The sequence below is a fragment of the Coturnix japonica genome, chromosome 1 (genome assembly GCF_001577835.2).
Source record: "Coturnix japonica isolate 7356 chromosome 1, Coturnix japonica 2.1, whole genome shotgun sequence".
Classification (NCBI taxonomy): Eukaryota; Metazoa; Chordata; class Aves; order Galliformes; family Phasianidae; genus Coturnix; species Coturnix japonica.
This window is the reverse complement of record NC_029516.1, coordinates 120,612,777-120,732,776: the sequence shown is the minus strand read 5'-3', so window position 1 is coordinate 120,732,776 and position 120,000 is coordinate 120,612,777. Positions and strand designations below refer to the sequence as shown.

General features: G+C 38.5%; 5 protein-coding genes across 22 annotated transcripts in view; all 5 read right to left on the bottom strand.

The window, feature by feature from the left end:
- Nucleotides 1–3,521: 3,521 nt before the first annotated feature.
- On the bottom strand, nucleotides 3,522–34,225 carry LOC107306711 (sodium/hydrogen exchanger 4). The gene is made up of 12 exons (XM_015850047.2): nucleotides 33,392–34,225; nucleotides 30,540–31,003; nucleotides 25,261–25,520; nucleotides 23,193–23,410; nucleotides 19,119–19,321; nucleotides 18,351–18,437; nucleotides 16,962–17,032; nucleotides 15,164–15,325; nucleotides 12,602–12,698; nucleotides 10,276–10,407; nucleotides 9,769–9,859; nucleotides 3,522–5,939 (listed from the first exon to the last, which is right to left on the bottom strand). The coding sequence occupies exons 1-12, from the start codon at nucleotides 33,705–33,707 to the stop codon at nucleotides 5,638–5,640; spliced, it is 2,403 nt and encodes an 800-aa protein (XP_015705533.1). The 5' UTR covers nucleotides 33,708–34,225; the 3' UTR covers nucleotides 3,522–5,637.
- Nucleotides 34,226–36,006: 1,781 nt separating this feature from the next.
- On the bottom strand, nucleotides 36,007–52,794 carry IL18RAP (interleukin 18 receptor accessory protein). 2 transcript variants are annotated; one of them, XM_032441906.1, is made up of 12 exons: nucleotides 52,668–52,794; nucleotides 50,295–50,394; nucleotides 49,711–49,848; nucleotides 48,206–48,473; nucleotides 47,933–48,107; nucleotides 46,514–46,688; nucleotides 45,002–45,070; nucleotides 44,673–44,793; nucleotides 42,225–42,367; nucleotides 41,540–41,677; nucleotides 37,491–37,661; nucleotides 36,007–36,682 (listed from the first exon to the last, which is right to left on the bottom strand). In XM_032441906.1, exons 3-12 carry the CDS (start codon nucleotides 49,838–49,840, stop codon nucleotides 36,309–36,311), a joined length of 1,764 nt encoding a protein of 587 aa, XP_032297797.1. In that variant the 5' UTR covers nucleotides 49,841–49,848; nucleotides 50,295–50,394; nucleotides 52,668–52,794; the 3' UTR covers nucleotides 36,007–36,308. The 2 variants fall into 2 exon arrangements, with proteins under 2 accessions (XP_032297797.1, XP_032297799.1); XM_032441908.1 differs by lacking the exons at nucleotides 50,295–50,394; nucleotides 52,668–52,794 and having other exon boundaries at nucleotides 49,711–49,919.
- Nucleotides 52,795–57,781: 4,987 nt separating this feature from the next.
- On the bottom strand, nucleotides 57,782–76,747 carry IL18R1 (interleukin 18 receptor 1). 6 transcript variants are annotated; one of them, XM_015850063.1, is made up of 13 exons: nucleotides 72,265–76,747; nucleotides 72,056–72,191; nucleotides 71,034–71,202; nucleotides 70,102–70,220; nucleotides 68,923–69,163; nucleotides 64,590–64,767; nucleotides 63,645–63,798; nucleotides 63,058–63,120; nucleotides 61,416–61,572; nucleotides 61,128–61,261; nucleotides 60,146–60,307; nucleotides 59,701–59,859; nucleotides 57,782–58,999 (listed from the first exon to the last, which is right to left on the bottom strand). In XM_015850063.1, exons 4-13 carry the CDS (start codon nucleotides 70,148–70,150, stop codon nucleotides 58,599–58,601), a joined length of 1,698 nt encoding a protein of 565 aa, XP_015705549.1. In that variant the 5' UTR covers nucleotides 70,151–70,220; nucleotides 71,034–71,202; nucleotides 72,056–72,191; nucleotides 72,265–76,747; the 3' UTR covers nucleotides 57,782–58,598. The 6 variants fall into 6 exon arrangements, with proteins under 6 accessions (XP_015705549.1, XP_015705541.1, XP_015705558.1 ...); XM_015850055.1 differs by having other exon boundaries at nucleotides 71,038–71,202; XM_015850072.1 differs by lacking the exon at nucleotides 71,034–71,202.
- A 780-nt stretch (nucleotides 76,748–77,527) lies between these two features.
- IL1RL1 (interleukin 1 receptor like 1) lies at nucleotides 77,528–99,597 on the bottom strand. Of its 8 annotated transcripts, none has more exons than XM_015850127.2 (13): nucleotides 99,467–99,571; nucleotides 97,830–97,904; nucleotides 97,151–97,257; nucleotides 96,682–96,749; nucleotides 94,987–95,001; nucleotides 94,348–94,511; nucleotides 94,099–94,261; nucleotides 92,063–92,131; nucleotides 90,401–90,533; nucleotides 90,161–90,312; nucleotides 83,113–83,253; nucleotides 82,305–82,463; nucleotides 77,528–79,136 (listed from the first exon to the last, which is right to left on the bottom strand). In XM_015850127.2, the coding sequence occupies exons 4-13, from the start codon at nucleotides 96,743–96,745 to the stop codon at nucleotides 78,790–78,792; spliced, it is 1,407 nt and encodes a 468-aa protein (XP_015705613.1). In that variant the 5' UTR covers nucleotides 96,746–96,749; nucleotides 97,151–97,257; nucleotides 97,830–97,904; nucleotides 99,467–99,571; the 3' UTR covers nucleotides 77,528–78,789. The 8 variants fall into 8 exon arrangements, with proteins under 8 accessions (XP_015705613.1, XP_015705584.1, XP_015705597.1 ...); XM_015850098.2 differs by having other exon boundaries at nucleotides 94,348–94,516; nucleotides 94,800–95,001; nucleotides 99,467–99,569; XM_015850111.2 differs by lacking the exon at nucleotides 97,151–97,257 and having other exon boundaries at nucleotides 94,348–94,516; nucleotides 94,800–95,001; nucleotides 99,467–99,569.
- Nucleotides 99,598–118,324: 18,727 nt separating this feature from the next.
- Nucleotides 118,325–120,000, bottom strand: part of LOC107306797 (interleukin-1 receptor type 1-like) — a 20,312-nt gene continuing 18,636 nt past the window's right edge. For all 5 annotated transcript variants that reach the window (XM_015850162.1, XM_015850169.1, XM_015850148.2 and 2 more), the window contains 2 exons: nucleotides 119,388–119,549; nucleotides 118,325–118,888 (listed from right to left, as the gene is read on the bottom strand). In XM_015850162.1, the coding sequence (XP_015705648.1) occupies nucleotides 118,497–118,888; nucleotides 119,388–119,549 (554 nt within the window). In that variant the 3' untranslated portion in view covers nucleotides 118,325–118,496. The remainder of the gene's footprint in view (nucleotides 118,889–119,387; nucleotides 119,550–120,000) is intronic.

Here is a 120,000-nt window from a genome sequence, read left to right as displayed (position 1 = left end):
TCTAGTGGCACAACTGCTGTTTGTCGAAGAAAGGGTAGCCTGAAAATCTGAGCTTGGTGCTATTGTATTCAGCCTAAGTCTCATTTCTTATGATTGAAAGGTAGCAGAAAATCCCATTGTTCCAAGAGGAAGGACGGAATAGAAATTAACAAGAACTATTGTTAATCATGCAGGTTCACTCATGAAACCAAAGCAGGAAAGAAAAAAAAGAGTTTCACTTGTGGGTAACATTAAGAGAGATTATTAAAAGGAAATAAATTAGGTAACTTAGTCCAGTATATTTCCAGTTGTCCTAACTGATTCAGAGTATTACTCATGTTACTGTGACACCTTAAATTTTGAGGTGAGTTTGATAAAACAATAAACGTAATTGTCCTACCTAAAAAGCAAACAAAATATAAAGATAGGGTAATCTGTTTTTCCACTCTTAATGTTTGAGTTTGATTCATATACGTAGACAGAAAATTAGAAAAGGAGGCTATGAAGAAAGGAAGCTTAGAAACATTGAACTGACTTTCCAGAGTCTCACATAGGCATTTAAATAGCAGTTTCTATTCAGATATGACAATTAAAAGGTTTTAAAGGTTACAGGAAAACCCCTGACAATGTTGACATTAAAAACTCACATACCAGCAAGAAAATAAATATCACAATTATTTTCATCATCTGTTACTTAAAAGTCAATAAATTTATCAATAGCAATATTATGATTTAAAATTAGATTTCACTTGTCCTCTGAACTACCTCACTTTTAAATATGTATTAAGCTATCATTTGCTTGCTGAAAATGATCACAGCTCCTTCTTCTCTACAAGTATCCAGCCTGAAGCCTTGGTCAACTTTTCTGAATCCCATCAAATCTTGATTGCTCTTACTACATCCTAACTTAGTTTGTCTTTCAGTTTGCCTCATTAGGTTGATATGCATGGCACTTTTCTGCCTGTCTGACAAATTGCTGCATGCAAAGCTCTTGCTCTTGTGTAGGCACTTGTTATTTACCATCTATTACTGTTTTCCTTCTCTGTCCTTGATGGAAACATTCCTACTTCACGTACTTCAGCTTCAAGCCATGATGTGAGGTGAACTGTTCCACCTCCTTGTGTGTTCCTCCACTGATGTCTTCCCCTAGTGTGAAGCCTGAATCTCGTGTGAGTCCTTTCATAGTATCCTTCTCGCTCCTGCTGCTTGACATTACTATTCAGACAGCGCTTTGCTTCCATGGTTACTGTACAGACAGTGGCAGCCTGGATTTCACGAGTGCAGAAATTTCCAGTGGGCACTGCTTTCCATGGAAGAGAGACCATAGAGATGTCTTCTTGTAGTGCACTCTATCAAACAATAACTGAAAACTGAGAGGTCCTTACACTACCTGCTGTCATACCTTGATTACCCATGCTCCCCTTGCTGTTGTTTCTTTAGTTGTAGGCTCTCTAAGGGAGATATTCTCTTTTTACTGCAAATTCCTACTTGCCTAAGATATTAGTGGAGGAGTAAGAGGTACAGGAGGAATAAGAGCATCCAAGAGTAATCATGCCATGTAGTAAATATGAAAGTATTGCCAGTTCCTGGAGGTTGTGGATGCTGCATCCCTGGAGGCATTCAAGTCCAGGCTGGATGTGGATCTCGGCAGCCTGGTCTGGTGGTTGGCAATCCGGTTCATAGCAAGGGGGTTGAAACCAGATGATGACTGTGGTCCTTTTTCAACCCAGGTCATTCTGTGTTTCTATGATTCTTCATAACATACTAGTGACCTTGGAAACTCACTCTCTCCTTCTCTAGTATTCTGTTGGACTGTTGTTGCTTTCATGATTAAAATATTTTCCCACTATCTTTTGTTGTTGTTGCTGGTTAGCAACTTCTATTCCAGTGCATCTTATGTTTTCCCTCTTGTGTTAAAGGTGTGAGGTATTCATTATTGTTATTCCTTCCTGAAGCTCACTCCTTCAGTATTATCCTTCTGCCCCAAGGAAACAGTCTTAAGTCCTGAGTTTCTTTCTTCTGTGGATTTTTAATACCAATTCTTCACCTTCTGGGCATGAGTTCCCTGTGCCAATTCACCTTAAATCACAGTGCAATTTAAATTCCTGGGTAAACAGTAGCTCTGTACCAGTCTGAAATGGAGACCTTGAAGTGACTTACACATTTCCAGGATGTAGCTCAGGCTGGTGTTTAGGAATGCCCCCATACATGAGGACTTACAAACCAGCTGAGGGTCTAAACTCCTGCCCTTGAACACTTCAGTTTTCTCTACAGACCAGGCCTGAGAGTCTACAGACACAGTATGAGTTACCTGTAATGAAATATTACTGTAGCTATTGCCATTTAAAACATAAGCAATATGACTCTTCAAGGAGAATTCCTTTTCCACAAATATGAAATAACCATGAAAACAAATAAACAGTGCAACTTTATACATTGGAACATATTTTGTATAGGTATCTGCAGCATGGTTTCTTGGCTAATGACCAGCAGGCCCATTATCTGCAACTAATGGCGCATAAAAAATTTTTCTTCCAGAACTACTTTCTCATTGCTAGGAAAGCAAATTAAAAATAGACTTTACATGTCTGGGGACCAGACAGCAAAAGCTGGGAGAGCTCTGTTAACTGCTGGGTGCTCTAAGGCTTTACACTCTCTGAAGATCTGGCTCACGGATTTCCTATGAGGAAAGATTAGGAAATGAACCAGAAGTGGAAGATGTGGCTCCTGCTATGTACTAGCTTTATTTATATTTTAGAAAGACTTGATTATTTTTCTCCAGTTCTGGTATAAATGGTCACTAGAAATTGAATGCTTTGCTCCCTACTTATAATAGGTAACTATAAAAATGCTCTACAACTTTTATTACATTCAATAAAAAATTTAGGAGTCAGTTTTAAGCATGTCTTCCAAAAATATCCTGACAAAATTGCACATATTTTCTCACAATCCATGACTAGTTCTATTCCATGATATGGTCCCATTCACCTTCCTCATTTCACATAGACTTTGTACCTCTCCAGTTTCCCCAGACAAACTGTTCATTATATCTTCTTAAGAGGAAATGCTGAATTTGCAGCACACAGTAATTCCTGTTTAATCTCTCTCCTGAGCCTTGAACTCTCCTTTTCCTTTGAAGACAGGATTGAATCCTCTCTTCACTGTTCTCTCAGAGTGCCACTTTTTGCCCATCACTATTCTCAGTGTTTGCCTCTGATCCACATCACTCACTGCTGGTTTTGGAGATTCCACCTCCTTCAGACCTCATGATGCAGGAGCAGATCCCATCTTTCCATTCCCCCTTCCATGCACCTACATCAGCTGTGCAACCACTCATCTGATTTTGCCCTCAGTTAAATTTCATATTTCAACTGGGTATCCCACAGAAAATCAAGTCTTAAATTGCACTATGATTACATTTTTTCTTCCTTAAAATAATGTTTTCATTGAGATTCATTATATGTCAGTATAATTTGCAGTAGGATTGAGATCTGGCATAAAGTTTTTGTTTAAGGACTACATGGAACACAAATTTAGTGAGCAGGATTTATTTGTTGATTTTCAGATACAGAATGGTGTTTGTTTGCTCATTGTCAGAACAAAAGACAAAGCTTACCCTTTCATAAAAGGAAGTTAGATAATTTATCTATCTGGTACAATGAGGAAATGCAAACAGAACCTAAGATTCAGAAAGCTCAGTAAAGTTTCAGTACTGATGATTCATTATGATCTTTAAATATTAACAAAAAACACTTTCAAATATGAGGAAAAAAAAGAAAGCTTTCATTTTTTCTTTCTCCAGTAATGCCTTCCAGTTTGTTAGTTTAGATACTACCTCTGCTGAATCAGAAATCCATTGTAAGAAATGTGATGAAGTCATAACTTACTCTTCAAAGATCTTTTGGGCAAGTGCTTAACAGTAAAATCTTCCCCCAGAATCAGAAAGGCGTCACTGTCATCACTATCTCTTATCTTTCTGCTTCCTGCAGTACATTTACAGATCTCATGTTGGATAGCTAAGCAAGCTTTGACTAGAAGAGAGAAACTGGAAGAAAGTGACCAAACTTGATGAATTTCTCAGCTGCAAATTTTAGTAGAGCTGTAAGGGCGAGTTTATGGACTTCTGGACTCAAATTATTCCTTTGTTTTAAAATTTGCTTACCTACAGTTTAACAACACTGGTAATGCCTCTTCCATTTTGCAGAAAGAAGCTCAGTCAGAGGCACTTAGATGACCAGTGTTTCTGATTGGAAGTTTAGACTTCAACAAATATGTCCCAGGCCCACAGCTTCTTGCTTCCTTTGTTCTTAGCATTAGGGGGATTTACTTTTGAAATTTGTGCATGAGTACATGGAGTCAGCTGAAAAGAATGCTCAGCAGGAGAGGAGATTTAGGTTGGATATAAGGAAAAAGTCTCTTACAGTGAGGGTGGTAAGGCACTGGAACAGGTTGCCCAGAGAGCTGGTGGATGCCCCATCCATTGAGACATTCAAGGCCAGGACAGATCAGGCTTCGAGCAACGTTATCTACTTGTGGATATATCCTTGTTCATTGCAGGAGAGTTGGACTAGATGACTTTTACAGTCATATTCCAATTCTGAGGATTCTATGCGTCTACAGTCCTAAAAATCTGGCAGCACAATACAGAGCCTTTATTTCCTGCTAGCCAGAAGGATATAAAGTCAGACTAGACTCTCTTTTCTTTTTTGTCCAACTCTTGTTTCCCACCTAGGGTGCCAATCCAGCTTCAGTGACAAGAATAGCCTAGTGATTTGGGCACCCCCAGCAAGGTGGGAGCGAGAGATGGCGGTTAGCTTCTCCATGACAAACACTTCTGCCTCACTAGACTAGAGCTATAATCACATGTCTATTTTGCACATCCTTGCTGTCTCATATTTGAAAAATATGAGCTTCATGTTAGTCTCCAAACAGCATCCCTTCCAGAAGAGTTATCTCTGGATTTGTTAGAACTAGAATATATCCTTTCTTTATCTAAAAAAACTGTACATGGGTTACGCATCCACACTGAAGTTTCAGGAATCCCAGACCATCCTATAACTCACTTCAGGCACTTTTCCAAAGCCAAAACCTGAGATGCTGGTGGATATCCAAGAGCTTAGAATGACCACTAAATAATTATTTTCATTTGTGTACCCTTCCAGGCATTTTCAGTGGTATTTAGGTGTCCTAAAAATGCCTTTATCCCCATTCTTACGTGGAACATTTCAGCTACTCTAAGGTTCAACTTGCTTAGACCTTTAAAGTTACCAATCTGGGCACCCATGTCTTAACCACATCCTTATCACCTGTGATTCGTTCTCTTGGATTTAATCCACAGTTTAGAACAAAAGATGGAAATATCAGCTCCCAACTAGAATGCCCAACTGTTGTTATCTAAACCCATGCCCAAATCCCTACAAAGATCATGTTCCTCTCTTTCCTGCACTGTTTTACCAAAAGGCAGCTTAATATAAACATATAAGAATTTGTGTCTGAGTACCACTAAGTACCTTGATACAGTACTTAAAAGTGATATGAGAATGACTGCACTGGTCCCAAAGGAAAAATTGTGGTTTGGTTCATATAAGAGCTTTGTTATTTTCTCTGTAACAGTGCACAAAGGGCCCTAGAGATGCAAATATTGCTCTTCTCTGCTCCTCATATATCTAATGGCTTAGCTGGTGCCATGATTTCTGTCTCTTCTTCTGACTCATACCCCTGTAGTTTTCTCACAGTGCCTCGAGGCTTTGGCATTGCAGCTCGACTGTGTGCTCTGGTGAAATGATGACGATTGATCGTACTTCCTCTTCGACCTGAGAAATGGGATGAACGGTCGCATCTATCCAAGTGTGCCATTGGAACCAGCTCCTCTGGGTAGTGTTTTGTTTCTAGTGGCCATAGTCGGGGCTGAGGTTTGAACTTTACTGGGATTCCAGACTCAGAACTACTTCTGGGGTGATCTGAAAGAAGATACAGAATTCTTATGATGAAGGGAAAAAATATAAGAGACAAACACCACGGTGTTGACAAGGATGGTTAAATGGTATTCAGTATTGTACAGCATTATGGTTTTAAATCTTGAAATGGAAAGATTTTAAGTAATTGCTACAGAATAAGGGAACAGGCAAGATCTAAAAATAACCCTAGATCTTTACTTTCATCCCAATGCTGACATTTAAAAGATCTTATTGATCGTACTGCTACTCTGAAACCCTACTGAGAAAACACATTCAGATATCTTTCCATATGCACTGAAACAACTCATACTTTCTCAGACAAGAGTATTCCTTCATGTATCTTTCAACTTTTCAACTACTGATTTAATGAATATATCTAGTGCAGTGGTTGAAAAATGTGGTAAAAATCACAGTAGAAATCAAACAGTGACTACAAAGACCCTAGAACTACTGAAAATCAAGATAACCAGTCACCTGTTATTAACAACTGGGAAGAAAACAGTTTCACTTGAAACTGGGAGTTTGACTTTATGGTGCTTTGATTACTTTGGGCGTGTCAGACCTACTCCTACCAGCTTGCCATGCTGCAAGTACACAATAAAAATGTGACTGCAATAGGCCCCAACTGTCTCTTTTATCCTGAAGAGTTTACAAAATGTATTTCTTTTACCCTTTTTAAGGCCACGTGTAGTCTGACAACTCACTAGCAAATTAGTTAACTTAAGAAACAACTCCTAAAAATTCAGGAAGTTTTGGGAGATAAAGATATAGCTACATGAAGGATAAAACTAGACCATATCCTGTAAAGCTTGCAGGCATTAGGTATAGTCACATAGTCAGAACTTACAAATGTATTACAATTTAATAACTATTAAGTTATTTACATTTAATATTGGCTAGATTGTTGCCATAAAATAAGAGGGCACGCACCTGCACTTAATTCTGCTGAGTAAGAGCGCAAATCTTTAACAGCAGAGCCCTCTTCTGTTAGACCATGTGGGCGTACCACAAACACCCACAAGAAATAAGACAGGATAGATATTTTCAGATTTGAAGGGTTTCTGTTTTGTTCTTTGAGGACATCAGTTGATATATACCGCCAAATAAATTATTTCTTTAATGAATGACAGGAAGCGCTGTTAATCTAAGGATCTATATATTTGCAGTCAATTCTGTCCTGCCATTTACTAAAATTTTTGCTTGTGCTATGTATGAGTTCAACTAAGCTTGCTGGAGGGTGCTTACAGCAGAAAGACCTCTAGTTCTCTCTCCTGCTGTAGACATTTCAAGCGGTATGAATACTAAAGTCCCTTGCAAGCCAAGCCGTTCTATACTAGATCAGAGAATGAAGAACGTTAACTGAACATTCATTTCAAAGTAAATATGACTCTAAGCTATTTGAACTATTTGATTTCATTACTCCCCACCCTGTTTTCCCTTCCGTATGGTAATTCTAAAAAAGCCCCCTTTAACTGCAGGAAAACCTTTATGTTCTAGTAGAAATAAGAAGTAATAGAACTGTATTGAGATGAGTTCATTTTGAATTATTTGTTGGACAGAGACTATAACATAATGTGTTCAGCCTTGAATTTCATACGTAACTGATTTTCATAAGAGCATTACAGAATATTTCATGGAGTCTTATGAAGTCAGAAACCATATCAAGAAGTCTAACTATTGAAATACATCACAAGACAGGTCTCATATTCAGGCCTGGATACTAGTAAAACATATCTATGTTAAATGCTTCAGAATTTACTAATCACTCTACTAAAATAATGTACCTATCTGTGCTAGCAAGACTTGGACCTTTGAAAGTGTCTGAAAGGCTTCTAGATCTGAGGCTGATAGAATAATTTGAGTCTTTTAGAAAGACACAAAAAGACACACATTCCCCACCATGATATCCTGACAAACCAAACAGGAAAGAATTTGTTCTTCAAGAAAAACAAAAATTAAAATTAAAATTAACTTCCCCCCTAGAATAACTTTGATCTTCATTTCTAAATAGATGGGTTTCTGTTCGGCCTCCACCACACATCTAGGTGCGTAGCACCAGGGGGATGGTTTACCTACAGGAATATCTTCTGATTTAATTTATTTCAGAGCAAAACAAAAAGAAAAGGAAGAAAATAATTCTGCATCTGCATGGAATATCTTTGTCATCCAATTTTTGATATAAAGATGGTGATTAAAAATATGGTTCTAATAACTTCCAGATAATTTGTCCAGAAATGAAGAGTCATTTTCAGTGGTAGGTGATTAAATTTCAGAATCACAGTGAAAGCTCAGAAAGGAGTCAGAGACATTACATAAGGAGATACTGATGACTATTCAAGTGTCCTAAATTCCATATTTTCTCTGACACTACTGTTGTATTTCATTGGGCAATTCAGTGTTGCTCCACCCCTGAACACCTCAAAAATAATATGACTAGCTGGTTAGTTTGTCCAATAATTACTACAGAAATGTTCACAGAGAGCAAGCTGGGAAAAAGGGAAGAAGATACCAGGTAATTGCTGGAATACCATGGGAGAGTATTTCAGGATCATACACTACTTAGAATAGGATGTTTAAGGAAGGAACCGTAAGTGGGTAATAGAAAGGATCAGGGTGGTTTGGGATGGAACAAGTGCAGAAAACAAATGGAGGAAAAATAGGATACAAAGGAGATGGTTGCATGTAAACATAGGCTGGTCAGTATGTGTGTGCAGCTATGCCATATGCCTGAATAAGACTGTCTGACCAGTATTCTTGTTAAACTCTATTTCTATTTTCCTGAGCAGCTCCCTGAACTGTGTGCATGTGTGTATGAAAGTCCAAGTACAACAGTCAGAAAAACTGGGGTTCATACATACTGTGTAGATGCATGTCAGTGCAAAATTGCTAGCTATCATCAAGGCTGTAAGATAAGAGGCTTGGGAAGTAAGTGTTGGAGCAACCATAGCAGACACTGAAGAGATCGGGACTGTAAGATAGCTACTGGGTGGACTAGGAGGTCCAGATCAGTGATTAGAGAGAGCACGGAGTCTGTGGCTGGATACTGGTAGGGCCATAGCCTGGACAAGGTATCAGCAAGACTGATTTGTATGCATGTATCCCTGAATGCAAAGCAAGGGGAGACTAGGGAACCCAGGAGCCAGCTAGGGGCAAGACTGAGTGTCCAGTTCCAGTTATAGAGGGATCTACTGTGCATGTCTGTGTTGGGAGAGTGTGTGTGCACATGTGTGCATGTGTATACAGTTTTCCACTACCAGCCTTTCATCATGTTCAGCCAGAGAAGGAAACAGGAAGAGGCTGTTGGTGCTGTGTGATTGTGTGAGTGCTGTGCTACTTGGGGTAGCTGGCTGTGTGTGTGTGTATGCTGAATTATGGCATGTGGGTGTGCTACTGGGAACTCCTTCTCAGCCTCACTGTCCTGGGACATAGAGATGTGGGTACAAAAGTGTGTCATCCTCAACCCTATGAGGCTAGTGACATAAGCATCTCGTAACATTTCCACTTACAGTTTTGTCTATGGGGCCACAGGAAACAGTTTCCTTTCTTGGGCTTACACGGAAGTCATCATGCACATGTTAAATTGCAGGGATCAAAGAAGTATTTGTGCAAGAGGAAATTAGAGAAAAGTAGGCGGTGCTGGAACAAGACAGAAACTGCAACAGTCATAACCATATAAACAGTGGAGATAAAAAGATAGGAGAGAAGGGTGTAGCTCATTTAAAGAGACCAGTGACTTCCTTGCGAGTATTCATTGAGTACTGTTAAATCCATCAAACAACTGGCCACTTACCTCACTGCCAGAGCAGAATACAGCATAAAACATTTCCATTACCTGTAAAAGTAACATGTCTGGCTTTCCGCCTAGTGGGCTGGCCACTATGGTCCTGTGGCAAGGAGAGGTAGCGCACACTTGTGGTATTAACCTGTGTACAAAGAAAAATGAGTTCAACTCAACTTCACCTCCAGCAAAAGTCAGTGTTAAGTCAAAGGATAGGCACATGCACTTCTGAGATTTACCTATCCTATTTCAGGTAACAACTAAGAATTAAACAGGACTTTGTCCAGCAAGAACTTACTTTTCTTCTTTAACTAACTGTGATTATCTCAGCTGTAAATATCTATGCTATCCAATGTCCACATTTGGTCAGAAAAATCTTACTCTTATTTTGTACACATGAAAGCAATGCACTTTACATTACTCCTTACAGACACAGAAGGTGATTTCTGATCAAGGTATAGAGAGGCATATACAGATGGGCATCTCTTTCCCTGTTTACAGAGAAGCAGAGGCATTTTTCTGAGTTTTGATTACAGGAATAGCAGTTTGCATAACAGGTACCGGTCTTCCCCAAGGTAAACTATTCCCCTTTCTGCAACTCTGCCTCAGGCTGTGTTGCCGACGGATGAGGATTTCCTGGGCCTGTTTCTCGCTGGTGTTGGAAGGCAGGTTGTGGCGGTTGTATGACAGTGCCTGTAACAGAAAGCACGCTCTGTTAGTTCCCTTTGCAATTGTAATGTTAATAAGGCGAAGCTGCAGAGACCAATAGATAGCATGGCCAAGGACACACTACCAACTTGATAAGAGTCTCTTCTGTACCTTGTGCAAAAAAGCAGCCTCACACTAACCTTGCTCCTGCTCAGCATTTCAGGTTGGATATCAGGAACAATTCCTTCTCAGAAAGAGCAGTGAGGCAGTGACACGAGCTGCCCAGGGAGCTGGTAGAGTCACCATCATTGGGAGTCTTTAGGAACATATGGATGTGGCACTGTGGAACATAGTTAAGTGGGCGTGGTGGGGGTAGATTGGTGGTTGGATGAGGTGATCTTAGTTGTTTGTTTGTTTTTTTTCCCAACCTTAATGATTCTATGATATCAGTGCCCGTTTTGGTAGACATATCTACCTGCATAAGCCTCTCAGCACCTCTGTCCATGCCTCCTTTTCTCAGCCCTGTTCTGGTCATGGAATTGGGAGTTACAGATAGAAGGCAGATCCCAGGAGGCAGATAGTTCACTAATCCATCTCTGAACTTTGGTACTAATATTACTGAGCCAGAGCAAGTTGCAGATATGTTGAGAGGTAAATATAATGCTAAGAGTGTATCCCCTGAAGGCAATGCACAGCTCAGTTTGCTTTCCATATTTGGAACTTAATCCCTTAGTATTATACCTCAATATTACCCTAACACTGAACTTGTTTTAGGATAAGCTTCTTAATATATTGTTAACATCTTGGGAAACAGAGGAGAAGAGAATAATTCTCTGCCTTTAAGAAAAAGAAAAAATGTTTAACAGAAGGAGTTCAAGTTAAGAAAAACTTAAGTGCAGAATCTAGTCTAAATCTCACCTGAGTGGTTCCTTCTGAAATTGGTCTGGTAGGGCAAAGTGTGCCCATGCCTTCAAAGTTTTATTAGAAGCAGTATTACTTTACTTCCAGTCTTTCATTTCCAAAGCACAGAGTTTTCAATGCCACATAGGAAGTGACTGGCACTAATGGTCATTATTGTAATTGATTTTGAAGAGAGAGTTCATTTCAGCTATCTAAATGGAGGCAGCCATATATGCAAATTGTTACTGGTAAGATAAGAAATTAATATTATAAGAATAATTGACCGTGGCAAATCAAACAAAATTGAGAATGAATATAATACTAATAGTGACATATTTAAATGAGCAGAGCCTAGCATTTTCTAGCTAATGTGTGTTATGTGAGTTAGCTTAGTTTATCTGCATAATTTCAAGGTTACTGTAATATATCCTCTCCAACTCATTGCTGCATGAGATCACTCAGTTGTTCAGTTGTATATTCTGGGCTCCAGATTGAATTAAGTAGATAGGATGTCTTGGGCTGCATCAGAATCTGTACAAATTTCTGTAAAACAAATCCCCACTAAGGTATTATTTTTGGGGGGAACAACAAAAGCCTGTGAGACAAAGCTCCAGAGGATGTGGAATTTTTCTTTTTTCCTCCTTTGGCAAGGGGAAACTGTATTTCCCACACAGAGGGAGGATGCAGCCTCCTAACTGACTTTGATTTACGCGATGTTTACCACCTCCGCGCTGCAGTTTCATGGCTGCTGGCGACCCACCATCCTGTTGTCCTCAAAAAAGAACAGGGTTCCTCAGCAGCTGCCAGCCCCACCTGCCACCATCCACTGTCCTGACATGCAAGGCACCTGCCCAGCTTCCCAGACCTGGGTAGCATGCTGGGTCCCTGAGAGGCTGTGCTATGCCTTTTTGGTGTGACACATAAACCACACTTGTGCCTGTTGCTGCAAATACACAGGCTCAACTACAGGGTGAGGCAGGTGGCCCACGTGGCTGTAGGGATTGGTGGACTTCAGAAGGAGCAGGCTACAGGCCATGGGTGCCTGTAAGGACAAGGTTGGAAGGTCAGCCTGAAATGCTGTTTCTGAGCTGCAGGTACAGTGAGGGAAGCCTGACCTCTACAGCTCACTCCTGGATGTTCTTGGATTTTCCCACTGCTGTCAGAGTGAAAAGCTGGTGGAAAACCCTGCTTTCCATTTGTCCACCCAGGCATGACTCCTTGCCTTTCCCACACAGCTGCTGCTGGTCCCACCACTACCAACACCCTTGCCACGAGGTGGGGAGGGCAAACAAAAGCCTTCAGTCAGCAAATACTTCATGAAAGCAGGTTGCTCACGCACCCTTTGTCTCACTTGGTACAGGTTATGGGCCAGGACATCCCTCATGGACTCTACCTCTGCAGGGGAGAGCTTGTGATTACGCCGCTTTCTACAGCGCCTGTAAATAAAAAAGTTTAAATTCAATATTAAGCTGATTAAATTCTCTTTTCATCAAATGGAATGTGATCTGCTTTCAGCATTAAGAAAGAAGACTGTGAAGAGCCTGTCAGTGAGCAGTGCTGCCACAAAATCATTTGAAGATGAAGGAATTACAACAGGCTTGACTCCCTTCTTGAGCTTTATCAATAGACAGGGGTGGTCAGAGATGGACCAAAGCCTTGACAGCAGAAACTCTCCGTATCTTGGACTGATCAACCAACAGGAAGATATTCCAGTTCCCTCCTCTGTTTGAATCTGTTCTTCATTAGGATCTCACAGTCTGGGCCTTGCTGTCCTGCTGGCCTTAACTACTCTTCAGCACATCCTTAAGAAATAAAGCACATCTCAACTAAAAAGTCTGAGAGATCTGCTCTGTGACTAGGAGAACATGTAGGGTTTCCTTGGTGTTGTGCCCATTTCTCTATTTAAAATGAAAGAACTACCTAAAAGATAGTAATCTTTGCACTTTTAGCAAACTGGGACAAGAAGTGCATAGTCATTTGTAACTGCCTGGCCTTTTCACTAGCAAAACAATAGATGAAAGCTGCTGTGAAACGTTAACTAGATTTGCTAAATCAGTCAATCTGTGCAAGAGATAGTGTTTGGTTCAATTCCTAAGAAAAGAAAGGAAAAAGAAGAAAGTCATTATCCAGGATGAATCAGTCAAGTTCATCTTTTTTTTTCTGTTGTGTTTTGTTTTTTGGTTTTTGTTTTTTTTTTCCATTCTCCATTTTCCTTCTTTTTTCTTATTATAACTTTTATCATTAGTCTTTGCTCTCAACTAAGTGATGTCCTTAAAGTTCTGCCTGCAAACTGTGCAAGTAAAGAATGGATTATTATCAATGTACAGTTACCAGAGTTTTGTGTACCTGATTTTCACTCACTCTATAATAAATTTTAACAGCAAAGGAAGGTAGATTGAAACTTAATTAAGAATATGTTGTAATTGTTTGAAATATATATATATATATATATATATATATATATAAATTCTGCAATGACACCTAGTTTAACAATATTACCACATTTTGAACTATAAAAAGACAGAGGGAGAGAAAAGTACTCTTTTTCTAAATTTGACCATAAATCTTATTTCAGCTTCAAGAAATCCCCACAAATAAATGTATGATTTCCAAGCTACAGGAAAGCTGCACCTTTTTAAAAGGTAACATTTTATTTTTAAAAAGACTATCTCAGTAGGAAAAACTGTACATCACGGGTTGACGTGCATTAAAATTCAATTGCAGCTAAATAGAGCTGGCAAATCTTAGTCTATAGTATCAGCTGTTTATTGTAGAATATTTTTCAATCTAGATGCTTATCCCAGGAGAGAACTCCTGAACTAATCTGAATCAATTTGTCTTATTTTCTCTTTCTGTCAAGAAAAGAAAGGAAAATGGTTTGTTTGCCATAGACAGTCTACCAACCTTGCACATTTACTCTAGACTCAGAGCAGTTAAGGGAATACAGCAGACAGAAAGGAGCCTGACAGACACACAATCTCTTTTAATATGATACATTTGGCAAAGAATGACTTAGAAAGAAAAGAGCTAGGTCTTACACTGCAGGCTGACTTTGGTTTCAAGAAAGTAGATGAATCTTGGCAAGATTATGTCAGTTTCAAGAGAGATTTTAGTTTAAATTCCAGTTGTTACTTGAACTTTTTGAGGGTGATGTGAGAAGAGCATTCAGTAAAGAAGATACACTGGGCCATGCCAGAGGCTGCTGCAAAGTTACAGAACATATGCCTTGGGAGAACTACCATTCATGTAGTGTACTGAGAAAACTGGGAAACCTTACTGATGTAAATTTCTTATTTTCCCCATTGAAAATCCAGAGTATGATTCAGAAAGTGTTCTCTGTATCCCCTCCTGTCTTTTTTTTTTTTTCATTTTCTTGTCTTTGCTGCAACCGTGTTCTGGCTAAAGCTGGGTGCAGAAGTACCAAAATATAAGAAAATCTGATGGAATGAAATCTGAAGTTAAAAAACCCTGCAAATGCTAGAAGGAACTTTGTTCTCTTCTGCTTGAGATACTGGAATCAAGACCTTTTCTCTATCCTTCACTTCTCTCAGTAGCTGGCAGTGATAAGCAAAACCCTTCCATATCTGACTCATGATGTCTCTTCCAAATTACCCATCGCTGAAGAAAAATGTAGGAAATGATGATGATGATGATGATGATGATGATGATGATAATAATAATAATAATAATAATAATAATGGTCATTATTGTTAATTTTCACTCTGTGAACAAAGAATCAATGTGGAAATAAGATGAGTGCCAAAGTGCTGGCCCAAAATTCCTCACTACTATCTTTATCTTACTTCTCTGTTAAAGTCATATTATTGCTTGGGTGGTTCCTCATTTTTCTCTCCTTCCCTCGTGTCCTTACTCTGTAAAGGATAAAGAATCCCATACTCACGGTAAAGAAGCTGTGGATGATTCTGAAATTTTCATGGCATTTTCAGCCATCTCGATGGCCAGTTTTATCTCCATCTTTTTATACAATGTGACAATACTGGATTTGGGTTGGTGTTCCCGAATTAAGATTTTCTTCAAATACTTATTATCAAACTTCTTAAATCTGTAAAAGAGATGCTAAAATAAAGGGTAGGAAAATGATTTTGTTGTTGTTTTTTTTTTCTGTGGAAATAAGCTGATGCTCATTCAAATGTGCACATACATAGATCAGCAGTAGAAACTGAATCAAAATTGGAGGCACCTGTGGGCTCCTGAAAGACAAGTGAACAGAGACCTTTAGAGGGACATTTGACATGATTTGCTGGTCCACAGAGACTCTGAAACCCGCTGGACAAATGGAAGAATAAAGCTGCAATCAAAGCAAAAAAAAAAAAATAAAAAAGGGGGGGGGGGGGGAGGGGAGGGGAAATGGATTTGCATATAACTCTGCCACATTTGTGAGAAAAGAATGTAGCCAGTTTCCATGCTTTGATATAAACGTTGTACTCTAATAGAGTATAGCAGCAGCAGCTGGTCTTACAGTAATCTTGGCCTATTCAGCCAGCCACCAATAATGCTCCAAATGCCTCTGTAGTTACAGTATTTTGGGCCCATTATGTTGCTGATAATTTTGAATCCTGACAATTAGAGTGGAGAAAATATATTTCTTTGTATTTTGAAGGTCAGAGGAACTGAATGGACCACAAAGTGCTATGTGCACTCATGCTGCAGACTGTAAAATATCTCCAATGTATGGCAGAATTTAAACGTAAATGCGTGTGTGTGGTTTGGAGCAGGTATGTCCTTTCAGGCAGATGCTTATCAGCACAGTAGTGGATTCTCTTACAGCTTTCTCTCAAAGGAACAGATTACCACAGCAAAATAATGCATTCCACAGTGCTATGAAAAAGCAATAGAGTTTGCATGTTTTCTTTTCTTAAAATCTGGTCTTTATACTTTAATCGAAAAGAGAGGTGTATAAAGGTTTCCACTGGAAATGGAGCTCTTTATGTTTTTGTGTGTACCAGAGAACTACCTGGAGTGTCATCTCTTAGGAAATTAATTCTGATACGCATATGATAGGCATCTTTAAAGCTACAGATAGAAATATAGTGAATACAAGTATCTGAGATTAAGTGTGTAATAGAAGATCTAACACAGGTTCTGTGGTTTCTGAGTAAAGAATAGCTTGAAACAATCTACTAGTGCTAATAGATACTTGTATTCCACTATTTCCTTCAGTGTTACATATGTTATATGTTATGTGTGTAAACATGACTGAGTACAAAGACCTGTAAGACCAAATGGGTACTTATTATTGAATCTGTACTCACCTACAAGGGATAATATTTGCCAAAGAGGCTTAAAGAGAGAGGCAGTGAAACACCACTCCCTATTCTAAATCCAATCTAAATCCTAAAGAAGCAGTGCCATTGATCAAAGACTTATGCCAAAGCCACATACACAGGCTGATGCCTTCAGCATGAGTTTATCTACTGTGTTTTTCTTTAAGAAGGGTGTATTTTCTCCCTATTTGTGAAGAAGCAGTTTAGCACACAGCATATAGGTACTGCATTCCCAAGAGATAGTGGTTATGCAGGAGTTCACCTTTAAAAAGAGATATTGCATGTCTCAAATATTTTCATGCTATTTTAGACTCATGGGCCATAATATAGATTTCCTGTTCTACTTACCGTTTCTATTTTACATCACAGATGATAAGCTATTTTATTGTAACAGTCTGAGTAAGATATACTTACTTATCTCTGAGCTGGTAATGACTCCAATGTCCACATATGTCTTCAATACCAGCCTTCAAGTGATCCATCAACTAAAGAAAATGAATAAATAAACAAATAAATAAATAGATAAATAAATAAATAATGTGGCCATTATGAGAAAATAATGGCACCACAAATATGCAACTGTTGACAAGATGTTGAGATTTTTAAATGGGGAGGGTGAGTTAATTCTGAAAACACCTAAAAATCAAGGCCAATATTCCATTATGCCACTGTGACAGGTGCTGTGCTTGGTTGCTGAGTCAATACTTTGATTAAAGTGGCAATTTTGTCAGTATGCCATCATCTCACCATCACCTAGCAAAACACAGACCCATGTAAAGGACTGTTCCCAGCAGAAAACAATACTGAGCATCCAAGCAGCATTCTCTTCTTTGTCTACTATGACCAAAACCTAAATTATTAGGTTTGTCACTCAAGTCTCTCAGCATGTGTGACATCCTTCCACATGCATGGGGAAAGATACTGCACACCATAACTTTTACCCTGTGACTGCAAATCCTCTGATGATTTTGCATTTTGTCACAAGAATAGCATCACTACAGTCAGAATTTCAGAATTTTTGACAATCTTTTTTTTTTTTTTTTTTTTTGTGTGTGTGTGTGTGTGTTGCCAGCATTACAGAAATAGACAGAAAATGACCAATTCTTGCATACAAATAGCCAAACATTTTGCTTTTAAGCATTGGTTTTGTTCAAAGCTAAGTGTAAAGGCTGAAATAGCAAGAATCAAGTTCATCTCAAGCTCTAGTCAGTTGAGAATTTCATTTTGCCAGCGTCCTTTAATGCATTTAAGGCACAGTTTTGTTAATTTTTTTATATGTTCCCTACTGTGAAAAGGAAAACATGCGCTTATATTTTATTTAGTGCTTTTGTCAGTTTGAGTAGCATTTTGTTATTTTGTATAAATTGAGAGTTAAAGCAAATGTTTAAAAGGGAAAATGACTGTTATTCATAATAACTCAGTGAAATTTGCAGACCAATGGTTCAACACATTTCAGTTCAGTAAAACTTTATTAAAGACTTTTAAGGTGTCAACATGTTTATAATCAATCAAAAGATGACAACAAACATATTTGATAAATCTAGCTGAAAAGGATAAGGGAACTTTATAAACTCTACTTTCGTGTGTCTTTCCTACCACAGTCGCAAGTATCCGGGTGTGAGAGACCTGTTATGCTGTGACTGTTATGGTACAAATTTAACAGTTACTATGGGTTCAAATGAACAATTATGTTTTAAATATTATGCCTAGGATTTCCTCCAAATGTTCCAAAATGCATCCAAAGTTACAACACCCTTTTTCTTCTTCTTTTTAGGGTACCAGTTACTGATGTAAAAAACTTACACGCATGTGAATTTCTTCATTGATGGACTCCTTTTTGTTGGTCTTTTTAACATCCAGATATCTGACCAATGGTCCAATTGTGATTCCCTGCATTTGGGAAAAATGAGTTGAAATGTTAATGTTAAAATGTTAATAAACTTAAAAATAATAATAATAATAATAATTAAAAAAGAGAGTGAAAACAAGCAAATGGATTTCATATTAATCAGTCAGACAATTTGCCTCTTAGAGTAATTAGAGTTTAAGCCAGAAGAGGATTAAAACTCATAAACTTTATATATATATATATGGCTATTTTTAAAAATCAAGTTCATATTTATCAAGGCATTTTAACTACGCAAGGTTGTTAAAGATTTGGCCCTTTGGCAAATTTCACAAAAAACACTTCACTGGAATGAAAACCTTGTAAGGTCCCTACAATCCTGAAACTTTTTACTTCAGTATTTTCAAAATTATATATATATATTAATGTTGAAACCATTTTCCACTGCTCCCAATTCCCTATTGCACTACTAGAGAATCTGGCATTTCAAAATGGGGATACAGAAGCAAAACTGGTTTACTGAAATATTCTGATGGGATCTAATTGCCTAACCACAAGCATGCAGAGTCTCATGAACACCCTAATGTATCAGATCTTTGTAGGGGGAAATAAAGAGCATGCGACATTCAGATGATCCAGTTCCTCCTTGCAGGGCACTGTAAGCCAAGTGGAATAACCCAGTCACCTCGGTTATGTGAAAGCAAATTATTAAGAAATATAGTTACCTGGATGAACACAGTAAAATATATAACTACAAGCGTAGCAGTAATGAACAATTTTTTTCTTGGGAAGAGTTTCACTGGAAGCAAGAACGCAAGAGAAAAGCTGCTGGCTCCGCGAAGACCACTGTAGGAAATAATGAGTTGGTCTTTGAAGGTGATGGGGTATGTTCGCAACTTGTTACTAACATAGAAGAGGGCAAATACACCTAAAAAGGCCAAAAAACAAACAACAACAAAAACAAACAAACAAAAACATTATTATTAGGCAAGCAGGAAAAGACAATGTTTAAAGCAAAACTGTATCTTGTTCCAGGCAGCTGTTGACAGATATTTCTTTTGATTTTTGGTTCTTGTAAGTTCTCTTTGACCAACTGCTGAATCTGCCTTATGTGAAAAAGCTAATTTAGAAAAGGAGTGTATTTGCTACCTGCTTAAAGTTTTAAATATATGTATGGGTTTTGACGTGAGATTAGGGGAAAAGATTTACTCCCTATATTTATGATGCATAGTTCTATGAAATGCTCTGGAAAAGAGGTAAATCACTAGAAAACATTTTTTCCTGTGCTTTCCTTTGCAGTGGTCCCTGCTTTCTGCACATGATCTGCCCAAAGTGTTTGAACAGTTATTTATTAACATGTTCTGTGGACAGGTTTACTGAAAGGCAGAAAGTAATAGCATTTTAATTCTGAATCTTCCAGTTTATTGCCTCTGTAATTCCATTTATTTCTTAGCTTTAATTTCCCTGTTAATAGAAAGCTAAACTTAATCAGTCTGTGGCTGTGTAAGAACTGCAGTTTTTTCTTCATAGAGTTAGTCAATTGCTTGAATTTCTCTTAATCTTCTTTATCAGAAGGCACATGTATCTTAAGATTCTGTGCAAACTGTTACACTGCAGAAATAAATGCTGGGCAGATAAACACTATGCTAGACATCAACTACTCAGACTGAAACTGTGTTAGGGATGTCACCTTTGGGCCAATTCTTTTTACCTTATTCAAGGTACAGAGAAAATGATGCAATCATTTTAGCAAGCAAGTTCAAGATAAGTGTTTTGGCCTTCCTCAGGAAAACTCTAGCACTCACCTGGGTGAGATAAACAAACATGTGGCAGAAAAGTGACTTTTGTGTTACAAAAGCAATTTTTCTGTCTTTATCTGAAGGCTATTCCTATACTGACTCCAAAATTAAGCCTTTAAAAACTTAAAGACTATGCTTTATCCAAAATTAGCAAGAAAATATCTAATAGTTACTGCCTTCTTGCTGTCATATCACCTCTGTTGTTGAGTACTTATGTCATCACCATATAACAGAGCTGTTCTCATGCATATTTTTGAATCGTCATAGGTCTACCTCTTTTTCCTCTAGTTAAATGCTTTCCTCCAGGTCTTGAATTTCAAAGACCTTGAATTCTATCAACTTTGAGGGTCAAACCAATATTTCTTCTTGCTTTGTTATTCTGTTTGACTTAGGAATGAACCACTTCAGAGTTATACAGAATGCCATATGAACATCAGTTCCTCAATGCCAACACTTAGTTGGTCCCAGACTTGGTGTAACATAGGTTGGAAAGGAACTTTGAAGGTCATCTAGTTTGAACTCCTGCTCAAAGCACATCTAATCAGATCAAGCTGTTAGAACTCCAATCAAGTCTTGAATGCACTCAGTGACTGAGAGCTGCACTGCATTTATAACAATGGAGCATTCTTACTTTAGGAAATGAGTTCCTACAATCCATTTAGAATTTTCTGTGTTCCAGCTCTTGTCTGCTGCCTCTTATCCTATGGGGGTGCACCTCTATGAAGTCTGCCTTCATTGTCTCTCTATCCTCTGACCAAATACTTGTAGATATCAATAGGGTCTATCCCGAGCTACCTCTTTTTCAGGCTGAGCAGAACTCAGATTCATCTTGTATGTCCATTGCTCACGATTTTGGCAACCTCCACTGCACTTGCTCCATGACCTCTTTACCAGGGTGTCCAAAACTGAGCACAGCACTCCAGACACATCAGATACTCTTACACTGCTGAATAGAGACCTAGAAACTCTTCCTTGAACCTACTGGTTACACACTTGCTAGTAAAGTGCAGGATGCAGTTGTCCCTTTTTAACAAAAAGGCACACTCCTTCTAGATTTTATTAAGCCCCTAGTGAGGTCCTCTGCAAAGCTGCTTCCAGTCTGTGTTAGTACATACACAGAGTGATTGCAACCAAGATGCCAACGCTTACATTCGCTTTTTCTGAGCTTTGTAAACTCTTTTTCAGCCCTTTTCCCCAGTCTGTTCTGTTCTCATTGAATACTAGCCTTGCCATCCATTGTATTTACTACTCCCCTCAGCTTGATGTCAGCTGCAAACTTGCTGAGTGTGCAATCCATTTCATCCTCCAGGTCATTAATGAAAACTATTCTGATCCCTCCACTGAGCCCTGAAGGATGTCACTAGAATCACAGAATAACAGAATCACAGAACAGTGTAAGTTGGAAAGGACCCTTAAGATCATATAGTTCCATACGCCATATAGGTAGGGACGCCTCCCACTAGATCAGGTTGCTCAAAGCCTCACCCAGACTATCCTTCAACACATTCACAGCCTCCCCAGGAAAGAGGTTCCAGTGTCTTGCCACCCTCACAGAAAAGGATTTCTTCCTAATAGCTAGCCTAAATCTACTCTCTTCCAATTTAAAACCATTTTCCCTTGTACTGTTCCCACACATTCTTATAAAAAGCCCTTCCCCAGCTTTTCTATAGGCCCCCTCCGGGTACTGGAAGGCCACTATAAGGTCCTCCCAGAGCTTTCTCTTCTCCAGGCTGAGTTTCTCCAGCTATCTGATCATCTTCACAGCCCTCCTCTGGACCCACTCCAACAGCTTCATGTCCTTGTGTGGCAGGACCAGAACTGGACATAGTACTCCAAGTGGGATCTCATGAAAGCAGAGTAGAGGGGCAGAATCATCTTCCTTGACCTGTTTTGTCTGTCTCCTTTTCTATATCAGAAGATCTGCAGTAGACAGCTATTAAAACATCAGTTGTACTGATCTCTCTGAACTGTTGGTCCTCCAATCATTATGCACATACACGCTCTTGGCTCCTCACATTTGCCAAGGGAAAACTCCATACATTCAAGCTGTATTTATATAAAGAGCACAGTTCATCCTCCTTGTTTTCCTATTCTGTCTTTCTCAACTTTTCAGTTTCTGTTGGCCCATCCTGGTCATCAGGAGAAGATGAGAAATGGTGTCCCACAGCTACTGTGACATCCTCTAGGATATCCTCTGACCATGCTTGAGGATTCAGTCACATAGATGAGGAAGGAACTGGAAAATACTGTGTGTAGAAACTGAATAATTTCATAGGTACTATTTTCTAGTGGTTTAAAACCTCAGAATGTCCAAACTGACTTGTGAGGATCATTATTATAGAGTGGATCACAACCTTGTGCAGTAGTACTGGCTTGAGGAAGTGTGGCTGGAAATCAGCCTGGCAGAAAAGGACCTGGGGGTGATGGTTGGCATCTGGCTGAACACAAGCCAGCCGTGTGCTCAGGTGGCCTCTATCTAGCATAAGAAAGGAATTACAGATATTCCAGTCGTTTATCAATGCTTGCTTTCACCTTTTGTCTTTTAAAATTCCTCAGGCATTCCACAGGCTCTGGTCCTTTAGTGTTATGGACCCAGGACCAGAATTATGCTGATGTACATTGTACTAATTCTGTATTAGTAAGTTCATTACAGATGTGGTGAAAATATTATGAAGCCTACTTACCCATGAGGATATAGTTAACTTAGCTGTCTGCTTCTATATAGATGGAATCATGGCAGTGTTTCAGTTTTGGTTAACATTTTCTGCTCTTACCTAACCATATAGTTTGTGCTTGAAAACTGGCAGTAGAATCTGTTTGATGTTTTTTCTTCTTTTTCTGCATGTGTAGATTTGTGAAAGGAAGTTGTCTGTAATGCGTTCCTAGTAAATTCATCATTAAACCAGTTATACCAGTCTGTACGGGCTTTTCTAACATACCTTTGAACCAAAAGTTTTCTCTCAGAGATGCAGACCAGATTGTCCGCAAAAGCCGACTTACTCAGTGTCCGCCAAATGAGGCAGAAAATCAGAGTGAAGCAAATGAAGGCCCAGTTCCACTCATGATTTTTCCCCACTGTAGAAACTCCCATGAAAACAAAGATCAAGGTCTCGCTGACACTGCTCAACATCTTCATGAAGTATTTTATTGTTGTGTAGGAATTCTGGGAAACATTCTCTTCCACATATTTTTTCATAGTCACTGCACATGCTGTCATCCTGCAGGAGGTAAAACATCAGAGATCAGCCACAAACTTATTTTGTTGTTGGTTGTTTGTTTGTTTTTAATAACAGCTTGAGACTTCATTTATACTCTTCAGCAGCAAACTTTAACCTTCCTAGTATACTGTAGCATACTTAGTTACTACTTCACAAAAGTTAGTTATTTCAGTTAAGTAGAATAACTTAATTCAGCTTTATGAATCCATTTTGTATACAGGAAAAAGGAAGCAAATCAGTCAGCCTCCCTTGAGGGGAAATGAGGATATCACATTCCTGTTCAAAGTCCTTTTTATTCTGAATGCGTAACACACAACCATCAAGCATCAAATATTTGTGTCTCAAACAAAGGGCAGTCAATTTTGTACCAGGCATGTATTAATTAGAGGGACATAACCTGCCTCTGAGTGATCTTTGCCTTGAGGTGTTGGTGGGAGAACATGGATGTAGTTCTATGCAGGGATCAAAGACTCCAGTGGGTCCTTGCCAGGATCTGGTTGGCAGATCAGCAGGACCAGGACAAGCTTCAGAAATTCTCTTCCCATAAAAGTCCACTGCTGCTCAGCAGGGGAAAATTTAATTACCCTTCAGATATGTCCTTCACTCTTTTTAGTTAACCAGGGTGTGGGAAATGCTCTTAAGGAAGGAAAGGAATTTTTTTCCACTTCTTTAGTCCTTGTTAATAAAGCTAGAGCCAGCTTCAGAGGAATTAGCCATGACCCAACACAGATATACTGTCATATTCATGTTGAGCAGTAGTCTTCAAGCAGGACTACTGAACAGTTTACTCCTATCTACTGAACAGTTTATCTATCATCTCCTTCATTTTTCACAGCTGTAGATAATTAGATAGATTCAGTGCTAGGCTAATAATATATTTCATCATCTACTGAGTTTCTGTTGATGTTACTAAGAATCTGGATGCTTCTTGTGATAATATTTTTCCAGACTTGTAAATTCAGAGAACACTGACTGTTCATTAAATAAGCCTTCATCCAGTTTCTGTTCTTTTAATTTCTGTTGAAGAAATCTCAAGGGTATTCTGGTAGAACTGAACAGGTCCAAGGACATTCTAAGACAGTGCCATTAGGCATTAAATTTTAATACTGTTGACTTTCAGAGACACACGCATAATCGACTTTCGTGATACAAGTGAAAAATGAATGAATTTCTCAATAATTTAGAAGGGTGACAATAAGTTCCCATCCCTAAAACAAGCAATAATTTCCTTAATGAAGCAGTAAGAATAATAAACCCCAATTATATTAACATTTTTTTATTACTAATAATTTCAGTGCCTTATTGAAAAATAAGAAATAAGAGAATATAGAGCTATGTAGTGTAGTGCAATGAATAGGCAAGGAAACAGTATTTTGGGCAGTGCAGACAGGAAAGAGCCCACATTGGTATTAATGCTCACTACGTGGTAGGTCTAATCCCACTCATCTGAAATCACCAGATACTTAAAAGCAAAGATGTTGGAGACACAAAACAGAGCCCAAGACTTAATTCCTTTGCCTAATAGCTCAGAGAAACTCATTTGCTATCTAAAAACTTGTTTAATATGGATAATATTCTAATCTGGCTTCCCGGAGTTAGAACAAAGCCAGACTTTCTCTGAAGCTAACCAAACCTGAGTTTGACAGGTAGAAATGAACAGATGTAACTGTCTCAACAGCCACTTACTTTTATTTATTATCTTTGTCAGCTGGTTTATTCCCAACAAAGGGAACATCTTTCTGGAGATTCCTCTCCTCCAAGAGCACCATAATCCACAAGGACTCTACTGGCACATGAGCTCAAAACCACCCCCACTAGAGAGCAACTGAAAAGGCATAGGGAATACTCACGCCAAGATGCCCGAGATGTAAAGGATTTCAGCACACAAGTATGACAGGTAACTGAACATGAAGACTAGCAGGGGTTCAATAGCAGAGATGTTGTGGGTGAATCGAGTCATGAGGGCTGAAACAAATCCAAAGACAATGCCAAACAGCATGCCACCCAGCCCCACAACGAAGAAGCGAGCAAAACCAGCAAGGACATCAATGGATTCAATCTCTTCATACTTGTGCATCTGGGTGAAGGCGATGAAGATGTTGTATAACACCTGTGTGTAAAATGAGGAGATAGCATCAGGTGTCTTTCTGAAACTTGTAGACTTACTTGTTTGACACATGTATATGTCTATGTACATATGTGTGCCAGATGTTGCTTTAGGCAGATCACCACAGTAATATTTGAAATCTCAGATGTCTCATAACAGATCCCAAATTAGGTGTTTTCCAAGTGTTCTGAAAATGGCAAAATAATAAGTGAAGAGTAGGTCAATGGTTATGTAAAAAAAAGTAGAACTCTCAGGGATCGAATGTAATTAATATAGCTGAAAAATACTGCTTTTTTGGTTTTTGTTGCAGGTTCAAAGCCCAGCTGGGTACCTTAACAAGCTCACATACACTCTCAAATTCTCTTTCTGACTCATGATGGGGCAGGGCAGAAACTGCAAAATGTACTTCTTACATAAATCCTGTTCAGCTGGTCTGTATGATCTGTAAATTGAACGCAGTTCGTTGGGTGGACTCTGAAATATCAAATGTCCTTCAGTAGTACTTGATGCACAAAAATCATTTAATATCACATCTCCAATGGGAAAGGAAACAGAAGGAAGGGGAAGGGGAAGCGGAAGGAAAGGAAATAGCAACCTCAGATTCGGATTGCCTCTAGCTAGACAGATACAGTTATTACAGTTCTGTTACTGGCGTTAAAGTAGAACACTTAGTTAATCAAAGTTTTAATGAATTGCCTTCTTAATACAATAATTATAGCTCATGCTGTTTGACCATGAATTATCCAGAGTAAATGGCTGTCACAAGTACATCTACACATAGAAATATCCAAAAGACACTTTCCCAGCCTGACTGAAACAGACACTGGTCAGACACCAAACCTCTTAACATTTAATATTCTCTTTCAGAGCAAGACTCAGTTGCCCCACCCACACCAATCCCTACCTACACATTTTGTGTTCAGGTAGCATTGGTCTGGGGAGGGGAAGTTCACAGTCTCTCTACTCTCAGGTGTTTTGTATTTAATGTCACTTAACCTCCTTCACAACCTCAAAGTAGGAAGTAAAAGATAATTCCATTTACGTAGTTTAGATCAGATAAGTTTACCATGCTCATATTATTAATAATTCTCTCCTACAAGAATTCATGATGAAAAATCTCCATTATCTGCTTTCATCCATCTTTTAAAAACTAATTGAAAGAAAGGGGTGGTAATAAAAAGTTCTTAGAAGCTGCTGACAGTTGGCTACCATTAAGTCTTGTCAGATCTGTTTACAGGGAATGTCTAGTATATGGGAGTCATCTTTCAGTTTTCAAGAGAATTTTGGGAACATCTAAAGACACCAGTTCTCTGTTATACCAGAGCACTAGTTCCATAACCCAAAACAGAGGAAAATCATTGATCATATCTGTTCTTCTTTCTCCTTTCTTCTTCATACAGTTAATTTCAGAAGACTATTAGGAAGATTAAAGCAGATATTTTCAGATAGAAGAATCAAGCTCATTAGGATAATAATTATTCCCCAGCTACTATCCAATCTTAAATTGCTGCTGGGAATGTATGACCTTGAGCTGTCAAACAGGCTGTTCTCCAGGAGTCTCACCGATAATATTTCTAGGAGACAGATAAAGCTCAAAATATATTTCATGAGAGCATCTCAAACGATGTACTGAGAGCCTCACTTTTCCTTATGACTGTTATGAAAGTAGGCTCTTCAATGATATGGAAAGAAAAGGGGTTTGTGTCCCGCAACAAGTAAATGTCCTGTAATTATTGTGTAGTGTCTAATTACAAAGTCTATTCTCTTTCTGTTCCCTCTTTCTTCCTGACTTCAATCTCTTCTTATGACTTGAAATTTTTCACAAGTGATACCAAGGTACTGACCTGTGTAGTCTTTTGAATAACATAAATTATCATCAGTAAATGACTTTGTAATTTTGTTTCTCCTTTTACGCCTCCTAATGGATCTGTATAAGTGAATTGGCATAAAAATGAAAATTATTGAAATATGACATAATTTCCTTTTTATTTTCTATTTTTTATTATTATTACTGGGGTTTTTTGTGCGTTTTTTGTTTGTTTGTTTTTGGTAGTGTGTTTTGTGAGAATAAACTGTTCTGCATACTTTGGGCATCACAAAAGTAAGCCTCTATATAAAAGTTGCTTGACGAAGTTAATTTGGGGTGTTTCTACTAGCAGAAGAAATACCGTATTTGTTTTTATGGCAGGAAAGCCTGGAACATCTCAGGATGCCCTGGTTCACTCACAAAGAAGGCATGGATTGATAGCTATCCTTACTTAACAACTTTGTGAATGTCATGCTTTGAGTTTTTGCAGGGGGCACTACCACTGGATGACTTAAAGAGTCAGGGAGAAGAAGAGCAAGCATTACATTTCCCCGCATGTCTCCTGATGCTGGGCTCTCTGTGGCAAACATGACTCAAACACTGCGCACAGTGCTCACATCAGGAGCTCTGTAAGCAAACGTTTTCAGGTGACTGCCTTAACTACTAACATAGGCTGCCTTGAAAACACTTTATTTCCTCTTTAAGATCACATGAATTTTATTTTATTCTAAACACAATGTGTCAACTTCAGTGACAGGTAATGTACCTCCATTCTCCTCCCTAACATCCGCACATCTAATGGTCAAAGCTTTCCTAGAGACATCAGAGAGGTAAACTCAAATTCATTCAAACAGAGAAATTACTTTTAGCAAAATCAGGGTCCTTCACTTCAAGCTTGGATGACATTTGAGATGTATTTACCAATATTACTGTTTCATTGAGGGCTTTGAAACTCCCACACTGGGACAAATTCTGTTGCTGCTTACACTGTTCTAAGGCTACAAGTCTGCCAAGAAGATACTGGAAAAGAAATGATTAGCAGGACCTGGTGCCTTGTTGTTCCACTGACATACAGCTCTAGTGAAGAGAAGGAAAAAGGGTATAAATGAGTTCAAAGGGTTCAATCATTGCAGCCTTTTGTTCCAGTCTCTTCAATCAGTGTTCTAATTCTGAAGTTTAGGAATTTTGTGCACTATTAAACTCAATATGGGGAAGGGAGAGCCATTGTTGCCTCAGATATAATAGTTCAGCAAAAATCATACCTGCTTATCTTGCCAGTGAGAAAATAGCTGATAAGCAGGCTAGACAGAACCAAGGGATATTTGTACTTAGATAATTGAAAAGAAAGAAAAAAAAGAAAGAATATTTAGTGTACCTAGGCTCTACTGCCTTTTAGACACACTGAGTTAACTCAAAGAAAGCTGGTAAGAGAGAAACGAGGAGGAAATAGTCAGGTAAGAACAGTTTTAAAGTATCAAAGAGGAAAAAGCAATCTACTTGGGCTCCATCAACACGATAAATAGTCTAGACTTCTCTAGTAAAGAGACTAGTAGAGATTTTGGAAATGTGAATGCCCAGAAAATGTCATGAGAGATGACTACAGAGATGTAACAGAGAAGTCAACAAGTGCCTTGCAATGTAGGTGAGGAGGTACATGGGGCAAAGGGATCTCACAGCCATGTAGAGACGTCTCCCTTTTGTTTTTTTTCTGTCAACACACTTTGTACTGTGTAAGAATACCTAAACATCTCTCTTTTTTAAGACTTTCTGACACTATAGATTTACACTGTAACAGGATCCTGACTGAAAGCTCACCTAAATACTCACATCATGAGTTGGATCCACATCATAAACACAGATGGGAACAAGGGAAGACAGGGTAGAGAGCCAGGCAGACAACAGACCAAACAAGTTATTCCAGAATGAAGAACAGATACTACTTTCTGTAGTCTACACTGGCAGGAACCAAAAGACAGGTGGAAGTGATAGATGAATTGTGCATTGTTTGTTACAGCTATAACACATAAGTAGTATGTCTGTAAGATTAAGTAGCATTTGTCCCTTAATTCTACTTTTGCCCTATATCTCTGATTCACCAAGATGAAGGATTTACGATCACTGGGCATTGGCTGCAATAAATTATTTAATTCCTTTTACATTAAACATTACTCATGAACTGTATTTCTCCCATGAAGCCTTCGAGCAGTGAACTCCGTACAGCTTTTACAAGTCCACATCCTGCTGTACCTAATGTATGACAGTACCTCAACAGTTTTTATGTGTTTTAGATTCCTGTGATTTAAATTCTGTAAAGATCGTATCTAGCAAATATCCTTAACCTGCACTTAACTTTCAGCACATGAACACTCCTGTTGGTTTCTGTCTAATGAATTTCCTGCTTGAAATGTCTTGTTTGAAAAACATGCAGGCTCTACTAGTCAGTCCGCAGCTAGAATTTCAAGTTGTTCCACTTTTCAGTAAAAGCACAGGGGAAATGGGGAAAGTAATAGAGAAAGGAGCTCTGTCAAAAAAAAAACCAAAAAAAACCAACAACAACAACAAAAAAAAAAAACCACAGAAAAAACTCTCTTCTTTAAAAATGAAAAGCAAAGCCTTGTTTTGGGTACTTGGGACAGGATTTTCAAGAAAGGTGAATGCTTACTTGATGCCAATTATATTATCAATAAAAACGGAGTTATTCAAAGTCATTCATTGATCCTGAAATTCCTTTTTAAGGTCTCTGGAGAATATCCTAGAAGGGATGAAGGCTACCAGAGACTGTCCATTTTTTTTGCTGAGTGCTCTCTAAGGCATAAGACACAGGAGGGTCTCCTGCATTGCTACCCCTGCTGCTCTCAGTCTATAAGGAGTACGATGTTCTATTTCTTTGCTTGCAGAACACTGAGTGTGTTCCTATCAGCAAAATCTACTTTTGTTTATCCATTCACTTTAGTGAACACAAGAGTAGGGTGTGTTGTCTTAATGTCTAACTAGAAGCAATATCTCTTCCAGCAGCTTGAAAACAAAGTGTTTTTGAAAGAATTAATACAAGATGTAGTTTTTATATACATTAAAATTAATTGTGAGTTGCCAGTAGAATATGCATAAAATATTGTATCAAAGATCTCCACAAAGTTGCCCATGCCCTGCATCCAATAACCCTACAAGCAATAAGAGTCCTAAGAGAAGAAGATGAAGAATGGAAAGAAACTCACCACAGTTATGCCATCGTTTAGCAATGATTCTCCAAAAATCATCATGTGAAGCTGCTCATTAACAGAAGCTTCTTCAAAAACTGCCAGAGCTGCCACAGGATCCACAGCTGAGATCATGCTGCCAAAGAGCAGGTTCTGCAGCAAGTTCAGGTCAGTCAGACCAAAGGCTTCAATCTGGCAGATGCCATAGAGGGAGAGGCCAATCCCAAATGAGTTCAGCAGAGATCCTAGTACAGACCACCACAAGATGGACCCAAGGTTTTCAAAGAATGGACGAGTTGGCATGAAATAACCCTCTTCCAGCACAATGGGTGGAAGGAGATACAAGAAGTAAATACTTGTGTTCATCACTGGTGGGGATTTGTGGTCAGTACCAAAGATGATCGCTCCAACTAGTGCTCCAATGGCAATCAGGATGCAGCTTTCAGGCATGAGTCTTGGTAATCGGTGATAGAGATGGAAACCTTTAATAAAACATTTAAATTAGCCTGAAGTCAGACTTGTTTTGCCTGCAATGAAGCAGTGCAAAGAGTTTTCCAGTCAGAAAGGTTCAGCTTACATCCAGACAGCTCTGCCACAGAAAACAAGCAGGTATATCCAATCTACCTGCAAGAACAGACCCTGATCCATAGGTTGCCTGGACACTCTGTAGAAGAAGTCTGTTGGACATGGGCAGAGGTTCAGAAAGAGCTCATCCACACTGACACAGTATGCATAGTTGGATACAGCCTGCTGCCACAGTGTGCCTTTACTTTAAAATATAGATGCAGCCAGGACATTTTAGAGAGAAAGGGCTACATTTAACCTATAAGTGAAATCGGTATGAATCTCTTTCAACCTACTCAGATGTCCTGCTTCTGTGTGTTTATGTAATTCTTCACATTTGACATGAATATTGATGCCAACACTGAGACAGCTTCTAATAATGGCTTATCCAGTTACTGTATCAAGGATTGTATAATGAGTCATGTTATGAATGAGAGATGCCTTATCTCAAAATTAAGGAGTTGTTCAGAGTTTACAAGAACGAGAATGAGACAAAGTCAGTCATAAATGGTCATCAGTGTCTAGGTGTCCCTGTTGAATGGGGGTTGGACTAGATGGCCTCTAGCTTCCAACCTCAGCTTCTGTGCTTCTGTGTGCAATCCAATGGGTCTGAATTCATACCTAAAGCAAGATCAAATTTCATCCTATAACTTCAGCAGCCAGTGACACGATTGAATTTTGTGATGTGTGAATTATTCATGTTCAAAAGTAAAGGATAAGAAACATTGTTTTCTGAAATTTCATATTATTAATTTGGGAAACGTACCTATTTTTTACCAAAAAGTACGCTATGATCATAACACTATGATGTCATTTTAATTATTTTAATTAAAAATGAATTTAATTAATTTTAATTTCATTTTAAAATCACATTCAAGACTTTAATCAGTTTTATCAAATAAAGGGATTCTTTTGTCTTCCAATGTTTTGAAACTGGGAAATCTAAAAAGAATATTAGAACTGAAGGCAGTAGTAAACAAGTGTAACAGCTTGGAACTCTTCTTCCCTGGAAGGACAGATTGTTCAAACTAATAATTTCTTCCAAGTAGATTTGAAGTCAATAGCTGCACTTTTCAACTTATATACTTTCACTGGAAAATTCCCAGCAGAGAAATATGATTATTTGGGAGTCATCACACAATTCATCTGAAGTGTGTTATTTCTTGCTCAAAAACAAAATACAGAGTAGGTGTGCCTTATGGCACTTCTGGTGTTTTTATGGAGAATAAATGAAGAAACTATTCAGCACACTCACTTCTAATGCACCCTGCTGATGTGATAACAACAAATTTGATTTGTGAAAAAAAGAATTATTACTGTTTTAGCAGTGAAGGCATCCATTTGTAAGAGTTGCACTGAGATCAGTAGCAACTATGAAACTAGAAAATCAATCAGTGGCAATGACATTTAACAACTGTGCAACTACAGCATGAAAAATATACATCTTCAGGCTGCCTCCAGGAAATGATCAATCCTGCTTACCAGCCCAGTGCCTGAAAATCCCATTGAACTTCAAAAGAGTAGGGAAATCACTTATGTGTAGCTCTTACTATTGCAGTCATCTTCATTTATTTCATATTGTAGCATTAGTTCCAAAAAGCCAAAATCAACTCAAGCCCATCAATATGCATGACACAAGGTGAGCCATTTTTCTGCATTAATTGCAATCCCTATTTCTCCAAGAGCTGTCTCTCTTCTTTCAGACATGTACACTGAGCCCCAGGAGAAGCTAGATGTATTGGAGCATATTCTATAGGCATTTATGCTGCTTTTCCTATGACCAGTATTCATTCAGGCTTCATCTCCCTCCTCTGATGTTACTTTTCGAGCAACTTGAAACAATAAACATTTAAAACAAAAGTTTATAGGAAATAGTTTAATATTATTCATGTGACAGAAGAGTTCTTATTTTCTTCCTTCCCAAAGTAAGCACAGCTAAAGTTTCAGTCAGCTGTTCTGATTTCTACGGCTGCATCAGATTGTATAGTCTTGTAATATTCAATATTCATTACAAGATATTTAAATATTAGAACAAAGGATGGACAGCATTGTGAGGAGGACATTCACTGTTACTTATTAGCATAGACAGCCCAAGAGAAATGAGAGTTAGAAGTCATATACTTATTACAATACTTTGTAAGCATTGCAAGGTGAAAGTTTGTCATTGTCATAATAATGACCTGTTCATTCCAGGATAGAACAGAAAACAGTCGCTGGCACAAAAGCATATGCAAGATACTTGGTAACATGATATGTTTTTAAATTCTTACCAATAAAGGAGGATCCAAAATACCATTTTCACTTACCTATTTTTGCAAGAGAGGCAAGGAGTATCCAAAGAGTGACTTCATATGGAATTTGCACATTGTTGTAGTCCATCGTGAATACCTGCAGTCTCTTATCTTGTGAAGAACCAACAGCACCAGCGCGGTCATGTCCATAGTGAGGCAACAAACTACTACCCAGGCTAGGCTCATCCAAATAAGCAGCAGCAGAAGGGCTTACCAGAGTCAACAGTAACAGCAAGCAACTCATATGTTCAAAGGCAGGAGAGCCCATGTCTAGGGCTGTATCTGTTATTACAGATAGAGTGCACAGTGCAAGAAAGAACTCAACATTCATACCTATTGATTCCCACTGCTCATAGCCACAGTCACTTTTTCCTCACTGCTCCTTCAGTTGCCTATTAGAGGCCATTATATAAAGCCCTAACACACCTGCACTGCTCCTTTCATTACAGATGGACCTGGAGTTTATCTGAAGATACCAGTTCTGAAGGTTCCTTAGACCCAGATAAATCGCAGACCCAGCATCACTCTGTGGAAGAGCAACAAGCTCTCCAGACACAATATTTTTCCAGCCACTCTGATTTTTTTCCCAATAATAACTACATACATCACCAATGTGCATCACTCAGGCAGTAAGGGCAGCATAAGTAGATAGTATCAGATGGGCAGGACGGGCTCCATGCCTTCTTCTCCTTCCTTCAGTCCCTGTCTGCCTCCCCAGAGCAGCTGCACCACAGGTACCACTCTTGGCACTACTCCCTGCTTCTGTCTCACCTTGTAAAAAAACCAATCCGTGTGCAAATAAATGTGATCGGCAGGGTTTGCAGTTGGGACATCTGGTGGAGGGCCACGCAAATTACATTCTCCTTCAGAAACGTTATCTCTTTTAAAGGCATGTAATTTTCTTGGCACATTACTAGCATTAAAATAAATAAATAAATAAATAAATAAAAATAATTTTTAGAAGATGATTATCTGAGTCAGTTACTTGCTTAAAACTGGGTACTGAGTACTCTTGCATTTAACATTAATTTTTTTAACCACATTAGCAATATGTTTAGTTGGCAACTACGTTACCCTCTCCCAGCAAGACATTCATAGCATCATAGGATCATTAAAGCTGGAAAAGACCTCTCAGATCATCTAGTCCTACTGCTACCCCACTGGCCATGTCCCTCAGTGCCGCATCCACACGGCTCTTGAACACCCCCACGGATGGTGACTGTATCACCTCCTTGGGCAGCCTGTGCCACTGCAGCACTGCTCTTTGTGAGAAGTAATTAAAATCAGTGAAGTAAGCACAGTCAGTGAGGAGGACCCTTCATCCACACCATATGCACCACCATCTTCTGCTTCTGCCCCAAAGTAGCACCAGGAGCTGTCCCAAAGAAGGCTTTGAACCCAACACGGAATTTGGCAGCTAACACTAAGTTATTCTTTTATTTTAACAACATAGTAGTTCTGATAACAGCAGTATTTCCAGGAAGGAAACAGGTGGACCATCTACTCAGCATTATAAAAGGATTTGATCACTTGGAGTCCAGAAGAAGCCAGCAAAACTAGATCAATGACTCTCCTGCCCACATTTTCTTAACAGGAACCACCACATTCTGCTTGGGCATCACCATACACACAGACTGCAAACTGCCTTAAGAGTAAGCGTTATGAACCCTGGCAGAGGTCTGCAAGAAAAAATCAAACGTTTCAGAGCCGTCAGGAGCCCACTAGCTGTAGCAACCAGGGGATTTTCAGCCATGATGTTCAACAGTTTCAGTGGGACCTGAGTGACCCTTGCCATGTAGGATCAGCAGTGCGCAGATGTTTCTAAGTATGAAAATATTTCAGGGCTAGTAGAAATGCCTTCTTCAACTGCAGGAAGGATGGTGGTTCCTGGGATCAGTCCTGACACAGCACTCGTCCTCATTTCAACCCCTTCAGCATTCCTAGATGTGGGAGCCTCCCAGAGCTTTCATTGAGGCCCTGGAACGAGTTCAAAGGAGGGCAACAAGCTGGTGAGGGGTCTGGAACACAAGCCGTATGAGGAGAGGCTGGAGGAGCTGGGAATGTTCAGCCTGGAGAAGAGGAGGCTCAGGGGAGACCTTATTGCTCTCTATAACTACCTGAAGGGAGGTTGTAGTGACCTGGAGGTCGGCTTCTTCTCTTGTGTCATTAGTGATTGGACCAGAGGGAATGGTTTCAAGCTACGGCAGGGGAGATTCAAGCTGGACATTAGGAAGTATTACTTCTCAGAAAGGGTGGTCAGGCACTGGAATGAACTGCCCAGGGAGGTGGTGGAGTCACTGACCCTGGGTGTGTTCAAGGAACGAGTGGAATGTTGTGTTGAGGGACATGGTTTAGTGGGAGCTATTGGTAATAGGTGAATGGTTGGACTGGATGATCTTTTAGGTCTTATAAAACCTTGGTGATACTATGATTCTATGATTCTAAGATTCTTGGTATCCTCCAAGGAAGAGGTAACTCATATATAGGGCTTAGATTTGTCCTACTGTTTGAACTCCAGAAAAAATTAAACGACAAGATTTCTCAGGAGTTCCTTTTTTTAATTGTTTTTGTTTGTTTGTTTGTTTTGTTTTGTTTTGTTGGGTTTTTTTTGTTGTTTTTTTTTTTTGAAAAAAGTATAAAAACACATCAACAGAAAAAGTGTGCAAAGAAAAAAACATTCACGTCTCAACATCATAGCAAAACAACGTAATTAATATCCTAATAATAATTTACTAAAGGTAGTTTACATGTACACTTGTGTGAAGTGCCACATAGTTTTGCTGTGTGCACATTTGCTCTGCAGCCCTTCTTACTGTTCTAGAGTGAGCCATTGCTGGCTCAAGTGACAGTTCAGAGTACTCTGCTGATGTAATACATGGTGTTTAACTTCATTAACTCTTGAGATAGCAGTCATTCCTCTGTGAAATTTATGCTATCGATGTACCAGGCTGAATAACCTTTGGAAAAAGCCTTTTAGGCTGCAATTTCCCAACACCTTTGTGGTATTCACAGGCATGTGGTAGTGCATGTATTTCCAGAACTTCTTGTTTGGAGCAGTAGAAATAGAAGGCTTCCAAGTAATGACTGGTAAAATCCGAAGAGCCTTCTTAACTACTGGAGGCAAAGTCTCTGGCTCTTGGAAAGCCTGGAACTTTATTAAAACCAACTTGATCTTTTTGTCTTCCAATGCACAGTTCACTGCTGCTTGCAGTTCAAAGATGTTTGGTCCACTGACATAGGCTGGGCTCAGAATAATTATTGTTCTTCTACTTTGTCTAATAGCTGTAACAACTTCATCTGTGTATGCTGGAGAAGAAATTACAATTGTTATTGCAAAGTGAATTCGACTTTTTATCATAATTAGTTCATTTAATGATGGATAATCACCAGAAATACAGAAAAGTGAATATAAAAGTGCTAAGCAACCACATCAACCTTAAAATCATTCATGATCAGAACGTATCTCTGCCATTCTTACACAACCTTGAGTACATAACTGGATGCTCAAAAGGTGGAGGGCACAGCTGAGGTCACAACCACAGTACATTCAAGCAAGTTCTCTAAGGACACTTGGATTTGTCTCTATCTCTCACACAGAGAGGTACTGAGGACTTCCAATTATTGCCAATGGCACTGATCAAGGTGAGTCAGAAAGTAACTACTGAAAAATTCAGGGTCTTCTTTTCACAGAATGGACCCTGACTGTGAAGGCAGGATGTGAAGGATGAGAAGAATGAGAAGTTTTGTCTCATCCATGTACCTCAGAATGGAATGGAATGGAATGGAATGGAATGGAATGGAATGGAATGGAATGGAATGGAATGGAATGGAATGGGTTGAAAAGGACCATAATGCTTATCTAGTTTCAACCCCCCTGCTATGTGCAGGGTTGCCAACCACCAGACCAGACTGCCTTGTGCCTCCTCAGCAGTCATACTCAAATATATACATTCCTTGGTTGCAGGGACCAGGTAAAAAGATCAAACATGGCAAGATATGAGCAGAAACTCTGATGCGAAAACATATCATTTGTTGAACAAGTGCACAAGATTTTTAGGAAAGAAGAAAAATTTATAAGGAACTGAAGACTTTCTACCAACCACAGGAACCTTACCTCCTCCTGGAAGAATATCTCTTTCAAGAATGCATAACTTGTATCCATATTTGTTTTCAAGCATGTCTGGAAGGATCTCCAGGGCAAATTTTTCCTCACTAATAAGAGCAGAGTCACTTTCAGGAGAGTCTGTTTTTGCATAGGACACAAAGGCATCAAACTCTTTGCCATCTAAAAGAAATAAATACATACATAAGTAACGCAGCATACATTAACAGGTGTCCAAACTATTCCTCTTGTATGCCTCTTAATGCAGCATTTCCATTTCTGTTCTATACACTTGCTTCCTATTCAAGCAGACCCAACACAACTTGAAACTTGTAAAGCAATCATGAAGCACAGCAATTCAGTTATGCAAAGCCAAGCCTGTCTCTCCACTGTCTTCTCTGTAGACATAGCTACCAAAGTAAATGAGGATATTTCAGATGACCAGTGCAAGAAGGTTTAAAATAGGCACCTTATTTTTCTGTATTTTTACACATATATACTGGTTTTAACCAGTGGAAGATTTGGCACCTCCCAGGCAAATTCCATGCTCCAGGGAATTTTTCCCAACCTTTTCCGTCATTCATCCAAATGCTGAGTACAAAGATAGTCACAAATGCACAACCTACTTTATAAACATAGTGAATTTTATTTTAAAAAGCTGGGAGGAGCAATGCTCATGGACATTAGTTGTTGTGAAAGATACACTGTTTTCATACACTGCTATGTTTCTAATCAGAGAGAAAGGTGGAAGTAGCAAAGACTAAATCTGATTCAAATACGAGCTCAGAAACAGAGTACCATCCAGCTTCTGAACTTTGTTCCAGTCTTGTTAAAAGGATGTTTGCAAAGTGCAGCTGCTGAATATATAGCAAACTCTCAGCTCCAAAACATTCTGGTACCAAATTGGTGACCCAAATTTTAACCATTCCTAAGAATAAAACAAAAGAAATCTGTTTGCTAAACGAAATTTGTACTGCACTTGAAGGAAGATGAAAGAGAACATAAGAAGTTGCTCATGATGCAAAAGGCACACTGATCTCAGTACAACATGAATAAGAATGCTCCTAATGCCATTCGAGATGCCCTAACATTGGTTGATGAGTCAGCCACATTTTACATGGGCGCTATTGGGGGCCCTAATGTTTTGGAACAGGATATCCTCAGGCGAGTCAAATGACAGCAGATATCTTTTTATTTAATCAATTGACTCATGTTACATATCAATATAATCAAGAGAAACTAGAAAGTAATTCAGTTGTTCAGCATAGGGTGTTTCTTCAGAGTCAGCTGAGAAGTTCTCTAGATTTCACCATATTGATCACATTCCATAGAATGGGAACTGAGACATCTAACCCCTACACAGCCACCTAGGTAACAGTACTGAATCTTACCCTTCCATGCTAACATTCTGAATTCTACTATTTTACTGCTATGTTGAGCCAATGTAGGCCCAAAAGAGTGAATCAGCAACAGCAAACACTCATGGCTCGGAGGTGGGGCAGTGTGTCACTAGACTGGTTTAGCTGAAATGTTCAGCTGTGTCCTGATCTGAAGGTCCTCTGCACACTACTTTTAAATGACAATAAATCCTTCACAAAACAAGCCAGATATTCCTCATTTCACCCATAGAGGTCACTGAAATCTTACTAGACAACCACCAATGATAAATACATCATGGTTTTTGCTTTTTTTTCTTTTTAGCATCACTGCTGTAATAACAAGTTAAAAATGCATACATAGTAAGTACAATTTGGCTTTTTTTTCCCCTCCAGAACAGTACAGGAGAATAGCTGCACCCTGAGAATCTTTTGAGACATATGTTTCAGATGCTCACAATGTTGCAAATGATGTTAGTTAAACAAAATTACTGTAAAGCGTGTCTATAAATATTAATTCCCCAGCTTCTTCACTGCTTCTTTCTCCCTGTGGGAGAGGCAAGATTTTTAATAAGTTTATCTTAATTATCTATGAAGGAAGTCCAAGGGTTAGAAAGGTGTGAGATAAAGGATGAGCTCACTGCTGTTTTTAGCTAGCTAATGAAAGGGTACAGCGATGATGGAGAGATTTCCTTGAGGAGCACAGTGATAGCAGAGAAGGCTACAGACAGAAGCTACAATAAAGAAAATCCTCATTAGAAGTTAGTAAAAAAACCTTTTCACTGCAAAAAAATGGTCAAGAACTGAAGCAGGTTGTTCTGAAAGGTTGCAAATTCTCTACCCTTGGAGGTATGCAAAATTTGGTTGAACAAGGTCTTGAGCCATTCAGACTAGGCTGCTTCTGCTTTCAGCATTATCTGTAATCAAATGACTTCCAGGGCCCCTACCAGCTTATGTGGTTCTGCAATTTTCTCATGCTGTGCTAAGTGGGAAAGAAGGAATGATGCAAAGGAAGAAATGGCAAAATGACATCAAATTTTTGCTTTGTTGCTTTATGAGCAAGCCGTTTCAAATCTCAAGTAAATCGATACGCATCCACACGAAGTGAGAAGGACATAATCCTACAGCTGGGAACACCTTTGGGGAGAGTCATCTTTGGGCATAAAACTTACTGGAAAGGCATAGCTAGTCTGCACACTTTATGCCCAACTTGCTGTAAATGGGGCTGTGCACATGCAGTACCCAGGAGTTAAGGAGTAAGAAGGACAGAAGGCGCAAGAGATCCAGAGGTGTCTTAAACTTCAATGTACAAATCTTGACAGGTCTGCCTTTGTCCTACTGACAAATGTCATCAGGTCTATGGGGACTTTCCAGAGGTTCTTAAATCAATCAACTACCAAGCAGAGGGGAAATTTTAAGTGATTTCCCAAATCACTTTTGATAGTTGTCCTAGAGCTTGCAACAATACTTTCCGAAAAGGCAGTCAATTGTTTCACCGTGTATGTATTTATAGATACATAGATAAATATTTCATACATAATTGAAATACATCTATGGAAACACAAAAGTAAACTCGCATATTGTATATCTCAACATGCATCAAGACTAAAGGATTTTTTTAAAAATTTCCTTGGGTAATTTCTATCAGATATATTTAAATCCACTTAAAAAAAATCAAATGCTGAATTCATTGAAGTAGGCACTGTGATTTCTGATACATTATTTACTGCGTAATATGTTGGAGGCTCATTTTAGCTGAGATGACGTGGCAATGCTACTACAGAAACTTGAAATTTGGAAAAGTTGATCACTGATGTAAAATCATGATAGACAACCTATCTTTCAGAAAGGAAAAACTGCCCCAAAGTGCACTAAGTTTGTGTTCCTCATTATCTTATTTCACGGAACCACAGGATGACTGAGGCTGGCAGGGCCCCCTGTGTTCCTCTGGCCCAACTCCTCTCCAGCAGAGCCATTCATAGCAGAGTCCCCAGGACCATTGCCAGGCAACTTCTGGCTCGGTCTCCAAGAAGCAGATCCCCTGGGCAGCCTGTGCCAGTGCTCTGTTATCCGCACAGCACAGAAGTGCCGCCCTGTATTCATAGGGAATTTCCTGTGCTTCAGTTTGTGCCCATGGCCTCTTGTCCTGGCACTGGACACCACTGAAAAGAGATTACCTTCAACCTCTGTGCACCCTACTCTCAAGTATTTGTACACATTGATGAGATCTCCCTGAGCTGCCTCTTCTCCAGACTGAACAGGTCCAGATCTCTCAGCCTCTCCTCATAGGATAACCTACTCCTTTGATCATCTTTGTGACCCTCCATTGGACTCTCTCCAGTACATCCATGTCTCTCTTATACTGGGCCAGAACTGGACACGGTGCTCCAGGTAAGGCTTCACCAAAGCTGAGTGAAGCAGAAAGATCAACTCTTGACAAGCTAGAATAATTTGCTGAATGCAGCCAAGAATACTGTTAGCATTGTTAGCATTCTTAACATCTACAGCACGTAGTTGACTTGTGTTCAACCTGGTATCCACCAGGACCCTCAGGTCCTTTTCCGCAGAGCTTCAGAACAGGGTCATTAAGAGAACTGAATTAAGGAATTAGTACACACCAGATTAACTCAAAGAACAAAAGGCAATAGGAAAATTGGAGAATAGTATTGTTATACTGTTTCTTACCTCCTGTAGTTTCATTGTGGACCATATAGCTTCTGTAAATTAGCACTATTTCAACCCAGTGCTGGTAAATAAAGGCAGTGCTCAAAAGGAATGCAAAGAGAATAGAAATGGCGCTGCACAGTACATACAAGAAAAACACTGTAGAAAGAAAAGGGTTTATCATAAGTCAGACTTTCCAACTTAGATAAAAAGCTCAGTTCACAAAAGGAGACAAACTAGCTCACAGTCTTCATTCCTTCCCTTCTAGCAAACTTTACAGAAGTCAAGAATGCATTTAGCTGCAAATTTCAGTACAGTGTTTCAGTCTACTACTAGGGATCATGCTTGAACTGCATCTCCCTGTTAGTATGAGATGAAAGGTACAGAGAAAATGGTCTACTATACTCTCATTATTATTATAATCAGGGCAGAAAATGATAATTGCTTAAGATGGAAACTATACACATAGCTGCATGCAGAATCCTGCTGGAGACTTCCTATGCCACCTTGGTGACGAATGTCCACTGTGAGCTATGGTTCAAATGAGAGAGTGGCTTAATTTCCACACTGCTTCACTTTTTGGCCTTTGCTTGAAAAGCTGCCGTATTCATATCAGGTACAGAATAAAAATGCATGCTAAGGATTGGGAAAACAGAAACATCCTATGAAAATCTGTAAGGGCAAGCAGTCCTCCATCTGCTCTTACCTCTCTGTTTTTTTTTCAGTTGGATCACAGCAGTAGCATTCCCCACAGAATTTTGAGCAAAGCAGATGAAGTTGCTTCTTAGGTCCCGCTCAGTAACTTCTTCCAGTTTAACAACATGATAAAGTGCATGTCCCTTTAAACATCTTGGACAAACATCGAAGAGAAAAAGCATATATTTGCATGACACCTTTGCAGTTCATTCATACAATCACTAAACATCTCAAATACAGAGAAAGAAGATCTTAGAAACGTCTGAACATTTTACTTGAAGTTTTAACAGAGATGCAAATCTCTGGTTTGGAGCTCCCATTTGTGTTTTACTTGCATCATAAGAAGATAATGACATCAAAGGTCTACAGACTGAAAAGTTTATTCTTATTTCATCAGCTCAGCACAATAATTAATATCTTGCTTAGTTTTAAATATGTAGGTCTTTTTGACTTCCATAAGAATTTGAAATTTCCTAAGATTTTGAATATTCCCCCAGGATAAATGTAGAGAAATTAAGCTTCAAAAAAGAGCCCTAAGAGACTACAAGCTGGGCAAAAAGATGGAAAAGCACCATCTCTTTCCAAGGGATAAAATCACGAGGACAGGACAGACAAATAGAATAAAGCAAAAATGAGGAATTGGAGAACAGAAAATGAAAAAGGAACAAAAGAGTGCCTTTGAGGCACTCTTAGAACACCCAGTGTTTCTGAGTCTCAGTGTTTCTCTTTGGAAACCACAGTACAGGTGTCTATGGGTCATCTCATGTAGGCCTCATGTCATACCACTGCTGGCCAGTGTGCCAATATGACAATATGAACTACCTCCACTAACCCAATAGTCATGGGCATGATTATGGACACTTAATTTGAGGATTCAACATGTACTAAAGATCTGTTGAGAATGTTTTTTTCTGTGATTCTTTGATTCTATGGCTCAGAACTGACTAGTAAAAAGATATGCTTGTATTGCCTCCACTAGATTTCTTGCCCAAGTTGGACACCGTATAACTGAATGAGACAGGAAAATACAGGAAGGAAAGGGAGGCACGGAGACAATTTGAGTTGTCCCAATTGACAGTAGGCTTAACAGTAGCCAAGAGGATAACAGTATTTTAGCATATATTAGGTACAGTATAGCCAGCCAGTAATAAGTGTCTCTCCTGTTACATATTAGGGTTGGTGCAGACTTATCTTGTGTATTGTATGCCATTCTTGTTAACATCTTTGAAAGTGCCCAGAAGAGGACACCAAAGCTGGTAGCAGGGCTGAAGGTATGTCCTGTGAGGAGAGGCTAAGTGCACTAGGCTGTGCAGTTTGGAGAAAAGGAGGCCAAGAGGTGACCTCACTGCTCTCTGCAGCACCCTGAGGAGAGCAATCACAGAATCACAGACTTGTAGGGGTTGGAAGAGACCTCTAGAGATCAACGAATCCAACCCCCCTGCCAAAGCAGGTTCCCTACACCAAAGGAAGGAGACAGAGATGCTGGGCTCTGCTCCTGACAACTGATGGAAGAAGGGAAATGGCACAAAGGGGTTGTCAAGCTAGTCATTAGGAACAATTTCTTTACTTTAAGAGAGCTCAAACACTGGAACAGATTTCCTAGAGAAATGGTTCATGCCTCATGGCTGTTTGTGTTCAAGAGGCATTTGGATAATGCCCTCAATAACATCCTTTCATTTTTGGTTAATCCTGATGTGGTCAGGCAATAGGATTTACTGGTCTTCGAAAGTTCCTTCTAATTAACTATTCTGCTCTGTTCTATTCTATTCTGCTCTGTTCTATTCTATTCTATTCTATTCTATTCTATTCTATTCTATTCTATTCTATTCTATTCTATTCTATTCTATTCTATTCCATTCCATTCCATTCCATTCCATTCCTCAAGGTCATAGGAAACCTTTCCCCTATATGTCACCTCTCTATGGAGTCTGGTTAATTCTTGCCAAGCAAGACTTGCAGAGCCCTGAAATGTATTTCTGCACACCCTCAGGCTGACCTAATGCACATAGCTCAATAAAAACAGCCCAACTTTTGAGGTACACAAACTCATTTCTATGTCATAGAGAACTAGTCTACAGCTCTGTTTCACTGGATCTGGTTTATTTTCCGCTTGGAGACAGCTTTCAGAGAGACAGAATGAATTGTAAGCAAGCCGCAACAGAGGGAGCACACAGCTGATGCAGGCACAGGGGAGGATTCATGCTGAAATTCCCTGTGAGATAAAGCTTTAGGAAAAAGAGTTAATACTACACAGAAAACATTGAGTTCTTCAATTTATGGCCATATCATAATTTGAATGTGTGCTTCTATATGTAAATGTGCTCATGGATAGACACAGTAACATATCAAAGGATAGTTCTGAGCACCCTTCAGTAAAATTACATATTCAGTAAAGCTCTTGTAGAAAGATTTTTACAGTTGCCAACAGCGTAACACTACTACTGTGTTTCTTTCTTACCCTGTTTCCTGGTTCAGTTTCTCATTCATATTTTCTTTGTTGTCTCTTTTCCATATTACTTTCTGATGAGGATCTCTTTCGAACCCAAACTGTACACGGCATTCCAGTTCAAGGGGCTTTCCTGAGACAAGTTAATATAGGAAAAGCATGCATGCAGGTCACTGGAATGTTTTTCTCTTTAATAATCTGGGATATGTAAAATATATAAAAGTCATAGAAAATTCTCATACTCAAGAGAGCAAAGCTATTTTGTTTATCAAGGTCTATCACCATCTACAATTAACTCATTTGAACATTTTCTTTCACTGTCAGAAAAAGAATAAACTTACCAAGCTCTGCTTCAAGGATCGCCACACCACTGGGATACAAGATGTTTGGTGGATGGATAGTGTTTTTTGCTGCAATTAACAGGACTGCTATTAATAACTAGTGCTACTGTCAATGGCAAAGACCAGAGAAAACATTTCAAAGGTTTATCTTTTTCCGATGTTAGGTAGAAATCTGACATCACAGTCCAAGAGTATGATTTATGGTTGTTAAGCTGTCTGAGAGCTCACAGTACGAAAGCTTTGTCTACAAGACTTACATAGCTACTTAAACTGCTATGTCAGTAGTTGAACTGGGGAGCTCAGCATTGCACTGCACCTGAGGTTATTTAGGATTCAGAAACAAGGATCCCTTTTGCAAACCCCCCCCTGTGGGACCCAATCCCCACACGAGTTCCCTGTCAAGTTCCATTCCACATCCACTAAGCATGCATATTGCACACTAACTCCTTATTTACACTTTACACAGCACAGGTACTTGCATTAAAATACCATGTTGTCAGGTCTTTTTTCTAAGAGTTGACAAAGAGTATGGATAATGGCACCCAGTTTGTGCAATGTGATAAACAATTACCCAGGCTGTGAGAAAGTGGTATGAAGGGCCTAAAAGTCACAGCTCTGATATTCTAGGGAAGTCCCATACTACAGGAAATGTTGAAATGTTGCCACATAAACACTTTTTTTTTTTTTTTTTTTTTTTTTTTTTTTTAACTTTTAACTACACTGAAGCAGAGAAAGGTGCAACCCATCTACTTCTGGACACAAAATAGATGCAGCTACATACATCGCTGGACAGTAATATTCCAGACTAAAAGACAAGGCCTGAAAGAACAGATCATAGTGACAGTGATGCTGTTCCCAGAGAGCATGCAAAAACAAAGACCATTGTTGTCTTTGTTGTTAGTTAGATTGCTCTCAGGTCCCATATTTCCTCAGACACTAAATGCCATATCACCATTTTTGAGTGAAAAAAAATGAAGATCTCATGCACTGCAGAAGAAATCACCATGTCATCCCAATAGAGGATTCTCTAACTCATACTTTAACTCAAGCCACCACTTCAGGAACACATGTAGGACTGAGATACAGTGTTATACTCCACAGCTGACAAGCAAAATTAGCATTCTTCCCTCTAGATTTACCTGTGCCCATGACAGGTACTCAAATATCTTTCTGACATTGCACATACAGTGAGTGGAAAACACTGGCACCAGTAGAGGTTCCATGAATTCTACTCTCTGATTAAGTGATTTAAATCCTTGTGTAGATTTGATTACCGCTGTTAGGAATCAAGGCAGAATGAGATCTTGACATCTATAGCATTAGTAATTTTTTTACTAAACACCAAAGGTCCTAGTCTCTGTCCAGAAATGTCCTCAGAAGACTTTGAAGTGAGTTCTAATGAAAGTGAAGCTAGTCTAGTTTGTAATTTGTCAGAACAAGATCCTGAACAAAATATAAAGAAAAGAGAAAACATACTTTTGAAGTATTTTATACATAGTTACAACTACTCACCAATGACTTCTACTGTAACTGCTGTTCTCATTATCCACTGAGTAGTGTTGTCAAACATGGTATAATCACATACGTATATTCCAGCATCTAGAACATATGTTGTTTTCAAATAGATTTCACTATCCACAAGCTTTAGGCTTTTCCTGGTTTTCCTGTATTCTAACTGACGGCCATCCTAACAACAATAAAATAATATCAAAGAATTCGATGATTTTTTATTGTTGTTGTCACTGTTGCTGTCCAACTATATTATAAGGTATTTGGATGGAATTGCCATGACATTAGAGTTAAGTCATACTCTTTTCATAGAAAACAAAAACTTTTGCTATTTACATTTTAAAAAATTGTGGGCTGTAATATGTGAATATCAGCACCTATAAAACAAAACAACAAACAAACAGAGAAAGCCCTTACATTTGTGGCTGCTGAGAAAAATGCAAAACAGTGAATCTAAGTATAAATTAAATTCACATTACCAAAGGTCAAAGAAAAGGATCACTGTTTTGTACATTTATAGAATAGGTGTTTTTATTTTTGTAAATAAATTGCTTTGAAAAGAGCTCCATGACCTGTTATAGGAAAAAAAAAATATGGTTTTGGATTGTATGGGATTGTATCAATTGTCACTATTTTCAAACGGAAGAATACTGGTTTTTGAAAAGTGCCCCTCATTATCACAGTTTAGTTTAGGTAAAATCTCTATGGGTATAAGGAAATTTCCTTAGGACAAATGAAGCAAAGACATACCTCATATAAAGCTTGTAAGTAAATGAAGAGTAGCTTTGACTGGACAATCATTTTGTTTGATGGATAAGTACTGTAAATAGTACCAGGTAGTAGAATGAACAATTGAATTTTCGGTCTTTTTTGTTTGCTTATATAGTATGAGTTTAGATAGAACTATTTGTGAATATAGTATATGATTACTAGTGACTATAGTATTATCTCACTTTAGTGAGAACTATTGGTGACAGGTGGATGGTTGGACTGGATGATCTTGTAGGTCTTTTCCAACCTTGGTGATTTATGACTCTATAATTCTATAGCATTTTACAATTCTTACAGACAAAGTAGGAATAATTTTTAGCTTGCAGGTAATTTAGAAGTCATTTGAAAAAGACTAAGTCAGTAATTTCTCTGTGGGATGGTCTTTCATTAGAAACAGGTGTCTGAAAGAACAATTTGCTATATTAATATTAAAATAAATTTGTTTCTAAAAAAGCCAATTATTTTTCTTTCATACATTTGATATTTTCAGAATTTAAAATCAAAACAAAACTTTAACATTTTATATTTCAGCAGAGTCAATTTTGTAAATAACCAATTTTGATTCTCAGTTACTACAATTAGTTGAAAGGAAACTATGCCAAATTCTATACCTCCACTGCACTTCTGAATACTTAAAAGACTGACACTTACCTTGTACCACCTTACATCCGCTTTCTTTATATGGTTGTAGCATTTTGTCCCTTGACAAGCTATTGAATTCCCATTGTCAGCAAGAAGATACAGTGTATTTGTACCATAGCCCGAACATTTTGCCTCTGCCTTTGTATGAACCTCCAGAAGGATTTTGAGACATGGGATTTTTTTGCTGAGTGATACATAAAAAAAGTTAAACTTTTAATATAAAAGCAAAATAAATACATCAATTCTTACCTAGAAATATTATGTCTTTGCCCCATTACATACCGTATCATACAGATGTAGATTCCAGAAGCATTCTCCCTTACTGGTTTAAACCAAAGTGCATCCCCTTTCAGAGTAACATTAGAGTTTTCCTCGACAGCTTTAATATATCCTTTGTCTTTCTGATGCCAGAACCATTTCACCTCATGTTGCTTTAGAACTGAGTTGTTATAAATGTTGGTAGTATCATTATCTGGCAAAGCACATTGCAAAACAAACTCTTCATCACTAATTGCACGATAACGTACTTGAGGCTCTGCATGGAAACAACCTGAAAAGTAGGAAAATTTAATATCAGTACCACCTGAAAAGAACACATATCCGTCAGGTCTAAAAAAAATAAAATAAAATAAAATAAAATAAAATAAAATAAAATAAAATAAAATAAAATAAAATAAAATAAAATAAAATAAAATAAAATAAAATAATTTTTAAAGAATATTTAAAAAAAATACAGTTTTCCCTTTCTTCATGCTAATAATTTTTTTTCATGTGGCCAACTGTCCAAAGTTCTCAAAAGTTTGTCCAAAAGCTGCCAAATGTTTGTTAGACCTTTTTCAAAAGCTTAACATGAAAATAGCTTAAGATTTTTAGTGAACCAAAGATTTTCATGTGGGTGCTAATCTGTAAAACCTCAACTCTGTTAGAAAAAAACAAAACAGTGCATCTATCCCAGCTTCCCTCGGATTAGTGGAGAAGGGAGTGAGATAAACCTGAAGAAGTAGAGCCTACCTGCCCCACTCCCTAGTTAAGTTAAGACTGACAAACATTTCATTATTATCTCACTGCTTTCAAATCTTTCCCTCATACATTTCAGTCACTATGTCTAAATCAGATGGATTTTCAGATTCTGAATGCTGTGGTCACACATCCTAACCCTAAATTCTCCAAAGGCTGACCGACCTTCTGGCAGACAGGATGTAGTAGCCCCTGAAAGATGGGTGGTGGGTTCATATCAGTAAAGGAAAAACATGAAACACTTTGGTTCCTCCCGTGCCCCCATGGGAAATCCTTTGCAGTTTTTATTTCTCTCTGCGTGTGGAATTGACTAAGCTCTTCCTGATAGATAGATTGTATGGGTGGAAAGCTCTAATATATTGATCTCATCCTGTCTTTGCTTTCCACTTCCCCCATGGCTGTACCAGCTGCTAAAGACTTCAAGAATAACAAAATAATAATAATAATAATAATAATAATAATAATAATAATAATAATAATAATAATAATAATAATAATAATAATAAATTAATGTGTTCCATTACCAGAAATTCTCCTTTATTTTTGTCCTTTCCTTTTCACTGGGGAACTGAATTTAGCACCCAACACAGAGCCAACTGTACTACCAATGCCTAAAAAGCTTTCAGAAAAGTTAGAAACATCCATATGCCTGATACAGGCACAAACTGGTGCAGGAAAATCTCATGAAGTCATGACAAGAAGTTGATTTGCTTCTCTATGCTTTCAGCAAGCATTATGACCACCAAAACTCACCAAAGCAGATTTCTTACCTGGAAAATTAATCCCTCTAACTTCTGTTCCAATGATAAACAATGCTAGAATCCAGTAAAAAGTAAGCACCATCTTCTTTATTAATTTTGGTTGGTATTCTGAGATGTTTCGAGATTCTTTAAGAATCATCTTGCTCTCTGTAAAAGAGAAAAGCAGACTTTTTTTGTTATTAATAATATTGTAAGTCAGGATGTTAAATATGTGTCTCATTGTGTAGCTCTGTGAACATTAGCAGACAATACAGCGTAGATACAGCTTGTTTTAAAAGTGAGGTTTGCAGTGCTCCTCCTGCTCATATCATTTCACACAAATGCAAGATAAATAGTACGTGAGAATACACAAAACCTCTTTAAAATATCTTGCAATGACATATTCATCATATATCTTACATATAATACAGATATGCATACAAATATCTTCCACATCACAGTGCTTGAATGGCCTTAGAGAGCTGCAGAACAGGGCAACATCCACACTATCATTAGGTACCATCTCTGTTCTGTTCCATTTGCAAGCAGAGAGTGGGAAGCTTCTAAAATCCAGAGGATCTGGGAGCAGGTCCACAAAACACTCCAGGTCTTACCTTACAACCTCCAAATCAAAGTGAAACCCCAAATCCTGTTGTAGAAATTATTCTGCCTCTACTGCACAAAGGCTTGAGCTGTGTCCCGCAGCCTTACCAGCTGTGGAGATAGAGAGAAAACACACCGTCCATTGTTTGTCTTCAACAGCCCTGGCTGAATCTGGGTATTTAGTTGGAACATCTCAAACGCCTGTGACTGATGTGTCTCATTCAGGATCCCAGCAAATAAACATGATGCTCATGTTGTGCAATTGAGACCTCAAGGATTTTTCTTTGCTCTTTGGGCTGTAAAGTGACTGCATTTACACAGTAGCTAGAAAGACACTGAGTCATCCTGAGGGAAAAAAATGTCAGGCAAGGGCTAGTCCCTAATCTGTGAGCATCTCATGCAAATCAGATACAACTCAAACAGGCAGGCATCAAGGGATTATCGAGGGCACCATGAGTTGGCAGCCTTGATGAGGAGAACTCACACTGCATTTTTTTCAGGAAGCTACCCCACATAGAGAGGAGCACTTTAGTCACTGTTCTGTTCAACACATCTCTATTCCTTACAAGTGAGTGGAACAATCTATTTTTACACTCAGTGGTCATAAAGGGTAGGTTCACTTGTTTGCTTTAACCCATCCTGGTTCATTCTTACAAACTGTCAGCTATCAAATGTCATTACCCTGTATACATCTTAAAAACATACTGAAACTCCAAGTCAGTAAGTGAATCTGAATAAAGAGATAGAGTTTCACTGGGTGAAAGTGCTCCTAAACTTTAGAAAGACTGTCTTATCCACTTCATAAAGATGAATTGATCCCGACTCTCTTGGATCTGGTTTTAAGGCAGTCATAAGAGTCTCTCTCAAAGCATCCACTACTGCTGTATCTCTGTATAAAGCAAAGGTGATGTTCTCAGTTATGTCACCCACCAGTCCATGTGACAAAAGCATACTGCTGCCAGTCGCTCGGAGAACCCAAGAGCCTTGTTTGTGATTCAGTGCTGAACTCCCTTGAGCAGGGGTGCAATGGGTCACTGTTGCCAAAGGGAGGTGGACTCATCTGTCACTCTGTCCTACCACACCCTTCTCTCCTCACCCTAAAAAAATGGTTCAGCCCCTCTCTGGTGACAGCTGCAGTTCTCTTTCATGCCTCAGCCCATTTACTAAGCCATTATAAGTTAAGCTGTGGGACTGCTGATTTTCCAGCTGCTCATTTGCCCATAATCAGGAATAAGCAGTCTATATGTAGCAAAACCATATGAAGTGACTGTTCACTAAGCATTTAATAATGCTAATGACATATAATGTCTGTGCTCTCCAGTTTGATTCCATGCTACAAACCCACTTGTCATGTTCAAAAGGTTATCATGAGTGGGAAGAGGTGGGAAAGGGAGGGTTAACTAATGAATTTAATAGCTTTGGTCAGCAATTTCCATAGCACCCTACTGTATTCTGCTAGCCACACTAAGGAACATCACTAACAAGCATATCAGCTAACTTAGCACTTATTAGAGAACTGCAGAGCCATCGTGACAGCATGTGAGGTTAGGAAGTGTGATCTTGTATATGTGCTGGATAGGAAGAAGGAAATTCACAGCTGAAGCAAATAATGATTACCTAAAGAAGAGGGTTCTTGAAAAAGGATAATTTTAAATGACTATCTACATTTGTTTACACTGTGGGTGGACTAAAGATGATTTAGAGACTTAAAATATTCAGTGACTTGCTTTTATCTTGTCAGTATTTGCCAGGAAAATCAAAGCAGTTTTTCCCTGGATAACATTATCTGCCTCTCTGTCTTCTTCAGCCATGTGTTCGTCCCTATTATCATATACTTAGTTTAGCAATTTAGGATGCCATTTCACTGGAAATCAACATATATGCAAAGAAGGCTAATGTGGTTTTAAAGTAATTTCCTGTGGTAAAACAATGTGAAAGAGAAGAATAAGAGCTGTATACCTTTTCCTATGTTTTAACTCCTATAAGACTCTCAGAAAAGAAAAAAGAAAAAAAAAAATAGAACTGATGAAAGTTACTTCAGCCTTAGAGTTATCAATATCTATTTCAGATTTACATGAGAAAAGCAAAGATAATTTGATTCTAAATGTAAGATTACAAATCGTCACTCAGGAGAAGGAAAAACTTCATAGAGCTTATAAAGTAAAATGTAGTCTAGTAAAGCTGCTTACTAATGCTTCTTATTTTAAGTTTTGTTTTATTTACGTATCTATTTATTTTGCTCAAGTAATTAAAAACACTTAAAACAATTAAAAACTTATATCAAAAGGCAATAAAACAAACTCAACTGTAAGTGAGGGGAGGGGGCAGAAGAGAGGAATGGACTAAAATCTAGAATAAAAAAAGAGACTATCTGAAAATCTTACCTGTACATCTTACGCTACGTGGTACAAATTGTGGTAAGGTTTAGCTGAATGCTGTTGAGTCTCTGTTTCCTTTACAGGAATTTCCTCTACTTCAGTGTCATCATCCCTTCCTTTTTCGGTTTAATTGCTTTAGGTTCAAAGTTTCCGGGTAATTTTCTTGTAAAAAGACAGGGGAAAAAAGAGTTGCCTCTACTAAAACAAATCAAAGCTTTCTGAGCTTTAAATCATTTACTTGCACTGTGTTCGAAAACACATTGGACTTTTTAGTTTGTTTCATTTAAGAGGAGAAACTGTACCTTTTTCCTTTCTTTTTCTTATTTCTTTTTTTAGCTAAATGCTGCTACTGGGTGAAAATAGTACATAATTTCCAAAATCTTCAAGCCAGCCATATATCTGCACAGTACAGAATAATATTCAATATACCAGGCAAGTTCTTACTGACCTTAGAATCATAGAAACATAGAATTGCTCAGGTTGGAAAAGACCTTCAAGATCACCAAGCCCTTATTTGCTTTCTGCATGCACGAGGGCTGTGACATATTATCAATATCTTCCTGTGCCCTCACATTTCTCCCTTATTGGCAGCCCTAGCGGGGCTTTGCAGAACAAGAAAAATGTAGCCCTGATGAATACGAGCTGTGTGACATCCCCACTGGACCTACCAGGGCAGGCAGAGCACTTCAGCATATACAGCCTCACATGGTCCAGCTCCTCTTCCAAGGTTCCTTTTAGGTTGTGAAATCCTTAAAAGACAGGCTGCATACTGACTTGGGCTACATAAAAGCATAAAATCATTTCAATAGATGTCATTGAGATATAGAGGTCTCTGCTTGCACCAGACATTTCAAGAGCAGCAGGACTTGTTTGCTCTTCCCCTGTGTGAGACTCACTCTTTACTGCAGTTTGGGATATTTACTCTATTGCATTTGGGTTCCACAAGAAGAAGGTAAGAAAGGCTTTCTGCTGTGGTACGCCAAGTAAATACAATGTTGCCACTGCTCAGAGAGTATGGAATCATGGCAATTAGAAGGAAACTTCGAAGGCAGTATAGTCCAGCTCGCCGGCAATGAACATACACAGCTCAATTCAGGTTGCTCAGAGCCCCATCCAGCCTAAAAATAGACACATTCTTTTAGGCAATAGCCAGTACTAATGTTTGGTTATGTTAGGTCCTGAGCATGTGGAAGTATAAGACAGGTATTCTCAGATTCCACAGCTGGTGATTAAGCTTGGTGGTTGTCTTCTTCAGTATCTTCAGTGTTCTGCCCCAGTATAAAACATGTCTGATTTGTTAGTTACAAGAGGCTCCAATGGTTATAGGTTTCAATCTAAGGAGAAGAGCCTTATGAAGGTGTCCTTTCTGATGGCATGGGGGGGAAAGCAGTTTACTTTCCCCTTTAAGGAATGCAATACAGACAAAGTAAAGCCCATGCTACCTTCGTAGAATCACAGAATCATAGCATCATTAAGACTGGACATCTAAGATATTCTAGTGCAATTGCAGATCCATCACCACCATGCTCACTATGTCCGTAAAGCCATTGCTCAGATAATCAGGAAGAGGGCTGTTTTCCAAATACAGATCTTCCAGACATATAAGCCTGTCAAACTCTTCAAGTACTAACAGGCTTATTAAAATAAATAATAATAAAAATAAAGTAGATCAGTCCAATCACTTGATAAAACACCAGTCACCTAGAGTTTTGAATGTTGCCAGTTGGATAAAAATCTTGTCAAATAATACCATCATTCTGGCTTAGCCTCTGCCCAAACTCACCCACCCTCTTCTGTAAAAGTAACATATATTCTAAAAATAAGCCTCACACACTATAATTATCAGGCTCCTTTTTTTTTTTTTTTCTTTTTTTTTCTTTTTTTTTCTTTTTTTTTTTTTTTTTTCCTTTGCTGATAGAGCATGTTTACAAAGGAACCAATCCAGAATTCCCTCTCTGCCTCCTCTCCACTCATTCACTCACTCAGCATATTTTAGGCTACGGCCTGAGGAAACTTCAGGCTCCACACTCGATCATACATTCCTGTCCCTGTGGAACGTCAAGGCAGGAGTCCACATCCTACCTTGTTCATCTCACTTCTGCTTGAGCATTCTGTCAGCAAAGAAGCAGAGGGGAAAATGCACCTCTCATCATCATCTCACCATCTAGGCATGTAATCTTATGCTAGTAGGAAGAATTAAGTCTCTTTTCTATTCTTGTACTATTCTGGCTTGACACGTTAATGTACCACGGCCTCGCCTCCCTAGCTATGGTTAACACTGACTGGGTAAGAAATTTTCCACTCCAGTTATTTTCTACCCTGTGTCAGTGGTGTTGGTTCTGCAGTCAGAGGTGTCTGAACAACATCTGAACTTGAACTTCAGTTCACCTTGTACTGGATTATATGGCCAGTGGAATAGCATACAGTCAAGAGTGGCTCATGGGGCAGTGGGGTAACTCACCAGTTTCTCCCTTGTGAAGTAAGGGAAAGTCTTGTTAGCTACTATAGATCTATTGCACTACAGTACAGTCTGCCTTAATCAATAGTGTGCAGTAAGACTAGTGTCACACAGATGCAATGGTAATTGAACAGATCACCTGAAAGCAAAGAAAAATGCAAAGGATATACTTACGAATCAGGCCTTTAAAATCTTTTTTTCTCATAAACTTTCACACTGTTAGTCAGAAAGGATTGCTTAGTACCTCAAATTTGATGGTAAACATTTTTTGGTAGCAACATCTTTCTTGACAGTGTATCCCACATATTGGAAGCCAAGAAATGTAAACCTGGCACAGATGTCCACCACTGTATTAAGAGTTTTCATGCAGAAACTCATTGTGCTTTAGCACTGATTTTTTTTTTCTTTTAGTGTTTGTTTTTTTTTTCTCTTCCTGGATTTATTTCTTTACTCGTATTCCTTTTCCCTTTCATCCAGTCAGCCTGAACAATTTAAATGCTTCCTGAGCCCTTTCACATGTTTTCCCAGTGATTCTTATGGCTCTGTCTTGCATCTCTCAATGTCTTACTTTGGTGACAGCACTTCCTCAGTATTTGCACTATATCATTTGACTTCATCATGTTGGCAGCTGTCAATGATCAGCAAATGCACTGCAGTTCTCCCAAGTTTTCATTTCCAAACTATGAGTTCTTCCTTGTAATTGATTTTTGCAGTATCTTCCTTAACTACTATAAATGTGAATATTCTTTATATACGACATTATAAGCCACAGCACACAGACAGACGTTTTTTCCACAGCTGAACTGAATATTTACGCTTTAGTCTCCAAGTGAGTATCAGGCTACAGAAATGAGGAGTACTCCATAATATTTGACTTTTCTCTCCTCTCCTCTCCTCTCCTCTCCTCTCCTCTCCTTCTTTCCTCATCTTTTAAATCAGATTTGTACAGCTTTACAGATAGTTTTGGATACACTTGTAGAACAGCATTCCTTTACCATAGTCAGAAAACCTAAAGCAGCTACAATTTCCCTGCACTGTACGGTCATTATTTTGTAACCACATATTAAAACACCTCCAACACACAACTGGAACTGATTTAACTATAGTGTTTGCCAAAATAATTGAGCAATGAACTGTAAATCTGTGCCATAAATAACTTAGGCCATCAAAGCACTGAACTTTACTTTGAATTTGATAAATAATACAAAGTAAATATATTACACTGGACTGCAGTGTACCTCACTTGTTGTACATACTATATTACGTTTACAGAGGCCAAAAGGAAGACGAAACAGTGCAATGTAAGAGACAAATCCCCCTGATGAGCTGATTACATATACAGCAAAACTCAAAAATGAAACTACTGAGATCTCTCTGCACCTGATTTCTCTGAAGTTCAGGAAATTTGGAATATTGAACCACAGGAAACCTTCACGAGTTGATCAAAACTGGAACAGATTCTTGTGGAGTGTTATTCGATATTGTATCTAATGTAGTTTGTGGCAGTTGCAGAAAGCCTGGTAAATACTTTTTCGCACAGGCATCTTATCTAAATACAGCTACTAAATCAGAAAACCATCACAGAAAAATCGCAAAAACATTTTCTTTGTCAAAACACTGAATGCTCTTCAACTATACCATGAGCACCTCACTAGAAGAGCAACACTTGAAACATTTTATTAAACATACAAAAGATTTAATGAGGGTAAGCTTTGCACCTTCCATGCAAGATAGAACACAGTCATTTTTAAGAAGTCTTTTTTTTTTTTTCAAATTCTCTGAGAGAACATGATAGAAAATGAAAATTTAAGTGTGTATTTGTTCTAAAGTAACCTTTTAGGCTAGACATGAAGGTTTTCATGAAATGTGCATGTGTGGCACTGAGGGACATAGATTAGTGGGCACGGTAGTGATGGGTTTGTGGTTGGACTAGCTGGTCTTTGAGGTCTTCTCCAACCTTAATGATTCTATGATCTATCTTCATATCCATCAGTCTCTACTTTTCCTCCAGTTAAGTACATGAGGCACGAATCTACTGTTTTCTGGATGTGATACTCAGAATAGTGGACCATAATGCACAAATCAGCTGCATATTGATTCTAGGTTTGACAAGACCAGCATAAAATAACCTTGTTCTGCACACACAGTCGGCACATGCCCAAGCATTCCCATGCAGGAGATCTCAATTTCGGGCTGACTGCAAAATTCCAGTTTAACTTCTTGTTCAAAATTTTCATCAGTGACTTTGACAAGGGGATAGTGGCCAGCCTCAGCAAGTTTGCTGATTATACGAATTTGGGAGGATTGGCTGACAAACCTGAAGAATGTGCTGCCATTTAGTGAGACCTGGACAGGCTGGAGAGCTTTCACAGTCACTACTGAGGAGAGAAGAATCTTGAAGGCTGCTATCTTACAACAGCTGTCTCCTCACTGATCCCATTTGCATTCTCCTCTAGAAAATTATTTATTCCAGAAGCTTGTTTGAATTCAGCTGGGTTTATTTATTTATTTATTTTACAGCAAAAAAGAGAGACTTACTGCTTGTGGAGAGTGGGTCTAACAACAGTCCTGCTTATTCTTACATTATTATTTTTTTTCCTTTCTCAAAATTTGATTTTTACTACTCACTGCTGAGTAACTGCAGCAAAAACAGAAGCCACTGTTGTACACAGAGGGAAATAAATTTTTATTAAGTGAAAAGAATGGTACAAAAATGCTAAAGGAATTACTGAAATGATCTCAAAGCAACAATCATGTCAGTTCACATATGAATTGACACAGACATCATCAGGAAAACCAATAGAACCACAATCTATAAGAGCCTTACTAATAACCTCATTTCTCTAGAGACTGGCAAACAGAAAGCAGGCAGTTTAAACCTTGGTTAAAGTCAGCAGTTTGGGACCTAAGAGCAATAAGAATTGCTGTTAATTTATATATGCATAGCCCTATTTTCCCTTGTCTCCTTTTACCATGGTGCACTACTCAGCAGTGAATACAGTCAGCCTGATTAAATCTGACTCCTCTGTTACTGCCTTTCTCTGTTTTCACTTCTCTGCTCAGTGCTGCTCAAAGCCTGTCTGCCAAGCTTTCTAGAGAAGGAGCAATTCAGTCTTACTTGCAAGCGTGATCCTTAGAAAATAACCATACACAAAACCCAAAGCACCTAAATATCAGTAATATGTATGCCTAACTAATGTCATTCTACAGGTAGGAAAATGCAGTACCAAAAGGTTACACAATTAAGTTGTTGTGGAATAAGTGTTCAGCTCTTTGTACAGACTGCTGAGTAAACATCCTTTGGAATATAATTTAGTACTGGAGTTAACATGGTTCTAACAAATGTGATGATTCTAACATTATTCCCAAATCTCAGACTGTTATGAGCACTGTCTCTCAAAAGTAATTTCAGTTTATCTTTTCTATTCGAATTTATTGAAGCTGGCAGCTTTCTGCAGCATCTTCCACCTCTAGAATTCCTATATGACTGTATTATAGTCACAGCCTCCAGTCCATGGTTGAGTCCCTTCTGAGCCTAGATCTAGATTCATACAGTGTCCTTTGGAGTTTGACTTGGTAGGTTTTGCAGGCATTAGGTATCGAAGGGTCTTCCAAAATCTGGAATTCACTGGGAGAGATTTATCTTTTTTCCACTGAACAACCCTCTTTGATGGCAAAAGAGACAGTGATTCTGGCAAGAAGTCGTAGTCACTTATAGGCATATATTCAATTAATATAATCTTCATTTTCCTTTCTACTAGAGCTTTATGCAGTCCACTTTCAAGTTCATATATGGCTCTGTCAGAAATGTAGTTCTGGCTCAGTATAATGATTAATCTTCGGCTTTTGTCAATGAGTGAATGGATATCATCAACAACAGCTGCAAATTAAAAATAAATATGTTATTAAAACAGATTGAAAGGGCAGGCATTGAACTGACTTTTCCTTTAACAATGGCACATGTACAAAAATATTCTCCTTGTGAAGTGACAGCATGAAATATCCTGTCCTTAAGTATAGATTAATATGCATTACAGTTAATGAGTTTGTGAAAATAAGCTCTCCCATGGTCAAAGCTTAATCTCTGCAGCAGATAGAAATACACATATAGTCTTCGGTTATCTATCTGTAATCATATGTACAGAAGGTGAGAGTAAAATTTACTCTTCATCCGTAGATGCCATTAGAGTGATTCCACATGAAGTCATCAACAGCCACCTCTCTCTGATTATTCAGTGAACACCAGCTCACTCCTCCTTTTGTGCCACTGAAATCCCAAATCTACTGCCAGTAATCCAAGGCTGAGAAGACTATCATGAGATGACAGAACAAGTTTCAGCATTATCTTGACAACCATGAGATAACAAGGTCTACAGAGAATACAGAAGCAGAAAATGTGCTTCGTAGGGAAAAAGAAAGTAAACAGCAGAAGTAACCAAAAGAAGGGAAAACTGAAAGGAGAAGGAGACTGGCAAGGGTAACAAAAATAGAAGGCTCCTGTAAACAGAATGAAACAAAATCCTTTAGCTTTGCATGAAAATGATGTGTTTATTTAATTACAAGAATATTCAATACACTTACCTCCTCCAGGAGATACATCTCTCTCAAATATACATAACTTATACCCAAAGTTTTCTTCTAATATCATTGGTAATGTCTTCAAAGCAAATTCTCTCTCCTCTTTACTAGTAGAAACACAGTCTTTCAGGTAAGATACAAAAGCATCATATTCTTTTCCATCTGGAAAGAAATCACCAATTTTTGTCTTGTTGGCAATGATTAGAAATAAACTGATCCACCATTCTGGTTTACAGAATTACTGTCTCAGCTGCAGAGAATCTAGAAGATTATGCTCTTTTTTTTTCTTCCTTTTTTTTATTTTTTTTTTTAATAATATATCCTCTTTCAATCATATATTAATATCATTTATTTTGCCACTTCCTCAAACGTGGTTGTTTTATAGAACCTATCATAAGCTATTTTTAATCAGTGCACCACTTCAATGTCAGTATTAGCCAAGTCATACCTCCAGCAGTGTCATCTCTTTGGCTTATGTTCCTGTAGAATAGAACTAAGTCTACTCTGAACATCACACAGACAGCTACCACAGCCAGAGCAACACATGGAAAGAGTACAGCAAGTATCATTCCAGTTGTAAATACATGCAGCGGCAAATCTTGAGTGTTTCCTGTAAAGAAAAACCCAGAAAATTTTAGCCTTAACAGAGAGTATTATATGATAAAATTAGGATAGTAAATACTCATGACATTTTAAAATCACTAAAATTGAAATGTTGATGTGAATCCTTTCCTGCTAATACTTCAGGCACACGTATATGCCATTCATCCTGAGATGGAAAAGAACTACAGAACATAGATGACTATAAAAACTATTAATTAAATAAATTGAATGATTAAAATTACATTATATATGCTCATATACCCTGGATACACACAAATGAGTTTCACATGGGATCAATACTGAGATAAAACTCCTCAAAGACATACAACATCCCAAATTGGAGAGATACTCTAGGTCAACTGCTTTCATGATAAGTTCTCTTTGGGATCTTTATTGTTTCCTCTTTTTTGCTACCCCTTTCTCAGATCATCAATAACAGCACTTAATGTCCTTCTTAATCTTTTTTTTTTTTTTTTTTTTGTTCCGTCTCTACTCTCTTTTAAGCTTTTTTTGCTTATTTATTCTGTTATCCTCTCAATTTAAATTCCAAATATGGATTAAATGTTTGTGAAGTCCTTTGTGAAAGCACTGTCGTGTCATGCTCATCATAGTCTGTATTTCATTTGCTGTATTATCTGCTGCATATTTTAACATCAACTAGTCGATTGCACACTTAACGTCAAATATTTCCTCTAAATAAAGAAAGGAAAGGCCTGAGATGGGAAAAAAAAAAAAAAAAGAAGGGAATGCCCATATGCCAGAAATCTCCAAGCTGGCATGAATAATAATAAAAAAATTAGAAGAATGATCCATAGCTTATACTGTACCTTTTTTCAATTTCACTACTTTCATGTGCGTTATTTCATCAGCTTGCAATCTGCAGGTGAAATTGTGATGGAAGTCCTCCTCTCTTACTTTTTTAATCCGTAGAAACCTTGTGATATAAAACTTGTCTCCCAAACTGCAATAAGGAATGATGTTAGCAACACTACCTGCATAAAAGTCTACAATAAATTGAGAAGCAGATTTTGAGGAAAAGATTGTGGAAGAATCTCAGGTATTTTCATTGAGGTCCACGACATACAACTGAAGATCAGTATTTCCTGGAAACTTACCGTAATTTTGTTAAATCTTCTTCACATATTGGAGGGTCAGCCTCGGGAATACCTGAACATTTCTTTGGAAATGTATCATTAAAACACCAGTAGAGGTTGACATCTTCTTGCATGTAATAACCCAAGAAAACTGTGCAGTTGAGTGTCTCTTCTTTACCTAAACAGAGCATAACATAAGAAGATTTAATCAAAAGCAACATTCACATTTACAGTGCAGCAAAATATGAGCTTTACAGGTCAGGTATCCAAGGTGCTGTCCTCCTTTCTGAACTTAGTAGCCTTTGCACAAAGTTCTATACATGCACCATTTGCACAAGAGTTGCTTTGGCAGCCATGTACAAAGCACTGTTGCACTCCATTGCAGAGTGAGGATCTTAAGACAGATTAACTTTGTCACAATCAGAAAAGGTTAAATAAGCCAAAAACTATAGTGAACTAAAATGTGTGCTGCAGGAAAAGTAAAGAAGAGGACAACTCACCAGCGCCCCAGGTAAGGGAAATTAAGCCAGCTGATGGGGATAACTAAACTGTATACAACAACACAAAGAAATAACAAAGCCTGCTATGGCTTGTGCTGACCTCTCACAGAAGAAGCTGTCTTCTCTTCCAGTGGAACAGGTCAAGAATCTCTAAAGCAAGTCTAGCTGAAAATATGTCAGCTTTAGATTTAGACTACATGAATTCAGATCACAGTTGCACAGTCTGAAACACAGACTTAAACGTTTATTATCAACTACTTTGCAACTCGACCCTTACTGTGCACAAATACTATTTTCAGGGAAATGTTATAGAACACCATCTAAACAACACAAGTTCAAAAGTCCACGGACCAAATTCATCCAAAGTTCCCTTCATTCTCCACTATGTAATCATTCTGAAGGTAAACCAACATCTGGTGCCTTGGCTGAGCAAATGAGACTCATATATGAACAACAGAGGTGCTAAAGAAGAATTTGCAAAATGGTGTAAGAGAGCACTGGGTAATGGAATGGGAGAAGTCCTCAAACACAAGGCAGGAAAAAGACAGGAAAATTTACATTCTTAAGAATCATATACAGTCTCAATAAGAAAATCTTGGACTGTTTCCAATACTGTGCAATTCCTATAGACCATGTTATCTAACCCCCAGCTAGGAACATAATCAAGGATTAGGCTTTTGACAGTACAACAAATTCTTTGCAGCAGTAAGGGATCTGCATCCTTTTATTGCCAGGACTGTCATCCCTCAAATTTCACACTGCACTTCAGAATAACATCTTTGACTGTAGCAGACGTGAAAAGGATTACTTATTACTGTTGATCACTGAAACAAAAAAAACCAGACATATTTCACATATTGTTCTGTGTTGTTTGCCATCTAAAAATAAAGCCATGGAGGGCTGGTGTATCATTAGCACCACTTTCTCTTGATGGTCATAACAACAACCTCCTCTTCTGCCTCTGCAAGGGTGAATTTAGTGTACTTGTAGATAGGTCATGGAATCCACTAGTGAAAACATAACCATTTGTGAAGACGTATTAGAACCAGCAGGGTGCGTAGGCAACTATTTCATTTATGCTTAACCAGACCATCAGCCAGAGATCAGGACTAAAACATCTATACAAAGTTGCTAGCATAAAAATACTCTTATTAATTTGTTACCTATTTCAGTTTGAATTTCTTCATCGCGTCCAACTATCTCCAAAGTTACAGTCTCTGGTGCATCTAAATATATATATAAAAATACAAAGTTTTTCTGTTGAAATAACAGTTTCTTACAACAGTAAAAAATGACACATTTCTGGAACTAATCACGTAGATTCCATTTAATTCAAAGAGAAATATCTCAACCCATCATTATCAAGCATTTAAAAAATAAGTATGTCCTGATGTATTTTCTGCATTTCATTACATATAGGGCAGATGGTTTACAGTGGTTGGAAGGGCTCTTCCCCCCAAATTTGTACAACAATAAATAAATAAATAAATAAATAAATAAATAAATCAATGAACCACCTAAAACTGCAGGGAAAACTTACTAAATAAATTTTCCAAATTTGGTAATATCTGAATTTCTGCTTTTTTATTTGTGAAATATTGCAAGATAGATCAGACTTCCAGATCTAATCTTGTCAAAATACTTATCAAGAGATGATGAACAACATCCAATCGCAAATAGATTTAGTAAAGAACATTTTCCACAGTGAGGTGAACAGAAGGCATGCTTCAGTTTCAGAAGGTATTCTTACCTTCTTCTACAATCAGCCTAATTGTATTCGTGCTGTGGTATATCTTTCCTTGGTGACTGATGGAAATTTTGCAGGTATATATTCCAGAGTGCTGAACTGATAAGGTTTTAAAGTCCAGTTCCCGCCCGCTTTCATTTTCATAGTTCTTACAGTCCTACATCAACACAGCAAGAAAATATTATACTGTATGAAACAAAACCTTAAAAAAAACAAAAACAGCATCACTCTTTTACTATCTCAACAGCTTTTACCTGATTCAAAGGAGGTGGGGCCCCAATTTCCAATTACAGTTATTTAAAGGAAACACCTGAACATCAAACTCATTAGAATTTGAGAGCACAGCCCGAGCTACCTTACATTATGAATTGTTGAAGTGGTGAGCAGGGGTAGGGTGGATGAAACCTAGTCCGGGTGCTAAATGTAATGGCTGATTATACCAACACTCAACAGTTTACAAGTGCTTCATCTGTTGTCTGTGCACCAGCAAAACTGCTCCAAAGATCAGATTTGCCTAAAGTGAACAGAACTAGGTCTGTTACACATTCTGTAAAACATGTTCAGAAACAGTAAAATTTTAAAGTTTCTCAATAACTTCACAAGTTATTGACACTTCATGTCAACTGTTAAACAAATACCTTGGTAATTCGTTTAGTGTCAGGATGACACCTATATTGGCAAAGCCAATAAACAGGCTAACAGACATGCACATCAGATCTTCCACCATTCTAAACTACCAGTAATTTCTGATTATAGATATTTTTTCTAATGAACTTGAGAGAAGAGAGAAACTTTATTCTGTGTATCTCTCTAAAGGCTTTTTTTCTCCCAATAGTTTGAAAAATTAAAGCACTATTGGGCTTTTGATAGTAATTCACTTTTCCTGCAATTAGATATTCTCTCTGTAGATATTCTATCTATAGCCAATGCTTTGATTTTCTTCATTACCTTATACCATGTTATGCTGTCATTTTCATTGACAGACAGATCACTGCATTTCAATGAATAACCAGTTCCAGCATTTTGAATTTCAGTTGTTAAATGATTTTGATTGAAGCAGCTGCTTTTATTTCTTTCAAGTACATTCAAGGTCCACTTCTGAATTGTGAAATTTCGTTTTCCATTGCTGTGAAAAGAAGATTTGCAAAACTAGTTTTAAGAGCTTTTTAAAGGAATGCAGCTTAGCGAGCTACATAACAAAGTCCTCTAAGCTCTAGCAGGTAAAAATACATGTACTGTGAACAGATTATTTACTTTATTTACTATTCCCTTTATTATCTCTCTATATCATTTGATATTGTGCAGAAAATCACCAAAATTTTGGAAATGTTCCTAAACTCTGCAAGTCTCATGAACTACTGAATCACTTATGAACTTAAGCATGTCTGCAAAAGAAGGCATTTTGGAAAGAATTCATCTCGTTTTCAGATAGCCTCCACTGAACAGAGCTCTACAGTTTGCTGGGTAGTCCTGCGTGGGGATAGGAGTTGGACTCTGTGGTCCTTGTGGTTCCCTTCCAACTCCAGATATTCAATGATTCTGTGATATTCTGACTGATGAGCCAAATTCTGACAAGGAAAAACTCCCTGTAAGTTGCAAACGCATACCTACGAAAAACTAGAAATAAATTAGCTATTAGCTAATAATTTAGCAATTTCTAGTTGTCTGCAACACATATGACTTTCAACAACAGGAATACATTAAGTTGCATTGGTTGAACTGTTAGTGTCTGAGCTGTTATATTTCTGTCACCTGTGATTCTTTTGTGATTGTTTTTGTCCTCACAAAACAGTTTCTGGCTTAACAAACTTTCCATTTCACTAAACAAGAAGGAACAAAAGCCAGCTTGACTTAGGAGAGCACAAGGGGAACTGAAAGCCCTTAAGGCATATATCCAAGCTTACCATAAAGACTGCATATATATGCAGTTCTAAGCTTTTTCAGTGCAACAATCCAGTCTTATCTCAATATTTCAATCTACAAAAAAAAACCCAAACAACCAAAAACCTGACACTCAACCTTCAATACAATATTATCTCCACATGTGTGTATTCCCATTGCTTTCAACAGCTCTAAACACCTTAAAAAGTAAGCTATGTTAGGAACTTATATCAGGTGTCTGTCATGAATCTCTACGCACTCATTTATTCAGGAACCCTTTATTTCAAGGTCACTAGTACAGAGCCACAAGATGACCTGCCTTGTTGTTGGTTTCTTTGTTGTTGTTTTTCTTCCTCTGATAACCACAGGATATAGGTACAAAAACCACACACATTGGAAATCCTGCCAAAAATGTGTGACACAGATTTCTTCTTAACACTTCCACACCCAGCGCCTATGAAATCTTTTATGTTCAAGAGATGTTGCTGAAGATGGACACACTCAGGTTTTCAGATGAAATTAATTCCTGAAACTATGTCCTTAGTCTACTGTACTAATAAATGTGCAAACACATCAGCATACACATCTTTGGCTACATACGCTACGTCTCAGCAGAACAATCTTGTAGAGCTATAAAACTTCTGATTATTCTTTAAGTCAAAAATAAGTGGACAACACAATGAATATACATTGTTACAACATTTTCACCTCTCCTTACACTCTGTCAGTTGCAACAGAGCAGGAAACAATTAATTAGCTTGCAAAACATTTACAATGGCACTGTCAAATAGTTACTGAAAGCCTGCAGTGAATTTGATTGACTCTTTGGTCAATAAAACTGTCTATGCAGCTAAAAAATCATTTCCGATATACCTTACAATATACCTAAATAAATTATAAATCAAACAGATAAGTGAAAATATGCATAGCTTGTTTACTTCTAAATCAAAATTTTAGCCTAGTATAAACATTCTGAAACAAACTTCGTTCTATCAATCTTATTAAATCTTAAACCAATTCTGTAGCCCACAATAACCCACAGGTTTTCCATGTCAGTTAATTACTGAAAGCCGTCCTTCACAATAGAAAACCAATTCTTCTACTGCTTTAACTGCTTAATATGCTTTCCAGTACTGAGAACTATCAGAAAAACTGACCCCAAAATACAATGAGAATCCCATTCAAAAAACAAAACACATTACTGTTCTAACAGCCTTCATTCTAATCCTAACAACAACAACAGCAAACCCTGGATATCTGCATGGGTCTAACATGAAGAAATTGTAAATAAATAACTAACTTTAAAATTGTTTCATGGTAGTCAAAGTATTTTCTTTTAATTCAGGAACTTTTTTTCATAAATAAAAATGCTTCCTTTCAAATCACATTTTTCAAAGGTAGTGTCACAATACAGCGTCTTAGAAAATGAGAAAGGTTTTCATAACAAAATCAAAACTCAGTTGCAAACGAATACTTCGATAAAATAAAAAAAATCTGAGTTTCTTTCTTAGATCAGTAAATCACAACATTTCACAAAGGATCCCTCTCATGTTTTTCTGAACAGATAATCATTTTAACAAACTCTATCCTAATTTTATTCAAGGTCTTTTCCCATCTCCTCCATCTCTTACATGCATTCGTTTTATACAATTGATGTAATGTACTGTTGGTTTACTATCAGTACTCCAACTCCTCAAAGCTTTTATAGCTGTGTTATCACAGATTTCCTCTCTAATATCCCAATTATGAAAATCTCCTTTGGTAGCAATGTGGTTCAGGTATGCCGCTTACTCCATGCCAAAATAAGCCAGAGCATGTATTTTATAGCATTATTTAGGTGCTGGCAGTAGAGTGAGCTGTTAGATTTAATAACACTTTAGTACCATATTTAGTGAAGTTACTGTATGGATGACTGCTCAAGGCCATTAATAAAGTAATACAATTTTGTGGCAAGTTCAGATTACAAATGAAAACTATAGGCCTATCAACAAGCCAAATGCTATCTAATCTCTGTATACCACAACTGATCAGTTTGCTTTATAACTCTGCTAATTTAGACATATACCTGTACACAGTAATATGCTAAATCTGTACTACTTTGAAGAACGAAGTAGCCAGATTACCACTGTCATCATCCCTAAGGCCAGTTCTCTTCAGACTGGGTTCAACACATCCTAGGAAAGTATTTCTCAAACTTTATCTACTAGTTGGAGAAAGAAAAGCTTGCCATTAAATGGAAATATCTTAAAAACAAAAGAAATATTCATGTGCATCTTTGCTCTACTTACATCTTCTCATCTACAGTACTTAGCATTTCAAATAAACAAACAGCTATACATGGAAAAGTATAACATGAAGTTTTCAACTTCTATGTTAACTTGAACTTTAACTAGATAACAAGTTAACAATTAAAATCTAACAATCTAGTATGTTATCAAATTTCTGTCTGAAGTGCTGCTGGAGAAATGTGGACAGCACTTCACAGTATTTGCAACTCTATAATGAAACATCAACCTTTATGAGCCAAGAAAGAATCTTAAAAAGATTACTTCAGCAACAGCACAGATCATTACATGCAAAATAATTTAAAATGAGTTATTACTCCAACTGTAAATCCTGAAGTACAGTTGTAGTGTAGGTTTGTCTTAAAAACTCCTATAAAAAATGTAGGTCTTTGGTCATTCTTCATGGTCTGATAAGAAATACCATGATCACCTGAGGCCCAACCTTGCTTCCCCTTTTGACTTGTGAGTAAGAAATTGAATCCAATTATTTTACTTGCTTCACGAACAGCTTCAGGTATGCAAGGCTTTGCACAGAAACCAGAGTTAAACTATGCCTCTGTTACTGCATCCCACTTGGTTTAATCAGCAGGCATCACAGCATGAGCTCCACTCAACACACTAAGAACAGGTCTGGTGTAGAGGACAAGCAAATTATAGAATCAAATAATGTTTTGGGTTGGAAGGGACCATAGAGATTATCTATTTCCAGTCCAGCCATCCACTAGATCAGGTTGCTGAAAGCCCAAAATGTCCTGGCTTTAAACCACTTTCAAAGATGGAACAACCACCACTTCTCTGAGCAGTCTGTTCCATTGCCTCACTACCCTCACAGTGAAGGATTACTCTCTCTTCTTATGCTTAAGGAATTAGCCACAGAACAGCAGAAATGCTACCTGTTTTACCCAATCCTTGGAAGGCTGTATTTGCCTACAGCTATCTGTATGTACTATAGTTTCCTCTGCATGGTTATTGAAAAATTGTGACATCACAATTAATATAGTTCTTCTCCCTTCTTTTGTGTAGATACCACAAACAATACAAATTAAGACAAAGAAATTACCACATTCATAAGTAATGGTAAATGCAGGATGCTCATCCACTTGCTGTGTACCCACCTTTGAGTGACAAAATAATTCCCAGAGTCACCAAGTTCAGCTGGCCAAAACTCCAGAAAATTCATTTGGGATACAATTCTGTGTGTTTCCTTTATTTGCTTCTGCCTTCCAGCACCTTCTTTGTACCAGTTTATTGTGTATTCTTCTTTCCAAGAATGTTGTCGTTTTGACTCAGGAAAACAAAGGAAAAAATACTCCCCTTCTAGTACATCAATGGAGGCACGAAGAGGGCACAGCTTCTCTTCAGAGAAAGAGGGAAAAAGGCTCAATATTCTTTTAGAAAATAATGCCAACTTGACTTTAAAGTAGACTGACAGAATTTATTTGTTCCAGCAAAATCTATTTCAGACTGTCTTACTCAACCAAAACTATTAGACATAGAAGGATTAAAAAAAAATAATAATAAAAAAATTAGACATTTCCCTACAGTTCTTTCATGTTGTTCCAAAATAGGCAATGACAGCAGAAATTGCCCTCACTCTATAATAAAGCAGCTGCCGCAAGCACGAAATTTACTCACATCTGGTTGGACTTGACAGAGATGGCTAATCCTCAGAACTGATCAACTGCCATAAAAGCAAAGAGTCTATGAATTAAGACATACATTTTCTTCTTAATTAATACCCAATCATTACATGATAATATTCCTTTAAAACTTTATATCTTTGGAAAATTTCTCTTGAAACAAGACTGAGACTAATTTTTTCACACAGAAAGTCTGCTTTTCTAATCAAATTTTCCAAATGTACAATTGCACATGAAAGTCACCTGAAATACAGAAAAGGAACCCTGGTCTATCACAAATAGTCAAGACAAAATAAGCTTCCAAGCCCTATTTCTCCTAGAGTCTGTCTCTCTCTAGCCACTATTGAGGCTACACTTCTGAATGCCACAGTCAGGATCATTTTCCTCTTTGCTGTAGTTCTCCATACAGCCATGCTCCTGTTCAATAGAATCAGGTGTGTCTAGCCATCTTCATCTCTAGTGTATTTACTTCATAATTCTTTTACTATAAGTGAAATTTCCAAAGTCTGGAGCTGGACTGAAACTGAAAAATATTTAAGATGTTATTCTTAAATGCAAAGTATAATAACTTCAAAGTCTCAAAAACTGTCAAGATGTCCTATATTTGGCAAATATTTTGAAGGTTCTGCTATTGAAATGAGGATTTATACTTACCTGTGGCTGTTTCGGTGATAAAAATTAAGAAAAAAAACATGAGAGTCATTTCTTTGAGTTACTTCTCACTTTTTCTCCAGAAAAAATGAAACTGAGTTCTTCTTGGTCACACTGAAAGCCTAGGGAAAATAGACTCAGTTCATCACAAGTGCAATGAAACAGACCTGTTTGAGCATTGTGTGAACTAATGCCCATCACTGAAGAGTCAAATGGAAAGTTACTCATTTTTACCATAACAGGTATTTTGATGTATGAGGTAACATATCACAGAATCACAGAATCACAGAATGACCCGGGTTGGAAGGGACCTCAAGGATCATGTAGTTCCAAACCCCCTGCCTAGCAGGGCCACCAAACATACACTACAACATATCTAGGTTTTCCTTGGCAAGTTTCATTTCAAATTCAGAAAGCAATGATGGATTCCAATTCAGTACAGCGTTTTGTGGTGGTTTTTTTTTCCTACAGAGAGCATGGTATTTGCAAGACAGGACCTTACAAAAACACAGCTAATAAATTCCCTTATTTTCCAGGAGAACAGCACAACATTGATAGATCAGACATCCAAGTGTCTACTTTTAGACTGCTGGAAAACAGTGAAGTCTACAATTTTGTCGTACATTTTAATCTATTGAGCAAGTACGTACCAGCTGAAAACGCTAATGTTTTCATCTGGGGGCAAACAAGGGCAGAGCCCATCCTACAACCTGTGCTTCAGTTCTGCTGACAAGGCAGAAAGCATAGATGCTGAGTTCGGTGAACACAAATGTCCTTAGTCATCAACTTAGTCATCAACCTGAACATGCGTGTATAAATATGACACATAGTCAAGAGAGATTTTTTCACACTCAGCTGTCAAAGGTTATCTCTTTGAGCATTCTATTTATTTGTCTTTTCAACCTAAAACTTTAGCAGTTTGAGAAGATACTTACTTACTGTTATAAGCCACCTGTCCAAAATTTACAGCCAGAAACTTCCCGTGGTAGAAACAAGCAGGATGAAGTAGGCTATTGCATTTCAAGTAATACTCCAGAATGACATTAAGATATGAAGTTGCTCTACCCACAACTCATTACAAGTATGCCATCATCCCATAAATAACTGTAAGAAAATGAAAGAACTATTTCATATCCCTTTTTTCAGACTGTCTGGTAGACGGATCCCAAGTTAGAAAGTAGAAGAAAGTTGGGTGCTGAATACTGCAACAAGAAACTTCAAGGGGCCATTCACTCAGACTTGGTTTTGGTTCCCTTCTATACATGGAGATTCAAACTATTATATTTTATAGGAAATAAGAACGGTCTGTCTTGAATTTTCTTTCCATTTTCATCCTCTCGTATCTAGAACAAATGCAATTGTCACAGACAATGAAACCATGAACCACTCTATTAAGATAAAATTACGTATCACCAGATTTTAATTCTAAATCCCATTCTTTATTGGCACATCACATCAGCACAAAATTGATGTTTTAATGAATGCACAGAATAGCCCTTGATTCTTGCAACAGGGATTAAAGAACAAAGTCTGATCCAAGCTACTTAGTAATGACCAGGTTTGAGATACCTGACTGCAAATAACAAGTAAAACATACCACCTGTTTTTCAAATTTCCCACATGCTTAAAGCTACAGCTGGACTCCCAGTTATAAAAACAGCTCTTAGAATCATTTTGTGACATTTTTAATATGATAAAATCTTAAAGCAAACTTGAGCATATAGAATCCTGCAAACTGCATTAACTCTATGTTATTAAGTATGTGGGCTGATACACTGAGATGTTTTGGTCATGTATCTCATTTTGATAAAGACTTTTGGAAACCGGAATTCCTACCCAAATAATTTTGACATTCTTTAAAACAAAGCAAAACAAACAACAACAAAACAGATCCTTCTGAACCTCTGACTGTTAGAACAAACATTCGGAGGTCCAGTGAGGAAGCTTCTAATCTTACCTCTTTCAGGAAGGCTTTTTGGGAAATGTCAGTCTCTTTCCTATGTGACTACATTGTGCCACAATTCACACAGGATTCATGAAGAGAAAGGATCTAGCAAGCAGTTGTCTGAACCTTGATAGGTCTCAAAACCATTCTGTTAGGAAAACAAGATATCAGTTAAAACAAAAATCCACCAGAATTCCCAGAGAATATAAGTGTTTACTCACTATGCAGGTTGACAGTGATGCAGAGGTAACCTTCCAAACAGCAGGCATTTACAGGCTGCACTCACAAACCTTCTGAATTCAGCACTGAAACTCATCAATCTTGCAGTGAGTCAATACGAAAACTGCTCAGAGTGAGAAACCTCCAGAAAAAGCAAGAGTGGAATTATCACTTTTTTTTTCTGTTCTTGTTTTGTTGGTTTGTTTTTTTTTTTTTTAACTGATGAGCACAGGGAGGAGAATGGAAAAAACAGAAGTGAGATTTTTACTTTTGCTTGTATCGCTCGGAAAAGTAACAGCAATTTCTGAACACGGACTTTTCTAAAGGAAGCATTTTAGAGACGCACCCTACCCACCAGGAGCCTGCGCAGCACCTCCCCTTCCTGCTTGGGGCAGTGGAGCATGGCAGGCGGCGGGTGCATCCCAGTTGGGTTAGAAGGCAGCAGCCTGGACACAAGCTCTGGCTTGTGGGCTGGGGTTACCTGGCTTGGAGAGTGCTCTCAGGGCCCTGCCTGCAGATGAGGCGAGATGGGCTGTGTCTGAGCAGAGGGGATTCTCTCTCACAGCCTTTACAGGAGGGGAGGGCTTGAGGTGATGTCTTCGTTTGTTTTTGATGGAAACACCTCTTCTTCTGCTCTTCTGATGAAGGTTTGTGGCGGGACTCTGTTCTGAGACGTGTGATGAAAGCAGGATGGAGCTTCAGGAGTGTGCACACTAGCAGCTTCTATCTCTGCTACAACTTCCGTCCCCCCTCAGCAGCCGTTTGAGGATGAGAGTGTGCTAAGAGATAAACAATAAAGCTGATACACTGCAAAAAGATATAAAAAACCACAAAGACTGACAAATTACAATCTGCAGGAAAAGGGAAAATCTGCTCCTGTACAAGACTGTCCTGATTTCAGAGCTGTTCTTTCTGACCCGATGTCCCCTCTGGGGGTGAAATGATGCAAGGTTTCAAGACACAAAACATCTCACAGTTCCATTCCTCTGAAAGGATCATTCACCCCTAAGCAAGCCCCATGCCAACAGCTGGCTGATTTTAAGCCAAATGCTCACCTGTTGGAGCTGTGGTTACACAGAGGATTTCTGAGAGCTGAGCTTCCTGTTTAAGTGCTGTTCCTGAATAATGAGTGTCTGCTACTGTTTACTTCACACCAATAGTTTATCTGATACGTACTGACTGATGGCTCCATCTACTTCTAAATGAAGCCTTTTTGATGGCAACAGAAACAAATTCATACAGTTGGGATTTCCTTTGTTTCTCGAATTACGCTGTTCATCTTCGGAAACGTGTCTGGTGACAGCTGCCATATTTTTATTTTTATTTCTTTTTACGCTTTTTACAGAATTTCCCAGTAATGACAGGAGATGTCACTGTAAAAGTGAGAGGGACATGTTACATTAAACAAGGAGGGATTCCACAGAGCTGGCATTTTGCAGGTTTTGTTGCTGAGGTGAAGCTGAGAAACCCTGGACAGTTTTACTGTCTCACCGTATTTGTTTTTCTCATCAGAGATTAAGACAATATAAACACAATCAGACCATTAGGCAATGAAAATCAGAACTCTAGGAAAGTCAGCTGAGAATCTGACCCACTGTAACTACCTTTAAATGCATACACAATATTTCACGGTGTTAATTGTTCTTAAGGCTCAGTGCTTGATGTTAAAACTTAAAAGAAAGCATATACTGTAACTATTTCATATTTTACAATTTATACTGATAATGATTTTACACAAGACTGAAAGCAATTTAGCAGACAAGAAACTGGTAAAGTTAAATGTCATCAGCTATTTAATTTGACAGGATAAGACTTGACAGTGGCCATTCTGTTTTATTTACTATTTACAACAATATTTTCCATGAGTTGTTCCCATATTCATTTGCTTTTGAAATACCCTGAAGTTTCTGAACTTTCAGCTGCATTGTGGAAAGCTGTGCTTTTCAGCTAATGTTGTGTTTTGTGAACGTATGCAGAATCAGGTTTACAGTTTTTCAATACAGTTTTTAATGGAGAAGTAATAGGTTTGCAATAGCGAAGTAGCTCAGCTGTGAAAATAACCACAGCTCAGTGTGCCATGGTGAAAATGCCATGATGAAAATGGAAGTTCACACTGATATTAAAAATAGATTTTTCTGTGAAGCTCCACCAATGAGTCAGCCCTGGCTGATTACCCTTTTCCATCCACCACACATTATGAAGGTACTAACTGAAACTGTGAATCCGATTCTTTGATATAGAGAAACACATTCAGCTCTTGTAACCACAGACTAAGATTGTTCTTTCTTCTAACTGTCAGTATTTTTAAGTTTGCTTCTGCTATCTCTGCATGTGAGTTACAATAATTCTTAGCTGAGCATTACATTATACTCCAATATTTTTTTATCATTACCTATTCCTGATGTCAAAAAGCAGGTTCCCAACTGATACCATGTCTGTAGAAGTCTCATAAGTTTTTCAGTAGTTTTAGAATATGAAGGCTGCATGTTTTTCAAGCTTCCACGGCTTTTAGGGATAACATTTGACCACCTATCAGTGAAATCTTTCTCCAAATTTCTAATAGAAATTTCCCATATTCTAAGTTATCACTTGCATTTTTTTTTTATCCTATTCCTATGGTCCTTTGAAAAGATCTGGCTCCATCAGTTTTCTCTACCTTTCGTACAGATTCCTGTAAACAGAAATATGAGATCTTGTCCTCTCCCTCAAACATCCTGCGCTTTTGGTGGCGTTTCCCTGCTTTTGCTCCAGTAAGTCAGCAGTTGTCCTTCTTTGTCACAAAGCACACTACTGACTCAAACTCACCTCAGTGTCCACCAAAACCTACAGTCTTTGTAGCAAAGCTGCTTTGTACTGAGTTGATCTCTAGGCTGTATTGTTGAATGGGAATTTTCCAACACAGATGCAACACTTTGCACATGCATTGGGTTGAACCTTGTTGATATCACTGTTCTGTTGTAATGCAAAATAGCAGCCCTGCACTCCCATGGGTCAATAATCTCTTCTTGGATTTATGTCTGAAAATTTCTTTATATAATAATCTGTTCCATTTCCAAGGTCATTCATAAGGATGCTCATAAGTTTTAGTATCAACATTAGGTGCCAAATGATGTCACTGGTAATTTAATGTGAGCTGAAGTTTGTGTGCTGATCACAATCTCTTGATCTGTCATAAATTTTCATCCCACTGTTTTTCCACTCACTGTCCACTTATCTGTATATCACAAACTGAATATGTGTCAAAGGCCTTTCTCAACTCAAGAGAGCAGCATCTGGTGTTCTCCCATTGCTCATAGTGTGGCTGGAGATGAATGTTATCCCCTAAATCCATACTCTCTGTTCCTTGAGATCTTCTGTTTCACATATTTTGAAAGGAATATTGCTTCATAACTTTCCAGAGACTGAGATCTGTAAAGACTAGAAAAAAATTGTGAAATAGCTCTATTTCTGACACTCTCAAGGATCAGGAGCGTGTGGTTGTTCAAGCATAATTTTTCAACAGCATATATCAGTTTTACATATGTATTGAATCACAGAATGGCTTGGGTTGGAAAAGACCTCAAAGATCATCTATTTCCAATCCCCTTCTGTGGGCAAGGTTGCCAGCCACTAAATCAGGCACTAGATCAGGTTGCCCAGAGCCTCATTCACCCTGGTCTTGAATGTCTTCAGGGACAGAGCACCCACAACTTCTCCGGGCAGCCTGTGCCAGCACCTCACCAGTCTCTCAGTGAAAAATTTCCCAGTTTCACTCTCTCAGTAAAACGTTTTATCATCCAAATATAATCAAGTGAACAAAGTCAAAGCTCATTCCTGACTCTTACATGTCACAGGCCAAGAAGACACTTCTGTTCCTTTAAAACACAAGAAGGTCAACACTGAATTCTCAGTGTCATATTCTGAGCTGATACATGGGTTCCAGGAGATTATGTATGTACACCCCAAAAATTTCACTGTGTTTGATTCTAACAGCATTCATTAATTGATTTCTAGTTGTCCACAATCTTTTGGTAGTCGTTCAGCCACTAGATGTCGTACTGACTCTTCTCTATTAATAAATGAAAGCAAATTTTCTTTTCTCCCATTTTCAGTGGTACCAAGAATAGGGAAGCATGGAGCAGAAGTTAAAGGGCATTAAGTCTCTAGGTGAAAGTTCTAATTCTACAACAAATTTGGTGGGTTTTTTTTTGCTGTGTAGTTTATGTTTTGACCATCTGAAGATTTGTGAGCTTTTTATGGAGACATAAGAGATTTTTACACAAGGCACACTTCTTTTTCATTATTCCAGATTGCCTGGTGTAGTTCCTATGTATCCAAGACAATATGAAATATAAAAATGCCAATTTAAATACTCACTAGTTTGTGTGTATTGTAAAAGAATACCACAGCTTTACAGCTGTGATAATACTTGTAGGATGATATTGAGTGTGTATCTCTGATTTTTCCACTAACCACTAATATAAAAAAAGTGACAACTTCTGCATTCCACTGTCATTAGTCATGTACTCATCCCTAGGCTCAGTATAAGGTCTTTCCTACTCTTAGAGTTTACCCCTTTTCTTTCTTTAAAAGCAGGCAAACCACATTTATAGTTCTTGGGAACTTCTGGTATTTTCTCTTTATTAGCCATGAAATATGATACAAAAGAACTTCCACCACAAGAGCCAATTAGTGGGTTTGTTTTTCACCATGCAGCTCACATAGCTAGTGTACACAAGTCAGTAAGATAACACCTGATTTCGGAACGGCCCAGCTCTTTGTTGTCACTCTGTATTTCCCCATTGTACCTTCTCTTCTACTTCTCCTTCTCAGCTTCAAAATTCAGTTATCATTGTTCCTTCCTTTCCACCACTTATCATCCTTCCTTCCTTGTAAGTGTTCAGAACACACATTCTATTAAAAACTGATCGTATCTTCATCTTGAAAGGAAAAGAGTTTTAGAGTGAAAGGCAACTGTCCATCCTGCCTTTATACATGCCTTAGTACTAGTATTTTTTCAATGGGAAGAAATGGTACTGTGACAACCATTTGAACCTTGACTAAGTCTGTAATAAACCAAATATCTTTTGTGGGCACAAATTCATTCTGTGGAGGTTCGAAAGAGATGTAGACACATATTTAGAGGGATCATTTGGAACGAGTCCTAGTACTGAATATGATCTAATGAGAGAGTGATAAAATAGAGCATTAAATGTTTTACAGTTCTGATGATGTGAATAATCAGTGCATGAACACTTGAAAATATAGTAACTCAGAGAAAAGCTGTTTTGTTTCCCATCAAACTTTTAATGTCATGCTGAAATAATATTAAGATATATATTTCATATGTGGTCTTCCTAACTCCAATAGCCATCCATAAGCCTGAAATTCCATACTCAGTAAAAATCTACACTGTACAATAAACGAATGTGGTAGCATTAGACATACTGCATCTAATTTTCACTTTTCAAGTCCATCTCTACAGTTAACTGAAGCTCAAAACCAGTTCTTCTCTGACTTAAAAAATGAATAAATCTGTATTTAAGAAGCTAAAAAGATTAAAGTTCCCAAGGATGTATGCACTAAAACACGTTTTGTTCGTACAGTCCTGCACTCAGAAGAGATTTCATTCTGACATTTGCATCTCTGGGTATTCTCTGTCAGAACAGAGTATAACCAGGAAAAAGATCACAGAATGGGGAAGAAGAGGGAGACTGGCAATTATAAATTTGCAGTGAGTCTCTATCAGTAGCTTAAATGAATGCTTTGAATACATTGGCAATGTACAAACAAAATATAAATACGTGAGTCTAGCACAGTCTACCATACTTGATAGGTCTAAAACACTGCTACTTATATGAATTTAAATATATGCAGTAGCTACTTTCAAAACAAAATGACTTTCTGATAGCTCTATGAAATAATTTCCCCTTTTGTGAGTTTCTCTTTTGTGTATAAATATATATTGGTTGATCATTATGTATACGCTCTCCTTAACTCTGTATTTCTAGAAAATACTGCATTCACATTAGTTTCAAAAGAGCTTCTCTTGAAGCATCCCTGCTAAGGAAAGTTTAAATTTCATGGTATTAGTTATACTACTGAATCAAAAAGGAGCACATGGTGGATAAAGTGAAGAAGACCACACAATACTTTCCAGCCAAAGAGTACAGAAGGAATTTATGCTTGATCAACCGTATTAGAAAGATAAAGTAAATCTATTCAGTACCAAAAAAGATCTGTAATATGTACAAGTATATATAGGAAGAGCACAGGTAGATTCTGTTTCCTGTGACGTGCAAAATTCAGTTCTTTGCCTGGAATTATTCATTTACAGAATTCTCAAGCCTCACCAAAATTGCCTCATCCCCTTGACCTGCTCCATCCATTTCCCTCATCATTACTCAACCAAGTGGCTGAAAGAAGTGGGGAAAAAAATGCAGACAGATGTCCAGACTGCAAAGTAATGTACCTACTGATAGCAATAAGAGAATCATACACCGATGGTTCAACTTGATGAAGTACCAGCATTTTCTTGGGCAGACTGTTCACCCAGCATTAGCTGAGTCTGAGGACCTGAATGTCCCTGGCATGTGGTACCTCACGTGTTTCCAGAACTTTGAGTTGGATGACTGTGGGTGCACAGTGTGCTGCTCTTTCCATTTGACAGTACCTTGCCGCTTGATGATGTACCTAAGAGATTCCTGAAGATTCTCATAACTCCCCATCTTCTCCATTTCCAGTAGAATCACTTTCGTATCATTTTGAATGAGGGCGTTGTATAAAGCAATATGTTGATCGTAATTAATTTCTTGACAGTTAATCAGCTGCTGTGTGAGAAGGATGATCAGCCGTCTGCTCTTCTGTATCCTCTTCTCAATTGCATTCGCTTTATCTAGCAGTGCACACAAAAAAAACCCAAGACTATGAAAATTCCTTCGTCGACTCTTTTGTATAGGCACTTAATTTATTTTGTAATCAGAAATAACATTTGTATCACTTCAGTCAGGGACAGTTTATTCATTAGAAAAAAAAAAAATAAAAATGAAGAGGCTTAAAAACACAGTGTTTGATCACAGTGATCAAAGTTTCAGGTGTTTTCTTTAGTTGAAATCTTAATATTTGTGCTGCTCTTAAGAACTGTGAGGAATTTCTAATTCAACAGCAGGTCAAGCTCAGTAGATCTGGATTGCACCATATTTGTGCTTGAACAATAATTTCCACATAAGAAAGTGTATTCTTAAAGTTTAGTGCTTTAAAAATTGAGCCTCCAGTACTTACACATCAAAACTAGTATTTGAAGACCTCATTGTGGCCTTCCAGTATTTGAAGGAGATGGCTGTTTACGAGGGTGGATAGTGACACGACAAGGGGGAACAGTATTAAACCGAGACAGAGGAGGTTTAGGTTAGATATTAGGAGGAAGTTTTTCACACAGACGATGGTGACGCACTGGCACAGGATGCCCAGGGAGGCTGTAGATGCCCCATCCCTGGAGGCATTCAAGGCCAGGCTGGATGTGGCTCTGGGCAGCCTGGTTGGTGGTTGGTGACCCTGCACATAGCAGGGGGTTGAAACCAGGTGATTGTCGTGGTCCTTTTCAAATCAGGCTATTCTATGATTCTATGATTCTGTGATTTTGGTGACTTACTTCTACGAAGCTTATTTTCGTGTAGAGGGAATGCTAATATCCCTGAGCTATAGAATGCTAATTTATATGAAAGCCTGTATAGTGAGCTGGCATCTGCTCAACATTGGTACATCAGCATGACTAAAGGTGTTTTTCTTTCCCTCTGCAGTGTTAGAGACAGACGATCAATCACAATTAGAACTATGGTGTTGGGGTGTTGTACTTAGAAGCCTCAAGAGCTTTCACGCTGTGGGAGAAAGATCTGGATATGGAATGGTAAGGAAGATAACCCCTTGAATGACTTCTCTGACATATTTATTGATGATGAGAGTATTGTCTGCTAATAATTCACCTTTCTGTGAGGTTCACTGTTTCTAATTCCTTTAATTTTCTTCTTTTTTCATTAAAATTTCCAAATATTAGAACCCTAATAATAGGTCATTTGGAAGATGAGAAAAACTAAGATCAGCAGCTATTTTCATACATTTAGTTTCCTTAACTGCAAGGGTTTAAAGAAATATACACCAGTTTTAAAGTACAGTCCACTGAGCTCAAGACTGAAAAATTATGGAACTTGGGGAGGTATTTAGTTCTGTATTTGGATTCCTGATAACACACTTATGGCAGTGTTGAAGATGGGACTTCAAATGCTTCAACATTAGAAATCATTATAACATATTTTGTGGATATCAGAAGTGCATATGAATTCAGAAAGTGGCAGAAAGCAGTGTGGAATTAAAAAGAAAGAAAGAAAAACCCAGGCTGCTGCATAACTACACTAGGCAAAGTGTCATATAAACCTGCCCTGCCTTTTCCAGTCATTTGCCAATGGTCACTGCTGATGGTAAGGCACTTGGTTGCATAAAACATTTGTCCAGTGAAGTATGATCACTCTTACGCTATTTTCTCATGTCTCTGTCTATTGCTGATACAGCAGCTCTGGCAGCGTTTAGTCAGATTTTGCGTCAAGGAAAGTGGCTGACAAGAAAATGAGACCAAGAAAAGAGTGGAGCAGAAGGTAATGCTGGTGAAACCTCTTGGTTTTCTGCAAATTTGTGTTTGCACCTCCCTGGGCATCTGTTAAACTGTAAAAAAATCCCTTAATCTATAAGTCTGGAAAACAAAAATATTGTGAATTAAGGAAAACCAGTGAGAGCCCAACAGCTACACAGCACTGTTTGTCACTGGAATAATTTCCTTGTATTGGTCTTCATTACTCAAATAACACAAAATTAAAGCCATCCTCTGGAACCAAGTCATAAACAATTCTTGAAACAGTAATTCCATTTTACATCTTCACTGTATATTTTTATCTGGAAATGTGCATAGTTTTACTGGGAAAAAACATGATTCACCAAATGATAAGTTACATTTTCAGGAAGGATCACAGTAACTCCAAGCGGAATTTGCTGTAAATACTCCTGATTTACTCCGCCGTTAACATATTTTAATTACAAGGTTTGGGATTTGGATATCTGGTAGTAAAAGGCTCAAGATCAGAAGGTAATCAAAAGTGGGGAGTATTTGGTCAAGTAAATCTGTTTGAAATCAAGAGAACTTTTAAGTGTTCTCCATGACAGACTGATTGTCACTCTCCAGAAAAGAACATCAGTGATCTTGGCTCAACTTTGAGCAGATGAATCACACCTGACCCAATGCAGACAAGTTTGGATATGTTTAACTCAAAATGAGATATCTTTGGTTTCATGCTGGTTTTCTGATAAAAAGAGAACATCTGGTCCGTGGAACACCACAGCACAAGTCAGACAAATCAGCTCCAGCGGAAAGTAGATAACACTTAGATTACAGCTGATAAGAGAAACAGCACAGAGATGTCCACATGAAAATTAACACTGATTAATGAACAAGATTTGCTTTCAGAAAACAAGGAACTGGATGTAAAGAACACAGAATGCCTCTTGAATTAGCGCTGGGAATTGTATGAAGTGAAAGTAGGTCACCTTAGTATACAGAAGCTGAACTTGCTGTAACCTTAGAACAATTGGCCTGGGTTGAAAAACAGTGAGTGATAACAGCAAGGTTAATTACTCAATTTGTGGTTTTGTTCTCTTTGGTGTCTTGTAGACCTACTTGTGTGTGCTTTGTCCGGATAGCGACAATGCAGACTTGGCACTATCCGAAGAGCAGGTGTACATTTGAAAGAGTCACCCTCTGGGTCACACTTCCTGCATCACCCAAGAAGGTGATAAACAACTCATGCCGCACCCTATGGCTTTTCTTAGAACTTCAACAATCACAAAGTGCCCTTATGTCACTCTGCCTGACACATCAGACACAGCTGCTGCTGAGATGAGTAACATGATCAGAAATGCAAAGAGACCTCCTTCCCTCATCCCCCACCTGCAGGGTCTAGAAACACAGCTTGCTCCAATGCAATAAATAATGCAGTGGATTATCTAATTTGAAACTTACCTTCTCCAGGATATGTATCTCTTCCATAAATGCATAATTTATAGCCACATTTATTTTCCAGAATATCTGGCATAATTTGGTAAACAAAATATTCTACAAAAGTAGCTTCATTGGTGTGGCTCCGAGGGTAAATAACATAGGCATCATATATCTTCCCATCTGCAAGGCAGAACAAGAGGAAAATATATTAAGTTAACATGAATTAGAGCTGTCTATTGCAAAAGCTAGAGTAAAAGAAGGAGGGGAAGACAGAGGAGAAAAAAATGTCTTTGAAATAGATCTGAGTAGATCTTACTGCTAGTCATAATGAGGTACATCATTGCATACATCTTTGGAAATTAGAGAGTATACACATATTTCCATGCTCAACTATTGTGTCCTACGCACTTGCCACTTTGGAGTGTCTGACTATGGCATTGTAAAACATGTATCTCAAAGCACATAGAGTAAGGATTCAGTGAAGCAGAGATAAGTATCAGCCTTTGTTATTTCAGTGTCAGGCTCTTAAATCAGATTTTCAACATAACTCAGTGTAATTTTGTGTATATTTGTTTGTTTTTAAAAGTGAAAAAAAATATTGAATTCATTGAGTATGTAATACATCACTGCAGAACTAAGTCAAAAGGTGAATGCAAAGCACCACCAGAGCTGTTTGTTCCTCCTTATATAATGATTGCAGAAGTTATGAAAAAGGAAGGGTCAGGCTTAACTGGTGTGTGAGTTAGTAAACAGCTATCAGATTTATCTGTTTCCATATGATTCCTTTTGTTTCCTTTTGTTTGAACTTCTTTGTGCAATGCTTACTCACCATCCTTGACTGAATAGGCCTGAAACAAATCCCGGTACAAAAGGACGATATCAACTCGGAAGGACTGATACAGTATAACAGAGATTGCTACTGACATTAGCAGAACTAGAAATCCAGCAATCATGAGGACATCAGGACCAGCTGCAAAATAAATAAATAAATAAATGAATAAAAAACACAAGAACAAAAACAAAAAAAACACACACAAAATAAACAAAGAAATGAAGTGTTAGCTGCAGCCTTAGCTTCTCTTATCTTCTGCTGTGGCTTTAAGAAGCTCACCCTGATAAAACTTCCTTCCCCAGCTGATGCATCCAGCATAGAGGCCTGTTGAACCCCTGGAGTAGAAGCATACTAGGCAATACATACTGAATATCCACCTGTGTTGAACCTAAGAGCACTAAATACCACAGCTGGCAGTGATGTTTGTATTTTGTAACGTGTCTGACTATGCTGTTAAACCATTTTGCAAGGCAGATGAGCCCAAGCCTGACAGTAGGAAATGTCCACACAGGGGCAAGCGGGGGCTTGAGTGTAGTTGCACAAACAGGGTACACAGAAACATGTGCAAATAATAAAATATTCAAGATAAGGTCAAAGTATGCAAAACAAGCAGGGAAGCAGAATGAATCTGGTCATAAAAATAAGATAAACTACAGCAGAAGTAGAGGAGGCTCCTTTCAGGGACAACGAGCATTAAGCGTCAATGACTGATAAAGAAAACTGGAAAGAAAGGAGTCGCCTATTGCAGATCCAGCTTGCCTCATGGAAGAGCTCTTTAATCTGATTACCTCAGCGTCAGAGGTGAAGACTATCAGGGACAACCATCATCAGCTCTGTGCTATCACATCCTTACAGTTAAGGATACGTTTGTGATCATCACCCTTTAGAGTAACAGCTACATTTCTGTAGCAGCCCAGAGAGCTATATCCCCATATTTGCACATTTGTTCTCTTGTTCAGTGATACACATAGCAGAAGTCAATTTAGATATGCATAACCTCTAGATGTCATCTAGTTCTGCTGCAGTAAGAGATGATGGGAGGTCATTTTGTACTCTCTCCAGCCTAGAAAACAGTAAGCTGTAATAATCCACTGATTATTACAGTCACGGAAATGCAGAAATGTTTGACCTGTGTCCTGGACATAGTGAAAACACCCAGATTAAGTACTGAAAACACTAAGAAATTCCAAAAGTTTGAAATTAATGTATCAAAGAATTAAATAGCAGTTATACATACAGGATGCATTATTCCTTTGGGTGGAAGATTAAAGTTCATTGCTTTACAGAAGAAATCTAACCCAAAGCAAAGGAAAGATACCTAATTTGATTCTTTGTGATTTTAACCTGTAAATTCAGAGCAGTTCCATGTGCAGCTTTTCTCTGACTGATGAATTATAGTTAAGAGAGTTCCTTTTGTAGCCCACCTTATTTATCTACTTATTCCGAATGTCTATCATGATAATTCATCGTCCTATAGTTGTAGTAACAAATGATCTGGAGACTTTTCTGTCATTCCGATCTCTGAATTAGCTCGGATTAAAAAAATACATGGCCCCAGAAGAGTCAGCATGGGTGATGGAGTTTAATCCCAAAGAAATGAAAAGGAACAGGTTGTGCATCATATCTGTATAAAGGGACCAACCCACATATTTATTTTAGTTCAGTGTAGCAAACATAGCAATTGCCTGATGCAGTACCCTGCTTCTGAGCATAAGTAGAACCATGAATCCCTTCAGCATTACAATGGAGTTTTAGGCATGCTTCACAGCATCTCAGCTGATGGAGGATGCTTACATGTACTGGTAGAAGCTCAACCTAGACAAGCCTGATTTTTTCAGATCTGGAATCAGATTTCCAGGTCTTTGCCTCCCTCTGCCTGTGAAACACACAGAAAGCACACATGGCTGCTGCAGCAGCACCAGGCCATTCATTGGCAGCTGAGGAGCTGCATGACAGAGCAGTCCCAAGAGCAAGATGGACTAGAACTATTGGCAGACTGTGTGCAGCCAGCAAGCTCCAGAGAAAGGCATTGATCTCTACAATCAAGAAGCAATTCTAGAGCTTCTCTTGGACTCATACTGATTGAATGAAATGAAATAAAGTATTTGACAGTGAAGAGCCTCCTGTATTGAAATTAACTGGTTCCTGAGTTTTGCAAGAAATCATAGAGTCATCAAGGTTGGAAAAGATCTCTAAGATTATCTTGTCCAACCATCCACCTTTTCACCAATTATGTTCACTAAAGCATGTCCCTAACTACCACATCTACTCGTTTCTTGATCATCTCCAGGGACAATGATGAATAAGACAGTGAACTGAGGAGGAGATAACCTTAAAGCAACCGACTCTGAGAAATAACACTGAAAAACTAGATAAATAAAAGGCTTACAAGGCTTACATTTCCCACTTTACTTGGTAGGAAATGAGGCAACTTCAACAGTGCTTTCAGACTCTACTGTTTCTTTCTTTCCCATTTAAAGAAAGAAAGAAACGTCCAGCCATGAGGCATCTATCTGATTAATACTCTCCTCAGAATACAGGAAAATAGATATTCCAATGAAATCAAAGTAGGCAAGAAACCCAACCTGTTTCCTTTATAGCAAAGTTGGCTATTTTGTAGTTGTGACCGCATCACATGATGCCTACAGAGGAACCTCATCCATGTTCAAATGTATGATTTCATCCATAAACTCAGAAAACCTCTTCCACGACCTTGTGATGATTATCTAAGGGACAGAGATGGTCATTTTTTTTCTTATTGTTGCAGTTGTTGACCCTGGGCTTGCCACAACCTTGCAAATACTGTTCTAACATGTCAAGCATTTAGAAAGCAAACAGGAAAGGAAAGAGGTTCCAACAACAACTTCTGCAATAACGAACCTAAAAGGAGCTGTTTACATTTGGCTTTACACTGATTAGACCAATACTGAAGAAAAAAAATAAATAAAGGAGAAAAAAAAGGATAAAGTTCCTGTGCTTATAAAACTTGTATTGCTTCAGAACAAAACCTCCACTGGGGTCTTCCTGGAAGAGCAGGTTCAGTTCCCAGTATGGCTGACTCAGCCTCTCATTTCTCTGGAATAAATCAGATATATTCAGCATAATGGGAGCAATGGTCAGAAGCAACTTCTGGAAGCCTTGAACAAGGCTGATCAGATCCTGCTGTTCCATTTAATTTCACTGCAGTCTTTAGTGGCAGAGAGTTCACAAGCTGACTGTCACTTAGTACTGTTTATTTAAATTCAAGTGGAATGAGAACACAGAACTGTCAGCCCTCAGGAGACAATATTTGAGACGCTAGGGAAAATAACCCGGAAAAGACAATTTGAAAGCTTCTCCCGACAGACTCAGTGGGAACTGCATCTTTTTGTAAGTTCTTTGGCTTCTACACTTCCAGACAACAGAAATATAGATCTGGGTGTGGAATTCCTGCTCGCATCTGTCTACTGGTGATGTGCTATAACATCAGCAAGAAATAACTTTGAGAAAAAAAGATTAGCTGTACTGGGCTGAACTGGGTTAGAATGACTGGAATCTGAGGCATTCTACAGGGCAGATTGTTCACTTCAGAAGTATTTGTGGTTCCCCAGGCACTTTTCAATTTCTGGCAAATGAGAACTGAAATAAGACAATATTTGTAGGTCAGACCTATGAAATGCAGTCATCAGCTATTTAACTAGCCCTTAGTGAAGATGAGGAACTAGAAGCTGGCAGTAATTTAGATATAAATAAAAAGTGTGGCACTTGGGAGATATTCTGACAGCTCCTGTATCTCTGAGAATGCAGATAAATGTAATGCTGAAGGGAGGTTCCTGTTCCTGTCTGCTCTGCTGCTAGAAGGAGTTAACATTTCCAGTGTTTTTCCACTTGCCATGGACTCACTATCAGAGTCTTTGCCTGTTGCCTGGTGTTCAGCAAGATTTGCTACATCCTCACCAGGAAAAGAGAGAGAAAATGTAATGAAAAAAACGTCACAAATTCCTTATGCTGACCAGAGACTGACACCATGTAAAAAGTTATGCAGATGATCTCTGAGCTCATGAGATGATGCATCTTGTGGCAGAGAGGGAATGTAAAACATGGGATGATCACCATCTCTGGAATTAAATTTGGGAGCATGGAACTGAAAGAGCTGGAGGAAGTAACCAGCCTGTTTTATTGGCTAATTTTTTAAGTTTGCCTTCAGAAGTAATAGGAAAGGTAAAAAATGTTTTTTTGAGAAAGTGTTGGCCCCTAGGAGTCAAAAGATACTAAGTAGCCATGGGCAAAGAGGAAAGGATAGGAAACAGCATTGAAGGAAGGGTTTCATATTGACCAGCAATAGCCAAAGGCTATGCGGGGGCTGGATGAGAAAAAACAGAGAAAGCTTTTCCTCAGCAGGAGAAGCAGCAGCCTCTCAATGTAGCAGCAGTAGCTGAAACACACAGGGATGTCAGCACTGCCTAATGGAAGCAAGGATGCAGTCGCATCAAAATGCATATCCAAATCCCCAGTAAAATTCTGTTAAAACAGAATGTGTGTGATTTCTCTGTGTCCAAAAGACACAGTGTCCATAGTTTGAGTAGGAGCAAATCGCACCAAGCAATGTGTTACTTCTGATAATCATAGAATCACCAAGGCTGGAAAAGACCTAAAAGATCATCCAGTCCAACTGTTTACCTATTACCAATAGCTCCCACTAAACCACGTCCCTCAACACGACATCCAATTGGGTCACTTTGCTCATTTCCAAAGAATCGTAAGAACATAGAAGAAAAAATCACCAAGATCCTCAAGCGCTCCTCTAGCTGCGTTTATCTCCTAATTAAAAACACAAGTGAAAAATAAAATAAAATAAAATAAAACAACAAAGCAACATACTGTTTTTTCACCATGCTGCACTTCTCTTCATACAGCGTACATCCTGAAATGGAACACAGATTTTTCCCTGTGCTTTGTCAGTGATGTTCCTTCCTGGCAATATTAAGGAATGTTTTTGTTTGTCATAGAGACAAAAGCAAAAAGCCCTCACAACCCTTGGCTGTGACAGAAACTCTTCACTCCCCTTTGGCAACTTTTAGTTCTTATGTGGATGACAACTTTTACTGAAGCAATCTAGCAAAATCAGCCATAAAGATACTGCTAACAATGAGCTAGTACTTGAAGTACTTGATTATGACTCAGAATGTTATATTTAATTCCTGGCTTCCTTGGAAAATGTCTGCATGAGCCAAATCATTCATTCAGCACATTTTTGATGCCTGTAAGACTAAAGTAATTCAGAGTAACTCTGATATGGTTGCTTACAGAATCTTTGCATCTTCCCTTAACCTACCATCTCTGTTGCTATTTAGCTAGTTCATAAAATGCCCCCAGAAGTGATTAATTGCAGTAGTAAACAGAACAACATATATGGATCTCCTACTTCCTATCACAGGCTTGTGCTACAAAGAATAACAATGCAACCCATACTAAATTCTTCGGGGAAAAAATATCAGGACACAGAGTGTGAAAAGCACACTGATGGACAGCAGCTAAGAGATATGAGTTACACTGTAGGAAAAACAAAGGAACAATTATAGACATATACTTAAAGAAAAAAAAAATCTGTGTTTGTATTTTATCATTGAAAACAAGAAGAAGCAAAAAAAAGAAGAGTACACATTTTTATTACACGATTACAAGATGTGAGGCACAAGAAATCCCTGAGGCATTTTTATTTTACTCAGAGGCAAGCTATTGTTTTAGCACAAACATTGCTGGTCTGTGAGAGGAGCAAATAAAGACAACTAAAGCAGAGCACTGCCATTTCTGGATTTAGCCTTGCTCACACCAACAGTGATGAGTAGCAGAAGCAGGCATCTTGACAGTAGCAGCAACAGGGAGAAGGGGATAGACATCCACACAACACAGGCAGCAACAAAGAGCTTTCCTGAACATTTACTGAGGACCTATGGATAAAAACAAAATAAGGTTTGTCTGAAGCAGAAATCAGGTTTAATAAATCACTTCATGAACACAACATGTAAAGTACACTCATTCCTTCATATAGACTCCCTCATCTAGGTTTCAGTATGGGCCCAGTAAATGCTTTACATTGTGTGCCCTACAGCTAACAGGAAATGTTACTTAGTTTCCTTCCCTTTCTTTGCAAGAAGATTCCCACAGATAATTCATCACAGAGCTGATGTGCTCTCAGCTTCCTGGGAGGCGCTAAACTCTCACTTACCTGGCAACACACAACCAAAAAACCTCTCACACTCCTCTGGGGAATTCTGGGATGTCCTTCTAAGTGATGCCCCCTCCTCTGCTATAATCTATTTTACTCTTTCCACCATTCTGTCATAGAAAACAAATCCCTCCTTCAAGGGCTTTGTGGTTTATTTTCAAGACCTTTGGTGGCTCAGCACATTTAAAGGGATAACAGAGGAAACCACCGACCACTATTTCTGCCAGAAGATTCAAATGCTGTGGTGAAGCAACAATGCTTTTTGGGGATCTGACCATCCCCATTAGATTAAAGAGCCCCATAACAGATAAAGACCATCTCAGACCCCACCATTTACTGAACTCAAATTTTCTTTCTCTGACAGAAATGACTGGAAGAAAGAATTTAAAAATGAATCTGAGAGAAAGCTTTCGAAGCATTACACGCCGTGTAGCACACAGTGGGCACAGTGATGCTCACAGGGAATAAGCAGGAATATTCTAGAATCAGAGAGTGCTTGTCACAGTGCACCATCCTGCTCTTCATATTTACTCTCTTGTTAAAACTTTGCTCTCCCCCAGCAGGGTGCCACCCCCAAGGCTACATTCACCCCAAGGCCTTTCACAGAGGAATTAAGCCACAAGACTTTTGCCAATGACTTCAATATGCACTGACAAAGGAGAATGTTTTTTCCACCTTTCTGGAAGAAACTTTCTTACTATCAGAAAATAATAAATAAAAAGAAAGAAATAAAAGAAAAATCAGATGAAATAAGCGGGAGAAAACAAAGTCACCAACACCTTTCTAACAACAGTGTGAAGTATGCGAGAGACAAAACGAAACAAAATTTATCCTTACATTTTTTTTTGAGTCGTAATGTCACTGTGGTCCTCGTGTTTCCCATTTCATTCATTGCTACACATGAGAAACTGGACTGCAAATCCGTATGTTCTATGTTACTAATGGTCAAAGTCGCCTCTCCATAGTACTCTTGGTGCTGTCCTTCAAAACTAACATCAAGAGAAAGAGGTGGTACTGGTTGCTGTTATTAATAACTTGCATAGAAAGACAAGGTTATTACATATTACATGCACTTACAAACTAATTTCTCGATGAAATTTTTCTTCATCTGCATTTTCTGCTGGCTCCTCATTCACATCCCATGTGACAAAACCTATAGGCTGTTTTTTAATTCCTAGCCAGGCTCGACATTTCAGAGGAAGAGTAGCACCTAATCAAGATTGATGAAAAATAAGAATAATTTCATTTTCCCCATAACATTTTTTATTTTCTATAAATCTTCATACCACTTTTGGGTTTTGCCTCAGTAATTTTGGTATTTTCTGAGTTCAAGCACAGGAAGTGATTCACAGGAGGGTCTTGAAAAGAAATACTAAAAGGATATTTGAACAAAATGCATTACTAATACATTAACAAAGATTATAAAATAAACTATTTGTATAAAATGCTCTGAAGGGAAAATAGACTTACTTGTGATGTTTAACCCAGGTAATCAGCTATTGAGGAATGTGGAAAAGTAATGCAGTCTTTCATATAGACATATATGGAAATAGTGTAATATAATTTTCAATATACAGTACTTATCATAGATTTTATTTGCAGATTCTTATATTGGGTTTTATTCAAGCTGGAAAAACTAAAGAAAAACTGGGTAAAATTAAAACAGAAATTTTCTTCTTATGCATTTGTTATCAGAAAATACTTATTCAAGAAATAAGAGTTACTGTTGCACTGAAGTAAATGTAATTAAAACACCTTAAAGATTTTCACATTAATCTGCATCAAAACGGGGCTTAGGTAAGGTTAAAAATCTTATGATTTACATCCTGAATTGGTACTGGGGGGTGTGGAGAAATCCCTTCAATTCTGCAAGCAGAAGACAATAAAAATGACACAGTGTTTTCTAAACATTAAATACATTTGCAATACGCGTTCTGAGATTAATTACTGTTCCAGAAGGGTAGGGCATTAAAGACTAGCCATCTTACTAAGGAGAAAGGAGCCTGGCACACTAGTTCTGAGTGATAAAGGAACTGAAGGAAGGGGGAAAAAAAGAACAAGAGTGTGTCTCCACGTGGAAAGTGTTTGGGCCCAGGGTTTGGTGCTACAAGTTATGAGTAGTGAATCTGAACCTCTGAGAACATCCGTAGACCTAAACAAAAGGAAGGTAGATGTACATTCCAGAACACCAAGGTCTGGGCAGCCTTCTATTTGCTGCTTCATTCCCTACCCTTTCATTCCAGCAAGTATCTTCCAACCAGAGTGATCCACTCAGCGCTAGCCAGCACAGGCAGGACAAGCAACTAGTCCCCTGCTCTCCTTCATCAACAGAGATACAGTTGCTGTGTCTGGACCAAAATCACAAGCATGATACTTATAGTTGCAAAAACAGTCCGTTCTTCCCTCTTAAGGGTATCATCAGGCCATTTCAAAGGATTTAGTTACAGCCCACTTTGAAGTAATGGAAGCTGTCACCTTTTCAGCTGACATGTGATAACTGACCAAATGAGTAATTCTAGTTTATCCCTGTCAAAGTAGAATAGGTTATTTAAACTTTTAAATTGCTGCTTAATTTCTAAATAGCCTGTCACATAACTTCATATTGCTATGCCTGGAATGAGTTAAGTCTGGTTAAAAAGTGCAGTGCAAAAATGTAATTAACCTTCTCCCTGAAGCTGCCAGTGTTCATTAGGTCACCCCAAAATGCAGGTTTAAAAACAATATAAAATCTTTACTTACCAAGCTCCACTTCTATTACCTCTTCATCTTTTGGAAATAAAATTTGAACAGGTAGAGATGAGTGCTTTACTTTAGAGATTAAGGAGAGAAAGGAAGGACATATTAGAAAATTGTGAAAACACATTTTATGAAGTACTGGAATTACATCAGTTTGCTATGACAATGAACATCACTTGTCGTTAGAGTTCAGAAGAAACTTTTCCTCCCATATATTTATATTTCATCTCTGGTAATGAATGGGTCCAAGCTACACTGAAACACTTGGTTTGACTTAAGGATCTATTCCCCTTGTTGCATCTTTCCTTGCCATTCAAACTCTCATTTTCCAGTAGAAAACCATTACTTGCTATCAAGGCACTTGTGTGAATCCTGCAACCACACTTTCCCAGAACATATGCAGGAATTTATTTAACTCCCTTTTCCCAGGCTGCTATAAAACCCACTCTTTTTATCTGGCCTGAGTCTACTTTTCATTACGGAATCACAGAATCACAGAATGACCCGGGTTGGAAGGGACCTCAAAGATCATGAAGCTCCAAACACCCATTCATTAGCTGGCTCTTGAAGAAAAAGAAAAAAACAAAAACAGAGAAAGACAGTAACTTCCTAGCTAGCTGACAGTGCTACGATTTTAGCTTCCAGCATGCAGGCACAGAATGTTCTCTATATCAGTGTGGATTTTCAGACTAACAGGGACACACATAAGGCAATATTAACAACATGTAACAGTTAATTCATCCAGCAAATGTATTTTAAAGGCTAATAAAATCTCAAAGAAGTTGCTGTTAGGTATTCTGAGTGCTAAAAGCTGTAGCAGACTTGACACCCAATTAAGATTTCACATGCTATGTTGCAATCTTTCTGAAACGATTGAAAAATAATTAAATTAGCTTTGGAATGAAGTAATCTGCCTGGATACAACAAAGATTTCTGTAATTTTGGAGAGCTGTTTGCCAAGTAAATAAGAGCTATTTCCATTATAACCCAGAGAGAAAAGAATTCTAGACTAGTTAGAAAAGTTATTACGAAAGTATATTCAAAGAAAAAGGCAGTGTGAAGAAGAGATTGCTATTATTCTGTCTAATAAATATCAGACAGAAACAGGGAAGTAAAAGTATGATACCTCCTAAGCTACTGTACTTGCTCTCCCCTCAAACATCAATTCTGATCAGCACAGAATAACAAGACCATGCTTTTCTACTGAGGATCAGGGCAAAAACTGTAACCGAGGCTCCACAGAGCTGGGCACATTTTCCCACAGCAAAATGTTCTGATGTCAGACCACGGATGAACAACTTCTATTTTTCAAAGAAAGCAAACAAACAAATGAACAAACTGTTTGTCTATTGACCTGATTGCACAACTGAAGAACATTTTGAAGTCTGGTAAGTTGATACAATCCAGAACTGACGATTTCTGGCGTGTTCTTGTCCTGACTGACACCAAAAGAAAAGGCCTTTCTGAGGACACTGAATCCCAGAAGCAGCCCAAAATCTAGATATCTCAGCTATGCTGGCCACTTTCAGATTAACAAAAGTTACAGTGATCAGTGAGCTCCAATCATCTTTTGCCAGTGTTCATCACTCATTTGTCTCAGTCAACAGAAATCCAAAAGTTTTTTTTAACCAAGATGGACCAGCAGGTGTTGAGTTGTATGCAATCTGCACATCATCAATCCAGTGATTACCAGAAAATCCTACAGGCCCTTCCCTCACCAAAGCAATAGAAAATGAATTTTTGAAGCACGCTTTGAAAGAGCCCCTTCACCTCAAAAATACACGTTATCAGTCAGCCCTACCAACTACAACATGCAACCAGGGACACTGGAGACTATTACTGAGTGTCATTGGTTCTGAACATAGTGCCATCTTACTCTATCTGGATCCCCACCCATAAAATTCACCTAAAAAAATGTTGATCTAAAGTTTCATTGAAATACAACAGGCAAACAGAAAATATTTTTCTTTTTTAATGTACAAAAGAAGTTTCATTTTCTTTAAGGAGACACAAACCTTTGTTATTTTACCAAGTCTTACCTCCACTTACAAAGATCCTTGTTGCTGATACATTGAACACCTTTCCTCTGTGAGTATAAGTAAATTGACAAGTATAATAACCATCGTCCTCCTTATTCAGGTTTGTAATATAAATATAAGGATCCTGCATGCTGTATCTCTCTCCCTGTAGAGGTCTGCAGTCCTGTAAAATAAAGCTCTCTTTGTCTGGTTGCAAATAGCTCCCACAGTAATCTGATCTACAGCTGGCACCGCCATTGTTTTGTTTACCTTATACCACTGGGTTATAGTAGCATTCTCATAATTCCTAAATGTAGGACAAGAAATTTTTCCATTTCTGCTTTCATTTGCATAAAGTATCCGGCTTGGGAAACACTTTTCTTGCTTGTATGGATGCACCTGTACATTCATTTTGCGCTCTTTTTTGCTCCCATCTGGACTTTAAAAATTGAATAGAGATGGCTCAGTGACAGCATTATTATACAGACTAAAATAAATACTTGCAGCAAATGTGAGTCTTGTTTAAAAAACATCTGGATGGTTGCTATATTCCAGTTACATATTGTTTTTAAAAAAAACAGCAGTTGCAGAATGGAAATTAATATATTGGTGTACACCAAATGACATAAATTCCATAGAAAACAATTAAAATGCTTTTTTAAAACATGCATGTTTTCTTTTCCCCAGCTCATAACTGCTTCACTTTCCAGTATTGCACTTACTAAGTTGTAACACAAGTGTAGTTCCCGGAATCCGCTAAAGAAGTTGGCAAAAACCAAAGAAATATTCCTTTTGAAAACACTTGTGATCCCTCTTCTTCTCCAGGAATTATTTTCCTTGTGCCTGTGTGATACCAGGTAACTTTTGCAGATAAATCATTTTCGGGACATCTGACAACCAAAGCCTCACCTTCGATTGAATCATCTGCAAATGACCAAAAGATAAAAATCTCAGGTGAGTTAAGCCTTAGACTCACTGAAGACAGAAAAGAACTTGGCATTTCTACATCAGCAGGTGATGTGCCTCTGTGTACTATCCTCAAGCTTTCAGAGATAATGTAAAGCAAACTGATTCCTGGTATATTCGGTTTTTTGTTTTGTTTTGTTTTGTTTTGTTTTGTTTTGTTTTGTTTTCCAAGGAGATTTTGCTCTGTTTTCAATGTAGAAAAAGGGAATACCAAGATTTTTTATTTGTTTATTTTTAATGGAAGAAAAGAGCTACTGGCAGGAGGAAGGGTGTAGATAAGATTGTCATAAAGGAAATCCAGATGTTCTTGCCTCTAGTGTTCACTCAAATCAAAACAAAAAAGCTGAAAGGAAGGATCTGGTGGAAAGCTGAAAAGACATCAGAAAGGAAAGGAATGAGAGCAATCAGTGACTTAGAAAATCAAATCGCACACACAAAAGGAAAAGAAGGGATGGAGCTGAGGGAAAGGAATTTAAACTTTATTTTTTTAAAAATATAAGTGAATGTAATACTGAAATGATCTGGAGAAACTTGAAACAGGCATTTTTGACAGATATTTAAGTGCTGTGGTGCCTGAGCAGTAAACTGGCTGCTGAAAATTCTATTCAGTCTGAAACACAAATTCCATGTTGTAGAAGAATAAAAAGAGAAATCTGAAGAGGATGAAAATTGGACAGGTCAGCACAGGAGTTACAAAAGATAAGGGAATCAGTAAATGAGACCAGGTAACCAAACAGCCAATTGAAGCAGAGAATCTTCATCGAAAAATGACATTTTGGGGGCATATTGCCACCACCTGTCTTCAGACATGTGGAATGCAGATTAGGTGGTGAGTACCGTTGCATGGTTAATGCTTGTCTCAAGATTCTTTCTGAAGAGATCCTTCTTCACTGACATGACAAATAGCCTTAAAGACCCATCTAAATTACCCACATCAGGTACAAGTATGCATGAACTCATCGTTCTAACAGAATTCCCACCCATGAGTCCCGCACTGCCCCTCCAAAGGAGCAATGCAATGGAAATACATTACTTTTGGTGAATTATCTTGGTGAATTCTTCAGTAGAATTTATCCTCTCAGTAATTCAATTTTGTTTGTAAAAATTAGCATTCATTCTGTAAAACTGAGAATGCAAGGAAATATTTAAATATATAAAATTGTTCTATATTTCTCAGACAACACAGCTCATCTGGAAACTAGTATGACATGAGTGCTGTATAATGCAGTGCCACCAGTAGGAAATGACTGCAGGGTCAGCAGAGCTGCTGCAACAAAGTGCACATATGAACTGCTCAGTGTAATTTAAGTATGCTCACTCTTGGGGATTTTGCCCCAACTGGAGCCAGGAACAGAAGCTACTCCCGAATCCTTCCAAAGAGGCTTTTATTTCTGCCTGCAGAGATGTGAAGAGCAGTAGAGCTTGGATTTAATGTCTGAGAAATGGACAGTGCTCAATGCACTTAACACAAGGAGAAACAGAAACACAGAGCAAACTTCTAAGCTGTGATTTACAGCTTGAGATAAACAAGCCAGTTTTAGTTAAAAATAAAAAAATAAAAAAATAATTTAAAAAGTCAGGAATAGTTTGCTGAATAAAATTAATCAGAAAGAATATTTTAAGTCAAGTCTTACTTACATGATTGTGATATCACAGAAACCGAGAAGATGGATAGGATGATCAAATGTGCATACACCATCATATTTCTAAGGAAAAAACACAAACAAAACAAAAGACTATCAGAATGTACTACTGATGAACATCCATGAACAGATAACAGCATCATGCAGAGATAAGCTGAGTCATGTGGGCTGCTCTGTACATAAGTGTGTGTGGGTGCGTGGCAGCCCTTCTGCAGCTTTGAGATAATGTTCAATGTAGTAACTGATGCACCATTAAAACTAGTCCTGTGACTTCATTTGATTTAAGGGTGGAGATATTGCTCTGCTATGGTAGGCTGCAGATAGAAGCCTCTTCTTTCTTGGTTGTTTCTGTTTGTTTTGCTTTTAAGGAAGGTAAATGTATTATGACATTCTCTTCACTATCAAGAGTGCAAAATAATACCTTAATCTAGAAAAGGACATATCCTGGATTTGAAAATACATACCTTGACTGAGAATTAAGCTTTCATCCAATCTAGTGTGTGGGTGCATACCACCTTCTTTCTTTTGGAAAGTGGAGGTACCTCCAGTGACAGATCCTCACAGGTAAGTGCTTAGTGGCAAGAATGAAAGCAGATGAGCACCATCAACAGTGCAAACCCAAAGGGGAAAGTGAAGAAATGGACTGGAAAGGTACGTAAAGGAATATACACTGCCCTCACACGACAGCAGTAGGATAGATTCTAGGCCCCACTGATGTTTTCATTTGTATCTAACTGACACACACCTGCTGTACCTAGTACCTGGGACTGTGGCTCAGGCATGCTCCAGAAAACCACTGTATTAAAGATACCCATTGATTTGCAGACATTAGTTTGGATATACTCTGTGAACATCTCAAGAAACAGCAGATATGCTATCCAAATAGATTAAGGAGTCCTAAACACTTTATTTACCATCAATAAAGCCTTCTCAAGAATGCTGTCATAACCTGCAGATTACACAGCAGTGCCTGTTGCTATCAGAGGAGGAAGGAGTGATCTCACAGATCACAGCAGATAAGTTGTCAAAAGAAAGCAAGCTAGAAGTGAACTGTTATTTGTACTGCAGATAGCAAGCACAGGAGGAGTTGTGAAAAATAGGCAAAAAATGTGCAGGCAGGATAAGTATTGCCGTCACACTTACTGTAAGGAATTTTTATTTCAGTGCCAAAGATTTCCAGACTAAACAAACATCGACAGGTCTCCGTCTGTGCCAAGTCTGAAATTCAGAACAAACTCAAATTTGATCTTTGGGAAACATAATTTGCTTTGTGCTGGCTTGGAAAGCTTCTTCTTTTAGAAGGTTTAATAAACATCCTGGGTTTTCTTCTTAACTCTAATAAAACTTGGTGTTGGAAGAGAAAAGCAGGAGTATTTCGGTGTCAGTATTTGAAGGGCTCATGGAAAATGTGAAGTTCTGACCTGAAAAATCAGGCATCCCAGCAAGGCTGTTGACATGGGAAGTGAGTGACCATCCAGGACCTCCAATAAACAATCTGTGTGAGTATCTGCTTATTTCCATGACAGCTGGAGTAAAGCACTGCATCCAAACATGTGCAGGCTACCGACTTCTTTAATCTTAAGGATATCTTAGGCCAGCTTCATTGATATTTGGAATTACTTTTCAACATAACAAACATCAGCAGCTTTGTCCTGGAAGGAACTGAGTTGGCACAGGAGAGGGTTCAGCATGGGCTGGGCTTTTGTATGACCCAGGATACAGAGAAAATTACCACACAGAAAAGCTCACAACAGAAGCACAGTAAGACATTTAGAGCAAGCAGAAGTTTTGTTTTGAGAACTTATTTCTCTCACTACCAAGGAGCAGACAAGACTGGCAAGTGGGAATGGGAAGGTTGATTTTCATGTATCCTGATTACGATAAGCCAGAATCAGGATAGTTCTGTTGATCCCATGTATAACCAAATAGCCCCTAAAGACCCAGTTTTAAAGGAGGCTGAAGAACCGTCTTGAATTAGAGGTAGCAGTCAGTCAGGTTTAGTTCCTTGCTTCTCCAGAGGGAACTGTTCTAGAAGCATTTCATGACGTTTTTTCCAAAAGTGGATTTGCCAACAGTTTGTAATGCTGTGCATGTAAGTCAATGGGAATTACAGAAGTATCATATCTTGCATATCAAGAAAAAAATGAAAATGCTTCTGTAATTTCTAATTTAGAAAGTTTGACATGCTTTGCAATATAAAAATACCAGCAAATAATGACTGTGTGAGATGATACATTCACAGATTTCCCTCCTTCATTCTTTGAGAGATATTTCAGCTCTTATCAAACCAAAGAACACATTCTGACTGAAAATGAGCCAGTAAAATAGTAACAGTAAATCTGATGTGATCCAGAACAGTCACAACAGTTGACACCTATAATAATTAAACTATGAGCATCAAATTTAGGAAATTTGTTATTAAAACACAGTAATGGTTGAATTCATATATAAATATTTTTTACAAAATATTTTGAAGGAAGAAAGAACATAAATATACAAAATTGCATAGCAACTACTTTCTGTTTTTGAATAACTAACAAAATGATCTGCCAGAAAACTGAAGATTAACCCATTTCTAGCCGGACTTCATTATGGATAAGTCTTTATGTTGGTCCCAGAACTATATGTCTATCACATCAGCTCCCATACTTGAATCTAATAATATTTCTTGAGATAAAAAGGCACAGAGGTGAACTGAAATAAAGTTTCTTACAAAATTCTAGACACAGTTTCCAGCAGCATCAGCTATCATTGGTTGAATAATAAAATATTTGACCTACCCTCTGGAAATTCACACAGTACAGATGTGCTTTGCTCTGGGCTGAGTCCTTTCCTTGTACCAGACTACTGGGAATGCTCTTTAACTGGCTTCTGCAATGCATAATCTGGAGGGGCAGAATTTATAGCAGCATTTGAGACACCTCCCACTGAACAGAACAGAATATGCAAATGAATGTAGTAGCTTTCAGTGCATATCAGAGAGGGGATCTCCTAGTTCCTATCAATCAGATGTCTTTTGCCAAAGGCATCGGTTTTCCATTAATCACAAACTATGCCATTTTATCTTGACAGTACTGCATTAAACCTGCTGACTAATTCCTGGCTTTCTCACATGCCTGGGGAGAGCAACGCAGGAGCCCTCAGCCGGCAGAGGGTGCTTTGGAACAGGTTTTGCCTAAAAGCAAGTGTCAGCTTTGCTGGGGCTCCTGCATAATAGCTGTACACATTGCTGGGGCACTGGAAATGTTTTCTAGTGATGGACATTGCTTCACTGAAGCTAAACTGATAAAAGAAGGCCCCTGAGAAAGCAGATGTGTGCCCCAACAGATAGATTAGGTCTCTGAGGGAAAGAAGGCTCAAAGAGCAGAGATGTTTCACTAGAAATTGAGGAGAACCTCTGGAAAAGGATGTAGGATTCGGAGAAGTGTCTGCAGGGATGACAGTGACCCAGTGCACTGTGCCTGCCATGAGCAGGTGTACAGAGGCTGTATGGGCCACCAAATATTGGAGAGACATTTTAAAAGCACTGTCAAGGACTGCTCAGGAGCCTTCCAACCATCAGCACCAAACCTGTGCCAATCGCAGAATCACCAAATTGCAGTGGTTGGAAGGGACCTCTGGAGATCACTGAGTCTAACCCCCAAAGGTCCCCAGCAGTGCCATTCGTGTTTGGCAGTCAGTCCACAGGGGCAATCTATGCAGTGAAAAAGCAAAATTCCTGTGGATAAATCAGCTTTGTATATCTTAGAACTATTTCTAAAAGCATTCTGAGAATCAGTGCTTTATTCTTCCTTGACAAAGTTGCTGATACTCTTAGTTACTTTCAGTGTTCCTGGGAACCAGCTATGAGCTGCAGTCACAGCAGTCAGCACACAGAAAACTCTCAGAAATATATGAAGATGTTGTAATTACATGCCAGCAGGCAAAAATCCTGCCCCTGTCATACCCATGTTCTCCCTGGCTCTTGGTAGATCCCTTCCTTTGAAGTGGTCTCAGGGGTTGTATTTTCCTTATAACACAGAAAATGAAGAGTGTCATATGAACACCCTGACACAAGGAAATATCACATTGCGTTGGTCAACCACTCAGCTCAAATGGCAATTTGACAATCTGGTGACAACTCCCTGCTAAGGTTCATGAAGTTTCATCAGCATGAAGGCCTTCCTCATTTCCTGAAGCTATTCTCTAGAGATGGGCAAGAAATATGGCACATGCCATCTACATTCAGTTGAAGACTCAAGGACTTTTCAGCTCCTCATTCTGCCCTGCAGGTAATGAGCACAGAACCACAGAACCATTAAGACTGCTAAGATCATCTAGGTCAACAGTCAGCCCACCCCCACCATGCCCACTGCCTGCATCCCTCAGTGCCACATCCACATGGTTCTTCAACACCTCCATGGACGGTGACTGCACCACCTCCCTGGGCAGCCTGTGCCACTGCAGCACTGCTCTTTCTGAAAAGAGATGTTTCCTAACATCCAACCTGAACCTCCCTTAGCACAACATGAGGCCATTACCTCCTGTCCTATCACTGTTACCTGTGAAAAGAGGCAAACCCCAACCTCACCACAACCTCCTTTCAGATCATTGTAGAGAGAGATAAGGTCTCTCCTGAGCCTCCTCTTCTCCAGACTGGACAATCCCAGTTCCCTTCATCAATCCTCATAAGGCCTGTGCTCCAGATCTTTCATCCAAACTGGGCAAAGGGGACAGCTGGCCACATGGGAGGTGGCTGTTGCTGAACAAGGACTGGATGGACATCAGTCAGCTTGTGACAAGCAACTGTGTTGTGCATCACTTCTTTAATTTTGCTTTCCTTCTTATTAAACTATCTGTATTTCAGTAACCCTTATGTGTGCTTTCCAACCCACAGTACTCTATGATTCTATTTTGGGTAGTCCTGTGTGGAGCCAGGAGTTGGACTCGGTCCTTAAGAGTCTACGATTCCATGATCTCAACGCACAATTTTTGACATTTTTTTCAATTCTCTCCCCCATCCCTCTAACGTCAGTGGGATGTGAACAAGAAGCTGATGTGGTGCTGAGATGCCTGCCAGGTCAAACTACAACACAATCTCTGAAAAATTCCAATTTGATAAGCATATAAAGACAAAAAAGAGCGCTTATGGCATAATGGCAAGGGATTTCCTTGATGAGTTAGCTGCACTGCACTCCCTTAGTAGGTTGTATGCATAGCAGTCCAATGAATAAGAGTCTTCCAAGAAAACAAATCAAGAAATAATGGTCTGAATCTGAAGCAGGATAGGCAAGACAGGAGGAAAAAAAAAATAAAAATGACATGAAAGGTAATAAAGCTCTGGAGTAGCTTGCTGGGAACCCAGTGCAGATGCCACCAGTGGAAGACCTTCCATAAGGAAAGATCTGAGACTGGTAAGATTGGACTAATTGCATATGGTCCACAGTCCTCTACCAGCTCTAGCAGTCAATGGCCCAGAGACTTAGATGTCCATGATCCAATGGCTGGTTTTGTGCTGGATGAATTTAACCTAATTGTGCAGCAAAATTGCTCCAGAGCGGTGTAAACTTCATAACTTAATGCCACATTAGATAAGAAAAGTGAAAATACAGTTGAAGTTACGTTTTTTGAGATGAGTAGGAACAGTTAGAGGCCAAAAGGGAAAAAAACGCTGACATGAGAAAGATGAAATACTGAGATAAAAAGCAGAGATAGGTAAACAGCAACTCAGCAACATCAACATTTGCCCCGTGCCAAGAAAGAGTGCTTAGTTGAGCAGCTTAGTCTTATACCTGTCCCTATTCACCAAGAAATAATAGCTGTTCACTTTTTTATTTTTATTATTATTACTATTATTATTCATTTTTTTGTTTTTACACCTTGCTAGCAGACTGTCAGTGCACACTGTAGAGGATACTTGGTAGAAGTAACCCTGGCAAAGAAAGTTACACTACACGCAGTACTTGAGGTCAACCCATGAAACCCCAGTGAAGTCAATAAATGACTGAACAGCAGGGGAAAACAGTGATGGGTTTGACCATTCCCATGGTGTGTCTAATGTCTCTTCGCTGGTGGGAATACACCTTACGGAAGGTGCAGCATCCTTCCTGCACCTGTGTGTTAGGGCTAGCATGTGCACATGGCGGTTCCACCCTGCCAGGCAGCAGGACTCTGCCACATCACTTTTGCACTCCCTCTTGCCAAAAGAACAGGGTGGGGGGAAATAAAATGGAAAAAGGACCATGGGTTGAGCTAAGGACAGGAAGATTGCTCATCAGTTAGTGTCATAGGCAAAACAGACTCAGTATAGGGATATTAATGAATTTTTTTGCCAATTACTAACAGATTAGAGCAGAGAAAAACTAAAAGCAAACTAAAAATACCTCCTGCTCATCCATCCTCTTCTGTGTCCCTCCCCTGAACAACACAGGAGAATGGGGTCTATAATCAGACCATAATGACTTCACTCTGTTGCTCCTCCATCACCATTCCCTGCCCCTGCTCCATGTGGGTCCCCCCCACAATGCTGTCTTTCCTGAACTGAACTCTGTGGGCATCCCACAGGTTACAGTTCTTGCAGCACTGCCCCACCACAGCTCCATACAGCAAGACCGACATTTCAGGCACCGCTCCATATGGGTCCCCCAGACTGCCCCTCCTGCTCTTCTCTTCTGGGGCCTAGATTGTGTATTAAAATTCAAAGGATACAAAACACAGTTGAGAGTATCTTGAAGGAGGCAACTGTCCAAGAATTAAATGTACCCTTTGTAATGCTGACATGTATTTGCTGTTGGGTTGCACGTTGATAAGTTACAGAATCACAGAATCACAGAATGACCCGGGTTGGAACGGACCTCAAGGATCATGTAGTTCCAACCCCCCTGCCTGGAAGGGCCACCAAACATACACCTTTACTAGATCAGGTTGCCCAGAGCCCTGTCCAACCTGGTCTTGAACACCTCCAAGGACGGGGCATCCACAACCTCCCTGAGCAGCCTGTTCCAGGACCTAACCACTCTCCTAGAGTTACATTGGAAGTCCTTTTATCACCTGTAGTTTCTGGAATATCTTGACTATGGTGGTCAAGATGTACTTGTCAGGCCAAGGATGACTTTATTCAAACAAATATCTTAACACCAACACCAAAATCTCAGCACCTTTAGAACAGATTCCCTTTCCAACAAAGTTCTCAATTTCTCTGCTGTGAGATTTGCCCTAAAATGAAAACAGTCGAGCTGCCATCCTAAGGAGGCTGAGTACAAAGCCAGAATGAAAATAGCAGCAGATGCTCTGTATGTGACCAGGCCACCAGCAGGACTGCCGTAGCGTGACCACAAAGGCAACTGGAGAGAGTGCTGTTCCAGTACATCTGTTGCTTTTACAGAAATAAAAACACTTCACTGATTCCCTGGAATCTTCCATTCCCACTGATGGTCCTGTCAAGCTGCCTTGGATGCTGGACAGGACAGAGATAAAAGTGAGACTGAGCAGACAAACATCTTTGGGCAAGAAACCTATCCAAAGCTTATCTACAGAATAAAAGTGGAATAAATCCTCCATTCTGTGTCCAAATAATTTCAGAAAACATGTCCAAGGCAAAGACTACACATGCTCAAGTGAAAGTTTCCAAATTAAGTTAAAGATCTTTATATGCCAGACGTCATGCTTGGTACAACAGCAAAGCTATCCTCCTGTGCAGCACTCATTCTGTTTCGTGTGACTGAAATCAAACATTACTCATATATTGTTGTTTACGTCTGACTACTTCCCTGAGAACAAGTTTTTCTACTATTTCTTAGGAATAAACTCTTAGAAATATCTAATGTTCTTGAAATCATAACTTGGATGGGAAAGATAAAATTCTTGCAAATTTACAGGACTAAGACAAAATGAGATTCTCCGAAAAGCCATTCAAGATAATTTGCTGACAGAGGATATAGTTTATATTGGCCTTGTACTAAACAGCTTTGTTTGTTCCTCAATGTATATGAATTACTGGAAGTGAATGCCTCACTGATAGAAGAGGGTCATGACATACTGACAGCATGTAAGAGCAGAGGTTTAGCCTTAATAATTATTTCTATTATTTATAATATCACTATTTAACAAAACTTTTTGTCTATGGGTTGAACTGGAAGAGCATTTTTCATGAGAATTAGCTCACTGGGTTTACCATCAGATCTGGCAGCAACCTGGAGTCTTCAGTCTCTAAAATTTCTAAGTTTTTCTGGAAAAATATCAATTTAAATGAAAAAAAGAAAAAGAAAACCCACAAGTTCTGAACATTTCTTGTGAAAAAGAAATGCCACAGAACTCCTTCTTTTCTGGAATTAAGAAAAAAAATAAGAATTTCTGTGTATTTAACTTTTTTTTTTTTTTGCAAATGAAGCAGTCCAGACCCTCGAGTGAACATCCTGTTAAAGTTCATAAATTCAGCTCTACTTCTTAGACCACCTATCAACACGGAAACGGTTCCAAATGGTAAAATCTCTGGCCCCCAACAGCTACTTACATTAAAATTAGCTTAAAACATGTCAGTAATTTGGCTGGCTATCATAGAAGTGGATGCACCCGGTTTGCAAGATATCTGGGAAATTTCTTTCACTCTGAAAATAGGTGTTCCCTAGCTTTACTGTGCTTGGTGTTGTTGGTCATTGATGCACACAAAGCACTATTCTTGGGAAAACACACACAAACTTATCAGCTTTCAGTAACTGGGAAGGATATCTTGATGTAGTTTTGGATTTATTCTGAGAACAGTGTAATATTCAGCAGCTGCCAAGAGAGCAGGCACTGTGATGAGTTATTAGAAAAAGAATAGAGAACAAAACAGGAAATGTTATTATACTGATGCAACATGTGCTTATCTCGTGCACTGGATGCAAATTTAGTCACCAGTGACTGAAAGGATATTACAGTAAATAAGTTCCCAAAAAGAGCAGCAAGGATATCAGAGGTACAGAGCACTTTTGATGCAAAAGTAAAGCAAATTGACTGGCACTCTCTAGATGTAAAAAGGGAGGACTTTTAATGTGAGGACAAATTAGACAGGGAACGATTTTTCAGAACATCACATGATAAAAGAAACAGGGAAAAAAACAGGCACATCACTAAAGCAGTGAACACTTTCACACAAATAGAAAATGAAGCTAGTTGACAGATTAAGTTATCTAAAAAAAATGATGCAATGGATTCAGATGGTATGACATGAATTTAGGAAGGGAAGATGCATTGATCACTACTTAAGATGCTGTTGAAGAAGCTACTTTAAACTGAGGATGTCCATCCCACCTGACTGACACCGTTAAGGACCACTAGGATGCATCCTCTCCTTAGCCTGTTTTTGACCAACTGTGGTTTTGAACAGCAGCAGGATAGAGACCTAGGTATGTTTTGTCAGTGTGAGCTGGTACAACAGTTGTTATTTTCTTATATTAATAGGGAAACAGAAGAAACACAAAATGGAGGCAATTTCCCTTCCCTAAGACCCAGGGATCCTACGGAGCCTTTTCTCAGAAGATCTCAGGCTGTGCTTTCTGAAATAGCTCATTTCTTTACTCTTCATTCTTGCCTTGAAGCAGAAAAACTGCCTGAAAAAACATCTATTTTGAGTATTGAGAATAAATGCAAGGTAGCATGCTTTTGCCTTTCTAAGGAAAAGAACATATTTGTTTAAGCCAACAGATGGTTTTCTGTTCCAAATCTCAGTTTCCCTGAAGCGTCAGAGCATTTTCAGGAAACAGAATTTCCAGCACAGCCATCTTTGATGTTTCCTGCTATCCCATTAAGTAGCACAGCACTGAGTTATGTTGAAGCCTCACATGTGATGGGTACAGAACTGTAGAATCAATAAGGTTGGAAAGGACTACTAAGATCATCTAGTCCAACCACCAGACTCATCTACCATCAACACACAGGTACTGGGTCTTGTGGGTGTCCTACTCAGTAGCAGGTCAGCTACTCTTCTGGAGCAATGCTCATCCATTTCAGGCATAGCCTTGTTGGCCATCATGACCATAATTCCATTTTTCAGTTTTTGTAACTGATCCCTCAGCATTATGTGAGTGCAATAGGAAATCAAACCTGCCTTGTGTTCTAATTGTTGAAATGTAAAAAAAAAAAAAAATTAAAAAAATGCTGTTCTGTAGAGGAAACACCTGGAGTGTAGACACATTACACAGCTTGTCAGCTGCAGACTCCATTTGCTTTAAAGCGAGGCATTTGGGAAAAAAAAAAAAAAAAGAAAAGATACATTCATAATCAGCTGCTTTGGATACCTCTGGACCTTTCCTTCTTTGAGGAAATGACCCCTTGGTGTCCAACATAAACAATATTCCAACATCCTTATCCTTATAGATGGGCAATCAAAATAAGTTGGCCTAAAATAGGGAAAATTCAAGCATACTTTTTTAATTTCCTGTTGAAGACATGTTGGCATTTGTCAGGGTATATGAACATCCCTAAAGCGGAATCATAAGGAACAAAAATGATAAAAATAATAATTAAAAAAAAAAAAAGATTAAAAATTCACATAGGCTGTTCAGTAAAAATCTGTCCTACAAAGAATGACAAACCATGGTGTGTAAAGCCCTCGTGTGTAAAGCCCTCGTGTACTCTTCTGCTGAGTCACCATCAGTCACCCTGAATAATAATTGTGCATGGGTGATTGCTACAGCTTATTCCTTGTATTAATGGTTAGCTCAGTAGAGATCCTGAGGCTCTTGTAAGTGACTTTCACAACTTGTCTGATATCCTCAGGTGACATCACATGCGTGTGCAGTACATAATATATTGATCAGAGGACACTGAGTTGAGGGTGCTCCCTGGCTGACTCATTGCCTTAGAAACCTTAGTGCAGATGTGTCTGCACTACTATGGATGTGATGTATGTAGATATCTGGGTCAGACGCCGCACAACCAGATAGCAGTAAGACTTGTTGTTTTCTTATTTTAGGAGTATGTCAGAGACATTTCTTTCCTTATATTCATTTCCATTAGCCATGAAAGGGATTTTTGTATTATTATTGATAATCTTTCATAGAATTGTAGAATAGTTGAAGTTGGAAGAGACCACTAAGATCATCCAGCCCAACCAGCAGCCCACCTCCACCATGACCACTGACCACTGACCAGGCCCCAGTGGTCTACACAGCTCTTGAACCTCCCTGGGCAGCCTGTGCCACTGCCTCACTGCTCTTTGTGAGAAGAAATGTTTCTTAATACCCAGACTACTTTCTGGTGCATTGTAAAGGATTGAGACAGTCTGCTGTCCCCAGATTTCAAGTCCTGATAATATAAACACGGTCACAACTTGGCTATTATTCAGACTCCAACTGTCATGTATTTCTACTTGAATAGTACCTGAACTCAGATTTGGAAAAAGACTGACCTACATCTCAGGAAAAAATCCTGTACATCTAATAATGTCCAGCATTACCTAAGCTCATTCAATGTCTTTTCTGTGCTTAAGAGTGGCACCTTACACTCTAAGAATCCTATCCTGTAGACTGGACATTGAATTATCTCCAATATAAAATCATTTACAACTCAGACTGAGGACAGCCCTCAGTGCCCCAGTCTTTAATTCAAAATACTTATCTAGAAACTTGATCAAAGCTTTCAACTTCTGTAGAGGCTTCTAACTCCTTCATTTGCTTTCAACAAGAAAAACTGCACTACCAGGTAGAAAATAGCCCAGCTACCTTTGGAGAAGTAAAAAGCATCCCAAGAGCTTTTGAGAGAGTCCATTCTCCTTCAAGGCAAGAGAGTTTTGTTAGCTTGTTTGTTTTCTTTCTTTCTTCGCTTGTTTTTCTACTGAGTAATCTAACCACAGCTCTAGTATGAGAATGGGGAATTGTGTAAGGGTGCAGTGTCAACATCTGTTCTCAGAAAATATATAGTCAACTTAGAAAATGACCAGAGGTGGAAGCAGGCATTTCCTATTATGAGGGCCGCTTCAAAAGTAATTACAGTATTGTAGAGGCTGGAAAGGACCTCATCTGATCTAACCACCCTGCAAAGCAGGTCCCTATAGCAGGTTGCACAGATAGGTGTCCAGATAGGCCTTGAATAACTCCAGAGAAGGAGAATCCACAACCTCTCTGAGCAGCCTGTTCCAGTGCTCCGTCACCCTTACCGTGAAGAAGTTCTTACGCACATTTGTGTGGAACTTCCTATGCTTCAGTTTGTGGCCATTTCCCCTTGTCCTATTGCCACACACCACTGAAAAGAGTTTGACTGTATCCCTTTGACCCCCACACTTAAGACATTTATAAACACTGATAAGATCACCTCTCAGTAGAGTCCCAACTGCTACCCATTACATGTTGTTGCCATGCAGAGATGGCAGCAGAAGGGCAATCTGACACAGTGGCATCTGACACTCAATGCAGTGCAGATCAATCAAAGGTGCTGAATTCCTCTATGCAGAAAATATAGCAGCCACTGACATTCATCAACACTTGCTGAATGTTTCTGGGAACCAAACAGTGGATGTGAACACAGTGAGGTGGTGTGTGGTGCATTTCAGCAGCAGTGACAGTGGTTCACCTCTGCTGGTGCAGATTTTTACAGGCATAGCATGCAGTCTCTTGTTCAACACCGGTGAAAATGCATAGCTAATGGTGGTGACTCTGTTGAAAAAAATAAAGTTTTTAGCTGATAATTTGCTCTATCAAACAGTGGTTATCTGTTCTTTGTAACTGTTGTAATTTCCATTGGGAAAAAAAAAAAAAAAGAAAAATAGGAGGTATTACTTTCAGAGCATCCTACACATTTCTCTATTCAGCCAACAGTGGTCCTTTTAGGAAGGAGAGCTCCCCCTGAATGTCTTAAGGGTCTTCATTTGCTATTGAACAGGTACACACATTAAACCATCCCTTTCCCTTTGTGTTCAGAAAATCCACAGACTTCTGTGATGAGTTCTCTCCACAGCCTGCCCTCCTACTACCATCACAAAGCTTATCTACACATTAAAGTCAGCATAAAGTTTCTACCAGGTTGGTTTTGTACCCCAGCAAAACCTCAGCGTCAGATCTCACTTCTGCATAGGCACAGAGTATGAACTTTTAATAGTTCAGCAGAAAACAGCATTTTATCATTCAAGATGTAACCAGAAGATCTGTTTAATCTACCTTCACCACCAGCAAAGTAGTCTTTTTTCCTATTAATTCATATGCTAAAGGGCAGAAAGACACAGCAAGTAGTCAAAAATAGAACAGTCATACATAGTCAAAAATAGAACTATTGCGTGGTTGATATATAAGTGAAGGTCCACACAAACATCATGGAATTCAGCATGGCAAAGAGCAAAGTCCTGCACATGGGTTGGAACCTGAAGGAAAGATGGGACAATTCTTTATCAGGAATTGTTACAATGGGACATGGAGTAATTTAAAACTAAAAGATGGTAGGTTTCAATTAGACATTAGGAAGAAATTACTCATTCAGAGGGCAGTGAGGTGCTGGCACAGCTGCCCATAGAAGCTGTGGTGCCCCATCCATGGAGGCACTCAAGGCCAGGTTGGATGGGACCCTGGGCAGCCTGAGCTGACAGGGGGCAGCCCTGCCCATGGCAGGAGTTGGGTAGGTTGTGAGGTCCCATCCAACACAAACTGTTACGTGATTCTATGAAGGAAAACTATCTGAAAATCAATTATGATGTTATGTATGCTTGGAAAGAATAGCTCAGGGGTACTGAAGTACTTGAGCAACTACTCTCATTAAAAATATTCTGTTCCATTTGTGGTGTCTTTCTGGAGAAAGTTTTTGCAAAGCTTCAGAAAGTACTAATGATGAGAATCACATTATAAGTGATTCTGATGAGAAAATCTAAATCAGAAGAAAATTAATCTGTTTTATAAATATTTTAACTCTAGATGGATACTACATACACTTAGAAACAGAAATAGTACATAAGGTCATGACAACAGAAGGTTAATACACCAAACCAGCAGAGAAGATACATCATACACTAATCAAACCTAAACTTTGACCTCAAGTATGCTTTCAAGAAACAGTCATAAGGAAAGCCAGGCCACATCTTTGATCTTCAGATTTCAGAAGAAGCTTCCAAGTGCACTACTTTTTAGTAGATATTCTTTCATAGCAAGCATGAAGAAGAATGAAAGTATGCATAAAAGAACCCGAGACTGCACACTTCAGGGTGGCCATATCTTTCAGTTATGTTTCCTTTCAATCAGTCAGTTAATCAGCAGCCCATCTGTGACCCTCTCTTTTTTTCCATTAACTTCATCTCTTATTTCTCATTGGAAATTCCATTTGCTTGCAAATAGAAGCAGCTAATTCTGATTATTTTAAATTTTTTTATATATTTTGCAAGTGGAGGCGGGAGGGTGAGAAGGAGGAGGAAGAGAAGAGGCCTTCTTGAGTTGGAGAAGAGAAAGTCTAGAATGGAAATCCTACCATGAAATAACATCTGTGTGTTTTGTTGCAGTCGATTTCACCTGCCTTCCTAGCTAAAAAGGTGGAATTTAAGGGTAAAAGGTTAAATTTGTCCTAACTGTTCAGTGAAGTTAACTACAAATACAGTGTTATAATTTCATCTATATCTACCCCACACATCCTGTAACATGCCAGCAGAAAAGTCTGAGGTCCCAAATCCTTTATTGTTCTTCTCCTTTTTTAATATATGTCAGAGATAACTGAACTCATTGTAGGTCAATGAGCTCATTTTAATTCAAATGTTATAGTCTCATAATTTTCTATCTTGATCACTTGGACAAAAAAATGTCAGGGAAGAGCCAAAATCTTATAACTGAAATCAAAGAAAACTAATGGAAATAAGCACATAGAAGATTCAGTCAGAACATAACACCCAATGGAAAGCAGGAAAAGCATCACCTGCAAAAAGAGGAAATAAATATTTACATTCTCAAGACTAAGACAACAAAATAGTGGTGACAAAAGATCCTGCTCTAGCCAAATATTTCTGAGTGGTTTTCATCAACAGATTTCCATTTGACAACCCATTAAAGGCTAGTCTGGGCAAATAAAATCAAGGCAAAAGGACATATTTCTATGAGGATTAAAAGCAACTGTGGAGCCTGTTGATGCAGTGTAATGGGTAATGACAAGGAATGGACAAATTTTCGAGGTCCAAGAACTATCATTCATGGAATTAAACAATTAATAAATTACATTTTTTAAAAAAGACTTGAAGGAATGCTCATCAACAGTGGCGTTCACAAATTGTAATGGAATGTACGAGGAAGTTTCATCACTGTCATGTATTTTCATTCATAGGAGTATGAGAACAGCTACGCTGGTTTGCACTATCCAGCTCAGTATTTGTCTGCAGTGGTGACTACTAGGAAAAATAAAGAGTAAGATAAGGGCCAGCACATACCATAACCCTTCCACAGGACTCTCCAAGCCTACAATTTCATCTCTGCACCAGAGATTTCCTGAGCCAATTAATTTTTTTTCTGTTCATTTACCTTCTGTTGGATTTGTCTTCCAGCCTCCTAAGGAACTCATAGAAACTTCCTACTGCTGCAGCATACTCTGGCAAACAGTGTGATGGGGCTGTTATCTTTTTCATGAAATCCATCTTTTATTTCTCTTTAATGCACTGGTTGACCAACGCCACACTTGTACTGAAGGTTTGTGGGTATTAAGACAAGCAAAGATGCGGTGTTCACAGTAAATGCCTCTTATCAAATGCTGGTGGGATATGACCTTTTTAACTGACTGTTGAGTCAGGCAACTAAAAGCCTATCAGATGCAATACTTGGAAAAATACCCCAAACCCAAGCGTGTGGTCAGATAAGAGACATCTTAGACTATATGTTCCTGGCACAGTGTTTTAATGTGCAGAACTTGAGTGCTACAGACAGCACAATCACAGGAGCACAGATAATCACCCACCTGTTTAACCCTGACAAACCCATGAATCAGGACTACTCATGCCATTCTAACTGACCACTCTTGCTTTCCTTGCAGTTCAGTCCCCACAGACTGCTGAAAAGAGGTTGTCCATGTCTCTTTGACTCCCACACTTAAGATATTTACAAACATTAATAAGATTGCCTCTCAGCCTTCTTTTCTCAAGGCTGAACGGACCTAGGTTACTCAGCCTTTACTCACAGAGGAAATGCTCCAGGCCCTTTATCATATTTGTGGGCCTCTTCTGGACTCTCTCCAGGAGATCCCTGTCTTCTTTTGTACCAGGGTGCCCAGAACTCAGTACAGTGCTCCAGGTTCATTGTGTAATAAGAACAGACCAACTCAGAGTTATTATGCCTGAATGGAAATAAACTCTGCTCCGTGTAACTTTCAAGGTTCAAACAACAATTCTGGGTTCTGGTAATTCTTTCTTTTAGTTTCTGGGAATTTCTTTCCTAAGAATGGAAAGGGACTTTGTAGGAAATAGAAAACGTCTTTTTCTCTCTTAAGAAGGTCAGCAGGATGATCAAGTCTAAACCTTTTCTGAGTAAACATGATTAAAACATCTCACTGTAAACGCACAGCTTCATTACAGCCTATTTGTTACAGGCAGGGGAAAAATTCATGAAATAATGTAGTAATGCAAGCCAAACAAGCTGCACAAATTCTGATGAGTATCACATAGAGGGCTTATTTTGTTGTTGTTATTGTTGCCACAAATGTGAATCAAAATATAAACCAAATTTCAGGGTTTAGGCACCAAACAATTGTTTTGTTTCCAGGACTTCAGTAGAGCTGGAGACAAAATCCTTGTAATCTGAATTAACCATAGACCATCAGCTCCAATGTGCAAACTTCGTGCTGACACTGTTGATGAGATAGAAAATCAAAGTACCATAAAAGCCCAGAATGCCTTTCCTTTCTTCTTTCCTTTCTTGTTTTCCTTTTCCTTCTCCTTTCCTTTCCTCCACTTCCAGCAGCTGGAGGGAGAGCCCAAAGGCCTGGTGATGGGCTTCTGTAGAGATAACAGATTTTCAGCAGTTCCTCTTTCTACTGTTGAAGAGAAAGTGAGATGCTTAGTCAACTGTTGTCCTGACTGAAGAGCATTACTCATGCTCTTCTCCAGCACCTGTTTTCTGTCTTTTCTTCCCAGCAAAGGGAACCTGCGCTTGTCCTAATCAGTTGGAGCTACTGCAGCAAGCTCCCTTCAGCTGCTACAAGGCCTTGTCCTAAGGAGCACATAGGCTCATTACATCAAAACCAAACTTCATTACATCAAAAATCTTGTTTTATTTTTCCCTCCCCCCATCTCCAAGCCATTGGAGATCATCTGTCAATGGATACATCCCACACTGTTCTGAAGATTTTCAGTGTAGGCCACAATTAACAGCTTCTGCAGCCAAACCTGTGCAGCCTGTAAAACTCCTGTTCCCCTTCTCCTCCTGCTGACAAGTACTCTGTTCTCACTGTTTGAATAGACTTTGTTGATGGCAAACTCACACTGTTTAGGGGAAGCAAGAATCTGCTTTCCATCTAAGTAAAGGGAGTTTCCACAATGCTGGGTCTTACGAGAGGAACACTTTGAGGCAGGAGGTAGCCTTGCTTGGTAAATCAAAAGATTGCCTGACTGATTGGAATTATATTTGGGTAGAAAATCTAAGATCGGTGAAACATGTCCATTTCAAGTACATCTGTGGTTAGAGAGAGGAGCATACAAAGATAAAACTGCACTTTGCTGCTTCATATGTCCTTTAAGCAGCTCAAAGGGTGCATATGATTTTAATCAGTAACTAAACAAGATGCTACTGGCTTTATTATTCCTCTCCTCCTCTCTTCTTCTCCCTCAATAGCGGCCAGGCCACAAAAATCTTACAGGTCTGCCAGGTCCAGGTCAAATTGGATAAACACTTAACAACATGACAGGGGTGTGGTTTCTTTCAATAAGCCTCCTGCTGGGTTGAGATGTTACTTAACTGCCAAAGAGGAAGCCTTATGTTGTTTTTTTTTAAAAAGCCTGTTTTTAATGCATGTTTTCTTTGTAAAATATTCATTTTCATTTAAAATCCCCTGTCCTATTACACTACTGACAAGCATTTTCATTTTATTTTGTGTGAACTGTCTTCAGTTTAAAAACTGAGAGTCAATCCTAAAGCAATCACTCTTTGAGAACTCTAGGATTGCTGAATTTTGCCCACCACCCAGATGCAGAAACAGGGCTTTTACAAACTCTTCAACATCCCAGACATCAAGACTTCCTTACCCTGTGATCATCGGATCCATTTGGGATCAACTCAGTGGCCTAGGCAGTTACTTATGTACAGATTCTCTATAGTTCAACATATCAAGTGATCTGTGGATTGCCTGGGGAGCACATGGTTTGTAATGGTCCTCCAGCCATCATGTGTGGTTAATATGTTGGAATGCCTCTCTGAAATAAAATGCTGTACATTTGTGATCTTGGCCTTGAATAGTCAATGGGGAGCATTGCTCAATATTAAGCAGTCAGCCTCAAACTGTCTATGCTGGATACTGATAAAGAAACACAACTCTACAGAGGATAATTCTTCTCAAATAATTCAGAGGTAAAGAGTTAACAGTTGTTCAGACATAAAGGCCAAAAATGTAATTTTCCAGTATGATCCCTGCTAGTTCCTACAAAGATGGGAAAAGCACTAGAAATAATAATTGGTATAATTCAGAACAGCAGTCACCAGAATATGTGGGTTTTTTTACTCCTCCTTCATATAATTTCCAACAAGTTGTCATGCCACTGTAGGTAACAGCATTTTGTCTCGTTTTCTCTAAAAATATTGAAACCAGAGCCAGATCTCAAGCAGAACCAGATGTCACGACCCAGAAGAGAGAGTACACAGATGGTATGGGGACATACAGCATACAAGTTCTTTTCCACGGTGAATGGCCCTGTCAAGACAGCTTCTTAGCTGTCTCACTATTTGTTCCTGTATGCAATATGTGGAGGAGTCAATTGCCAATTTATTTTAAAGGGACAGATTAATATTATTTATTGTAACTCCCAACATACTGGTTTACTCACCATTTCAGAAGTGGGGGAAGTCTCCAACATCCTTTGCCTATCTCTAAGGTCTTTAATCTTGCAAGGATGCACTTATCCTGCTGTTTCTCCTGTGCTCCATTTGCAATTATGTGGTTGTGACACACCTTACCCCAAAAGTAAAGACCTCACTCAAAGAAGTCACGTGTTGTTAGCTGTGCTACCTGATGCTCAGTGGACATCAGACTCCCTTTTCCAATCTATTTCAACATGGGATGCAATCATAGAGGTAGCCAAGAACATAAGTAAACTGCACTACTGCTCTGAAGCTCATTTTTAGGGACCAACATTCAGTGTGTCTTGGCAATTTCATCAAGCCAATATCATCACATCTTAAAAGAGAATAAGCATACACATTAACTGGCATATTTTGTCTTTTCTTTCCAGTTGAATACACTGGCATCAGGGGGAACAATGAGCAGAGAAGACAGAAAATTTTACTGTTCTTGTCCTTCATGAATTGTAGGGCAAATCTCAACAAGAGACCTGGAGGTGCTCTGGGATAAAGCTGCTAACTTAATTCTACTTCCATTCTTTCTTGAAACTATGAAATATACATCCATAAGTATTTTCAGGAGAACAAAAATATCTCCTTAGCCCAGATTTTTATAAACAATAGCTGTATTCTGGGAGCATGAGGTTAGGAAGAAGTGGAGTAAGAGTCAACCCCTTCTGGTCACACAGAGGAATTGCTTCCACCTGTGCTCCCAGGGCTGGCTATTCCTCTTCACCAGGTGCTTAATCACTGGTTCAGGCTGTGACCCAACAGTTCACATAAAGATGCATACATTAAAATGTAAAGCATACCATATTCACCATGCTTGGTTACAAAGGCAAGAAAAGCAGGAAAGTCAGAAAAGGGTGAAAGTATCCCAGAAAGCAAGAAAAAAAAGCACAAATCAGCAGAAGAAATATTGTACGGTTATGGCTTGAAATGATGAAGAGAATACATTCAATGCATCTTCCATCATATATCATTCAGATTATTTACTCTGTCAGCATAGATAGTACACTGAAGTTGATCAACCACACTGTAGTGAACAAATACCTCACAGATTATATCATAGTTGGTTTTTTTTTCTTCTAAGCTTCCAGAAACAAACTTTTGCCAACTAATCTTTTTTTGTTGCGTGTTTTTAATCAAGAACAATCACTACATCTCTCTCTACAGTTCTTTTGTTGTACTGCAGTAAAAAAGAAAAAGTCTATTTCCCAAGTGATTTCCAAGAAAAAGTTTCCAAGGGGAGAAAACAGTTACAAAATTCACCTTCAGAATAAATTCTCCTGATAAAAGGGTAAGCCATTCTGTGTCATGCTGCACGATAACCAAATCTATTCTCCCACACTTTTTTTTTCACACATGCACAAACCTAAAACGCTCACGAAATGTGGTTGTTTAAAAGAGCAGAAGCAGCATAAAATATCAGCACACCTCCATGCAAATCAAAGTACTTATCTGTATTACTGCAAATGCTGCATTGGGGTTTTTATCAAATTTATTTCAAAGCAAGTGAAAATAGATAGTTCAAAAAAAAAAAAATTGCATTTTTTCAACATCATTTTTCGATTATTTCCCTTACTTCATCCCACAGAAATAAGATGATTCTGTTTCTAAACACAAGTGAAAAGAAATCTTGGAAACAAACTGCAGTTTTCAATGCCTTTCTGAGCAAATCTAAGCCTGGACACGATGTAAAAATTGACATTAGTGATTATCTAAATCCTCGGGTTCCTAAATGTATTCTTAAATGTTCCAATATAAAGACTGTGTATTTCTAAAAAAGACCAACTCAGAATCTACTCCAGCAGCAGCACCTCACCTGATGGACCTATTCTGAACTTAGTTTCCGTGGCAACACCTTAGAAAAAACTTCTAGAGGTTTGGAAAATTAAACAGCTGTGAAATCCATGGTCAAGAGAGAAGGATACTACCCATAAGGAGCATCATTAAACTTTCACAAAGAAATAGCTACCATGAAATAATACTGCAAATATTTCCTTTAATACATGTTATACTCTTGGGCCATCCCTTCTCTATGCATGTTCTCTAACCATGTGCATATTCCACAGCATGCACACTTCTGAGAATCAGCTGAATGGATTCTGTGACAGATGCTATGCTGGTAATAAAGATAATTTAAGAACGTGCTCAATTTTAGGTAAGAACACTTGTAAAGGAAGCAGAATTCATGTCTTCATTCAGATGATGCTCTTCAAGGATGGTGAGTGAAAATGGCTGTGGTTTCAGACCATCCGGACTCATCCCTTTTTCACAGCAATGCACACAGAACAATGGGTTGGTGTCCAAAAATACAGAACTACTTCCAAGCAAACAGAGATAGCCACACTCCTCTACTTTTTTTTCCTTCACAAGTACAGAAGATAATATTGCTTGCCATCAACTCCTAATCAGGTTTCAGAACTGGCCACTTTCCACTCCCAAGAATGCCCTGCCCAAGTACATTCCATTGACAGGCTGAATGAAATTCCTAGGTTTGCACTTAATGCAGGTGAGAGACATAATGAGAACACCTTTTTCCTGAGTAGCAACAAAGTCCAGAAAGCTTCCAGGTTGAAAGAAGTCATGGTGTAGGGAGCCTGCTTTGGCAGGGGGGTTGGACTCGATGATCTCTAGAGGTCCCTTCCAACCCCTACAATTCTGTGATTCCGTGATTCTGTGATATGTTCAGAAAAGAAACATGGTTGCAGTTTTCCATTTAAGGTGTAACTTCGGGAAGGGATGAGCAGTTTTAACTCCTTGACCAAAAAAAAAACTCCTTTGTAATATGAAGAATTTGTGTAGAAAACATATTTCCGAATTACCTTCTCATCACTATTTTACTAAGTAGATCTTAATTTCCCTTTGCTGCAGAGTTGTTCAAAGTGTGAGGCGATAAACAAACTTCAGAAGAAGACATTTTTCTCTTGGCTGGCATTTGATAGCGCACATTTTTCCAGAATCTTGTATTTGCTGAACAATATTTCTCTGAGAAGTCTCCTTTCCATTGGATAGCCCCGTGCTTTTGCTTAATATATCTGATTGATTCTGGCATGCTTGAGTAGTCCTCCATTTCATCCATTTCTATAAGAATCACTTGAGTCTCATCACGGATAAGAGCACTATACATAGCTAATTGTTGTTCAGAGGCATCTTCCAACTGGACACAACTATATGTTTCAGATCCCAAAATAATCATCAGTCTTCTGCTTTGCTTGAAGGTTTCATCAGCAACGCTGACCACAGCTGGAAGTAACAAAGGAACAATCAAAGTCTGTATAGAAAGTTTATCATTAACACAAAGCACTGCACTGTCTTTAAATTGCATGCATAAAGAACAGTGACTAGCTCAAAGAACTAATAGATCTAAGATCTCCAACTGCCGTAATCCACTGCACAAAATTACTGACCAAAAACATTTCGTACGCTCCCCAGGGAGAGCTATAATTCAAAAGACCTCAGCTGTATTATTAATTCTACAGAGTACTGATTTGTTTACCCTAGGAAAAAGACACTATCATTTTAACATCAGAACAGAAATTTGATTAAGGAACAACAAGAAAACTAGAAATAAATTGTCCATCAGACGAGAGGTCTGATTTTCTATTAAAAACAACCAAATAATAACCTACAGTTTCAAATTTGCTTTATAGTAATAAAGGTTTTCTCAGTTGTCAATATAATCTTCTAACCCTACAACAATGTGTAAACAAGAAATGTATTAACTCTGCCAATTAAACCACACCTTCTCCTGGTAGGTCATCCCTTCCTAATATAAAGAGATTATATCCACATTGTTGTTCTAAAACGTTGGGGAGTATTCTAAGAACAAAGGTTTCCAGACGATAGAAGTTGCTGCCTCCATTGCCTTTTGTGTACAGAACACATGCATCATAGGTTTTTCCATCTAAAACAAACAAAAATATTTCTGTTAAAAACTAAAAACCAGCAACATGCCTATATTGCAAAGCTTCATTCTGGATTGCTTGAAATAGTTATAGTTGACTCAGCTGTCTGACAGAGTAACAGCAAAGCACTAAATTGTTTCTTTGATCTATTTTTCATTAAAAAAATAGAGTAAGTTTTCTAGGAAAACTTGTCTTCTGTTAAAAGTTGAAATTACTTTCATGTGAAAATATTTCAAACAGCCACGAATAAATGTTAACTATCTTACTGCACACAGTCCATTCACTTTTGAGCTCTTGGGAATTTGAGACAGTCTAATTCTGAGGGCTGCCCAAGCACAATACATATTATGTTGCACTTATTTCCATTATTCACAGCTATCCAATGCATCTGACTACACTGCAGCACTAGAAACACATTAAAAGTATCACAGAATAGAAAACTGGTAGAAT

Excerpts from the sequence above, each read along its gene's own strand:
- LOC107306711 (XM_015850047.2), bottom strand. The coding sequence starts at position 33,707 with ATGAATGTTGAGTTCTTTCTTGCACTGTGCACTCTATCTGTAATAACA. Across the intron at positions 23,411-25,260 it reads TACATCTCGGGCATCTTGGC|GATGACAGCATGTGCAGTGA; the intron begins GTGAGTATTCCC and ends TACCTCCTGCAG. Across the intron at positions 9,860-10,275 it reads GTTTACCTTGGGGAAGACCG|GTTAATACCACAAGTGTGCG; the intron begins GTACCTGTTATG and ends CTTTGTACACAG.
- IL1RL1 (XM_015850092.2), bottom strand. The coding sequence starts at position 96,745 with ATGATGGTGTATGCACATTTGATCATCCTATCCATCTTCTCGGTTTCT. Across the intron at positions 95,002-96,681 it reads TTCTGTGATATCACAATCAT|ATGATTCAATCGAAGGTGAG; the intron begins GTAAGTAAGACT and ends GGTCATTTGCAG. Across the intron at positions 83,254-90,160 it reads ATTACGACTCAAAAAAAAAT|CTGGTCCTGATGTCCTCATG; the intron begins GTAAGGATAAAT and ends TTTATTTTGCAG.
- IL18RAP (XM_032441906.1), bottom strand. The coding sequence starts at position 49,840 with ATGATTCTTAAAGAATCTCGAAACATCTCAGAATACCAACCAAAATTA. Across the intron at positions 42,368-44,672 it reads AAACTGAACCAGGAAACAGG|ATGTTTAAAGGGACATGCAC; the intron begins GTAAGAAAGAAA and ends TGTTTGTCCAAG. Across the intron at positions 36,683-37,490 it reads AGATATTCTTCCAGGAGGAG|CATACACAGATGAAGTTGTT; the intron begins GTAAGGTTCCTG and ends TTTCTTCTCCAG.
- IL18R1 (XM_015850063.1), bottom strand. The coding sequence starts at position 70,150 with ATGACTCTCATGTTTTTTTTCTTAATTTTTATCACCGAAACAGCCACA. Across the intron at positions 64,768-68,922 it reads AATTATTTTGTCACTCAAAG|CAATGGAAAACGAAATTTCA; the intron begins GTGGGTACACAG and ends TTCTTTTCACAG. Across the intron at positions 63,799-64,589 it reads ACAGCATAACATGGTATAAG|GACTGTAAGAACTATGAAAA; the intron begins GTAATGAAGAAA and ends GTGTTGATGTAG.